Raw genomic sequence first — 144,179 nt, 5'->3', positions numbered from 1 at the left:
GAGAAGCCCCTAAGCCAGAAATAGACAGAGTTATAAATAGAAAAGCGGAAAAGAGGAAAATGTTACTGAGAGGATCCAGTCAAATTGCTAAGAGTAATTCAGATCTTGCCAAAAAGAAGCACTCTGAGGCAGAGTTATTAAGAATTCAGAGGTAAATAAGTGAACTTCCAGCCTAAGTGACAGAAGATAAGGGAAAGAAAGCCAGAACAAGAGAACCACTCTGATTAAAGAGATATTTAAAAATGAATGAGGAGACTGTCCACAGGAAACATTGATTCTTTTTCTTTCTGCTGAAACAGCTGCACAAATGCTCAAGAAGTCAAGTCTCACACTGTAACTTTACCAGAAGCAAGGCAAGTCCTGCTCTGCGAGCTGTTTATAGCCACTCCTCCATTCCAGAGAATGCACCTCCAGGGGTCTACCATTGGGATCCCTTATATTAATATTCCTCACAAGTGATAGCTACCACCCATGCATGTTACTCTGTGCACATGGACAACTATTGTTATCCCTAAGGCACTAAGCATCATGAAGGACTAGAGCAGTTCTTCAAGCCCACTCAGTAAGAGAACGGTGTTAAATGTGGAAAAACCATACTGTGTCACATTGATTCCCTAATGATGAACATTCTAGCAGAGGCCCACAGCCAAGGAACAAGTCAAATAATTGGCCCAAAGGGGCACCAACTAAAGTCTCATTAAACTCTATGCCCTAATCGGCTTCAGCCTGATTAGCTGAAGTCCTGACCAGGCAACAGCCTCACCTTTGATTAGCTTTGTCTCTCTGTTCTAAGGAGTGACCATCTACAAAGAGCCCACCAGTTAACAACTTCTTGGCCAAATTGCTGCCCTATACTAAGCCGAAGGGAAACTCTGGCTCACAGAGGCCCTGAGAAGCTTTGTCAAAGATTCAGACTCTTAGGTCTCACTGTGTGGAATTCTGATCTACTGCAACAGGACAGAAGTAGGGAAGCTGTAGTTTAAACATTGTCTGTAGATGATTTGCAACAGAGACCATCTATTGGGTAGGGGTTAAGAGCATATGTTAGGGCTGATATATTCATTCCCACTTGGGACCAGATGTGTCATTTTCTGTTTCTCATGCCTGCTTACATGAGAAACTCTTTTAACTTTATCTGTTTAGTGTTAATTTAGTATTAAAAAACATCTTTAAAATTTTTTAAATATTTATTTTATTTTTGAGATAGAGAGACAAAGTGTGAGTGGGGGAGAGGCAGAGAGAGAGAGTGACACAGAATCTGAAACAGGCTCCAGGTTCTGAGCTGTCAGCACAGAGCCCAACGTGGGGCTCACACTTGCAAACTGTGAGATCATGACCTGAGCCAAAGTTGGATGCTTAACTGACTGAGCCACCCAGGTGCCCCTTGAAAAATATCTTCTAAATGAAGTATCATATATGTCACTGATCATGTGCTAAATGGCTTGTTTCTAGTTATAATGACAACACAATAAAGAAAACTCACTGAAGAAGATTTTGAAAAAGAAAATTCTAGGGGAACTTGGGTGGCTCAGTCAGTTGAGTGTCCAACTCTCGATTTTGGTTCAGGTCATGTTCCTGAGATCAAGCCCCGCTATCAGCACAGATCCTACTTGGGAATCTGTCTCTTTCTCTCTCTGCCTCTCTCCCCCCCACACCACCAAAAATATATACATAAACTTAAAAAAGAAAAAGAAGATAGAATTCCAAAGGAAAATCTGTTTTATTAGCCATATTGTATCTAAAGTTGCCAAAAAGTAAAGAAACTAATGGTTGGTGGGGATTTCTTTGTTATTTGCATGGAAGTCTAAATTAAGTGCTCACTTGGAGCCAGGAATACCAAATACAGTCCCCTTTGGAGACTTCAGATAAAATTTTTCTTTACAATAAGTCTTTCTTTGTCTGGAGGAGCAACTACTTTTATAAAACACTTAAGAGCTGACTGAATACAGAACAATCTAGTCAAACAGACAGATTTCAGTATCAGCTGCCAACATTTTCTAGTTCCGTCACCTTTGGAATGTCCCTGAACCTCGGAGTTTCTGTTTCCTCCTTTTTAAAAGTAGGGGTGATAATAGCTAATCTTTAAGGTTTAGGGGAGGTTAATGTGCTAGATGCATGTAGTGCCTGTTGGACAGTTTGCATTTGGCAGGAGTTGGCTATTAAATATTGACATAGGTAAAAGGCAGAAAGGAAGCAGGGTTAGGAACTCACACAGGCAGGGGTGCCTGGGTGGCTCAGTCAGTTAGGCATCCAACTTGGACTCAGGTCATGTTCTCGTGGTTCGTGAGTTCGAGCCACGCATCAGGCTCTGGGGTGACAGTGCAGAGCCTGCTTGGGCTTCTCTCTCTCCCTCTGTCTTCCCCTCCCCTACTGTGCTCTCTCTTACTCTCTCAAAATAAATAAATAAATAAATAAAACATGTCACACAGACAAACCTATGTCTGGATAAATTGTCACCAAAGACAAAAGATGTAGGGAGAGCTCTAAGCTGGTTGATTTTGAAAGGAAACTAGTTCACCCTGTGTTGTGTTCAGTAGTACAGAAAAAAGTAGTGAGCCTTCGTATGTACCAAATGAACCTGCCAAAGTCCATGTGGCAGTGTTTCTAGGGAAGTCCAAAAGATAACTGCCTTCTGCGATACTAAAGAATAGTGGCATTGATCAGGATCAGGGTCAAGGACAAGGTAAATCAGGAGCCCTGAATGCCAATTTCAGCTCATATGCTGAATCTGTAAATTCAGGAAATTACATTTATGGAAATCCTGTTTCTGAACAAATATAAGGTACCAGTGAGCTAATCAAAATACTTTCCTCCACATTATTGTCAACTCTTTACCAACTTGCCAGGGAAGTCCTCTTCGTGTTAGGTATGAAACAGATTCAGAGAGGCAAAGTGATTTTGCACAAGGTCACACAGCAGGAAATGGAAGAGCTGGGTTTCAAACTCAAGTCTGTCTGACACTGTTTCTAGCCCCCATTCTGATGTGATATCCCTACATTTTGTATGTCAGCATTCTATTCAGACTACCATTGGGCTTAAGAACTGAGATGGGGGAGAAGAGGTTTGCCACACAACCACACATTGGTCTTCCTGCAGTTGAGATTAGACTGCCAGGCTTACCAGACACAGCGAGTCCTCTTTGGAAAACTTCATACACTGTCGTGGCATCTGAGAAGTAGTACTGTGAGTCATTGTCCTTCTGGCCAGCACCCTTCCGTGCTCCTCCCTAAGACACAAGACCAAGTTTAGGCCAAGCCTGAGTCTCTCCCACCCTTTCCAAACCACTATGGGTTGAATTAAAGAAACCACATATACTGAACATTGAGGTCACAGGAATACCCCCTTTATTATTGGATGAATTTTTATATCTCAAAATTGTAGTATCTCCACATTATAGAAACCCAGTGAATGTCACAGTTACATTTCTGGCACTCTCCTCCAACCCATCTAGACAAACACACACACACACACACACACACACGAGAGATAATACCATAATTTTATATTTAAAAAAATCATACCAAATTTAAACATCTATCAAATGCATACTATGTTCCAGCACTGCACAAATACTGTAGATGCAAAGTGAGTTAAGACAAAGTCATTGTCCATCAGCATCTCATAAATGAGAGTCTATGGAGTGGAGTGAGGTGAAAAAGGAAAATATGCAACTATAATACTCTGATGTACACACTGTAATATCAATGTACATTCTGGGAGATGAATAATACTACCTGTTCTGTGTTAAGTAGAAAGGTTGCAAAGAATACTTGATAGAGACTGAAGATAAGTAAGCATTAACCAAAAAGTTTTAAGGTAATTTTATTCTTAGGATTAGGTATTTCCTAAAAATATTTTTTAATGTTTATTTATTTTTGAGAGAGAGAGAGACAGAGCATGAGCTGGGAAGGGGCAAGAGAGAGGGAGACAGAATCTGAAGCAGGCTCCAGGCTCTAAGCTGTTGGCACAGAGCCCAACGCAGGGCTTGAACTCACGAGCCGTGAGATCATGACCTGAGTTGAAGTCAGAATGGAGCCACCCAGACACCCCTACCAAAAAGTTACAGTTTGGTAACTTTGGTACAGAGGAGGAGAAGAAAAATTCAGAGTGAAGGAACAGTCTGAATGAAGACACAGAGGTGAGAAGACACATTGCAAAGCCTGGTGGACAGCTAGAGAGCAAGGTATTAGAGGAAGAGGGATGGTATTATTGCTAGGGATGTGCCTAGAGATGTCAGCTAGAACCACAGGATCAGGCCCTGATGATGATCCTGGAAAAGCATGGTCCAACCCTCATGTAAATTAGAGACAACTATACATCAGTTAAATAAAACATTAAAAAATGTAAGTTACTACTGAGAAAAGGGCCAAAAAAGCACAGGGTAACATGTGAAGTGGTAACAATAGGTATCTAACTTAGTCTAGAGCATCAGGGAAGATTTCCAGGAGATGTCAGATTAAGTCAAGATGTCAACAACAAAGTTCCCTGGCTAGTGAAAGATAGGGGTTTACTGTTTGTTTACAAGGATGAAGGAAGAAGAAAAGAGGATTCAGACTCTACTTCTGGCAACTGGATGAAAAGAGATGCACCTAACTGAGATAGAGGAGAAGGGGAAACAGAAAAGTGTGTGTGTGTGTGTCTGTGTGTGTGTGTGTCTGCAGGTGCTGGCATAAGAGAAAAGATATGCAATAAAGAGACTTGTCGAACTTGAGTGTCACTGAGATGGACTGAACTGGGGAGATTTCAGAACTAGAAAGTCAGATTCAGGGGTCATAACCTATTAGGTACAATTTCAAGGCATGAAAGAGAAATTTTCTCAGTTGGGGATTGGCAAACTATACTCTGGGGCTGTAACTGACTTGTCATCTGCTTTTACAGATAAAATTTCATTGGAACACAGCATGCTCATTCATTTACATGCTGTCTGATGCCTTCGTGTTACAACAGCAGAGTTGAGTAGTTGCAACAAAGTCCATATGGTCCACAAAGCCTGAACTACTCACCGTCTGGCCTTTATAGAGCATGTTTGCCAACCCCTACATTAGAGGATTCAAGAGATGGTGAGATGGAACCTCTAGGTGAGGGGAGGAAAGAAGCTAAGTGACCAAGACTATCTTGGAATTAGGAAGAACTCTCACTGAAGGAGATTATGAAAGACAAAAAGAGAAGTTTTGAGAAAGATGAATTCTCAAGTCAATTGGGAGGCAGGCTGAAGGAGAAATCATTGACTTTTGAAGGTAGGTGATGAGTGACCCAGAAGAGTTTGGGGAAATGGTAGTAGCACAGGTTAGATCTCAGTGGGTTAATGTTCAGAAAAGGAAATTAACAGACTATTCTTAAAGACCTCTGGTGGAAAGTGGGAAGATTGAAAGGAGGTGGTGGTGTGAAGCCACCAGATCAGCAGTGTAGGAAGATGTCAAGGAAGAATGGGCAAACATCCCAACATAAAAGTGGAGGTAGTGGAGAGTGGAGGCAGCTTGGAGTGAGATTCCTGAGTAGAGGAAAGAAGTTCCTGAAAAGATCAGGAGAGATTAGCCCTATAAGGGAACAAAAATGCTTTCTTCTCTGAAAAGGAATGAACATGAAAAATGATGAAGAGGGGCGCCTGGGTGGCTTAGTCAGTTAAGCAGCCGACTTCGGCTCAGGTCATGACATCATGGTTCCTGAGTTCGAGCCCCGTGTCGGGCTCTGTGCTGACAGCTAGCTCAGAGCCTGGAGCCTGATTCAGATTCTGTGTTTCCCTCTCTCTCTCTGCCCCTCCCCTACTCACGCTCTGTCTGTCTCTCAAAAATAAATAAAATGTGGGCACCTGGGTGGCTCAGTCAGTTGAGCATCTGACTTTGGCTCAGGTCATGATCTCACGGTTCGTAGGTTCGAGCCCCCTGTCAGGCTCTGTGCTGACAGCTCAGAGCCTAGAGCCTGTTTCAGATTCTGTGTCTCCTTCTCTCTCTGACCCTCCCCTGTTCATGCTGTCTCTCTCTCTCAGAAATAAATTAAAAAACATTAAAATTTCTTTTAATAAATAAAATGTTAAACATTTAAAAAAAAAGAAAAATGATGAAAAGAACATTCTGGGAGCCTTTCCTTTGCTCAAAGAGGTAGGAAGCTGTGTGATTTGCTGAAGTTGGGGAATTGAAGAGAAAAGCGCACTTCAGCTTCTGCCAATTTTAAGAATGAATATGAACTCAGAGCCAGAATTTAACTTTAGGAAATAACTTCTTTATCATTCTCAGATATTGAGTGTCTCAATGAAAGCTTTCTCCTGCCACCAACATACTGAGTCTATGAACTAGATCATAGATAAGCAAAATTTTTCTGTAGGGGGCTAGAGAGTAAACCCTTTGGGCTTTGTGGTATACATCTCTTTTTATTTTTTTTTAACATCTCTTAAAAAAAGTAAAAACCATTCTTAGCTGGCTAGTTGTGCAAATAACGGTGGATTTTGCCCACAGACTGTAGTTGACCAACCCTGATCTAGATTATTGGCATCCTAAAACCTAGCTGTGGTTTTATTGTTGTTACAAAGAAAAGTATGCCAGTAATAGAAGTTGAAATTTGTAGATTTTCTGGTGACTGTTAACTTAAAAGGTTTACTTTCCAATGATATAGCCTATTCTCCTCCTGAGTTATCCCAAAGCGTTGGTTTACAGTTTGTGCTTGATCACACTAGACAGAGGATTGGCAAGTTACCTCGATTCCCACCGACTGGTTGTTCAAATCCACAAAAGGGTGGACTGGCTGAGGCCTATTGATCAGCCACAGGAAGATGGTGGCTCCAACGGTCAGGATGCAGATGATTGCCGGAGTTGGAAGTGGGGAAAACAAGAAATTAAAGATAAAAAGCATCTTTGTGAATAGCAGCAGGAATTCAGGCCTTAAAAACAAAAAAGAAAAGAAGAAAGAAAATGTTAGAGGAAATGGCAGTGGTTTTTGTTTTGTTTTTCTTTTTACTCGATAGCTGTGTTTACAAAAGGACACACACACAGTCACATGCACTTCTAACCCTCCAAGAAACCAGAGTTAGACCGCTATCCAGGGACAAAATTTCTCTTACTGTTTACTTCAGCAAAGTTGAAAATAATAGAATGCATTCTCCACCTCCCCACCCCCGCACCCACAACTTGACTGTGCTCCCTCAAGGCAGAAAGGATCAAAGGAAACAGGTTAATCATTTCCTAGACAATTTTTAAAATGATTGCTCTTTCACTTTTGGCCCAACAGGACCCAGATAAAGCCTTTCCGAATCCAACTTAAGCTGGTAGTCAAAGAAGGGCACTGTGGAGAGCTTCCCCTGCCCAGTCAGACCAAGGGTCAGGAAGGGCTCTTCCGGCTGGATTTCTCTAGTACAAAACAAACAGAAGAGGGAGCCTCTGTAGAAGTGACACAACAGATTTTAAAAATTGAGCATTCCACGAAGAACATTTCCTGCTGACCAGCTACACCTTGCTCATTGCTTTCTTTCTTTCTTGAAGCATCGGGAGGGTCTCAGGGATCAAGAGCATCTCAGCTTGCTGTGTCCAATGTCCTCTCCCCCAGGGAGACTTGGAGAAACCATTTGTACTGGAGGCAACGTTAGCCAGGGACGTGGAAAGGGTGTTGGAAAATGTATCCGACGCATGGTAGCAAGTGAGCACTGAAGGTCCAGGCCAGGAAAAGATCTCAAACACCTGAAAGCAGCAAAGCCTTTCCCCAACCCAGCTTTTCTATAGCTTCCAGCAATGTTTGGCTTTAAACTGCTCTAGCAGAAGCTAGTGTTTGGGCAGATCCTAGGAATTTACTCTGGTTGAGGCCATCTCTTTCATCTCTTGCCCCGCAGCTTTCAGACTGGGTTGTTTGCTCCAATCATGGAATTTAATCCAACCAATGTCATAACATAGCATTTTACAGATAAGAAAATCAAAGCTCCCAGGGGTGCCTGGGTGGCTCAGTAGGTTGAGCATCTGACTTTGGCTCAGGTCATGATCTCATGGTTCATGGGTTTGAGCCCCGCGTCAAGCTCTGTGCTGACAGCTCAGAGCCTGGGGCTGCTTCAGATTCTGTGTCTCCCTCTCTCTCTGACCCTCCCCTGCTCACACTGCTTCTCTCTCTCTCCCTCTCTCTCTCTCTCAGAAATAAATAAAAAATATTTTAAAAAAAATCAAAGCTCCCAGAGGTAAAGTGACTTGTCCAAGTTCACTCAGCATTTCTTGCTGCCGCTTTCCACATTAAAATCTGCAAACCCCCCTCCTTCCTTCCGAGTCTAGCTTTGGAGTTCAAAGAGCCTGGAACCACAAAGGAGAGTCAGAATTTGCAGTTCTTCAAAGTTTACGAACATGCCCCATGGAACAGTATGTCTGAGATGAGACCACACATTCCCGCTTAAAATTGAGAGAACAAAGCAAGCCTGAACAAAGCAAGCCTGAACAAAAGTTTGATCAAGATTGTAGTTCCCCTGAGAACGTTGGGGCTGCTGCCACTAGCTGGCATCTGGAACTTTCTCCCTCCACCCCAACAAACGCTAAACAGGCCCAGGAATTGTGTGCGGAGCAGGCACGGTCACAAGAATCCTTCAGCGTCTTAGCATTTTCCTGCTCCCTGGTTGGCTGAATTTGGAACCATCCCTTTCCATTTTATGAAGGAAAAGTGAACTTCCAGAGAGTGGGATGACTGTCCCCAGCTCCTTGGTGCTGTCCACATTGTGTTTAGAGGGGAAGAAAAAGAAAAGAAAAACAAAAGCCAAGGCCCCACAGGTGCTAGGTCACATAAGGACTGGTGGAGCTAATATGACCACCAGCCAGGATTCTGAGAGCTAGGATTTGTAGAATCCAGCCTTTTCTGGACTCGTGAAGTGGCACTCTGGGAGACAGAATGTGTGCAAGAGGCAGCCACCCCAGGTGGGGAAGCGGGGCCACCCCAGGGGAAATTATGAAATTGACAGGGCAGGTAGCAGAGCTGAAGCCAGGAGAGACCTGCTCTGTGCTCACCCATCCTGCCCCCACCAGCCCTTCCCCTGAGCCTGGGGACACTGCCACAAGTCTAGTATCTTCTGATCTGGGATTCTCTTCTCTGCACTAATCTCACCTTTGAATTAAGAGATTCTTACCTCACTCCTCTTCTCAGCTATGAGAACAGATTGTCACACTGAGCACTTTTGCGCTCTTCTTCCAGGTGGCAGATTTACATTTTAACAAGAGATTTGCAAACATTGTCTTCAAAAGAAGGGCTAAAGATGAAATTTCTGTTCCAGGTGGCAGTAGGGGATGCACAGAGGAGGGAGGTCAAAAGCTTGGCAGGTAGCACAGAGGGAGGGGAGGAGAGAGGCAGAACCCATGACCAGTACAAAGTCAGCACCTGCTGTCAACCTGGGCTGGTGGCTACCATGCAGTAATGTGAGCCCTCGATCACTAGATTATCAGATTTTGTTCTTAGAAAGTCTAGAACACTGGATTTTTGTGAATCCTCAATTTTAACTATTGGCTCAGGTAGTAAGAACCTGGTATACAATAAACAAAAAGACATCTGGATTAATCTAGACCTACTGCAGTCATACAGTTCACAGATGTGGTGAGCCTGGCCACTTTGATACAAACAAGGGAGGTACTTATAAATGCCAAGTCCTCAGCTTCAGGAGAATGAAATACCTTGCTCACACTGGCAAATATCTGCAGAAAACACTGAAAGATAGATCTATGTGTCAAGTGAAATAGCTTACTCACTTTGTTTGCTATTGTAAATCAGGTATTGAACTCAAATAAGATATGTGCAGAATATCAGACAGTTCCTCTCTGCTTCTCCACATTTTTAAAAGTTTGTTTATTTTGAGGGAGAGAGGGACAAAGGAGCAGAAAGAGAGCAAGACAGAGAATCTCAAGCAGGCTTCATGGTCAGCCTGATGCTGGGCTCAAACCCAAGAACTGAACCGTGAGATCATGACCTGAGCTGAAAGCAAGAGTTGGATGCTTAATCAACTGAACCACCCAGGCACCCAGCCATTTTAAAATGTACAATTCAGCAGCATTTAGTACATTCATGATGTTATCCAACCACCGCTTCTAGTTAGGTCTAAAACATTTTCATCACCCAAAAAAACCCCAAGTGCCCATTAAGCAGTTATTCCCCACTCCCTTCCCCCCAACCTCTGGCAACCACTGATATACTTTGTTTCTATGGACTTACAAATTCTTAATATTTCATATAAATGAATCATGTGTATGGGACTCTCCATGTCTGACATTTCTCACTCAGCATATTTTCTAGATTATCCATGTTATAGCATATCAGTACTTCATTTCTTATGGCCGAATAACATTCCATTGCATAGACAGACATTTTATGAATTCATTCATCAGCTGGTAGATATTGGGGGTTTTCCCACATTTTGGCTATGGTGACCACTGCTATGAACATTTGTATGCAGATTTTGCTTCAGTACCTATTTTCAGTTCTTTAAGGTAAATAGCTAGAAATGGAATTACATGGTAATTTTACATTTAAACTTTTTGAAGAACCACCAAATATCTTCCACAATGGCTGCACCATTTTATATTCCCAACAGCAACAGACAATTCCAATATCTTTTTATCCTCACCGACACTTGCTATTTTCTGGAGTTTTTGATACTAGCCATCCTAATAGCCTCATTGTGGTTTTGGTTTGCATTTCCCTAATGACTGATGATGTTGAGCATCTGTTCATAGGCTTATTGACTATTTGTATTTCTTCTGTGAAGAAAGGTCCTTCACTCATTTTTAAATTGGGAGGTTTGTCTTTTTGTTGTTGAGTTGTAAGAGTGCTTTAAATATTTTGGATACTAGACCCTTATCAGATATATGATTTGCCAATATTTTTTCCCATTCTTTTTTTTTTTTCTTCTAAGTAGGCTCCACACCCAGTGTGGACCTTAACTCATGCCCCTGAGACTGAGTCAGATGCTTTAGCAACTGAGCCACCCAGGCAACCCTGCTCCCATTCCATAGTCTTGATAGACTTCTTAATACATACACATATATATATTTTTTAACATACACATATTTTTAACCTTATGTTGCTAGTGACAGGGAGGATTTGCAACTATGTCATGTAACTCTCTCATTGTTCAGTTGGGAGAAGCTGAGGGCCCAAGAGACAGTAAAACCTTTGGGCTCCACTGCTCCTGAACTGGGAAGCTCTGGTTACCATCCTAACCTTTAGAATCCATTACAGCTTCCAGATATGTTCAAGTAAATGAGAAGAAAAGCTACCGTATTTTTTGTCACATGTCCTTTGTCACTCAAATTACAATTCGGGCTCAGCCATTCCATGGAGCCTCCCACAAGCGGTTGATGTGGTGGCATTTCCTTCTCTCATTAGATCACTATTTGGGAAAGAATCGGGTAGAGGAAAGTGTAATGGTGGTAAAAAGGAACGAGAGCTGTGTTACCCTGTACAGAGGAGCTCCTGTTCTAGCTCATCTACAGATAGTTGAGCAAGCCGTACTACACATTAGGATAGCCCCAGGGGGAATGCTTCCTTCACTTTTTGATGCGGTGTTAGTGACACGTCCCATACACCAGTATGTCCATTTTCCCCACTCCTTCCCCTTGGTTCACTCCAGGGTCTTCCCCTCCTCTGTGGTGTGGAGTCATTCATCTCCTATCTCCTAACACATTTAATCCCCAAGCTAGCTGAAGGATACCCTCTGCCTTTATACCTGCTTGCAAGCTCCCGGGACCAGCCTCCATGTCTAGGTTACGACCACCACCCCATATTCAGCTCTGAGTTTTGCTCCTTTCAGGATCTGGGCCACCATTTCTTCACTAAGTCTCATTTTCTGTGAATGAAGTCCCTAAATGGACCCTTCTACTATCCTAGTTTTTGGCCAACTATATTTACTGCTCTGAAGCTTTCAGGTTGTCCCTTTGACCTACAAATAATGTTTGCTTTGTAGTCCCTTTCCTTTAGAGGATTTTATTTTTCCTACAGGTGTTCAGTTTTCCACCCACAAGTCAATTCCTTTCAAGGCTCCGTATTTGCTCTTCCCTTTGCCTGAAATACTATTCCTCAGATCTTAAACAGTGTGTACGTACAGGTTGGGCCTCAGCTCAAATGTTACTTCCTCAGAGACTTACGCTCTCTGATCACCCTATTTAACATTGCCCTTCCGACTCTAGTCACTACCACAGAACCTTGCTTTCTCTTCTGTGTGACGCTGTTCACTATCTGAAATAGTCCTAGTCCCTTATCATCCATTGTCCCTACTGAATTGATGTTCTTTTTGTTTTTTTTTTAAATATTTTTATTTATTTCTAGGAGAGAGAGAGAGAGACAGCGTGAGCAGGGGAGGGTCAGAGAGAGAGGGAGATACAGACTCTGAAATAGGCTCCAGGCTCCGAGCCGGCAGTCAGCACAGAGCCCGACGCGGGGCTCGAACCCACAAACCGCGGGATCATGACCCAAGCGAAAGTCGGACGCTTAACCGACTAAGCCACCCAGGCGCCCCTGAATTGATGTTCTAATTAGAACAGGGATTTTCGTTTTGTGCACTACTGTATCTCCAATGCCTCCACCATTTCTAGCACATAGTTAGCTTTCGATGAGTGCTTCTTAAATACATGACCAGTTTTTCTGGTTCAGAATTATTTGCTTTAAATCTTCTGTTAGCCCGCATTTCCCTTCATCAAACTCAAACTCCCAAATCTTAGGTCATCAAAAGTCATTCTGGCCAATATTGAGATGGGTACTCCCAGATCAATATCTGGCGCAGTATTGGGTTAGGGATGGCAGGGGGTGAAAAGAATGAATGTCTAACACATATCTAGGATTACTCAGGATGAGTATACACTTCTGAGCTTGAAAGCCTCTACAGAATGAATCTTATCAGATGAAGTCATCTATAGTAGTAAGTGAGCAGGAAATCCAGCCTAGAAATAAATAATTGTGTTACCCCATGTTTCTAGAATTCAAAGAACAATAAGACAAATTATCTTTGCTAGTAGGCCTGAAGAACTAATTACTTTCTGTGCAGTAATGAGATATAAATTGCAATTATAAGCTTTTGGGGGGGGAAATATACCTTCTAGAAAGTGGTATACTAATTCGGATTTAATTGGTTTCTCTGTTCCCTTACCTGTATGGACTCATTCTGTGGTGATAGAGAGCTCATTAAAAGGGAGACCAGAGTCCCCAGGTTCCTATACCCAATTAGTTAACACAGTCTTCTGTATTGAATTACTTAGTTTCTTCTAGGGACAAGGTCACAAGTCTTTACAACTCGTAATGACTCCAAAGAGGCCTGCATGTTATTTAGGAGGCTGTATATGAAAGCTTTGGCTTAGTTGGCCTTTAAGTCACCTACTCAGTCTCCATTGTTATTTTCCCTAAATCCCTGCCACCCCCAACTTAGGAGGCCTCCATCTCAGTTGTTAACCACATGGTTAATATTTCTAGAAAAATCCCAAAGTAATGGCAAAAGGTCAATAGAGCATTACAAACCAGTAGTTTCATGAAAATAACCTTTTTCTTAATACACAATGAACATGAAGCAGGTATGCATTCTGTTTCAAGACCCTTCACCGAATATCTTCAGAGATCTGGAGCTAAGGGTTTTCTACCTTTTCTTACACCAGTTTACTCTTCTGCATCTAAATGCAGTTTTCTGCTTTTGAGAAATAAAAGATGACAGAGAAACGATGATCTTGTTTCTCAAAAAGTAAACAGTCAGAGAAAACCCTGATATGGAAAAGCATTGACTTCTCAAGAGGGTAAATCTCAGCTATTCATGCTATTTTAAATGATATAAAGATCAAAAGGGCCAGCATTCAGTTATTTCTGAGATAATATTTGTTGTCATATTACCCAATTGTAGCTTTCCTTTATTTCATGCAAATCGCTAATCAAATATAATGGGGGAAAAGCCATTCACAACAGCATCTATAAGAATAAATGTGTAAAGTCTCTATTTAAAAAGTTTAGATCTGAGGGACCTAAAAAAGACTTGAAAACTGGAAACACATGCTTAAAATAGTCAAGGGGACCCCATACCCCTAAATGCATCTATACACTTAATGCAGCTCTAATAAGAACCAACAGAATGACTTGGAAAATAAAAAGTTGATTCTAAAGTTCACCCAGAGGGGCACCTGGGTGGCTCAATTAGTTAAGACTTCCACTTTGGCTCTGGTCATGATCTCGTGGTTCATGAGTTCAAGCCCCATACGGGGCTCTGTGCTGACAGCTCAGCTCCTGGAGCCTGTTTTGTTTTCTGTGTCTCCCTCTCTCTCTGCTCCTCCCCCACTCACACTCTGTCTCTCTCTCTCTCAAAAATAAACATTAAAAAAATAAAGTTCACCCAGAAAAATAAAGCTTATTAGTAAAAGTCAGAAATTTTTTTTTTTAAGTTTTTTTGTTTATTTTGAAAGCAAGTAATCACTGGCAGGGGTGGGGCAGAGAGAGTGGGAGACTGAGAATCCCAAACAGGCTCCACACTGTCAGTATAAACCCAATGACAGGCTCAAACTCACCAACCGTGAGATCATGAACTGAACCAAAATCAAGAGTTGAATCAAGCTCAACGGACTGAATCACCCAGCTGCCCCAAGGGTTAGAACATTTTTAAAAAATAATAAGAATTGGGGTTGGGTTGGAGGGTGTTGGGGGGGCAGGCAAGGGACAGAGAGTTCAGTGTTACCAAATTTGCTTACTATAGAGCTAGAGAAGTTTTCTATTGATCATGAATAGACAAAACTATGTGACAAAATAATCCTGAAACTCCCAGTGGTTATATTCACATATACTAAATTGCATTTCAAATAAAGATAGATATTCTTTTCACTTAAAAGTATTGAGACAACTGGTTAGCCATTCAGAGAGAAGACATTAAGCTGATCAGTGCCTTACTCCTACAACACAAATTAGTTCAAGATGGATCGAAGTCTTAAATATGAAACAATGACAACCGTAAGAGTATTTGGGGATAAAAGTATGAGAGAATGTTTTCTTTTTCTAATCCTGGTGTGAAGAAGACTCAAGGCAGACACAAAGCCTAGAAGCTATAAATGAAAATGTTGGCAAGTTTGCTTACATAAAATGTTTTTTAAAGTATTTGCCTTGCAGGAAGGACACCAGAGATAAAGATAAACTGGGAAAAGTATCAAATACTTTGCCTATCTAAAGAGCTCATTTCCTCAATAAGGAATGCTTAGAAATCAATGAAAAACAAAATGCAACATAATAAAACAAAAAGCAAAGGTCATGACCAGAATGTACACAGCAAAACATTATTTATGAGAAAGACATTCATCATTGCTTATCATTGAAAAAAATACAAATTTAAATGAAATGTCTTTTCCCCCACCCATAAGAGTAGCAAAGAGGAAATAGTGAAAAATGTGCTGTTAGTCAGGGAAATGTAAATTAGGTGCAGTCTCACTGCCTTCTACCACAATTTAAAATGTATGCCCTTTGACCTAAATAAGACAGACATCAGTTCAATAAAATATATCACAAATGGCTGTTCAAGGTACGGGTTAGGAATGTGGGCTCTGAATCAGATTACTTGAGCTCATACCCTGTGTGAATGTCTTTGTTACCTGGGTTATATAACCTCTGTGTGGTTTCTTTTTTAAAAAAGTTTTTTTTTTTTTTTAATCTTTATTTTTGAGACAGAGAGAGAGAGAGAGAGAGCAGGGAGGAACACACAGAATACAAAGCAGGCTCCAGGCTCTGAGAGGTCAGCACAGAACCCGACATGGCTCTGAGAGGTCGGCACAGAGCCCGACATGAGGCTCAAACTCATGAACAGTGAGATCATGACCTGAGCCCAAGTCAGACACTCAATGGACTGAGCCATCCAGGTGCCCCTGTGTGGTTTCTCATCTGTAAAATGACAATGAAAATATCTTCCTTATGATTAAAGGAGTTAATGTTCCTGTAAAGTACTTAGAACAGTGCCTGGTGCATAGGCTCAAGCATTAGCTATTCTGTTCATCAGTGTTGTATCTACAGGAATTTTTATAATTCCAGAGACCAGAAAAGCCTACCTTGATAGGAGGGTAACCAAATAAATGCGAGCATGGTCACACAGTGTACTCTTGGAAGATATAAAGAATAAAGCAGATCTGTACCTACTGATGTGGAAAGAGCTCTATGATAAATGACCAGGTAGAAAGTATAAAAAACACAGTTGGACAAATGGCTATGTATTTGTGTTCCTGAAAGTATATTCCTCATATGAAAGGATCTATGGAAGAAGAGATATCATTAATGGATTTTCCTGAACATTTTGCGCAATTGATCAATCAGGCAAGAGATATTTAAGGGCTTGACTCTATATTGGCATCATTCCAGGCGCTGAGGACATAGCAGGGAAAACCCTGCCCTCGTGCGGTTGTATTTTATTGGGGAGTTTGATGCATCTGAACAATAACTAGATTGTATGGGACATGGAATTTTAAAAAACAGAACCAGGAAAGAGGATTGTGGACAGCAGGGGGGTCAGTTTTCAACTCTCAAGAAGGTAACTTGAGAGCAGGCACTGTTTAATCTGAAATACACGTGCTTAAAACCAAGACAAAACAAACACACACAAAACCAAGAGCTCCAAACGACCTCGCCTTGACTGAGGCGGCTGACCCAGAAAGTTCTACCCCCTTGGTTGGTGACATTTCATGTGAATGTGCTTGAGAATACAGCCTCAGCGTCATTTCTGCAAGCGCAGCCTTCCCATCACCGAAGCCACACTGAGCACAGCCGTTCTGAGCACTCACGCTGTGTGCAGTCCTCTTAGCCACAGAGTGAGCCGGTTTGCACAGCAGCGCTGGGGGTGGAAACGTTCTTCATTCATTTCTTTAGCCGAGAAAGAGAACAAAGGTGACGTTTGAGTCACAGGGCCAAAAGGGGCCCTGAAAGGGCATCTTTCAACATTTACTGCAAGGAGCTGGGAGAGAGGCTGGCGTAAGATCCTGACCTAGGAGACGGCAGTTGACTTTCCAGCCAGTCCCCAGTGCTCAGGCGCTCAGGCCACCGCTCACACTAGCCTCCTCCAGCAAGCAGTGCCGGGTCACCAGGCGTAAACCGCTCTCTTCATCGGGGGCCTGGCATCCCAGGTGCCCGGAGGCACACACTCCAGGTGATGTCCCCAGGCAGACGGCGAAGGGCCTCCTTATCTCCACAGGGTCAGGCGGGACAGAGCAGGGAGGTGTTTCCCAAAGGGGATCCCTATGAAGTCCCAGGGGGTGACCAAACAGTCATTTCCACACCACGGAAAGATTGTGTGAATGTTTAATTAAACAGAAAAGTGATATCAAGGTCACACGCCTTGCTCTCCCCAGCCTAAATGCTAGGCCATATCCAACAACTCCAACTTTTAAGGCAGCTAGCAGGGGTCGGGGGGTGGGGGTAGGCTTGAAACAGTTTCCCTGGCCTACAAGTAAGCACCCCATAAATAAATCAGGAGGTTTTTAATGAAGATCCATTGGTAATCTCTTTGCTGCTGAATCACACAGGGAAAGCTCCAGGAACCAGGCTCAGGAGGATTATACAAATTGCAGGAGGCTCAGTCCTGTCCTGGGGTTTGGGCCTCAGGAAAGCTGTCTGTAACTCAGTGGACACCTTGCCTGAGAGTGCTCTCAGGCGGTGGCTGTGTGAGCCTTCAGAGTCTACTACACCCAGCACAGTGCCTGACATACAGCAGGAACCCTCTATGTACCAGTGAGTCACCTGTTCCCTTTGCTCTCCAATGGCACAAGTTCAGGGGAGAGAACTAAGGAGGAACATTTGATGAAGGAAACAGGTTCCAGGGCTCTGTCCCACAAGCACACGATGTGCTCCCGGACACACGGATGGGGACAGAAGTGGCTGAGCTCTCTTCAGAAACACCACAGCGAGGGGCCACGTGCCGTGGCATAGGCAACAGCAAGCAGCTTGACCTGAAGGAGCTCGAGGGCCACTCATTCTACCAGCACTTGAATATTTGAGCACCTACTACGTGCCAGGCAGTGTGTTCAGCATGCACAAGCACACCTGGGCTTAATAATCAAGTAGGAGATAAAGCCAATTCCCAACAGTAAATGGCATATACCCCAGGCTTGGCAGCATCCGGTAGACTGTAGAAGTGCACGTGGCAAGAGATGGATTTACCCTCTATACTTTATGAAATTACATATTTAGTTTTAAAAAGGGAAACAACAGGGGCGCCTGGGTGGCTTAGTTGGTTAAGCGTCCGACTTTTGCTTAGGTCATGATCTCGCGGTTCGTGGGTTCGACCCCCGCGTCGGGCTCTGTGCTGACTGCCAGCTCAGAGCCTGGAGCCTGTTTGAGAGTCTGTATCTCCCTCTCTCTCTGACCCTCCCCTGCTCACGCTGTCTCTCTCTCTCTCTCCTAGAAATAAATAAAAACTATTAAAAAAATAGATTAAAAAGGGAAACAACGGCCTTGGACCAACTGTGTGCCCAGCACTCTGCCATGTGCAGAGGGACACTTAGAAGACCTACCTCCTGCCATGTGGGGGCTTATGGGTCTACTGAACACACTTATAGAAGGATTTGGTGTGGGAGACACTAGTGTAGACTAGACTAGGTGAAGGCGGCTGAATGGAGCTCTAGACTCTCAAGGATGTGTGGTTTTTGATCCCCTAAGTTTATGGCCAACTGTCTCATTTCCAGGGTCAATCAAGAAGGATGACCCCACCAGTTAGGCCAATGGCTAATAAGTCCCCAACTAGGATTCTAACCACGGTTGCTGTCACCAAGCCATCTTTCTCAGCTGTGGTCTCAGTCTCTCCATTTATTTTTTTCATGGAGAGCCAAGGCGCCACATTAAGTTGGACAAACCTCAGTGGAAGGGAGGGAAGGGAGGGAAGGAGGAACACCCCGATGCGGGGGCAGAGGAAGAGCAGGACCAGAGGCAGTGACGTGATAAGCATGATATCTGGGGAAGGGAAATAGTGAAGGAGTGTTTCTAATGGTGGTAGAGGATCCATCTTTAGTTGAAAGTGGAAGTGGGGGAGAAAAAGCCTCCAACAAGGTTGAAGGCGACAGTATCTGGGGCCTGGTGGAAACACTATACAACTAGAGTCATTTCAGTTCATAAATACCAGAGAGGCCCGAGGTGCCAGGCCTTTCCCTGTTGAGCTGAGTAGTATTTAACCAAAAAAGCCCTTATTAAATTAAGTACAACAAGCCTCTTAACAGCCCATGAAGATAGCATTGGATAGTTGAGCCACCCCTAGGCCGATGGCCAGCAGTCACAAATCCCACTGGGTCTCACACAATCAACCTTGATCTACCAACAAACCACAGCCCAGAAGCCCTACTCTGAGGAAAATCTGGTCTCCGTAAACACCCGTCAAGGCTTCCCAAGCGTGTTGCTGATTATGAGAACTGGGGTCAGGAGAATCAGTAGCAGAAGTCCACTGGACTTGATAAGAGAGCCTGTAAGAAGATAGTCTGGACAAAGTGCTAGGCCCCCATCACCCGTGCAAGAGAAAAATAGTGAGGGAAACCGTTGTGAAAGAGGCCTTTCTCCAGGGTTCTTGCAGCGTCAGCCCTCAAACTACCTGGCTGGCCAGCGGTCATAAGTCACCAGATTCAAAGTGCAAACAGCAAACTTTATTGCCAATGGTCTCATTTCCAGCAGCAAACTTTCAAGGCCATTGACCTTCCAGGTGCCAGCGCAACAGCTCTCCCGTTTGTGTGGACCTGGGGATAGCTACGTAAGGTCACTGAGCGTCCGTTTCCCCCCGCTGCACACAAGAGGGGACAGGTAACAGTTCCCTACTTAAAGGGGGTGCTATAGACTGTGTCCTCTAGACACTGCTGGTCACGGGAGGTCCTCAGGAAGCCAGGCTCCCTTTCCCACTTCTGCTTTCCTCAGTTGTGGACTCCTGGGCAAGTGCCAGGTGTCCTATCCTGAGGCTTCCTGAAGAAGAGATGATCAAGACCTTCATACTACAACTGCCCTCCACCTTCTGAGCAAAGATCTTACAACTCCTCGTTTCTGTTTCAGCGGAGGATTTCTTGTTGCGGAGGGCATCATGCACCGCTGAGTTCTGACCCAGTTGTCTCCTCCCTCCCACCCCACCCCACCCCTGCATCCTCTTCCACAGCTACTCACAACTTCACACGTTGTAGACTGACCCAGAGAGACCCAGAGTTTGGCTACCAGCTCCCCTGAAAAGGGTCAATACCGTGGCCTGACCACAGAAGCACAAGGGCTGTATGACCTTTGAAACCCCAAAACTCATGTATTTATTGAGACAGCATGGATTAAGAGCCTAGGAGATTTCAGGAGCTATGTCTTGGGGGAAGAGCGAGTAAGCCCTTTTCTGACTCAGAGGCGTGGTTGCTTAAAAGAGGTAAAGCTCTGGATGTATTTACAGCACAGTGTGCCAAGAACAATGATGGCTGACCCCGAGCTGCTGGGGACAGGTCACCCTTGCAGGGTGCTGCCACGCATGAGAACCACCTCAGGCTGTGCCCCATCCGAGGGTCTGTGCATCTACTGGCCATAAATAGGAGACAGGCAGGAACATAAACTTTATTCCTGGTTACTAAACAATTGCCAAATCCTGGTTTGGGAAGTCACCTTCCCAGAGGTAAGAGGATTATTTTTTCTTTTCTCAGGTGAAAGTCACATACCATCAATCATTTAAAGTGAATAATTTGGGGCAGGGGGTGGGAGGGAAGGGACACCCAGATGGCTCAGTAGGTTAAGCATCTGACTTCGGCTCAGATCGTGATCTCACGGTTCGTGGGTCCAAGCCACAATTCGTGGCTCTGTGCTGACAGCTCGAAGCCTGGAGCCTGCTTCGGATTCTACGTCTTCCTCTCTCTCTCTGGCCCTCCCCCTCACCCACTTGCATTCTGTCTCTCTCTCTCTCCAAAATAAACATACATTTAAAAAACTCTTTTTAATAAAGTGAACAATTTGGTGGCATTTAGTATATTCACAGTCTTGTGGAATCAATCACCTCTATCTAGTTCCAAAATACTTTTGGGGTGCCTGGGTGGCTCAGTTCAGTGTCCGACTTTGGCTCAGGTTCGTGGGTTCCAGCCCCCTGTTGGGTTCTGTGCTGACAGCTGGCTCAGAGCCTGGAGCCTGCTTCAGATTCTGTGTCTCCCTCTCTCTCTGACCCTCCCCTGTGCTCGTGCATGCTCTCTCTCTCTTTCTCTCTCTCTTGGAAATAAATAAAACTTTAAAAAAATGTTTTTACCCCCTAAAGGAAACACTGTGCCCATTAAGCAAGTACTTCCAATTCCTTTCCCAATCCCTGGTCCCACCCACCAATTTTCCTTCTTTCTCTATGGATTTTAACTAGAAGGATTTTCAAAAAAGATTTCTCCCAGTGTTTAGTTCTTTCGTCACTAAACTAGACTAGACTCATCTGGAACGGAGGTACAGTTTGCCATACATGAGCCAGAATTCAGATCCCAGTTTTTACTTTTCCTTAATGTGTCCAGTTTCTTTACTCGTAAGCCTCAGTTTCCCCATCTGTGAAACAATGAACCTACCTCACAGGACTATTTCAAAAGGTTAAATGATAATGCCCCCCCCCACCCAAAAAAAACCAAAAAAACAAAAAAACAACTAAGCACAGCCCTGCCCCAGAGAAAACAGTCAAAGAACAGTAGCTGTAATATTGGCAGTTCTGGACAAAAGTCAATCTGAAAATTGTTAAAAAGTATGTGAAGTCAGTATTTGCCCAGGTCACTGCACAGGAAAATGTTTCCACAAATGCAATTTTCTAGGAATTCTGAAGAAAGGTTAACTCTGCACATGACTGGTTGGACCACGGTTTTTAGACCACACAGACTACAGCTTCGGTCTCTGTTTGACGTTGGAAAAGTTACTTCACTTCTTTGAGCTTATTCTCTCAGCTGTAAAATGGTAACAACATCCATGTCATAAGATTGTCTTAATGAAACATTAGGAGTAGCTATTATGAGCTGGTACTTAACTCTAACAGGCTTCATTTTCCTACTCTGCATTCATTCCCGGACCCCGAACCTCTCTATAGAATCTGTGGCCGTCATTGAATATTTAGCACTGAGGCATTCCATTGTACACTAATGTTATAGTAGGTGTGTTTTGCCCTTACGTGTTAGTCTTCTCTCTTTGGCTATATTCTATGTTAGGACAGGACCTAGCCAAATACGTGGCTGAAATACTGTGTGGCCTTAGCAATGTGTTCTTGTTTTAATTAAGTTGGAACGTGCTTATACCTGGGGGCACGTCTACTTTGCATTTTGCTAGAGTCCCCACCTGCATTTTCTTACACACCATCTATTTAACTGTATTGTCTTCCTGTTCTATAAATATGTGTGGCCCTTGTTCTAGTTTTTTCCTCCCTTTTATTGTGTCAAGCACACAAGTGATGGCCACAAGAATTTAAACCGTGCCTCTTCTAAGGCGATTCTGTGTTCATTTCAAATATTTATCAGTTGGACTACAGAGTTATCCCCACGCTGCAGTATAAAGGGAGGGTTCAAGTGAAACCAAATATTCCATTTTTATTTTATTTTATTTTATTTTATTTTTTTACTAAATCAATCTTTACGTTTATTTATCTATTTTTGAGAGAGGGAACACACAAGCAGGAAAAGGGGAGAGAGAGAGAGAGAGAGAGATGCAGAATCCGAAGCAGGCTCCAGGTTCTGAGCTGTCAGCACAGAGCCTGACGTGGAATTCAAACCCACAAACCATGAGATTATGACCTGACCCGAAGTGGGACACTTAACTGACTGAGCCACCCAGGCACCCCTAAATCAATCTTTTTTAAATCAAATTTTTATTATTATTTTAAGTTTACTTATTTTAAGAGAGAGTATGCATGCAAGCGAAAGGGGGACAGAAAGAGAAGGAGAGAGAGAATCCCAAGCAGGCCCGACCCAGGGTTCGATATCACAGTTGCGAGATCATGTTCTGAGCCAACATCAAGCCTCGGATGCTCGACTGACTGAGCCACCCAGGTGCCCCTAAATTTTTTTTTTTTTAAGACTCTGCTGCTGTTAGATAATACCAATCATCTACAAGGTAGAGATATAGATTCCATCTTACTTTTCAAACCACCAAAGAAGATTAATACCCACAGAAGGCAACAAGCCCCAACCATGGAGTCCCTTCCTAAAGCTCACTCTTTCTCTTTCTCTCTCTTTTTTTTTTTTTTTAAGTTTATTTATTTTGAGAGAGAGAGAGCGTGAACACTGTCAGCATAGAGCCTGACATGGGGCCCGAACTGGCAAACCATGAGATCGTGGCCTGAGCAGAAACCAAGAGTTGGACGCTTAACCAACTGAGCCACACAGGTGTCCCCCCAAGATCACACTCTGAAGGTCCTTGAAGTTCAACTTAGACTCAGCACGTGGCCCTACTCCTTACAAAAGATCTCAGTCCATTCAGAAACCATCCATCCCACATCCATTAGCTCTCCCCATCAGAAGGAGTCAAATTTCACAGTGAAAACTGGAAAGGTCTCAATTGTGGTCCATCTCCCCTAAGAGAGACAGGAGAAAGAAAATCCAGTCCACATGCCCCGCATTCCCTCTTCCCTTCACCCCTCCTAATAAGGAGGGCTTAAAAATGTCCCTTAGAGAGCTGGGAGAGAGAGAGCTGACATGTGCCAGGCACACAGCAAGCTCTGGACTCTGAAGCTGGGGGGCAGGTGGCCTCTCAGCCTCTGCCCCACGGTCACAAAACCCCTTGCTAAATCCCCCGTCAGGACGGTCCCCTTACCCGGTGAGGGGGTTGCATCTGTTGGCGCTTCCTGAGAATGGGGTTTCCAGGCACTGGGTTCGTCCTGGCACAGAATTCTGGTCTCTCTTCCCTCACCCCCAGGTCCTCCGAGGATAGGCTGGCTTTTGAGCATCCATGTAGGGAGGTGGCCACGGCTGACAGTGTCCCCAGTTGTGCCCCGTGTGAGCTGTCCTGAGTCACACCACGGCCCGGCTCTCTAACGTGCTCGGGGACTTCACTTCCTGGTTTTTCTTTCACAACTGAAAGTGGAAGCAGTGTGGCCAGGAGAAAAGCCGCCAGGCTGCCCTGGCTCCTCTTCAAAGCCCTTAACCCGAGCCCCTAAGGGCTGAAACAAAGGCCAGCCTGCATCTCACAGTTCACCCTTGGCTCCTGTGACTGACTACCTTGAAATAAAGATCCAAACAACACAAAATAAAGCAAATCGGGACTGACTTGAGGTACCCGAGTGGACCACCAGTGCCAGAAAGGGGACACCGCTCCCCCGTGCCTTGACTCCCAGGACAGGAAGGCCCCTCAACTTTTGCATCCCTCCCGATGACACAGGGTCACCCTCCTCCAACCTCTGTCCCTCCCGCTCCCGCCCCCCCCCCCCCACCTGCCTCAGTCCCCAAGCACGTCTGATAAAGCCAATGAAACCAGCAAGTCAGGAATGACCGTGACCCAGACGGAGAGCTTTTGTTCTTTTCCTCTGACACATCGGCTCACCCTTTCCACACTTCAAAATCTAAATTAAAAAATCTACTCTGCTGCCTCCTACACCTCCCCAAATTAAATCCAGGAACTTTTTAAACCACAGGAAGGCAACAAGCAGGTATGTCCTTAGCTGTCAGATTGATCTTGTATCTTGCAGCTTCTGGAAAATCCACTGTACATGCATGAGCCAGTTAACAGGAAAAGGCAAGTCACTTCTTAGTGTTATGACAAAAATGGTCCTGAATGTGCAGACCCCTGAAATGGTCCTGGAGATTGGTCTAAAGGACACCAGGACCTATAGTAGCTTCGTAGGATTCACCTGAGGCTGTGACCACAGAAGGGCATGGGAGCTCCCGTTCTCAGATTTGGAGGCAGAAATCATGAGTTCTCCCAACCCACCCCCTCCTTACCTCCCAGATGCTCCAGAATTAAGCAACACTTTTTCCAGCCATGGCCCCTTCAGGAAGGCTCATGGTAAGTCGGACATAAGCCTGACCCTTTACTGGAGCGAGGTTAGGGTTCATTTCTCTCTACAGAGAGAAATGCCTTCAAGCTAAAAAGCAGCCAGGGCAAGACAGATCAGTCTCAGAGAATGGGACCTGATCGCATTCTCCTGTGAGTGGCCTCACAGGAGCCCGCTTTAGACATAGAAGAAAGACCGGGTATAGAAAGAGGAGGTTAGCCACCCTGTTAGTCTAGCTTATTGGTCATTTCATGGCTTGGAGGGACACTGGCGTTGCTTAGTTTCCGGAGCTCATTCCTTCAAGAAGCAGCTCCATCCAGCAGAGGTCAGAGGATGGCAGAATGGATGTTAAATCTCAGCTATTCTAATACCCCGAGTGCTGGCTTCCTTTACCAGCTGGATGAAGAGCGCTCAGGGCCAGATGAGCTTTCCCTTTTATTATTATTCTTATTCTTTTTACTGTTTTCCTCCAGGGTTGGATGCCCAAGTTGACAAGTGCCTTGATCATTTACAAATTCTCACAGAGTGGCATTCCTATTCACATATGCAGATAAACAATACTCCCAAGATTTCAGGGAATAATGGGGGCGGGGGGTTGGCAACAAAACATGATGCAGGTCACACACCTAATACAGACCTCAGCACTCAAGAGCATGTCTGCTAAGGGCTCTCTCCCCCTAGACCCTTCCAAGCGAGAATTCCTACCATCAGCAGCTGGTAAACAGCCTCGGAAACCACCCTGACACAGAAGTTTGTGAATGGAAGAAGAAGGAGATGTACATCTTGGTTTTGTCTGTGACTCTTAAGACTTTTAAGTCTGTTTTAGAGGGGTTTCGTGAAATTAGCAACTTTCTCTCCCAGATCTACCTCCTGCTGGCATTCATGTACCCTTGATGTCTCCACCCCCTTTCCACTTGGTTTCTGCTTTGCCTCCCCACAAGTCAGCTGAGAGTACTACTTAACCAAATGTAATTTCATATAGTCCAAGAGCCCCAAGGCTGAGAAGAGATAGGTGTCTCCCCTTCCCACTCCTCCCTTGCTATCCCATTGCTGTATGAACTAGAGAGCAGGTAGTGCTCTTGCAGCTTACCTTGTAAAAACACACTCACTTCCTGGGGCCGGGAAATGACCGCCTTACAGCTGGCTGCACTGGTTCAGCACCACATTCAGACACCTCTGCCTCTCCTCAGCTCCTATGATGAGGCCACAACTGAAGCCAATGCGTGCTGTCCTGAGAGTGACCAAAAAGCTCCCCAGGAACCTTTGAACCTGTTGTAATAGAAGTTCAAAGGTAGAAGTTACCTGTTCAAACACTTGTAATAACATCCAACAGCAAGCAGCATAGAATTTGGCAAAAGATTATAACGGAGATTATTATGTAAGGGCTTAAGAGGAAGAAGAAACAAGATAGCCCTCTGCTCAGAAAGCTGACATGTAACCAGCAAAACCTTTATAAAGCCCACACCTCAGGGGAAAGGAAGTAGAGAGACAGGGCTTGGCACCTGCCTTTGGGACAGAGTCCCTGAAACCACAATAGGAAGAGGGAGGTCTAGCTCACGAGAGGGAAAACTTGCTCCTTGAGTTGTGGTTGAGAGAAACAGGAGAAGCCACTTTAATTGGCTCAAGCTAGGACTGTAAGAATCAGATAGGAGAGGTCTACCTTTTAGGATCAGCCTTTTTCTAGAAGAGGCCAGTGACCCCTCCAGAATTAGAACATCTCCAAGGCAATACGATAACACAAGTCACTCTAGCATTTAGACTGATGGACAAGCCTACCTGGGTCATGTTTAGAATGCAGAATCATGGGACGCCTGGGTGGCTTAGTCGGTTGAGCGTCCGACTTTCGCTTAGGTCATGATCTCGCGGTTCGTGGGTTCGAGCCCCGCGTCGGGCTCTGTGCTGACTGCCAGCTCAGAGCCTGGAGCCTGTTTCAGTCTGTGACTCCCTCTCTCTCTGACCCTCCCCTGCTCGCACTGTCTCTCTCTCTGTCTCTCTCCTAGAAATAAATAAAACATTAAAAAAAAATTAAAAAAAAAAAAAAGAATGCAGAATCATGGATACAGCCTGTACCTCCCATGGCTTTCTGAGGGCTGGGCCAGCAGAAATTTGTGGAAATGCTGCATTAGGGGTCTTCTCATGGTATTCAGTCAAGTGGCCAATAATATCAAAATCAGAAGCCAGTGCTGCTTCCTGTTGACTCCTGTGTGAAGGGGTGACCACCACATTACCACTGAGGTCTTATTAGGCCAGATTCTCATCCAGGCCTTAGGTGCATTAATTCTTTGAAGTCACTTCTTTGCACACAGCCCTAAGTCCTGCCTTAGTACCTGAAAGAAAAGGGCTTCCTAAGAAGTGACTAAAAGAGATACAATGCAGCTAGAACTGAGGGCATAAGTCCCACTTGGTTGGATTCATGCCAAGTTGTATTAACTAGCAACCTACAGATGATGAGAGCAAGATGCTCCAACCCAGCTGTTCTCAGACTTCAGTGAAGTCTGACCCACTGAAGAGTGAGTTACTACCCAGCTGGGGCCAGAGCTTCTGATTCAGTAGGCCTGGGTTAGGGCCTGAGAATCTGCATTTCTAACGATTCCAGGTGATGTAGATGTTGCTGGTCTGGGAACAACGCTAGGAATCACTCTGCCTTCAGTGAGCCCAACTGTTGAAATGTCAAGAGGGACTGTGTTTGGGGTAGCCTTGTTTATGGCGACCCTGCAGTTGGCGGGGGGTGCAATCTGGCACAGAGTAGAACTCACTGCTTGCTCTGGAAGCGAGGGGTTACTCAAGGTTAGTAAGCAGACCAGTCCCAGAGTAGTGCTTTGGCAATAACAGGACATATTGCCATTCTCTGCCTCATTCCTTATGTAAATATAAATCAAAGCCACACAGCATCGCACACAGACAACCCACATGGGTCTGAGCATAGGCATTTAGGGGCATCACCTGATTCATCAAACTTAACTTTATTCTTAGGGTCTAAGAATAAAGACAGTAAAATGTGAAGCAGCTGAGGCGTGGACTCTAGTAGGAGAGGGAGTCCAGAAGCCAGGTCCCCAGTATCCCATCTCCTGATAAGCCATTATTTCCCGTAGTCTCTGTCTTCACAAAAACATGTGTGAGCTAAGGCTTCTTTCCCACATCCCCCGTCTCCCTCCCTTCCCACAGCCATATGCATTTAGAATTCAATACAAACAAATTCCTCCTATGTTTGAGCTCCTGTAGTCCCGACAAAGTGCAAACCTTACTTATTGTTTTAGGTCATTTATAGGTAAGGTGCTCAAGGTGAGAAGAGTCGGATCCAACAGTCACTGTTTAGACACAGTCACACATGGTGCTCTGGTGAGTTTGTTGACATGACTTCCCCTTTGGTGGGGAAAAAGAAACGACAAATCTCCTACACAACAGTTCTAGAAAACCAGTAGCCAATACTCTAGGGTTTTGTAATATAGCCTTGAAACACCCAAGATACATCTCATGATAGGGGCTGACAGCCCTTTAGGAAACAGAAGAACCCAGGTTTCCCCCATTTTTGAAAGCAGGGAAAGACAGACCTTGTAAGCAGGTCAACTTTTCATGTAGCCCCACAGTGCATTTGTGAAGCTCCTTCCAGTTTATAAAACTTTTCCAGTCTACCTTTTAACAAAACTGAGAGGTATAAATGGGGACAGTGCCTTCAGCATCCAAACCTCCAGTGTCTCTTGGGGCCCGTGACAAGGGTAGTTATGATTTGTGGCTTAGAGAACACTTATTTAGGAAGGACCTTTGCCTATTACAACTGCTGATGCAAGTCTTTAGAAGTCAGGCAGCATGACCCAAGAAGAAAGAGCAGAGTTCTAGGCCGATCAACTGAATCTACTCATGTTAATTTAATGGCTAACTTAATGGTTAACTGATGGCTCTGAAAGAAAGGTGGGTAGATGTTCTTCCCCAAAAGTGACAGAATAACAGGACAGACACTGTGGTGGCACAGAGTGAGCACACATACAGCTGTGAGGGACTGACCTTTAGCTTCCCACATGGCACAGCTGACTTTGAAGTTTACCCTTCTACTGAGATGTGAAAAGGAAGGGACAAAGTTCCTTGAACTCCTAACACAGGAGCCATAATCAGCCATTCCAATTATCAGAACTCCATACCCACCCTTTCCTTGGTTATCTGATGTTTCAAAAGGCTTATGGTACTCAAAGTACACCTTGCCAGGTAGCAATCCAAGGTTCTCCTGCCAGCTCCTTTCTGAAGGCACTCGAGATGTTCATGAACATTACTGAGCACTTCCCATGTGACAGGGCTGTTCTAGGAACTTCATCTGCCATATCTCATTTAACCTTACCACATCTCCATGAAGAAGTTATTATTCTGCAGAAGAAAAGCTAAGAGAGGCCAATTAATTTGCTGAAGACATGTGGCTAATAGCTAGCAGAGTCTCAGAGTCAGATTTTGAATTGAAGTAGCCTGGAGCCAGAGCTCAAGTGTGTATCCATGAGTACAGATTTTGAATTGAAGTAGCCTTGAGTCCAGAGCTCAAGTGTGTATCTAAGAGTATGATCCATTCTATAAACCCCATGCAATCTTGTGTATATATAGCTATACACACACACACGTGCGCGCGCGCACACACACACACACACACACACATTTATCTTGGGAATTTTCATTGGTCTCTCAAAGGAAATTAAGAGCCATTGTCATAGAGGAAGCAGGGCGCAATGCCAGCCATATAGTTCTGATGCCAAGGGTGAAACAACAGCTACCTTTTCCCTCCTCAGAAGGACTTACTATCTGCCTGGATACCTTTCCTGCCACGGAGCTCATTTCCCACACACAGCCTCACTTCACTCAACCAGAGAGGTCGATGCTCTATACATCCTGCTGTGCAAACCTCAGGTCGTTCTGCTCAGTTGTCTACTGGGCCGTGAGTTACCACAGCTCCATGCCGGGCCCTGCTATCAATCCTGCACCACGGGGCTTTGCTGTGCGTGTGGGAGAAGCTAGCCCCCAGCTGTGTCTATAGCAGCTCATTTTCATCAACTTGGGTCATGGACAGCCTGGGCACCCAGGCTCTTGAGGCCACTTGCTCATTCCTTGTGGGAAGGAAGTGTTACTCAAGCACACGCACTTGGTTGATGAGAATGGTGTTTGCACAGATTGCAATAAGAAATTTTCCCTAACCCCAGATATGCTACCCCCCGCCCTGCTCCCCAAAGAGCACACAGAGCAAATTGCCTTATAGACTTATTCTCAGGTTCATGATGTCAACAAGGTTAGAACATACAGACACAGGTAACTTGCTCCTTTCTTAGCAAGAGCTTTCCAAAAGCAGAAGAATCAGACAGAAAGTAGAGAGATCCCTGAGAGAGAGGTCAGGTCTAAATTCCCAGAGCCTGCAACAGCCCCATGAAAATCATCACTGTTTCCCAGCAGTTCAGAGGGAAAATTGAGATCTGTGTGGTCCAGTACTATAACCAGGAGCTGCATGTGACTGCTGAGCACTGGAAATGAGGCCAAATCCACGTTTAGGGGTGTACAAAACACACAAAATTTGGGGGGCTTAGTTTGAAGAAAGTAGCATAACATCGATTTTAAAATGCTAATTATGCATTGAAGTGATAATATTTAGGATACACTAGACAAGTAATTCTACATGTTCCTTTTCCTCTTATAATTATGCCTGCTGAAAAATTTAAAATTATGTATGTGTCTTGCATCATATTTTTCTTCAACAACTGATTTAGACATATAGGTCCTCGGCCTTAATGCCTACGAAATATGAACAAAAGGTGGTATCACCCAGTGGCAGCACCAAATGTGTTATAACTGCTCTGGATGAACTTAAAGACTTTACCTATACCTCTGGTTTACACAGCATCCATCCAGCAGAGTTTATGACCTTGACTGAAGCAATAGTCCCTTATTATATAAATGCTGCAATTCCACAACTGTTGTTCCATGCCAGGCACCACGCTGTGGGTCCAACAGCAATTATTACTCCATCTAACCCTCACAGGAGCTCATCAGGATAATTATAGATAAAGAAACCAAGGTTTAGACACTGCATAACTTTCCAAGTCAGCTTAAGTCGCCTTCCAAACCTGTGCTCCCAATCATCTCACTACACTGCTTCCTCCAGGAGAGCAGATGGGGACATCAATACTTTGGGAGGCATGCCACCACCTCCTCCTTCACCTAGCCTTTAAGGACATGGTCCTCTGCTCTGCAGTCTTCGTTCACTGGGCTCACAGCACAAGAGAGCAAGCCTGAGTGCGTGGCTAGAGAACTATTTATTTGGGAACTTTTCACACAAGTGGTTCAGGAATACCAGGAAGTGGGAGGGGCTCTCCAGACAAGAAGCTGAAGAGGGTGGAGGAGTCAGAAGCGACATCCTGCCTCGCTTCACGTGATTACACACCAGAGAGAACTGCTCAGAGGACCAGCCTAGAGCCACACTGGCCCCCTGATTAGAGGGAGAAGCATATCCCACTTAGGAGTTAAAAGTGGATGCCCACCGGAGAAGATGTATTGATGTAAGGACAGATTCTTTATTTGCTCAGTGTTTGGGACACTGTGGCACAAAGTTGTTTTCAGAAAACTTAAGATTTGGTTGAAACAGGCTTGTTCATCATTTAGTATCTTTGATGACTGAGCAGAGACCTGCCCTTCCTCCCCACCGCTTTCTGAATGTTTTTGCTCTTCATCCTAAGGCTTTCCTGGGGGGTCAGGAGCCGTCAACTGGGAGACAGGATCAAAGACCACACAATAAATATTCAGATCAGAAATATGGCACTTAGGCTGGACCAACCTGCTAAATGTCAAGTTACACCTGTAGCCAAAAGAAAACTCAAAAGTATTGATCAGAATCCGTGGATTGTGAAAAGCACTGGTCAGGTGTCAAAGACATGCTCCTAGTGGAAACAGGTGTGAGAAAGAGGAACCTATCACAGGCCAGAGGAAGTCTTTAAGTAGCACAGGATAAATACCAGGTGGTTGAAGTATGTAAGAGGTCATGTCCCGTGAAAGAGGAATTTTTGCTCCCCGTATAAACATTTTCAGAAATATGACTGGCGTGATTTCATCAGAAAGGCAAGTCCAGTGGCCCACCCTTGTAGGGATGGTAGGACTAGTGTGCTCATGGTTAACTAAAGGAATGGCTTTTGGATTCAAGGGATCTGCCCTGTTTTAGTTTTAAGAAACACAAGTTCAACTTTTACTCCCCTTTCCTATGGTTCCTCAAACATTTACTAACTAGAAACTTTGGATTCATTGACTACATCACAGCTATTTATAAGAGCTGAGGACAGAGCAGGGAAGTTGAAAGTTCACACCTGAGAAGTTGATGGATACCTTTTACTTGCGCTTACTTATGGGAAGGCTAGTACAAGGGGTGCTAGATCTAGGAATGCTTCCTTTAGGAACCTGGAAGCAGGACCTGGAAGGAAACTTGCTGCCATCATCAAGCACGGAGTACTTGGTTATCTAGGAATCCACCAGAGTCCTAGGGTTTCAGGACAAGAAGCTCCTAAGGTCAAAGGGCTCATTCCCTGACATTTTCTTACTTCATCAATAAGGAAACAGAGGCTCACTGGGTGCCTGGGTGGCTCGGTCAGTTAAGTGTCTAACCTCGACTCAGGTCATGATCTCACGGTCTGTGAGTTTGAGCCTTGTATTAGGCTCTGTGATGAGAGCTCAGAGCCTGGAGCCTGCTTCGGATTCTGTGTCTCCCTCTCTCTCTGCCCCTCCCCCACTCACACTCTATCTCTCTCAAATAAATGTTAAAAAACAAAACCAAAAAAAAGGAGGCTCAGATCCAGTCTTATTTACTTGGCAAAACCTGAAGTTGATGCCTTTTCCCAGAACACATGATGAGATGTGAGAGAGTGGGGGAGAACAGGGGTGATGGCTGCCTCTCCTTGGGTAATTTCCTTTCCCTCAAGGTGATTACAGGCTCATCTGGTTGTATTCCAACACCTTTTTTTGCTTCTGGACAAATTCAAATCCACAGATTCCAAACTGTTACTTCTCAAAATATGATTAGGCCACTGATTTACAACTTGAGAGGAGATGGTGGGGGTTGGGGGGAGCAGGAGGGGAGGGAGGGCCATTAGAAAAAATAAAAGCCAGAGGACTTACTAAAGCTTTGTGACCCTGGACACAGCTAATCTTACCGCTTTTAGATGTTGAACAGCTGGCTCTGTGTCTGCTTCATGGCACAGGCTGGTCACCATTGAGGAACCCATAAATCAGGCTGAAAGAACCCTCTCTCTGTAATAATCTCTTTAGGAAATAGAGGCGGGATAAAGTAATTAGGAATCAAAGCACTACCCCACTACATAGAAAACTAAACTCTGTACCTCTGCTGGCCATGCACGGGCCACTTTTGCTCAAGCCATCATTGGTGGAACAACGTGGCCTCCGCAATCACCACCATGGCACTGGTAACTTGCAGGCATAAGAATCTCCTAGAATGGAGGCGGACTGATGAAGCGGAGAACACTGTGCCTCCTTCCTGCCACCACACTGCCTGCTGAGCCCCCACCACTGAGCTACTTTTAACCTCAGGCCTTCCCACTCCAGCCAATCAAGCGTGTCCCACAAAGTGGGTGGGGACTGTAGCTAGGGAAACCTTTCCACCATTACTTGGACCACTGCATCTCTGTTTCTCTCCAGCTCTGAGGACAATGGAGAGATGGAAGGGACTGAGCTCAGCAGAGAATAATTAGAGCCTACAGAGGTAAGCCAAGTGCCTAGAGGTGTGAAGACCCAGACCTCTGTGAGGTTCTTCTGACCTGAGGATTCAGACAGCATGAGTTAAAGCCCATGCTTTTACTCCACAAATCCAATTCTGTAGGGTTTATTTTTTATTTGTTTTTTCTTCCCCAGGGAGAGAAAGAACATGCATGAGTGGAAGAGGGAGAGAGAGACTCTCAAGCAGGTCCATTCCCAGTGCAGAGCCCGACAAGAAGCTTGATCCAATGACCCTGTGATCATGACTTCAGCTGAAATCGAGTCCCATGCTTAATTGACTGAGCCACCCAGAGGCCCTGGAGGGTTTATTACTAATTAAAACTTTCACTTTTCTTCCTCATTGCAGACATTAAGAAAACAAACATGGAAGAAAAGTAAAAAGAAGAAAAAACCACCCGTATAATTTCCATCATCCAGAGAGAACAACTTTTGGTGATTTGCTGCATGTAATCTTTGCTATACAACCTTGTGCGCCTTTTTTTAAGAAAATAAAAATGGAATATGGTACATGTCATTTTTACAGTGTGCTTCCTCACTTAATACAATCTTTCTAAGTCAATAAATATACATTTAAAATATCATTTTCAATGACTGCATGGTCCTCATTCATATGGGTTTGCTCCATGTTATTTATCCAGGCCCCTACTGTTGGACATAAAATTTGTGTCTAATTAAAAAAAAATTTTTGTTGTTGTTGTTTATTTATTTTTGAGAGAAAGAGAGACAGCATGCAAGGGAAAGGAGCAGAGAGAGAGAGGGAGATACAAAATTCAAAGCAGGCTCCAGGCTCTGAGGTATTGCTCGAACCCAGAAACTGAGCCGAAGTTGGATGCTTAACTGACTGAGTCGCTCAGGTGCTCCTGTGTCTAATTTTTTAAATTAGGATTTTACTTTTAACTCCAGTGTAGTTACCATACAGTGTTATATTAGTTTCGGGTATACAGTTTGTGTCTAATTTTTGAATGTTAGAAAGAAGCGGTACTGTTACATTTTATCATATGATCTTATTTCTTTAGGATAAATCCCCAAAAGTAGAATTTCTGAGTCAAACATGCATATATCCTAAGGCTTTTAGATGCATATTGAAAAACTGCTGTCTACTAACATTCCTATAAGCAGTGTATGTCTGTTTATCAGACTCTCACCAACACTGAACCTCACTGGTATCTTCTTCTGGTTTTGACCATACCCTCTTGTGAGCACTTACAAATACAAAAATTATTTATACTTATTATGATTAATATTAATTTGCACATTTAAAGGCCCAACACAGTGTTGGATCTGAGGCTCCAAAAAGAGACACATACAGTCACCTTGGCCTCAGAGTTTCTCAGAAAAAGGCAATCTGTAAATGTGAAGAATCTAAAATTATCTAGAGTGGGAGTATGAGTTTTAAAAAGCTTGTATATGGGAGAGGGAGACGGGATGCAGTGCATGTAATAAGACATTTCCAGAGTCCTAGTTTTGACATTATGACTGGAGCAATGATACATCCATCAGGGATGCTCCTTTATTGAGTTCCTACTAAATCCAGTGCACTGTGCTAAGGAATTAGGTCATCTCCCAGTATCTTTATGACACCCTTCTCTAGGGGGTATTACCATGTTCTTTTGAAATTGAAGAAACTAAGGCACAGATGTAATTGACTTTCCCAGGACTACATACATCTGGTAAGCATATGGGTCAAAGAGGTCCATGCAATTCCAACTATGGTCAGAGCATGGGAGTCTAGACTCCGATTTTTTTTTATTTTTATTTTTTTTTGTAAATTGACACAGAGCTGTCCTAGCAGAGGAGAGAGAGAATCTGTTGCTCAGTGAAGTTATGATGAATTGGGTTTGGAGAAAAGCAACCTCTCTAATGCACTGGTTTGGAAATGGACCTCTGAGGTAGGCTAGACCTAAGGCTCAGTAGCCCCATCCTGGAGGCTTGCAACTGAAGGAAGAAAATTAGAGAATAAATAGTTACTGTCTATTCTTTCTTTCCTCTCACCCCAGACTGTCTCAAAGTCTCTCAAACCTTTGTGTTCCTGGGGATACACGAAGGCCTGTTAAATGCAGATTTCCAGGGTAAACCCAAGACATTCTGGTTCAGAGGGTCTGCAGTGGTGGTCTTGAATCTATACATCTGACCATCAGGAAAGACTGATGTAGGTGGTCCTTAGATTAAGCGTTGAGTATCACAACCAGTCTACTGTGCTGAAATGCATAATCCCAAGGTGAGTAGGAGATGCCAGCCTCTTTCCCACCAGTGGGATCCAGAAGAAATCTGATGGTAGATGGAGACTGAACAATTTGTACTTATAAGCATTTGCCCAGTTGGTGGCCGGGTCATCTTACCTGGGGATAGTGATGGCTTTCCAAGGGGCAAGCCATCCTTGTAATACTTCATGTGAAGCAATATTTCATATGTAACGTATTATATATGTAATACATTGTATGTAATTCATCAACAAAGAGATGTTCTCAGCTCTGCCCAGAGCTGTGTAGACAGAGAGTTAATATTCATCCATCAGTAACATCTCCCTGGTGCCTTAGGCCTGGGTGAGGGATACAGACTAAACCAGCTGTCGGTAATCCCACTCACAGCCATCACCTCACTAGAGGAATTTTCTGTAAGAGAGATTCTGCAGGTGATAATCATCATTATTGTAATGATATTAACATTGTCAATCGCCATCATCTAACATTGATGAAATGGCTCTTTGCCCAGGTATTACGCCGGGCACCAGATCACTTTTAATCCTCACCATGTCACTTTGGTGAGGATCCCTTTGCAGTTTTACCCCCAATTTATGGATCAGAAATGAAGGCATAGAGAGGGGACCTAACATGTCATAGGTCATACAATATGTGGTGAAATCAGAATTCCAGCCCAGGGCATCTGTTCACACTTGAGTGGTTCTCATGATTTTTACTTTACTAGTAAAAGGCTAGTGGGGATGGAGTGGGACTTACGTGACCTTCCCAGGACCATGAAGTCTGTCAGTGGTCTCACTGGACCCATTACCAGGGCTTGATGTCTCCCAGCCCCAGTCTCTTTTTTCAAGACTGCTGTTTTTAGATGTGTTAGGACAGACTCTGAAAAGGGAAGGTTTTGGTTAATTAATGCCACTGAGTAGAAAGCAAGCTGCAGTCCTCAGGGACTCTGCACAACCATTTAAGCTCCTGGTATGAGTGGTCAGGAGGCCGCTGCAGTGATATAGGTGTTAGATGCCATCTATGGCTCCCAAGGTGGGTGTTGAGGACTCCCTCGGATCTGAGCTCTGTTGGCAGATCGAATGTCATGTTGCCCACCCAACGCTAGTTCTGACACTCTTTGTCAGCCTGCTAGTGACTTGGCTTGAGGCTGCTAAACTCACCGTGGGCTTCCAGGCCCCCTGGAACATCTCTCACCCATTCAGCGTGCAAAGGCTGGGTGCAGGCCTCCAGATTGCCATGGACAAGATCAACTCAGAGGCAGCGAACCTTGGAAACTTCAGCTGGGAGTTCACTTATACCAATTCAACCTGCAGCACCATGGAGTCTCTTGTTGTTTTCATCAACCAGGTCCAGAGAGAACATATTTCTGCTCTATTCGGACCAGCATGCCCAGAAGCAGCAGAGGTAGAGTATAGCCTTTCAGAAACTTTGGCTGAGTGTTTATTGGAAGGGATGGTTTTAAAAAGGATGGTACCAGGGTGCCAGGGTGGTTCAGTCAGTTAAGTGGCTGACTTCGGTCATGATCAGGTCATGATCTCTCAGTTCGTGAGTTTGAGTCCTGTGTCAGGCCCCTGTGCTAATAGCTCAGAGCCTGGAGCCTGCTTCAGATTCTGTGTCTCCCTCTCTCTCTGCCCCTTCCCAGCTCGCACTCTGTCTCTGTCTCTCTCAAAAATAAATAAATGTTAAAAAATGTTTAAAAATGATAATACAGACTTGAATAATCTCTTGGCAAGGATGACATTGTTATAAATAATAACTATGTAGGTCTTGGGTACCATTTCTTTGAGATGTAATAAGACCGTTTAATTAGAACACTTAATTTTTTTTAAATCTTTTTATTTATTTCTGAGAGAGACAGACAGCATGGGCAGGGGAGGGTCAGAGAGAGAGAGGGAGACACAGAATCTGAAGCAAGCTCTAGGCTCTGAGCTAGCTGTCAGCACAGAGCCCAACGCGGGGCCTGAACCCACGAACCATGAGATCATGACCTGAATCGAAGTTGGACGCTTAACCGACTGAGCCACCCAGGCGCCCCCAGGTAATATTCTCTTTAAGGAAAGCCTTTCAAACCAAAAATTGTTAGTTAGTTCACTCACTAGCTTGTTCATTGTTTAGACTTGGTGTTATTGTATGTAGACCTTCTTATTCACTCTAATGCTGTCAGCCACATGGCTCACATAGATTAAGTGGAAAGTGAATGCTTCGTTTCCAACAGAAAAATATCATTTGCTTGTGTAGATTTCCCTTTGGTGTGTGTCATAAATTATTCAGTGATGGTAAAAGTAAATGGGAAAGAGTGAAGCATGACAGATTGCAATAAGCCAAGGCAAGCAAATAAGACAAACACATGTATCTTTTTAGTTAATGAGATTAACTTTGTGGAAGTCCTTGACATCCTGTCTCTGACAGGTATTGATGCAAAGGTCGACTAGAAAGAAGCATTGCAGTCCATGGATCTGAGACATCATCATCAATATTCTAAAAGAGAGGATTCAGTATGACCCACAGAGTCACTGAATCCAAAGTTTATGCAGACACCTTACAAAGGGGTTTGAGTGTAGCATAAACTAAGTTATGGAAAGACATCTTTTTGGTTACTTTCAAGGTTGTTGGCTTGTTGGCCTCAGAGTGGAACATCCCTGTGTTTGACTTTGTTGGACAAACTGCAAACCTGGAAGACAACTTCTTATACGACCTCTATGTGCAACTCGTGCCACCCATAAACAAAATTAGTGATGTGCTCCAGAAAAGTCTCCAGTACCTGGGCTGGAAACACATTGGGATGTTTGGAGGTCACTCTGGGACTTCCTCCTGGGATGGAGTGGATGAATTGTGGAAGGTTGTAGAGAACGGACTCAAATCCCACTTCACCATCACTGCCAGTGTGAAATATACCAACAGTGATGCAGCCTTCCTTCAAGAGAATCTTAGAAGCGTGTCCTTGATTGCCAGAAGTAAGTAGGAAAGAGTCTTTCCTTGCTTATGTTTATAGAGACAAATAGGAAAAGCAGATGGCTTGAAAAAAAAACTAAGAACTCTTCATTTTTCTATGGATGTAAAAAGCGGAAGGAAACAGGGTACAAAATTAATGGTACATAAAGACATCACCAAGAACAAAGTTTTTTTTTTTTTTTTAATGTAAAGTATAATCCCTGATGCTATAGTATTATGATGCACAGAGTAAGTTCTGGAAGTATCTTCCAGGTGTGCTGGGTCCTTACATTTGGGTTATTGTTTAGAGCATGGGCGGTGGAGACAGACAGCCCTAGGTTTGCAACCAGCCTCTGACACTTTCTAGCTGTGTGCTCTTGAGCAAGTACATTAACCTCTCTGTGTCTCTGGCAAAATGGAGACAATCATCTTACCTACCTCACAGAATGTTGAGGCTTAAATGAAGTTGTGCCTGTAAAATGCTAAACATAATAATTGGTCAGCATGTGACAGCAATTATTTTTGTTGTGGTACTGAAGAGGCTCTACTTTCCAGCATGAATTAGTAACTGACTCCTTTCTGTTCTTCATGTAAACTAAGCCCTTTATGTCCTTTACAGTCTGGGGACTTGGGGACTTTCTGATCCCTTGGCCTGAAGTGCTACCTGCAATTCGGCCCCACCTCACCCAACCGGCACTCTTTCTGTGGTTAGGTGGCTTCCTCTTATCTTTCCAGACTCAGCCCAGAGCCCACTTGCTCCGAGGAGCCATTTCAGACTATCTGATATGGAGCAGTTCGTCCCCTCTCACCACCACCACCTCACCCACGTTAGTATGAGAGCATCCTTTCCCCCTCATGAATTAGAATCTTGAATGTTCTCTTTAATCTCTTCACTTGTATGTCATGTTGCTGTCAGCTCCCTGAAGGCAGGGGTCTTCTCTCTTGCTTGCTGCTGTATCCTGTCTGTAGTACAGTGCCTGACACACAATTGGGACTCAAATAAGCAGATTATCGTTTACCTCCTTTGAAAAAATAAGTCACTACTTAATTTGAGTGTCAAAATGCATGCTGATGTGTTTGGATGGAAGAAAAGCACTGTGACCTATTCTTCGTGCCCCCCACCACAAATCCTCCATCCAAAGTCAGAAGGTCTAAATGCTCCCGATTCTGGGTCCTCTGTGAACTCCACCTAATTGCTGTGTGGCTGATGAGTCACAAGCCAGATATGTTGCTGTGAGTTAATTAAATGAAGAGATGAGAGCCCAGAAGTGGTCACAAACTCATTTTGGCTTGTACTTTGGGAGAAGCTGCAGGGAGGACCTCTGTTCTGCCAGCTTGTGCACTGTTGACATGGTCCCAGAAGTATACATGCTGGGAATAGTTTGGGCATTCCTAGTTCCTACCCGAAAAAGTTCAGGTCTCTTTGGCTTCATTGGAGTGGCTATACTTTACAAAGTGTACGTGTGTGTTGTGTGTGTGTTTGTGTGTGTCGGCACATGTGCATGTGAACATGTACCATTGGCCGACTTTGTTTTCTCTTCTTAGTTATCATCTTAATCTGCAGCTCAGAGGATGCAAAAATTATTCTGCTGGCTGCCGAGAACCTGGGACTCAATACAGGAGAATTTGTCTTCATTATTTTGCAGCAGTTGGAGGTAGGTGCTCATGAGCCCTCCATGGCTCCCGCAGAAAGAAGTAGCAAGCAAGGAGCACTTGCTCTGCTCCAGATGCATCAGCTCACTGAATGCTCACTACTACCACCTGAGGCAGGCACCCTCGTCTCCTCATTGTAGGATCAGGGCACTGAAACTGAGTTGAAAGAATTTACCCAGAGTTCTTCTGCACAGTAAGTGAGAGGTTCCCGGTGGAGCCCTGGTAAAGGCCTCAAAAGACCAACATACTGGTCTCATAAGACAATTCTTAGGTGGTTTGGTTCATTTGGTAATGGTCGGGATGACTAAAACGTACTGCGTACCTCCTCTAAGTACCAAGTTTCACCTATTACTTGTCTCATTGCATTCAGTATTCCCAAGAGCCCCATGACGCAGATTTACATGCATAATTTACATGCATCATGGCTCTGGATATTTCCAACAGTCTTGTAAGGTGGATGTTGTTAGCATTCCCGACAAAAAACAACCGGAGGCTGGGATAACTAAGGTACCTTACTCAAGAGCTCAGAGCTCCCGAGTGTTAAAGCTGGTCTTCCAAACTGGGTCTTTTGCACACTGGGACTGAGCCCTTTGCCCCAGTAGCTCTGCCTTACAGAGCGTTTACTGCCAGGCCCCACTGTGAGCACTTGGTATACTAAACCCATTTCAGCTCACACCACCCCATGGAGAGATACTTTTTATGGATCTTCTGTGAACTCATACATGAGGACTCATAGAACTTATAGATGAGGAAACTGAGATCCTGAAAGCTGAAATAACGCACCAGAGGCCACATGACTAGTAGGAGACAGAGCTAGTATTTAAATCCAGTGGGCTGTACATTTAACACCATACCACACTAGCAGGCTTCTAAAAACTGCCACTTGGATTCAGCTATGGACACAGTGTATAATTTTTCTAGCAGTTTTGTCTTTCTAAAATGATCTTGTTGTACACAATCATGAGTTGAAATAGGGCAAAATGGAGTGAAGAAAAATGTCTAATAATGCTCCAGATTTCTTTTACCTTTTTATCAAGAGTATTTTCGATTGCCCAAAGTGTCTCAGATTTCTCTGGGCAGCCAGTTGGAATTCTACGCCGGACTTCCCAGAACATCCATCCACCTTCCCCTGTCATTGCTGGCCACCCATTTCTCTTCACTGCTGTCACCCCTGCCTTAAGACAGATGAGGAGATACTGGGCCAGGTCTTAGTATTGACAGGGAAGCCCTTCAACACCCTTGCTGCTTTCCCCCTAAACCTTGACAATGACATTCCAGCTGGATTATAGTGGCAGAAATCATATAGAAATAAAAATATACCACACAACATCCACACAGTTGAATTCATGCTGCTTTAAGAAAGAACAGCATCAATCCATTCTAGAAAAAGATTCCCAATGTAGGCTTAAGTGGGGAAAACATCAAGATGCGGAACAGCATTATAGGGTGATACTACTTATATAAAATGCACACCCATGCAGAACGGACAGGAGGGAGCCATGGGGGAATCGGGGAAGATTTTGAAGTCTTTCATGTATATACAGGCAATGAGTAGGCATTTATTTCATAATAGTAATAATACAGATAATAATTATCATAACAAACTACTTAAGCCATAAGAGAATCAAGAATCAGCAGTCCTGATGAATGGGTAAAGAAGAAGTGGGGTGTGTGTGTGTGTGTGTGTGTGTGTGTGTGTGTATGCAATGGAATAGCTGCTCGGTGATGAAAAAGAATGAAATCTTGCCATTTGCAACAACATGGATGGAGCTGGAGGGCATTATGCTAAGTGAAATAAGTCAGAGAAAGACAGATACCATATGTTTTCGCTCATATATGGAATTTGAGAAACTTAACAGAAGACTGTGGGGGAAGGGAAGGAAAAAATACTTACAAACAGAGAGGGAGGCAAACCATAGGAGACTCTTAAATACACAGAACAAACTGAGGGTTTATGGGGGTGGGGGAAATGAGTGATGGGCATTAAGGAGGGCACTTGTTGCACTGAGCACTGGGTGTTGTATGTAACTGATGAATCATGGGAATCTACCCCCGAAGCCAAGAGTATACTGTATATACTGTATATTAGCGAACTTGACAATAAATTATATATCTATCTATATCTATATATCTATACCTATCTGTCTAAAGAAGTAAAAGTCAGATTAAAAAAAACAACAACAGTCCTAAATTTTTCAAGTTTTTGCTACCCATTGCTAGAAGGTAAGGTTTCTGCATCTTAGGGGCTTGACACCCCAGGTAAGTTTTTAGTAATTATTTATTTATTGTTTTTTGGCTTCCTTCCCATTGCTTCAATGCTAGCTCCAAACTTTGTGGGCTCTCAGGCCCCCTGGAAAATTTCCCAACCGTTCCGTGTACAAAGGCTGGGTGCAGGCCACATATAGTAAAAATAACCAGCATTGATTGAGGGCTTAACTTATACCAAGCTGGGTGCCAGGATCTTCCATAGACTGTGTCATTTAATCCTCACACAACCCATGAGGCAGCGCTAGCACAGTCTGTAATATATTAGATAGGTGAGTGAGCCCAGGGCAGAAAGGTTAGGTACTGGTCCAAGGAGACAGTCATTAGATGGCGGAGCCAGCAGAGTATGGCCTGCCTTTCTCCAGGCTTCAGGTTCTTACTGTTGTATAACACTGAGATGTAATTAAGAAAAAGTTAAGAGCTTTGCACTTAATGTGCTCATTGAATGCTGTTTGTTTTCTTTGGCTTACCACTCACTAAATAAATTACAGCCTAAACTTTGTCCTGCAAGTTGTGTTTCCAAGGATTACAGTGAAGCGATTCAAATTCGACATTGACTTTATGTAGTTCCATTGAATGGGAATATTTCCTACAGAATGACTACATTTCTTTCATTGTGTTTCAGGACAGGTTTTGGAAGGAGGTTTTGACAAGTCAGAAGGCGATGCACTTCTCCACAGTCTATGAGTCGGTGTTTCTCATAGCCTTTGGCTCCTATGGAGAAGGCCCTGGAGATGAAGACTTCCGGAAACAAGTCTACCAAAGGCTGAGAGGGCCACCCTTCCACAGCTCCATATCCACAGAGGAGCAGGTCTGGTGTGGGGCCTTCCTGTACAGGCCCCTGCCCCCTTCTTGAAGGATGTTTGTGTTTGGCTCTGATAGTCTCCCTCTTATTTCCCCTCTGCCTGCCTCAACCCCCTAGTACACACACACAGCCACACACGCATGCAGATGAGCATGTGTGCACACAGCCACACACTTACTCATCTTTGACAGCCCAACGTAAACAGTAGTCTGATGCTGTCTTGTGAAATCTGTACCCCAAGACCATAGAGAAGGACAGAGGTTACTAGATGAGAAGTCGGTGGCCTTTGGAATCAGAGACCTGGGCTCTTATCCCAGTTCTGTTACTTACTAACTGTGGGCCTTGAGGTGAATTGCTTAACCTTCTACACATCTGTCTCTCCACCTGAAAAAAAGCGACTCGTAATGAAATCTGCATCTGGGGAGTGGTTTTGAGTATCTAACAAGCCAGCACATGGAAGGAGGTAGTAACAGTGGTAACAAAGCAGATTGTCTGGAACAGGGAGAAGCAGGTCAGGAGAGAGGCCAGCAGCCAGTGGTGGTCTCTGTATGTGCGAGGTGATGGGGAAAAGTGTCTCATTCCCACAGAGAATTCTTTACAGAGACGCCATTGGCCAGAGCTGGAGCCACTTCCAGTGTGGGGCCGAGGTGACCTTGAAGGTGATGAAAGGTCACTGAGGACAGAGGTTCCATTAGGAACAAGGTGGCTCATTGTGGATCCTAACACAAAAGAAAAGATGACAATTGACAAATACTGAGGGAGTCATCTGCTAAGTGTCAGCTCTGTGCCAGCTTCTACGGGGAGAACAGTGCCTAGCCCTGAGTCGGCACTTATATTTTTGTTGAGCAAATGAATACAATAGAACATATGTTGAAGACCTACTATGTGCCAGGTAGTGAGAATGGGAGTATACTTATTCTACCTCACTTAACTATCCATATCACTATCGTGACGGCGGTTTTCTCATTTTATAAATAAGTGGGGTGAGATTCAGAGAGATTCAGACAGGTTATGGAACTTTACCCCAAGTCCCACAGCCAGTAGAGCAGCAGGGTCAGCCTGGCTCTGAAATGTGCCCTCTTCCCATTAAACCAAACTCCCTCCCGCCCACACCTGACCTGCAGGATCATGTGACCTCATTGGGCCCAGGAGGCCCCAAGAGGCCAAGCGTGGTCTTCAATAGGGGGTTTGATAGCACAGACCCAGGCACTTGGAGGGCCCTCCTCTCCCTGGGGGACGGTGGAGACCGTGGGTGTGTTCCAAGGTGAAGAGGACAGAAACAGAGAAGGTCCTCCCTGTGTTCGCCTCAAGGTGAGCCCTTACGCCGCCTACCTTCATGACGCGGTGCTGCTCTACGCCCAGACAGTGAGGGAGCTGGCAGCCGCTGGCCAAGATTTCCGAGACGGGCGACAGCTGGTGGGCACCCTGAGAGGCTCCGGGGGCGCTGCACCGCAGGGTGAGTGGCTTGGCCCCTCTGGGTTTTCTCACCTCGGGCCTGCTGCTCCGGGGGCAGACTCGGAGAAGCGGGCCTGTGGCTCGAGGCCTGCTCACTGAGTCACGGGATCTTTCTTAGGGAGATTCTTCTTCAAGGGCTGGCTGAGGTTCAGCCTACCAGCTTCCCCGGGCTGCTCTTCCAGGTGCCCGGACCAGGTGAGGGGGCCTCCAGGAGACCTCATGCCCCCCCCCCCCCCCCCCCACCACCCCGGCCGCAGCCACCACACAAAGTCTTTCCCACTGCCTCTTTTGAACTGAATCTGGCTAGAATAAAACTCGAGTCTGTGAGGCCTGCCTCATGGGATCACTTCCGCAGTCCGTCCCATCCTGTGTCCTTCCTGATGGGGGCGCTGGGCCTGATTCCTGACTATTAACTTCTAATGATGGGACCACCTGATCCGGCTCCCCTCGCAGGGGGGAGGATAGACTTGGAGGTAAATCACCCTGGGTGGTGAACAACTGTTACCAGCTTTCAGTGTACTCCAGGTTCTCACTTCTAAGGCAGAGATAATACCTCCTGATACAGTAATAATAGCCAGCATTGATTGAGGGCTTAACTTATACGAGCTGGGTGCCAGGAGCTTCCATAGACTGTGTCATTTAATCCTCATACAACCCAGGAGGCAGCGCTAACATGGTCTGTATTATCTTAGGTAGGTGAGAAGCCCAGGGCAGAAAGGTGAGGTGCCTGTTTTCACAGGCTCGGTTCACATGTGCTTCATCAACTTCTTTTCCAACTGGAAATAGTAACCAGCTTCCCTCCCTCCTTTTCTTTGTGACCTTGAAGCATTTGCTTAGAAAAAAAGGAGATAGAGTGTCTACCTGCTCTTGTTTTATACCCTCTGCCAGATCAATTTATTTCCTCTTTCCTGCCCTTTTAGAAAATCTTAATGTTAGCATCAGGGGAAGTTGTGAAGGCCAGCGAGGCCCTTTAAGAGATACCAGGGCATGTCACCTCAGGGTTCTGGGGTGCCTGTGCTTTTGGGGATGCAAGGCTGGAGGCTCTTCCCTCCTTCCAAACTGGCTTCTGTTTGTTTTTTTTTTTCATTAAAAAATTTTTTTAATGTTTTATTTATTTCTGAGAGAGAGGCAGCATGAGCAGGGGAGGGTCAGAGAGAGAGGGAGACACAGAATCTGAAGCAGGCTCCAAGGCTCTGAGCTGTCAGCACAGAGCCTGATGCGGGGCTCAAACCCATGAACCATGAGATCATGACCTGAGCTGAAGCCGGACACTCAGTCGACTGAGCCACCCAGACGCCCCGAGCTTCTGTTATCTTATGCACTGTCAGGCGGGGCCTGGACAGAATCAGGATATTTGTCTCTGCTTCTTGTATTCATTTCAGTCACACAGTGAGTAGCAGGACCACAGCCACAGAACTAGTAAGTGCCAAGGGCCTTCACGTCAATTAAAAAGAGGCTCTTGGCCAAGGAGGTCAAATTGGAAAACTGAACCCCCATCCCCTCTTTGTAAACAAACTACACGCTGAAAGCAGCAATTGGGGCTGTGGCACTTGCTCCAGCTCTGTCTCTGTGCCAACCTTGGTGGGGAGCTGTGCTCGGCCCTCACACTCGGGGTGCCAACACGCATTTGCCCAGCCAGGCAGTGCCGGGTCCTGGGGAGAACGCGGCACTTGGAGCCTAGCAGGCCTGTCGTGTCCTGGCTCTGGAAACGCTGGGGGGCAGGGGGATCTGCCCTCCAACCTCTGCTTGTTAAGAAGTGGTGCCTCCTCAGCAGGGCCAACTGGAACGAGTCACGTGAAATCACCGTGATCCGCAATGCTGGGCACACAGCAGGTCCTTAATAAATAGTCATTTTGTGTCCTGTCCCCAGGGGGAACAGAGCAGCGATAAGTCCTATGTCAGACCATAGGTCCTAGTCACAGGTATGGAAGAGCCTTATGTGACTCCTCTGGGACCTCTAATGTGTCCTTTGTGCGTCGGGTTGAGCATGTCCTAAGCAAGGACAAACAACACACCTGGGCCAGGACGGGGCCCCATGTCAACACCAAGCACAAACCAAAACCAAGAGGCAAGGGGCTCGCTAAGAACAAACTCTGGAAACTCATGCCCGGTGCCTGGCAGGCCATCTGCCCCCTTCTGTCACATCTGATTGTGTGTTGTTTATTTTTTTAATGCTGGCTGGGCTCCCCAGCACAGGCCTAAGGACACACACATCTGCCTGCCCAAGGTGACTTTTGTGCCCCACCAGGGGACCACTTCTGAACCATCTCCTTTTTTTCACATTCCTCCTTGACGCTCTCTCAGATTCCCTGAAATGGCAAAAACCTCACGACTGGCTTTGGATGGCTGCTGGGCGGGGCTTCTGCTCATCGGAGCTGGCCGGTGGGCATTCCCAGCCACATGCCCCTCTCTGTCCACCTCTCTGCCCCCCCCTTATCTTAGGCATCTTCTCTCTTCCCAGGAATCACCGGCCCCGTGTTTGTGGACTCCCGGGGAGAAAGGCACATGGACTACTCAGTCTATGCTCTACAGAAATCTAGAAATGGGTCCCTCTTTCTTCCTTTTCTTCAATATGACAGCAAGCAGAAAGTAATCAGGTATCAGCAGGACCTTTCTCTGTGTTCAGATCGCGCTACAAGAAGGGGCCTGGGAGGGGAGGGGAGGGAGGGCTGGCGGTCCGGCTGTGAGGCCAGTTTGGGATCCACCTCCTAGGATCCACCACACTGGTTGTCTGTTGCTCCCTGAACTCATACGAAGACCAACTCTGGGTCTTTAAAATAACCTTGCCCTTGCTTGTGGGTGTGGCTAAGCCACTTCAGATCCTAGTGTAGAGCACAGGGCCCCATTCACCCCCAAGTGCACCTCCACAGGACCTTGGCCTCTCTGATATCGCAGCCAGGCAGGTCCCATAGCCCACGATCTCAGTGAGAGGCCCTGACCTAGGGGTGGTGGAACACAGCTCCCCCTGCAGGGTTGAGTCCCCAGCCAGCCAAACCCACTCAACACAGGCATCCTGATTCCCAAACAGAGAGCCTTGTGGACAGCAGGATGTGCCCACTAAGCTGGGCTCCTGTACCCAGGAATCCATGGGGGAAATAAAATTCTCTGTTTTTGTTCACTCAATCAATGTGAAAACTGAAAGGAAACCTAAAGCTTAATTGAATTTTTACTTGTCCCTACCATCAGCAGCCCCAATCCAGATTTGATTTGACACATTTTTCCCTCCCAAACCATATGGAATTCTAATGTGCCAAAGTAAATTGGCCCAGGAAATGAAATAACCATGTCAAACAGATCCTCAGCATTGTAGGAACAGACATTCTCCACGAAGGGGGCGATGTTTTGGTCTGTGAAAGGTCAAGGTGCTGTGTAATGACATTTGTCTATATCAAACCTGGGAGAAAAATCCCAGCGACACTCCGCATTGGCACATCATTTTTAAATCAAAAGTGACAGAGTTTTGATCAAAAGATTAAGTCGGCTCTTCTCCCCAACAGAAAGATATTGCCCCTCCATGAATTAGATTATCTGCAGGTGAGTTTGAAGACTAGGTGAGGTGGGAAAATTGAATGGGTCACCAAATCCTTGAATTAAGAGACCAAGGCCTGCTTCTTGCAAATGACGTGCATGTTTTAGTTGCCTCTGCTATGCCTAAGGTAGAGACAAAGTAGAATAAATGAGGCGGGCACTGACTCTGTCTTTTTCTTTTTTTTAAATTTTCAAGACCCATGAGGAATCTCTCCACTCTTCCTTGGCCCCATGGCTTGCTTCCTGAAGACAGACCCAGCTGTGGATTTGACAATGAGCTCTGTGGAACGGCGCCTGCTTCTACAGGTCAGTGCGGGTGCTCAGAGAAGGCAGTAGGTAGGGATTCTCCACAGGAAGATATCCCAACAGCGGTGGCACTACTGAAATTTGGGGCAAGCTACTCTTGGTGTGCGGATGTGCCCTGTGCGCTGCAGAACTGCCTCCCAGGCCCCCGCCCACCACAGGCTAGTGGCGCTCTGTAGTTAACAGCAACCCAAACACTCTCCGACATCACCTGCCTCCCCTGTAGAGAACCTCAGCTCCAGGGAAACCCGGCTCCTGGGATGCGAGTCTCAGGGACTTCATTTCTAAGGACTTAGAGTCGGAACGAAGGAGTGTTACCTGGTGCTCTTGGAATTAGATGGATCATAACTGAGAACAAGTCTAAGAACACATGGTGAAAGTTCAGTAACAGTGGTAGCGGTACTAGAAGTCATCACTGTTGTAAGTTTCTATACAAAGGGGGAGGTGGGCGTAGTTGCCATGGGAACCAGAGGGGAGGTCAGAAAAGAATTCTTGGGAGAGTCACGTCTGAGTGGCCCCAGGGACATCCTAGCTTGGACCCAGGCCAGGATAGCCTTGGAGGCATCTGGGTGGCATGACCAGGTCAGGGCCAGAATGTGCTCACGTCTGTTCTTCAGCAGGCAGTAGTAATGACATGTCTCTGCCCTCCAGGTGTGACTGCTGTGATCCTCACAATGACTCTTCTGATTACTGCCTTGGGAGCCATTATCATAGGTCTTTTGTTAAGGATGCAGAGGGAAAAATTGCAAAGACAAAAGAAAGACATTTGGTGGCAAATCAATTATGATGACATCACCATTCTGCCCCCAAACAAGGTGAGGCCACATCCCGCCCAGATATCCATTTCCTGCTCACTGCTACTGATTTGTGGAAGGGACTTTACCTCGGAGTTTGTGATAGCCGAGGCTGACTCATTTATAAAGTGGGTGCTTCAAGGAGGCTTGAGCCTCGCACTTCCTTGATGAATATCCCTGGGAATGTTATTTCTGGGCCTTAGTTTCTGAATCCTTATAAATGATCAGATAGTCTCGAAGAATCCCTTCAGCTCCATTACCCTATGGGTGTAAGGACCCATATTCCCACTCAAATATTAAAGCTGTCTCCAGGGCAGCATTTAGTTTCTTTAAAACCACATTAACTCCTTTAATCTGGTGCTGATGAATATAGTAAGATTCATTCGCTCAATGCACTCACATCGGGCATCTACTGCAGGGCAAGCATAGCGTAAAGCCTGGGGACACACCACCATGACCCTTCTGAAGGAGGCGAGCCCCACAGAGGTGTCTACAAGGTGAGACAGAAGCCCCATAAATGGAGTGAATAAATGTCTCAGCATTGAAAAGTCTTCCAAAAGCAGGTGACATTTGGGAAGAGGGGTTTGCTACTGATGACCAGGAGAGAAGTAACACAGAGTAAAGCAAGATGTGGGGCGCTCAAGGCTGGGAGGCTTGGCACACATTTAATAAACATAACATTGTTTACTAAGTGTATAACATTTACATAATTTCGAAAAATACCACCATGACTGTATCTTATGTATGATAGTGTATTTTAGCTTGAAATTTTGAAGTGTCTTTTCTTTCTTTCCTTTTTTCTTTTCTCTTTTGTTATTAATATTAAACAATGCAATCTTTGCAAGCATACATTGATTATTTGGGAGGACTTATTGCCCTACCAGAAATGTTAGTGAGAAATGTTCTTTAGAGTAGAAAGATGGATTTGAGTTTCTGTAGGATTTTTTTAAACTTTTTAAAGTTTATTTCGAGACAGAGAGAGATCACAGGGGAGGGACACAGAGAGAGACAGAGAGAGACAGAGAGAGAGAGTGAATCCCAATCAGGTTCCATGCTGTCAGCGCAGAGCCTGAGGCAGGGCCCGAACCCACAAACTGTGAGACCATGACCTGAGCTGAAATCAGGAGTTGGGACATGCTACCGACTGAGCCATCCAGGTGCCCTGAGTTTCTGCAGTTTAATAAGAGCTCTTTGTTCCAGGGGGGAGAGAGAGGGAGGGAGTACATTTTGCTTTCATCTCAATTTATTAAAAACCTATAACTGAAATGAATTTTAAAGATCAATAATTTTAGAATTTCAGATAGTACTTGCTCAGGAGTCCATGCCACTCAACATATCAAGAGAATAACAAGAATCTATGTACTTGACCAAATATCTGAATCTTAAATATCTCAAACCAAAAGGAAAGTGTTCTAGGATGTTGTTGCTTGTTCAAAAAGCACTAAAGTGAGACCAAAGTATTTAGGTTTGTTCCCATGAACATTTAGATAACTGTAAAGATAAGGAATGCATTATGGGTCAAAATCAAACATTTCTCTTATGTTATGTATATGTTTTCCTGTTACATTGGTTTTATTTTCAAATTGTAGTTTGTAGTAATAGTTTCTTTTTCTTGGTATTCTTGCAACTACTATTCATTCAATAAGTGAGTTATGACTTTCAAAATCTAAAGGTGATTTAGAGGAACCAAAGTCAAGGAATCTCCAGCATGTTAAGACCAGTTTAGGCTTCACTAGCAAGTCATTTTCAAAGTCCCTGGGGGTTCTGGGACTCACTGGTCTGGTCTTGGGGTGAATGAGAGATTGGGGGTGGAGATGTGATGGAGAAGAGTCCTCAGCCTTCCTCTTCCCTCTTCAACCAAAGCAGCTCTGGTTTGTCCCACCTGGTTTCTACATCAGGGTTCCAGGTAAGACTCTCCTTGAAAAACAGTATTCCTCTGTTTTAAACCCATTCTCTAGATGTTATGGAGGTACTGGGGTTATTAAATAGAGAGGTAATGTGGTCAGATGCTCATTTGCGAAGAGGACTCTGGCATCAGGTGACAGGTAATTAAGTGCCAGAGCCAGAACTTGAATTTGGGCAGTCTGACCCCGGAACCTTAACCATGACACTGTCTGTGAAGTTATAGACACCAGAGTGATGTATGCAGCAGCAAAGCACTCACACTTTGGATCAGAGGGATCAGGACTCAAGTCCCAACTCTCCCATTTATTAACTGTGTGACTTTGACGCTCGTTTTCCTGAACTACAAAAGCCACAGTCTCTTCAGGACCTGGTCATGCTACTGAGAGCAATCGGACTGTGTTGCGTTTTACAGCCATCCCAGAGATGCACACCCGTGTCCAGAGGGAGCAGCAGCAATTCGTCTAGTGTGATGATTTCCCGGGATGCCAGTTCCTTTGTCAAGAGCCAGCAGGGGGAAGAGCTCTTTTATGCCCCCGTAGGGCTTTACCAGGTACTACTGAGGATGAAGTGGCTGCATGCAGGTCCTAATGTGTGTCTCTGTCCCATCTCTGCATGTCCTTTCTGCCAGGCAGGGCATTATGAATAAGGGGACACTCCAAGTAAAAGCCAGGGTGGTCTTGTGACTCCAGATGGGTGTGTCTCAAACTTGAATGTGTATAGGAATATCGGGGCTCTTGTTGAAAAGCCGAGATGCTGTTGAGTAGGTCTGGGGTGGGGCCTGAGATTCTGCATTTTCCCAGGTGATTCCTATGCTGGCTTCTAGACTCGACTCAGCTCTGTCCCAGAGAACTTTCCATACAGATGAAAATATTCCAAATCTGCACGGTCCAGCATGGTAGCGTTCTAAGACTATTAAACATTCATGTGCTGAGGAACTAATTTCAAATTTTATATCATTTTAATTATTTGGTAACCTCATGTGGCTAGTGGCTACCATATTAGACAGTGTCTTCCTAGAGCATGTATTACTGTACCCTTGGTACTACGTCTGCACTGATGAACTGGCTGTGGGTAATGGCACTGCCACAGTATAATACAGACAGCCACCAGAACCTGCAACATAATTCCTGCCTGCCCTTTCTCACCCTCTCTTCCACACCCCCAGATCATTATGGCTGCCCGTGGTTAGCCCTCCTCTAGAAGCTGAAGTCCCCTGGGTGAAAAATATGTGATGAAAAAAAATGCCATATATACTGTTTAAAATCTACGAACAACATTATCTGGGGGGATCCCAGAGAGCAGGGGCAAAAAGCTCCAAGCAAGGGAAGACTTGTTCTTTGCTCTAAATTGGGTTTTATAAAGACTGGAACCAAACGATTCCTTATGCAACCAAACTTATTTTTTTAAATGTTTACTTGGGTTTTCCAACTACCAAAAAAAAAAAAAAAATCTTGGATGTCATCATCCATAAAACCCTAAGCACCTTTATTCCTACAAAACTGTACATAGTGATCCAGTAGCCCTTTAGAGATGGCAACCAGCAATCCACAGAATATCTCTATTGGTTAATCTTTCTGAAATGTTTGCTCTCCTCTCCCTCAAATACCATCACTGGGGTCCCCAGCTTTGTTGCCTGTACGGTAGTGTCCAAACTCTTTAGCAAGGGTTCAAGGCTCTCTACTGCCTAGTCACAACCTACTTTCAGAAAAGTTGTTTTTCCTAGCCTAAATCCTATACTATCCAGTCAGCCTTACTGCTTATGCCATGTCTGTTTTGAACCTTGGACAAGGTCATGCCTGCTGCCCCTGCCCCACTCCATCTGGAACCTTCTTGCCCTTCAGAGTTCAGCCTTAGCATTAGCTCTTCCAAGAATCCTCTCCTCTGTCCCACGGGGTGCCTTCCTCCTCGGAATCCCCATCATGGACCAGAGTCTTGTGCAATTAACCCCATACTGAAAGTGGGAGACCTTGGGTTGGCATTAAAATTGTGCTAAGGCTTATGTGTCCAGATTCTATCTCTTATTCTACGCAGATTTTTCCAGGTTGTCAGATGATTTATGGCAACTGATTGACTCTCTAAAAGCAGACTTACTAGGTTATGGCAATGAGATATGCCACTTCCTGAAGGCTTGATATATGCCAAACATTGAGTTAACAGTGTTATATATTTTAACTGATTTAACCCTCTTAAGACTCCTATGAGATAAGTTCTATTTGTAATCTCCATGGCACAGATGAGGAAATGGAAGCTTGGAGAAGTTAAATCCCTTGTTCAAGGTTATGGAGGCAGCAAGCAGTAGAAGTGGGCTTGACCCAGGTATCTGACTCCAGGCTTACTCTTGAGACCTCAGCTCACTATCCCTTTGAATGAAAATGGGATGTTACTGTGTAATAGAGTGCACTCTAGGAGTCAGATGTTCAAATTCTGGCTTATTACCTACAAATGTGTGACCTTGGACAAGTTACTAAACCTCAGTGATCCCCCCTGGAAACCGGCTACCCATGCCCATCTTGCAGGGCTATGATATATGGGAAATGAGATCTTACGTGTTAAGAAGCTCTCTGAGCACCTACACAGAGCACAGCACTACCTTCACCTGATCTGGGCAGTGAGGAGTCTGATGTCCCATTTGCAAGTGGATTTCTTGCTGATTTTCCTGCTTCCCTTCCTGGTCTTTTCTGAGTAGAGCTTTTCTGGATCATCCTGGATTAAGAGCATTCCATTTTGTCTCTGGTTCCAGGGAAACCATGTGGCCATCTGCTATGTTGGTGACCAAGCAAAAGCCTCCGTCAGGAAGCCTTCTGTGCTGCAGGAAATCCGGCTGGTGAGGCCCCTCCCCCCTCCCTGGGGGAGAGAAAGTGGCGCTGTTCTCTGGCTGTCTGCTGCCAGCTCCCTGTTCCCATCTGGGAACAAGCCATTCCAAAGGATCAATGATGGGAAGCTGCTTCCCTTATCTCGGCCCACTACCCCCATCCCCTGACAGCCCAGATATTAGGCTTAAGTCCCTTTAGACACCTGAAATCTGGGACCCCTTCTAGCCTTGCTCTTTTCCCTTAAATTCCTCCCGGCCTTAATTCTACCTCTCTATCCTCTGTGTCTGTGAGGGTTGTTCACCTCTCTTGAAACTTTTCCTTGGATGGAATCCGATTCATGTGAGTCTGACTTCTTGCTCAAAATCTATAACCTGTCATGGCCCATACCCCATGGCATTGACAGCTATAAACACCAGGAAGCAGGGCCAGGTCTGTTTACTGTGATGTGGTTTTAGTTAATCCCCATGGCTAAGGTTAGACTGATCACTGCTCGGGTTTATTTGCTAGAGGCAGACTGCCTGGATTCACCTCCCAGCTCTGCCACTGATAAGTTGTACCATCTTCAACACATTATTTTACTGTTTGAGCATCAGTTTCCTCATCTGTTAAAATGGGAACAGAGTTCTTTTCTTACAGGGTCTTTGTGAGAATTAACTGTACGTAAAGCACATAGCAGAGTTCCCAGCACAGAAGATGTACTACAATCATAAGCAATTATTATTATTTTCAGGTGTATGAATTAAGGCACGAAAACATTGTCCCCTTCTTTGGTATTTGCATAGAACCACCCAACATCTGCATTGTCACCCAGTATTGCAAAAAAGGGAGTCTTAAGGTAAGCGAACTAGTAAATCTTACCTCAAGTTTGAATAGTAGCCATTGATAAAGAACCGGGTCAATGTTTTGCCTTTTATCCAAGAACAGTCCCTCTCTGGTCTAATTGCAAGACCTACGTTACCTTGCTGGGCTGCCTGTAGGGGATACAATTAACAGTGGAATTGCCAACAGTCAATTTTCCTTTGCTCTGGGTGGAGATTGCCTGAGCCTGTTTTCATTTCCTAAGACACTACTGCTGCTTCTTTCTGGACCCATCCTACCCATAGTATGTGACCATCAGCTTTATGTCAAGAGCAAGGAAATATTTATAAGACCCCAGACTGCATGACTGCCTCAACATTGAGTCAGGTTATGGTATCTCCTGGGAAATTTCCAGTATTGGCTGTCCAGTGTTCTGTCTCAGGTTGCTGTATTAGTTCTGGTCAAAATCATCCAACAGATTAGAATCAAGTCCATTCAACACGCAAAACTCCTTGCGCTTCAAGTTGAGTCAATGGTGATAATCTGAGTAACTGTCTTTCAGGATGTTTTGAGAAACTCAGATGAGATGGATTGGATATTCAGACTCTCATTTGCATATGACATCGTCAAGGTGAGTATCGTGTAAAACTTAAAGAACAAATACCATAGTGCTTTTAAGTTGTTCTGTGTGTTTGATTAAGTTGAACTCTAATCTTTCCTGAAAACTCTGATCTTGCTCAGATCTCCTCAAAGCGATTGCATTTAAAACTCATCACTTCAGTCAGGTTTTCCATTCTTTTCACCCTCCCTCATTTGAAGTATATACACTAAATTTGAAAGGGATGCTAGGTTTATCTACTACCCAATGAACAGGGTATTTACATTTCAGGGTGGAGCTTTTTACCCCAAAAAAAATCTAATTACTAGACCACGAAGCAAGCTAGGGAGGAAGATTCCTGATACCCATTCCTTCTGCCTAGTTTTAGATCCCTTTCCTCAGAAAATGGGAATTGGTGCCACAATTAACTCAAAGCTGTTGACCTGAGAGGTGGGCTATGGATGCGGAGCTGGAAGGTGTAAAAGTAGGCAGAGTCTTTCCTTTGGGCAAAGAGGGCTGCGGTGTATGAAAAAAAAAAAAAGTAGTAATAGTAGCAGTAGCAGTATTTGTAGCTAACATATATTTAGTGATTTGCCTACTTTCTACCACTTTGTATATTAATTTATTTAATTCTCACAACAAACATAAGGTAGATCTATCATATTTCCATCTCACAGATGGAAGGTGAGTATGGGGAGCATGTGATTGTGGATCGTGTACGGCTGTCCTCCTCACCCTGATAGAATCCAGCCTCACTTTGTAAGCTTACCCTGCCTGCTTTCACCGTCAGAGGGTCACGCCCGTAATCTGGGAGTGGATTTTGGTGAGGAAGTCCCTCTCAGTCTGACATATGGGGAGCAGGACAGGGCTGGTCTGTCAATCAACAGTCCGTTCATCAACCAGCAGACTCTTCTGGGCTGAGACTTGGCCTGGCTGTTGAGAGGGACACAGGGTAAAATATAAGCCCTGCCTTCCTGCAGTAGTGACTGCTGAGTCACTTCTCTCTGGACCTCAGCTCCCACCCTCAGGGGATACAATTAGCCTCCATGTGCATTTAATAGATGAGGATGGCCTGATTGAGATCAAAGAGGTTAATTCATTTTTCTCTAGGCTTTGATTGCTCCTTATTTCTAAGAAGCTGAGTCTTACTGGCCTTGTGAAACTTTGGTTTCTTGGGCTTTAGTGGAAACCAGTATATCGTAATTACCAAGAAAGAGAGACAAACTGAAACTGCCTGTGACTGGGTCCTCATGGACAACCTTGGGCCACCACTGTTAACTGTTTTAGTAAAACTCTATGGAATGGCTTTTAAGCATTTGCCTTACTCTGGGCACTGCCATAGGAAGACAAGGACTTGTTTTCATCTCTGGATGGATTAAAATCTAGCTACAGAAAAAAAAGTTAGGAAATATACATATAAAACTAAGTGGTAGAACAGTTATAAAATAGAAGGGTCTGACGTGGCATGCTCTTCTGCCCTGGACTCCTTTCTCCTTCCCTTCACCTACTTTCCCTTCCCTTCCCGCCAAGCCCAGAGAAGTATTCTAGACTCCAGGAACCTGTCTCCTGCCCCAGCCAAAACAGATGACACCATGTATATTGGTTATGAAGAGAAAACTAGTAAGTTAGTAGTCTCCAGGTAAGATACGAATAACCAGCAGATTTAGCTTTTTCCATTGGCATTTGGTTTTTGAGCAGAGTTAACCCAAAAGTTTGTCTGGAGAAATTCTGGGGTGGGTGAGAACGGCACTCTGAAAGATAAGCCTCCCTGATGTTAATCAGTCATTTCAGGTCACTGAGTCTCTACTCCCTGCTATCTCTATCCCCATGCCACGCGAACCGAAGACAGCTTGACACCTTGCTTTAGAAGGATTTCTGTCTTCTGAAATGGGATGTGCACATTATGGGACAGTATGAGGAAAAGGAAGTCATAATGAGTTCGGTCTAGGCACATTTAGGTGCTTCAAGTTCAATTAGTCTGCCAGAATTCCTTCAAAAGGGACTAATAGTAACATAAAATTCACTAAAGCTTCTCAGAAATTTCCCATTGGTGACCCAGGCGCTGGGCCAAGCTTTGTGGGTCAGATTATGCTTCTGGCCATCGTGTATCAATCATAAAAACAATTCCTGTCCCGATGTCTATTTGGCCAGAACACTCTCTGTGCCAGGTACCAGAGAGATTCTGAGATGCCACAGACTTTTCAAGTCAACAGACATATATGGACTGAGCACCTGATTTGACTCAGACCCAATTCTAGGCATGGAGGGCACAGAAGAATAGGCTCATTGTCCTGTCCCTAAAGGGCTCAGCCCAGTGGAGCCAGCTGGAAAGTTTTGGAGATTATAATACTCTTCCTGAGTCAGGGATGGGACTTCAATTTCTAAGTAAGAGAAGCCTTGATGGATTAAGAGGATGAGAGCAGTTGGCATTGAAGTTGTCTTGGGGGTTTGAACCCTGGCTTTCCACTACTGACCATGTGACCTTAACTACCTTGAGCCTCATTGTCCCTGTGTATAAAAGAAAGGTAACAACAGTACCCACCTCATGGAGTTGTTGCGAGAACTAAAATATGCTCAGTACCATGCCTATCGCATAACAGGTATTGACCAAATGTCATTTGTTAGGTGAAGCAGTAGTGTTGCTATTATCACAGATATCTCCATCACTAGTGCTTAAAAATTTATAGTTAAAAAAATTCATTCCCCCAACAGTCCTATGGGATAAGTTATTACTGTCCAAAAAAATACCAGCTACATGTGACTATTAAGCAGTGGTAATGTGGCTAGCTCAAATTGAGGTATGTTGTAAGTATAAAATTCACACCAGATTCAAAGAATTAGTAAAAAATAATAATAATGTAAAATGCTCTGTTGATTACATGTTGAAATAAGTTTTTTAATACATCGGACTAAATAAAATACATCATTAAAATTAATTTCACCTGTCTATATGAAAAATTGAAAATTATACATGTGGCTTGCACTGTGTTTCTGTTGGACAGTGTTCTTAATAATTAACAATTAATGCCACTATTCATTCATGTTTAACTCCAGTATTAATAATGTTAATATTTACTCCATTTTCAAGAGGAAATAAAATGAAGCTTAATGGGGTGAAGTAACTGCCCAGCTGGTAAGAAGCTGGTTAGGATTTGTGGTTAGTCTGTCTCCAAAGGCTGAGTTCTTCCTTCAGTGTTATGTTTCTTGCCTGTAAAGTACAAGAGACCCCAAATGTGGGATGCAGAAATGGGAGCCTTGTGGGTACCCGACACTCAACTTTCCAGGAAGGAAATAAACGTAACTAGCAGACAGGTCGGTAGTAGAATTGCAAAAAGTGTGTGAGATCTGGCACATAAATCATAAAACTTTCAGTTCTATTTGGTCTCTGATAATACACATAAAATCATACATTTCCACCACAACAAGAAAAAAAAGTACTGAAGAGATGTGTGCTGTTTCTTGAAGAGGACTACATCCCTGTATCCCAAACATCTCCTAACGGAATGAGCTCTGTTCATAAACCTGAACGTCAGGAGTGATCAGTGGTGACCAGATGTTACATGTCTCCTGCCTGGGGTGGACCTGGCTCTAGCAAGGTCAGGGACAGTGGTGAATGTCAGGGACAGTCCTGCTGCATGGTGAGGTCTCCATGAGGTGAGAGAGAATTATTGATCGGACAGAGGTCTCCCCAAATTCCACGCCCACACCATGGTTTGTTGGAGAGTCACTGGAGAATTCCAGAGGCAGCCCCAGACAAGCCCCTCCAGGTTCAAGTGAGTGGGTTGCAGTCCCAAAATGTGATTTAACTCTCTCACCTCAAAAAAAAAAAAAAAAAAAAAAAAGTCTTCTGAACTTGGCGGTGGGAGTGGGCGTGGTATATCCACTGCCCTGGGAGTTTCCTCACCGCTTTCTGCATTAGCCTATATTTCTTTTTTAAGTTTATTTCTTTATTTTGAGAAAGAGAGAGCATGAGTAGGGTTGGGCAGAGAGAGAGGGAGAGAGAATCCCAAACAGGCTTTGCACTGTCAGCATGGAGACCGATGTGAGGCTCAAGCTCATGAACTCTGAGTTCATGACCTGAGCTGAAACCAAGAGTTGGACATTTAACTGAATGAGCCACTCAGGCGATGCAGATGGTATTTCTAATGCATTATTGGCTCAGGAGTTTTGCTGAAGCAGGATGGTGACTCATACTGTGATCACTGCTAGAGAGAGAGTGAGTCCCTGAGCTGGTGACCAAGAGGCCCAAGGACCCCAACCTTGGGTACAATAGTCCACTCAGGGCCTTCTCATGTTCATCTTTTCTGGAACATTGGGTGCCCTTGCATCGTTGTAACACACCCGTGGGTGACTCCACCCCCCTTCTCAGCTAGTTTTGAGAGTCATTTGAACCTGGCTCTTCCCATATCACAGTGTTAAGGAACAGGTGTGCTTTGACCACCCCCCCCCCACCTGCCCGTACAATCACCAGGGCACCGGAAACAGTAAAACTTAATGATTTAGAATTGGCTGTGCTTTGAAGACAATGCAACCATGGTTTATATTCCAGCTCTGTCCTCACTCTTCAGAAACAGTTTAAAACTGTGAGTTTTCTCATTGGGAAACAGAGCATGGGAATATTAATCTATCTCTGGAAAGACTAAATGTGATACCATGTATACAGTGCCCTGCACAATGCATAGTACAAAGTGCTCAAAGAAAGGTTTATTGTTATTTATTTGTTCATCACAGATCCTTACCACAGTATGAATCTCCATGGACCCTGGTGGCTTCAATCCAATGCTCATCACTCCTCATTCCCTCTCTCTCTCCCTCTGTCTCTCTCTCTCTCTCTTAAGATTTATTCATTTTTGAGAGAGAGACAGAGACAGAGAGAGACAGAATGTAAGCAGGGGAGGGGCAGAGAGAGAGGGAGACACAGAATCTGAAGCAGGCTCCAGGCTCTGAGCTGTCAGCACAGAGCCTGACAGGGGGCTTGAACTCATGGACCATGAGATCATGACCTGAACTGAAGTCGGACACTTAACCGACTGAGCCACCCAGACACCCCTCATCACTCCTCACTCTCTGCCCTTCAGAGCTTATTTTCGTCAGTAGAGGGACCTTTGCGCAGTTGGTCAACAGCAGGGACTTGGGTGTCAGACTGTAGTTGTGCCTAGCCCTGCTCCACTGCGGGCCAGTGATGTGACCTGGGGCAGGTTAACTTCTTCATTTCTCCCTTTCTCTATTTGTAAAATGAGGTTGGCGATAATACCACCTGCCTCTACAAAGTCACTAGGGGAATTACAGGAGTTAGTTTAAGTAAGGAACTTAGAATGGATGCCACATAAGGTTAGCATGAATACCTTTAAAAAGAAAAAGTATCCAGTAAGACCCTTGAGGGAGACATTGTCATATTCACTCTTGCTGACACCTCTCAGTTGAGGCAGGTATGAAGCTCCTCAGCGCCTCGGGCTGATCCACATAAAATGGCTCCATGACCGCGCCACACCTGTGACGTATTGAGGTCGTTGGCTCTCTACTAGCTCCCACGCTAAGTATTTTGAAAGTGAATGGTTCAGAGATTCAGATCAAAGATCTAGAGAGACTTTACATCCACATTTCAAGTCCGAGAGACTGGGAATGTTGAGTAAGTATTATAGAAATGTCTTATTGTGAAGCCATCAGGGAAGGTAAGGAAACAAAGACCCCAGGATCACAAACAGTGAGTCCCCCTATCTCCCTGTGCTGTTATGGTTGCTTCCAAGACACAGTCAGCCCTGTCCCCTTAGCCTTTGTTTCATTGTTTCTAGGTCTGCCCTTGGAAATTTCAGAGAAATACAAACGTCTGTCAATCTGATCCTGCTTCAAATGTGACCATTCTCATTTTCAAATTTATCTCTTCTCTATCTAGCCTCCCCAGATACCTGTGTCCCTCCTCGATTCCAGGTATTGCTTTAAAGCCTTTTCCTGCCTACGGAAAGATCTTTGCACTCTGCCCTCATCTTCTTGCCAAATGAGTGTTCTCTCTGCCTTTGTGACTCACCTCCTATAGCAAACTCTTCCAATTGACACACTTTCCCCATTCTGATTACTCTCTTGCTTTGGGTTCCTTAGCATTCGGCTTGGCTTGTGCCACACATAATCCATAGCTAATACAGGCTCTTATGTTCAGGTCTCTTCTTTTTAAGGTCCCCAGGTGATATTAATGGGCAGCCAAGATGTGGAACAATAGAGGAGGCTAGCTCTTCTCAGACCGTGTGAGCGTGAATCTCCTGGAGATTGGGTTAAAATGCACAGTCTGATTCAGTAGGTCTGGACAGGGCCTAAGACTGCATTTCTGCCAAGCTCCCAAGTGATGCTGGTGCTGCTGGTCCTCAGGCCATCTTTCAAGTGGTGGGGATCTAGACAGTCCTATCTCACAGATGGTGAAATCGAGGCCCAGTGAGGTGAAGTGTCTTGCTTGAAGAGATCGAATGGTAAAGTAGAGACGTGATGTATGCCTTCTGAGTCTGGTGTTCTTTCTGGGCTTCTTCATAAATAATCACACATTATTATTATTGCATAATAATAATAGATATAAACCTTTAAGAACAGAGTAGATGACATGAGAATTTTTTTATTTTTAAAAAATGTTTATTTATTTTTTCTGGTTATTTATCTTCCTGGTCAGAGAGAGAGGGAGACATAGAATCCAAAGTAGGCTCCAGGGTCTGTGCTCTCAGCACAGAGCCTGATGCAGGGCTCAAACTCATGGATTGTGAGATCATGACCTGAGCCAAAGTGAGACGCTTAACCAACTGAGCCACCCAGGTGTCCCTGACATGAGGATTTTTCAACATTCCTCATTTTATTGCTTTTCCCCACAAAGTGTTCAGACAGGACCCTGAGTGCATAGAACAGAATAGGATAGTATCGGAGAGAATCATTATATGTATGTAGGAACAGAATATAACTTGCAACATGTAGGTAATAAAATAATATTCTTAATTACATAGTGTTGTTTCCATGCTGATATTCTTTATCATTTTTATACACATTTTTCATGATCATTTACGGTGGGTATTTACTTTGTGTCATGCACCATGTCAGGTGTCTCATGCACATTATTACATTTAATCTCCACAGCTTCCCTCTGACGCAGAGATCGTTGTCATGTCCATTATGATAAGAAAGATGAGGCTTATGGGATCAAGTAACTTGCTCTCTGCGAAGTGTTAGAGCTGGGATTTCAATGCAGGAGTCTGACCAACTTAGTGAGACTCTATTTTATTTAGCTTATTTATTTTAGGCTGGCCTTGCCTTCATGGCTCCACACTGGGGAGCCAGAAATAGTTTCCCCTACTTGGGTGACACTATCCAGGTTAACCTAGGGGCAAGGGACTATGTTAATGCCTCTTGAACAGATGAAAATAGAGATGGTCAGTTCCTTCTCCTGGGTCTGTGTTTCTGTCCATCTGTTTCTGTCTCTTTCTTCCAGCAGGTTCCATTGGCCCCTACCCTAATTCATCTGTGTATTCTCACTCTTCCAGGGCATGCTGTTCCTCCACAGGAGCCCCCTAGGGTCCCACGGCAACCTGAAGCCTTCCAACTGCCTGGTGGACAGTCGGATGCAGGTGAAACTGACAGGCTTTGGGCTGTGGGAGTTCAAGTACGGCTGGACATACAGAGCATACAACGAGGAACAGACAGACCACTCGGGTAACCACTGGCAGATCTTGCACCCACTAGCCATCAGCAGAGTGGTAACGGGGCACCTGACCCCACCTCTGTTTCTTGAAGCTCACTCATAGGTACCTGCAGGGGGCCTTCCTCTGGAGCTGACAGCGCATGGTTGTTCTATTCACCCAAGGAAGCAAAAACCAAAACCAAAAACAAAAACAACAACAAAACCCCCCCCAAAAAAACCCTCCAGAGTGGTGAGTCTGTGGTGTGATGTCTTAGTTAGAAGGTTAGGTCTCATGCTGGCCAGGCTGGGTGGCCCAAAGCAAATCACTGCCCTTCTTCTTAGCCCTCTATATCCCACTGCATCTTCACTGTGTGTTCTCAGAGCGCACCATCTGCAGGCATTTTAAAGACGATGAGTTCAGTAGTTCTCCATCCTCTCACTGCTCTAGTATCCCTTGAGAAGCTTTACAAAATATGTAGGTAGCTGGGTCTCACCCCAGGTATCTGAAGATGGAATCTAGGCATCTGTATTGCTTTTGAAAACGCCCCCCGGGGCACTGGGTGACTCAGTCAGTTAAAAGTCTGCTTTTGATTTCGGCTCAGGTCATAGTCTCACAGTTCCTGAGTTCGTGCTGTGAACTCATTGAGTTCACATTGAGCCCTGTGCTGATGGTGCAGAGCCTGCTTGGGATCCTCTCTCTCCTTCTCTCTCTCTCAAAAACAAATAAATAAACATTCAAAGTAAAATAAAATTAAATGAAAACAAAAACTCTCAAGTGATTCTGATGCACATCTCAGGACAAGACCTTCTGCCTAGAGTCTAACCCTCTTATGCGTAATGAGCAAGCTGAGGCTACGACTCTTCCTACGTGTCCAAAGCTAGTGAGTAGTCTTGAGTCTTACCTCGCACGTATCCCCAGGCCTCTAACAGCAGCTTTGCTGTGTGCATGTGAGGAGTTTCTGAAACACGAGACAGGATGAGGACTTACAGAAAAAGACAAAGGGAGAACTCTACTTCCCCATCCCCCAACATGTTTTCTTTTAATGATTGTAACTTACAATGAAATAAACCCATCAACCTCACAGAAACAAATAAATGTAGTTATATAAAATACCAGGAACATAGAAATCTGTAGACAGAATGAAGATTGATGCCTGTGAGGGGCTGGGGGTTCAGGAAACAGGGAGAAACTGCTTAATGGCTACAGGAGTTTATTTTGAGGTGCTGGAAATGTTTTGGAGCTAGATAGTGTGGTTGGTTGCACAATATTGCAAAAAAGCACTGAATTGTTTGCTTTATAATGGTTCCTTTTATATTCTATGAATTGTACCTCTACACATCAGTTTTTAAAATGCAGACAATACGGGGACACCAGGGTGGCTCAGTTGGGTAAACATCCCACTTTAGCTCAGGTCATAATCTCACGGTTTGTAAGTTCAAGCCCCGCATCAGGATCTGTGCTAATAGCTCAGAGCCTGGAGCCTGCTTCAGGTCCTGTGTCTCCCCCTCCCCTCTGTTCTTCCCCCCACTCTCTCTGTCTCTCAAAAATGAATAAATGTTAAAAAAAATTTAATGTAGACAATCACAGAAAAGGGAAGGAGAATGAAAACTTCTTATAATGCACAATCAGGTGTTAACCACAGTTAATATGTTAGTGCATGTCCTTCCTGATTGTTCTCTCGGCACTCACATACTCACGGACCCCTTTTTGCTCTACAGGTCAGGCACCATTAGGGCAGATTTCTTGGGGGCTGGATACTTTCAACTCCCCTGTGCTTTCCTGAGAAAGGGGGGTGACTTTTCCAGTTCTGCCTGTCACTCTCCCACTCCATGCTTCCCTCATGACACCCGTTGCTTTGCAGAGCTCTACTGGACGGCCCCAGAGCTGCTGCGACTTCCAAAGGCACCCCGGTCAGGCACCCCAAAGGGAGATGTTTACAGCTTTGCCATCCTGATGACGGAGCTGATCCACCACCAGGACCATGGGCCTTTTGATGACATCAACCAGATGCCAGATGGTAAAGCTGAAAGAGTCTTTTTGGCAGCTTTGGCCATAGGGCCTAGTTTTTATTTCTTAATTTGGGGGAAGGGAGGTGGTGCTAGCTTTTAAGTGATTGTTTTTTATTAAATGTTTGTTAATTTATTATTTATTCCATTGTTTTTCCTTCTAAAAGTTTGTGTTCTTTTTTTGAAATTAAAAAAAGTACTTGCAGTTTGCTTATAGAAACAAGGAACTCAGAATTATATACTTTGCTCTATTATAGCAGTCAGAGTGATCCTGTTGGAAAGTGAGTCAGGTCATGTCACTTCTGTTCACAACATCTTCCCTAGCTTCCCATTTGGGGAATGAAAACTAAGCCCTTACGTTGGCCTATAGGACCACCGAAGGCCTCTGACCTGGTCTCTGTGACCTTCTATATTAGCGTCCTATGGCTGCCATACTAAATTAACTACATACCTGCTGGGTTTAATGGACAGAAATGTATTTTCTTCCAGTTGTGTAAGGCAGAAGTTCAAAATCAAGGTTTAGCAGGGCTGTGCTCCCTCTAGAAGCTTAAGGGAAGATCAATTCTTTGCCTTGTCCAGCTTTTGGCGGTTGGCTCAGACTCCATGGGCTTGTGGCCACATTGTTCCAATCTCTGCCTTCACTTTGACACCGCCTGCCTCCCCCTCTGTATACGTCTCTTCTGTCTGTGTCTTATAAGGACACTTGTCATTGGATTAAGGTCCACCTGGAAATCCGAAATGACCTCCTCAACCCAAGATACTTAATTATATCTGCAAAGACTTTTTTTTTCAAATAAGACAAAATTCGCAGGTTCTGGGGATTAGGACATGGACATATCTCTTTGAGAAACAAAGTTCAGCTTAGTATACCTTCCTCATTCCATCCCTTATGGTTTGCTCATTTCAATCATGCTGGCCACCTCCATGTGCCTCCAGCATGCCAGACACATTCCTGCCTCAGACCCTTTGCACACATTGTTCCCTCTGCCTGGATATCTTTAATCTCATATTTATATAAACAAATTTACCTCACTCTTAAGTACTGCAGAATTTTCATTGTAAGGATATGCTGTGTATTATTGATTGATGCACATTTTGGTTGTTTTCCATTTTTTTGCTGTTACAGTTGCTGCAGTGAGCAGCCTTGAATCTTTGTGGACATGATACTGAAGAGATAAATGTATTTTAAGTATATTTAATTTTTTAAAATAAATGCTGCCCAGTTGTCTTTATAGGATATACTCAGGCTCATTTGTTTGCCAAGTTGTCTCTTAACACACATCCCATGATGGAATTAAGGGGAGAAGTTGGGGAGATAAAGCAAAATTTGATCAATATTGATTTTTAAAAAAGTATAGTAGGTGTAACCCTCCGCACTGTTATTTCCCACGTTGGCTGTGCCCTGGAATTACCTGGGGAACTTTAAAAACTGCTGATGCCTGGATCTCAGCCTAGGAGGTGCCGATGTCATTGACCTGGGTGCCCCTGGGCATGAGCATTTGCAGGTGATTCTGATATGCAGCCCATGTTGAGAACCACGGTTTCAGAAGGAGCATAGGGAGGAGAGTGTGTGTCAATTGCTAAGTAAACTCAGCCCATGTTTCTCTCCTGCCTACTCTTTCTAGCCCATTCCCAATGGCCACCCTCAGGTCTCATTGTTAGATCTCCGTGCATTCCCTGGAGACTTTCAAGTCAGGATCCTTTCTGAATGTATGTAGTTACTCTCAAAACGGATTCCAGTTTCTAATTTATGGCCAAGTGAGAAAGAGGGGAGACTAATCCATAAAGGGTCATTCAAATCCAAGTGCGACTGACTTTGGAACCAAGAAGCTACTCAGATGTCCCCAGACTGAGCCCAGGCAGGAGCCCGGCGTCACTCGCTAAGCTTAGCTGCCATCCGGTTGCACCAGGTGGAGTGGGGGCGGGGGTGGGAAGACTGTACAGAGTTGGTGTATTTGCCCCTCATTGAAGCTTTATGCTCACAAACTTCAGGGAAAGCTGGCCATATGGGACTGTGTATACACAGGACTGCAATCAGGAAAAGTACAAGGTGCACCTAATTTATGGTCAAACACACTTCTTCCATTAACATCTCATACTTCCCTACAAACAGTCCTGCTGGTGGGGACTGAATAGATATCGATGCCCTGTGCACACTAGACCAGTGGTTTTCAAATATTAGTTGATGTCAGAATTACCTGTAGTGCTTATTAAAAAAACCAAAATTGCTGGGTCCCTCCCTCAGGGCCTCTGACTCAGTGGGTCTGGGGCAAGGCCTGAGAATTTGCATTTTTATCAAGTTCCCAGATGATGTTGAAGATCCACAGTTTTGAGAAGCCTAGTGCTACCCTAGACCAGCAGCATTAGCATCCCCTGGGGACTTATTAGAAAAGCAAATTTTCGGGCCTGGCTCTAGGCCTTCTGAATTGGAAACTGTGGGGATAGGCCCAGGATCTGTGTTTTAAGAAGTCCCCCACCCCGATTCTGATGCCCACCGAAGAAGAAGAACAATGACAATAGAGTGACTAGTGACGATCAAAGATTATGGGATGGCACGTGTCATAAACACGTGTTCCGAGGTGCAGGCCCATTATTTAAATTTGAACCCATGGTTCAAAGTTTTATATCATTTTATTGACTCATGGTATTTCTTAGAGCTGAAGGTAAGAAAGTAGAAGATGCAGCAATAACAATTCTTCGGTGACTTCTTTTATTTTTTTTTTTTAATTTTTTTAATGTTTTTATTTATTTCTAGGAGAGAGAGAGAGAGAGAGACAGCATGAGCAGGGGAGGGTCAGAGAGAGAGGGAGTCACAGACTGAAACAGGCTCCAGGCTCTGAGCTGGCAGTCAGCACAGAGCCCGACGCGGGGCCCGAACCCACGAACCGCGAGATCATGACCTAAGCGAAAGTCGGACGCTTAACCGACTAAGCCACCCAGGCGCCCCATTCGGTGACTTCTTTTAAAACCATTGTTGTCCTATGTCTCAAATTACATTTCATTTGGGACGTAAAACACAATTACCCGTAGTACTTTCTTACATATATTCCTTCAGATTATTTTTAGGCATTAAAAATGTGTGTTTGAACACAAGCACAAAAAAAACAAGATATTTTACATAGTGCTATAACTTACATTTATTATTATTGTTATTAATATTATTAAGCAAGGGCCATACTTCTTCAGATCCCCTTAGTTTTCAACCCAATGTCCTTTTCTGCCCCAGCATCCCATCCAGGACTTCATGCTGCTTTTAGCCATCATGCCTGTCTAAGCTCTTCAAGAATGTTCTTCAAAGTATCCTTAATTCTTATGATATTGTACTTTCAAGGAGTACTGGCCAGGTATTTTGTAGACTGTTTCTCACTTGGGATTTGTCTGATTATTTTTCTTCCTTATGATGAGACTGGACTTAGACATCTTGGAAGGAAGGCTACAGAGGTAAATTGTCATGTTCGCCATGTCATGTCAAGGGTACATATGACCAACACGACTATCTGTTGACTATCATGTTGACCAAGATGCCTGTTGACATTGACCTGGCTGAGGTTTGCCAGGTTTCTCCACCATAAAGTCACCATTCGTTCCCCTCTTCGTATACTGTTCTTGTAGGAAAGAAATCACAATGTGAAGCCCACACTTAAGGAGTGGGGTGTTGCACTCTACTACCCTGAATGGAGAATATCTACGTAAACTATTTGGGATTTTCTCCACAGGAGGTTTGTCTCTTCTTTCCCATTTGTGCATTTATTCAATTCTTGCTATTATATTGTATTTTAACTATATGACGTCACCTGCTGACTTAGGCACTTCGGAAATTACTATGCATCTGTATATTATATGTGTACATTTATATATTATATATTACACTATATCTTTATTTTATCCTCTGAATCCTAATGTAATACTACTTTATTTATTTTATTGTTCCAGTTATTTTATCTCTGACCATTCCATTTCAGTTGGCTTCTGTGTACCTTTGATATAAACCCATTGCTGTGTTTTGATTTGTTTTTAGTAGCTCCTTGCTTCCTGGTGGCATGAGAGGTTTCAGTCTCCTTTTGTATTTCCCTGCCTCAGCCATGTCTTCAGGGACACTGGCTCTTTTTTATTGGAGGACAATATTAAAAACCCCGACCTGGATGCTGGCTGTGCTCATCGCTACTGGGGTGTTGTTATCTCTAGCGCCTCTCAGTGGACAGAGCAAGGAAAAGCATGTGCACACTAACCTCAGTGTATACACATTCCCATATCTGCATCTACCTATCTGTCTCTATACTAAGCTAAGCATGAGTTCATGACATCTCTGACACTCTCACCACCACACACTTCCATCTCTATCCATAACCTCCCTTTCCAACCGTGAGATCCTGGCTCCCACCATCTGCTGTTCATTTATTTGTTTCTCCAATCCCAGTGTATCTGTATGGTACATTTTTATTCTGTCCCCAATCTTGCTGACTAGAATATAGTGAATGTGAATGGGTCCTTTTGTTTAGTCTTAATGGTCTCGAGTCATTTCCGAAGTGCCTAAGTCAGCAGGTGATGTCATATACTTATAATACGCCCCTTCAGCAAGATGATTTCATACAGTTATAATACAGTTAGGTTCTTTTGTCACAGTTTGCCTCTATCTTGGGGGTGTCCAACCCCCCAACTGATACTGTTAAAAATTTGTGTTCTTTGGGGTTTATTCTCTGTGCAGTAAAGGTCTGTGGGTTTTGGCAAATACAGTGTCATGTACCCTATAGAATAGTCTCATCACCTTAAAAAAAAGGTGACTTACCTGTTCAGCACCTTCTCCTCCCCCAGCTCCTGATAGTATCTCACCTGTTTTCTGTCTCTATAATTTTGCTTTTTCTAGAATGTCATATAAACAGAATCATACAGTGTGTAGCCTTCTCAGACTACCTTTTTATACTTAGTAATATGCCCTTAGGATTCATCCATGTTGTTGCACCCACAGTATTTTTACACCAAAACATGTATACATTGTTCTCAAATTATTATTTCCTCTGCAAAACCTGGTTTAGCAGAATGTTTAATAAGTGTCAGTAGAAGCCAAGCAGGCGTGAAAGAAAATGGGTTTGCAAAGTCGGACACAGAGGTAGCACATGGTGGTGACATTTATTATTTGTAAAAATAGCTTTTATGTGACATTTTATATGGAATGCAAATCGTAAAATGTGTACTTTGGGAATTTCCCACCCCTGATGCTTATACACTCCTGAAGTCACATAAAGATATGCTTTACTTCAAGAAAAGTTCTATTGGAAGAAAAACAACTTAATCTAAAAACAGATTCATTAGAAGGTTCTGATATGTTATATAGTAGGACTCCTCATTTTTCCACGAGGATCCTGAATATTTCTCATAAAATGTTCAGGTTGCTTTGAAATTCCAATGTGTTCAATTTACTTAAAAGTTCAATTTACAGATTTAAGAGCGCCTATGTTTAAAATGAAGTGTACTTGATGGCCCAACGCTGAGACATTTGGCTATTTAAACCCCAAATGAATTTCAGAAATCATCAGCCGAATCAAAGACCCCATGGCCTCAGTTCCACTCCGACCTTCCTTGTCAGAGGAGAAGGGCAATGAAAAGATCGTGGCCATGGTGAGGGCATGTTGGGATGAATCTCCAGAGAAAAGGCCCACTTTCTCTTCCATCAAGAAAATTTTACGAGAATCCAGTTCCAAAGGGTGAGTTAGATGTGCAACATTTTTTTCTACTCATTGAACAATTAGATTTTTTTTAAAATAAAATAGTTTTAATGTTTAATTTATTTATTGTGTGAGAGAGAGCACAAGCAAAGGAGGAGTAGAGAGAGAGGGAGAGAGAGATAATCCCACGCAGGCTCTGCATTGTCAGCGCCGAGCCGGAGGGGGGTTCAATCTCATGAACAGTGAGGTGGTGACCTTAACAGAAATCAAGAGTTGGATGCTTAACAGACTGAGCCACCCAGGCACCCCTAACCATTAGAATTTTAAAACTACATGGCTGTGACTGGTTTTGTGTGGCTCACCCCATTCATTCATTCCTCCACTCATTCATTTATTTACCCATTCATTAATTTGTTCACCATATACCCACTCGATGCCTGTCACATGCAAAGTAGTAGAGTGATAATTTCTCCCTTCATTCATAAATGATACAGAAATGTATCAGACATCAGCACATCTGCTGTCCTCTGTCCATTCCAGATGTCACTAATCCATCAAAGCTCTCTCTCTCCCAGGGAATTTTGACATGACCTCAGAATGTTTCCCAAACCAGCATTCCAAAGGTCATGACTCATCAGTTGGGGTTGGACTACGGGATAAAAACCTATTCGCCAACCTTAGGATAAGTCATTAGCTTGAATTATTCATGCCTCTCAAACAATCTCCTCAACAGTAGCTTGTTTCACATTAGGATCATTGTGTCATCTTTTGGCACATTGAACATATGCAGACACAGCCATGTTAGAAGTAGCTTGAGTTGATAGAAGGACCCTGGGCTGGGATTCTGGCATCAACTCCTAACTTAGCCGTTCTGCTATGCATTCTGAACACAACAGCCCTGTATTCTGCATTTTCCACATCAAAATGGTTTTAAATGGGATGTCTTGGGTCAATTGTGACTTTTACTTTAAAAATCTGGTCCCCGATGTTAAAGCAAGTCTATGTCCTATGTGAGCCTCAGTTTCCTCATCTGAAAGATGGGGAATTTAAGTGACTTTTTCTGAAGATCCTTCTAAAACAGTTACAGGATCTGGAAGTGCCCCCTTACATCTGTCATCTGAAAAGAAAACAGCTGGTGTTATTCAGGGGAGGGGGGAAAGCGACCCATTCTGAAATCTACATTTTTGACTGACCATGGTGATAGTATGGTGTATATTGGGAAATGCGGGAAGGCCAGTGAAGACCACCGTTTGCTGAGTGCCTGCTGAGTGCCAGACACAGCTTTAGGTACTGTGTAGCCACTATCTCCCTGAATCCTCAGAACAGCCCTATGAGGTATGTATTATTACCCTCATTTTCCAGATGAAGAAACTGAAGCCCAGAGAAATGAAGGGTGCAGATAAAGATCACAGAGCTGGTAAAGGGCAATCTCTGTCCTGCCCCATGGTTTCACTGTCATTGTTATTTCACTGCTGTCCATTGGCTGCCCTCAAGTAGGAAACCTTAAGGATGATACATACTTTCGTGGAATGTATAGCTGGAAGTTGTGCTTCTGTGACTCTGATGTACTCGGAAAAAGATATTCATTTTGGGGTTCTTTTAAAGCCATGTGAACATCCTAGACAGTATGGTGAACAAGCTGGAGCTGTATGCCAATCACCTGGAGGATGTGGTGGAAGAGAGGACCAAGCAGCTGATGGCAGAGAAGAGGAAGGTGGATAGGCTTCTGTCCACAATGCTGCCAAGGTATTCCAAAGCACTGGAGGCCTTGACAGAGGACCCAGGAAACAATAATATCACTGTCTAAGAGGCCCCATGTACAGAATATTTTTTTGTTCTTCTCCTAAGAGGAAATCAGGTTCTTCTTAATGGGTCAAGCATCTTGTGGGCAATTTGGTACACCCTGTAAAAGGAGATAGAGGCAAGGGCTCTTAAATTCATAGGAGTAGAGAATGTCTCTTACAGGGAAAATGGTGGATGCAGCAATGGGAGACGGACCACTAGATGGCGATCTAGTTTCATGAGTCTGGTTAATTGCTAGTTTCTCAGTACTTCAGATTGCGCTCCAAAGACTTTGCACAATACATTATGCATCCATGACTTCAGATTCAAAACCTGCTTCATTTTTTCTTTGGCTCTAACCGCACTTGTACACTGTCTAAGCTCCTGGCAGAAGCATCTGCTATTAAAATTCCTGCACCCTTCTTGCGTGTCTTGACAAAGAGGTGGAGTTGGGGATTGGAAGGTGTTAATGTGAGATTGGATGATTGAAGCAAAACTACTGACTTGTGGATTGGTGGATGCTTACTTTTGCTTCCACATCTGCAGACTGAATCTTTACAGTCAAACTCTATAACCAATAGAGAAAAATGAGATGCCCTCAGGGAGAAAAATCCTTATTGCCAAGGCATTTCTGTGAACTGCCCCCCACCTCGTTTATGCCCACCAATTAAAATCGCTTTAGAGAAAATGCAAGTAAAGAAATGGGCGTCAAAAGAATCCCTTTAGATGATGGGTTTTGTTGACCGAAAAGCTAATCCACTGAAGCAAAAGGACCCCCCTATCAGAAAGGCTTTGCAGGGGTTTGTAGGAGGCAAGATGAGTAAGAATCCGTTCAAACCCAATCTCTATTCTCGGTTTCAGCTTCATTGGAGAACAGCTCATAGCTGGAAAGTCCGTGGAACCAGAACATTTTGAGTCTGTGACAATCTTTTTCTCCGACATTGTTGGATTCACTAAACTGTGTTCTCTCAGCTCCCCCTTGCAAGTTGTAAAGCTGCTGAATGACCTGTACAGCATATTTGACCACATCATTAAAACATATGATGTGTATAAGGTGAGACACCTGGCCCCGGGGCTGTGAGGGAACATGCTCCTGGTCCACCGACTCTAGGGCGTGAGTGAGGATGGACCCAGCCCTAGATGTGAGCCAGGAGGAAGGCGCTACTTCAGGCTGAAGATCCATCTCAATTCACGGCAGAAACTCAATATTTTATTCCTGTTTGTTTTCTTGGAAAAGGGCTTGATTAATCACAGATGAATGTGCTTGTCAATAATCACCAGTTACTCCTTGTTTCTTTCCATTATTTTCTCTGGCTGTTAACACATTTGTAAAGAGGCTCTGACCTTCTACTGGCTAATTTTTCCAGTTCCCTCCAGAATATATTTCCTTCAGATTCAGAGAAGCTCATATATACTCCCCTCTGAAGGTAGATTTTGGACCTTGTGTGAGTCTCACTGCTGTTACCGTGACCCTTAGCAATCCAGGTGAAGACAGTTTACCTAAGTTTAGGTGATCAGAATTGTGGCTGAAATGAGAACATCTGTCTAGTGCTGCTTGGGGGTATGTATGAATACAGTCACCCAGAGTAAAAAATGATTTTTCAGGGAAGGATAACAACAACAAATAATTTAGCTTTATTTAAGTGGTGATGATGATGATTGCTTTAGGTGCTTTCTTAGTTTTCTGACGGGGCCACATCCTGATTGAGGTTTGCCCAAGCTCACATATGCCTGGGACAGCCACAGGTACACCAGCTCTGACTGTGATTGCAGGGCTCTGTCTATGGCCCAGGGGCTGGGGAGATTTGGGGGACAGCATGGTCATGTCCCCCAGTGACATTTCCTTAATGGTTATCTCCTAATGTTCCCCACTGAGATTGCCTCTGTTTAAGGGGGAAAGAAAAGATGATGTGGATAATCTCAAAGAGATCACGCATACCTCAAAACAAAAGCTGCTCTGCTTAGAAGGGCTTTCTCTGGGACTTCCTTGTAACATTATTTTCTCAGTTATGTTTTGCATGAGCTAATACTAAATCAGTTTCAATGTCTAAAGAATGTACCCATGGTGGGGAGAGGTAGCCTAGAAGCAATCAGACTTGTGTACGGGTTGATTTTGTGTAAGTCTGGGATGACAAGTAGACAGAGGTGTTTTTACTCCCTAGCTAATGCCTGAAATTCCACCTTTATCACATCATCTTTGGATTCTGTTAAGATGCAAATGTATCTGGAAAGGGCTGTATCTTTTTTTTTTTAATTTTTAAAAATGTGGCTTTTTAAAAAAATGTATTTTTGATAGAGAGAGAGAGACAGAGTGTGACCGGGGGAGGGGCAGAGAGAGACAGAAACACAGAATCTGAAGCTGGCTCCAGGCTCTGAGCTGTCAGCACAGAGCCCAGCACAGGGCTTGAACTTGTGAACTACAAGATCATGACCTGAGCTGAAGTCGGCCACTTAACTGACTGAGTCACCCAGGCGCCCCAATGGAAAGGGCTGGATCTTTAAAGTTGACACTGGTCATTGGCTCTCTAATGAGAAAAGGGATCTGAAAGCTAATTTCATTAGGATTTATTAGGGGAGAGAAGAGGACAGGTCAGGCAGATACATGCACTTGTACTTATGCACAAGGGTATATATTGTGTATAATGTATACATATGTATAAATGTATCGAAGAGCCATTGTATGGGAAGACATTTCAGGGTGGGTAAGATGAATTCCACTTGATGGATGCATGTGATCCTTCAAGATTTACCCCATTCCTACACTGCTGCCTGTTTAAACTGGTTTTGAACATGAGTTGAGGAAATATGGTCACCACCACTGTCAGATTTCAGAGGAGAAAGCAGTGACTGTGTGTAGGAGGGCTCAGGGAAGGAAGGCTTCATGGGAGAACAAGTCCAAAGAGCAGAAACATTAGGAAATGCTGGACTGTGGGTGGAGCGAGGGTCAGGGAGTATGACTCTCCAAAGTGTGGGGCATTGGAGCAGGGCTCAGTAATGAGGGGCCTTGGTCTCTGACCCCACCCCTACTCCAGCCTTTTTCATGGAGAACACAATGCCATTCTGTTACTTTATTTTCAGGTTGAAACCATTGGGGATGCATACATGGTGGCTAGTGGACTTCCCATCCGCAATGGGATCCAGCACGTGGATGAGATTGCCACGATGTCTTTACATTTCCTCAGTGCCACTGTCCACTTCCAGATTGGGCACATGCCCGAGGAGAAGCTCAGGATCAGGATTGGCATCCACACAGGTAGACAGCACTGATGGCAGGTGGTCTTATGGTCCAGGTACGGCAGCAGGTGGTTCTGGGTTGAAGTCCTAGGTCTGGGGCTTTTAGGACCCTGAAATTGAATGGTAATATCTTCGAGGGAAACAAAAGGGTGCATTGTCTCTGCACACATCTTTCCAGTTAGCCAGATTACTGGGTAACAGCAAAGACACCCAGAGACTCAAGGTGTTGAACCAAAAGTTAGGAAGAGACCAAAAAGCAGGACAGTTAACCAGGCTACTTTTCCCCCATCCCTCTGCATCAAATGCCCTTTGATCTGGTCTGGTTTTTGTCAAATTTGTGGGCAGGTGACCTGTGCAAAAGTGACCAGCGCTTGGTTTAATGGTCTTCTGTTCTTAATTTATTAATTACTAATATAATAGTATTATATTAATTTTCTTTATTAAGTTCTTAATCATTTTTGATGTGTTTTTTTTTTCTAGGAGAGAGAGAGAGAGAGACAGCGTGAGCAGGGGAGGGTCAGAGAGAGAGGGAGTCACAGACTGAAACAGGCTCCAGGCTCTGAGCTGGCTGTCAGCACAGAGCCCGACGCGGGGCTCGAACCCACGAACCGCGAGATCATGACCTAAGCGAAAGTCGGACGCTCAACCGACTAAGCCACCCAGGCGCCCCAGTTCTTAATCATTTTTGAATGAGGGGGTCCCTTATTTTTATTTTAGACGGAGCCCCGCAAACTATGTAGCTAGATCTGCTCCTACCTGTCCTTCAAGGCTTAACTAAAATCAAACCTGATCCCTAATCAGCATTCATGCACCAGTTGCTTTGTTTCCATCTCCAGTGCATGAATAACACTGTCATTAGTTCCGTCTTGGCTTGGTTGTTATAACAAAGCGCCACAGTCCGGGTGGCTTAAACAACAGACATTTCTTTTCTCCCAGTTCTGGAGGCTGGGAAGTCCAAGATCAGGGTTCCAGCATGGTCAGGGTCTGGTGAGAATCCCCTTCCTATCTTGCCAAAGCTGCCTCCAGATTCACATAGCGGAGAAAGAGAGAGAGAGCCCTGCGGTCTCCTTCTCTTCTCATAAGGGCACTGATCCCATCGTGAGGGCCCTACCCTATAACCTCCTCTAAACCTAATTATCTCCCAAAGGCCCTACCTCCTAATGCCATCATTTTGAGGAGCAGGGCTTCAATACGTGAGTGAGGGAGGAGATCATGAACATTCAGCTCATCATAATTGATTGTGTTCTTTTCCATCAGAAGTCTGTGGGTTCTGCAGGTTACCTCTTTGCAGACCCTAAGATCTATTGCCAAGCTTTGCCTAGGCACTTAAGTATTTGTTGAATTGCCTTTGTTGACTTAATGTGCATCATGGAGTCCAGCCCTTGGGAAATGCAGATTGGCTACACCCTGCTGTTCTTCTCTTTGTAGGTCCTGTGGTGGCTGGTGTGGTGGGAATCACCATGCCCAGGTACTGTCTGTTTGGAGACACTGTGAACATGGCATCCAGAATGGAAAGCAACAGTTTGCGTGGGTACCATTTGCAGCACTTTACAAACACACTACCACTCTCCCTCTAGTCCCCTATCTTTAAGCAGAGGGTATTTTTGGAAGGCCCATTTTCATTTTGTCTACTATTTTCCATTTGGAGGATAAGATCATTATCCACTTCCGACAACATCGATCACAAACTTCGTAGACATGGCTTTGCACCATGCTCTCTATGAGAACACACATGACTACTTCCTTCCTAGATTTTTAGTTCTAAATAGTCAGGTACACATATAATGAGATCACTTAAAGGAAGAGCAGACGTCGGCAAGCTTTTCCTGTACAGGGCCAGACAGTAAATATTTTAGGCTTTATGGGCCATAGTCTCTGTTACTTAGCTACTGTTAATAGTATGAAAGCAGCCATTTATGACATATGAATGATGGGTAGGGCCATATTCCAATAAAACTTTATTTACAAACACAAGTGGAGGGCTGGATTTGGCTGGAGGGTGGTAATTTGCCCATCCCTGATGCAGAGTATAGTTTGGGTGATGCAGAATTAATCTATGGCTAGGAATTCCAGGGGATATCATATTCTTTTGCTATTCTCAGCTATTTATGAACTGAGACGTTTATCAGCTCGAAAAAAATTACTTACGGATTTGTTTCAAAACGTTTGAAAATTGTAAGGTTAACATTCTTTTGAATGTTTGTATATAAAAATATACAGAAATATTTTATCTTCTGATTACTTCATTGTTTAGTTGGCTAATCAGCCAAGTCTCAAACACTGATTTAAACCTCTCCTTGAACTGGTAAGTCAAGATTTTGAAAGTAAAATTTGAAAGTGGGACCTCCAAATGTAGGCTCCAAGCCTGATTCTAGTCGCAGTGCTGGTTGTGAACAATGTTTTCAGTGATGTATCCCAGCTCTGGTACCATCCAGCAGAGACCCAGTGGACCTCCCTCCATGGGGACTACCAGCTTGCATAGAGTCAGTTCTGCCTACTGTTTCTAAACTGGACATGTTAAAGTCTGAGCAACACTGACAATGTCTGAACAATGTCTGGATGTTTGAGGGTATCCCACCCTGAGTCCCAGGCTTCAGAGAGGTTGTGATTTGCTTTCATAAGAGGTGCTAGCAGCCTAAGAATGTGAGCAATGTAGCATTCCCTCTCCACGGCAGCCCCTGTCCACTGACCCCCAGATGGAAGTCACAACCAAGGTAATAACTAGGAAATAATAACTAGGAAATAACTGGTTTATGGCAGCTCTCCGGATTCATGTCTCTCAGAGCACTGCAGCCAGCCTGCTGGCGTTGGGAGGATATGATTTGCAAAAGAGAGGCACCATTCCAGTCAAGGTAAGACCAGCTTGGTGCACTCACTCTACCTGCCCCATTTGTGTCTCTGATGTAGATGTTGAGAAAATTGATGGGATGAGTGTATCTCTGCGCTGTGATGTGTGGAGAGCACCAAGGTCCATGTGGAGGCTTTTGTGACTGCCAGGTCTTCTTCCCTCAGAGAAGACTACATGGTTCCCTCAAATGGTCAAACATGGAATCTATGATGGAAAACACCTTAGCTCCCACCTAGACCAACCCCTCGGGGGAGGTCTCCTTTCTCTTGGCCAAAAATTATCTCCTGGCTTCTGCTGGAATACACCAATATATTCTTTCACAAAGCAACAGCAAGTGTGAGCTTAGGAATTATCATGCCCACATTTCCTCCTATGTCCCTTCTGATTCTAAAGTGCCCAGGTTGAGGAGACAGAGGCCCGTTGGTTTGGGGGGGCACTAGAATCTCCTCTCAATTTATTTAAATATCTTTTCCCTTCCCCTCTGCCTTCTCCTCTGTCCAGCCTGTCTGAAACACACCATGGTAACATTCTCACCTTCCCCTGTAACATCAACCTTTGGTGGGGTGGGAAATGTATGCTCCTCTTGAGATGTCCTCAAGAACATCTTGGAGATGTTCATGGAGGAAGTGGTGGGTGGTTACTATGATGTTAGGTGCTTGGGTGGGTGTGGGGGTTCATGGAAAGAAGTGAAAGGGAAGGAGATGCCATCAACTCTCCAGTTTGCTGAGCCTAGACCTTGCGTGCTGTATTTGGTCAATAGACTTCAGGTAAGAGGAAGATTTTTCTAGAAGGCAGCAGTATAGACCTTACTTTGAATTGTGTCTTACTACTCTGATTTGTGGGCTTGATTTTATCGCCAGTAAAATGGGAATGGTGACAAAATGGCCCTCAAAGGGTAGATGCAGGGGTTAAATGTGGACATGTATATGAGGTGCTTCACCTGGTGCTCTACTGATCATAAGAGCTCAATAGATTTTGTTATTTTTATTATTGTTTTTTAATTTTTAATTTTTTATATTTTATCATTATTTTTAAATATTTCCTCTGCAGTACATTCAGCCTCAACTAGCCCTCACCTCTTAGGGCATTGCTGACTATCCATTTAGGTTTATCAGCAAAGCCCAAGGAAATCAAGGTTTCATCTGTAACGAAGCCTTTCCTTCACTGAGGCAGCTCCTGCCTGTTTGCAGTTTTGGCTAAGAAACAACGTTTTCAGTAAACCAGCAAGGGGCACTGAGTTGTCTGCCCAGAGGCCAACACTTCACAGGCAGCCTTTCCTCCTCTGTGACTCACCAGCACTCTCTTCTGCCTCCCACAGGGCAAAGGAGAACAAACAACTTTCTGGCTGAAAGGCAAAGAAGGCTTTACTATTCCACTCCCCCAATTTACTGAAGAAGAAGCTAAAGTCCCAGAGATCTTCTGAGGTATTTTCTTTAAAGATGTTCATGGGGGCCCATGAAAGTCTGAAGACCACTCTGTCGGATGCATTAAAGATCCCATTCAGGAGGTGTACATCTGGGGTATTGAGCTAATCTACCAGTAGGTGGAGCCATCTAGCTGGCCTCCCCAGCCTGCCCCAGAGTTCTGTGGCCTAGACCAAATGTGGAGTTAGTTGGAAGAGCTGAATATACTGAACTCATTTCCTGGTGGACCAGGGCTGGGCTGTTGCTCCCAGACCTGCCAGTGAACTTGTTCCGGCTGCCAGATATTTCCGGCCTATTAGCTTGTGAATTTGCAGTGAACCCAATTTCATTCTGAGAGAGGAAAGCTGCAGAACAAAACCTGAGGCTGCTGGCCCCACCCTGCACTGCCTTTCTTTGCAAGGGGCTGCTCTCTAACCCTTAGTTATCAGAAGGCATCTCAGGGATGTTTTAGAGGGATAAAGCTCTGTCTAAGGTGTGAACGATCACTGAACAGGATCAGGCCATTTCCGGGCACACCAGATCCTGGCAGTCAGTCCCTGGAAGGCCTGGTCCTGAGCTCAGATTTTCTGTGAGCGCTGCAGCTTCCAAATGGAAATGTCCCATCTCAATTTATTGCTTAATTTCTTTGCTATCCAAAGCAAAGGAGCAAAGACAGGCTTTGCTTTCCATCAAGGCTTGAATTTTAAATGGAATTTTTCATTCACTAATGAATCGCTTTTTTTTTTTCAATCTCTGATAGACCAGGATGAACCCATCCATTCTGCTATAAATATTTTCCCCTTTACATAAAGAATAGGATTCCATCATGCCTGTCAAGTGGTTTCTTGTAGTAGACTTACTGTACCACTAATGAATTTACACTCCTTTTTTTTGTTTTAATCCCTTGCAACTCCTCACATCCAGATTATCTCCCTTGTGGTTGCTCTTGAATGTGGCAGATGATATATTGTGTTTGAGACCTTTTCCTAGTGAATCTCCCTTGACTGGGAATTTCAGTCTCACTGTAAGACTCAGTGAGTTGAGAGCCTTTAATAACAAATTTTACAAAAAGTTTGGCGGAATTCTTGCCTTTTTTAAGGAAGAGGGACACTAAATAGGGGCCAAAGGAAGTGCCTTACTAACAGTCCCATCTCCATGGAACTACTCTGTGTTTCCATTGACAGGACTTGTCTTTCACCCAGAGATAGGCAACTGAGCTCTAGGACCTTCACGGTCTCCATTTTCTCTAACATGATTCCATTTTTATTGTGGTGGGCTCTCATCCTCTCCATAGGCCTTTATAATCAAGGATTGAAAGCGTTAGTCAAAAGATAGCATTTATATGAAAGGGACAGGGGAGCTTCCCCTGCTATCTCAGCATAGGGACAATGGCCAACATTTATCTTCTCATCCTTCAGAACTTCTTCCCTTATTTGAGTCCAGAGCTTCTGGATTCCAAACACTTTGTTCTACCATGGAAGGGAACAGAACAACCTCTGCTATGAGGTTTCTTAGAGAGATAGGCCATTCTCCATCCATCCATCCATCCATCCATCCATCCATCCATATGACATTTCATTAATTCAAAGAGCATTTATTTAGCACTTGCTCTTTGCCAGGTACTGCATGGTGGTGGGTGTGAGGTGAGGGGGAGATGATGATATAACACTTTCCTTGATCTTTAGCTCTCATTTAGTTGAAGGGAAGTGGCACAACTATTAGTACTGCTACATTAAGGACCAATAGAGGTATATACCAAACTAGAAGGAACAAAGCAGTCCATTGTTGTTGCATTTAAAAAGCATTAGAAAATGACACACAGATGCAGGGGTGGGGTGGGACATAGTGATTGTCTAATATTATCCCAGCTCTGTACTTGTATATAGTGCCTGTGTTTGTTGCCTTTCAGCTCTAGCCCAAGTACTTATACAAGTAATGTTTATATAATAAAGACTTTGCTACTTCTGCCTTTTTCGTTGAACATTATAAACATTTGGCATCTATGCTCATACAAACATAATAAATACATATATCTACATATGTACATGTACATACATTCACATATGCACACACATGTACATATATACACACAGAAACGTTTATCTAAATTTATATCTATTGATTAATAGGTAGAGATTCATGTATGTATACTCAGTATATATGTGTATATATATGCATGTCTGTCTAGTTTTTCTTTATATTATTAAGTTCTGAGAGAGAGAGAGAGAGTCTTTAAGGATCAGAAGGGAATTTGATGAGATTAATTTTCTAAAATCTACATCCAACGTTTTTTCTATGTCAATCAAGGATTCCTAAGGGAACACATCCTCTTTCCTTATTCTATAACTATATCTTATGTCTAGCACTCACATGAATTTATAACAGATTGGATTTATAACAGAATTTCTCTTAATTCCTTGATAGAGAAGTTAGAAGACATGAAAGGACTTTAGATAACCTGAGATTGAAGCATTTTTGATTTTTGGTGACTGACGTTAGGGCATTAGAGATAAGGAGAGCATAAGGCTTTGCTTCCTTGCATCAGAAACTGAATGCGGGAAATCTTGGAAAATACACGTAGGATAGAATGATGGAAAGTCTGTGGTATGTATGTGAGTCTAATAAGTTCTAGTTGTAGAAACCTCTGGAAGGGTTGAGGAATTGGCTATCAATGTGATATATTAACACAGTAAGCTGTAGCCAGAGGTTAATTATTTTAAGGCATTTTATTTATTCCATAGCACCAGGTAGAGATACAAGATCATTAAACAATATGATAAAATATTGATAAACAATATGATAAAATAAGGTAAAACTAATACAGCATTGTTTTACTCTGACAGCCAAAGATTTATGATAATGTCTCTATGCTATTTAAGAGTTTTTGACTAAAACCAATAAAACATGTCTTTTGTCCTTCCTGACTATAAAAATTCTGAGTTCATAGGAAGAAAAGATCCCAAACTAGTTGGAACTCCAGCTTTGAGACCAGTTTAAGCTACCTTGAGTCGTTTGAATCTAGTCTGTTGCTAAATAAACACGTACTGCATATGATCCAAATGTGGGAACTAGCTGGATGTCTGAGTTTCTTAACACAGTTGTAAAAGACCCAACAAACTACGGATCTCAAAACTTCTCAAATACATTAAACATGGAGATACAAACTAGTGTGTTTTCAAATTCTAAGGACACTAAGTAAGTCTGTACAAGACTAAGCAAAAAAAAGTAGAGCTCTGGCTTTTTCTGTCACATTCTAGCTTCTAAGGATCTGCCAGTTGTCTATGAGGATTGGTTCATTTACATTTTTTATTCGGTTGGCAATGTGGATCATTAAAATCAACATCTTCTGGATCTTTGGGGTGGCAGTATTTTTTTTTTAATGTTTTTATTTATTTCTAGGAGAGAGAGAGAGACAGCGTGAGCAGGGGAGGGTCAGAGAGAGAGGGAGATACAGACTGAAACAGGCTCCAGGCTCTGAGCTGGCAGTCAGCACAGAGCCCGACGCGGGGCTCGAACCCACGAACCGCGAGATCATGACCTAAGCGTAAGTCGGACGCTTAACCGACTAAGCCACCCAGGCGCCCCGGGGTGGCAGTATTATTAGGGTGTGGCACCAAGTGACTTCACTGGCCATTTTTGCATTTGTGTTTCTGATTTTTTTTTTTTGGTAGGTTCCATTCTGATGATCAGAAGTTAATGAGACAAAAACAGATACCTGCTTCACTGTGAGAGTAAAGGCTAAATGAAGTCAGACCATTTGGTACCTGTGGTTTCTTAGATCAAATAGAAAGCCAATAGGGAGAACATTGAGCATCTCAAGGTATACAGTAGGATTGGGTTGATAAACTCCAGAGAACTTGTCACAAATGTCACTCCAGTGTGGCCAGCAGCAGGTTACATTTAGGCAATGACACAGTATGGTGTTAAATTTATGTTAATGTGAGTTTTATTCTTTTTGTGGCTTTATTCCAATTTCATCTGTCATTTTCTTTTGATTTTAGAAATCAATCCAATATCAAAATGAGTTAGTTAACACCTCCCTAATGTTTAAACATATTGAAGAAACACTGTAATAAAAACAAATCAGGTTAGCCCCAGGGGCCTCTCAAGAATTATTTTCTTTTATAATACTCAGGTTTAAGCAAAACTATTATAGTCCACTCTCATTCCCACATATCATCATTTGAAAGACTGGAACCCCCTGCCTGGTGGCTCAGCCCTGGTTCTTAAATAAGCATTGAGCAGCGTCAGTGACAAAGGCCCCCTCTTGGCAAAATTGGCTATTCCTGTGCATTCTGTACTCAGCACTGACTTGGTGGTTATGCCCTACATTCTCATCAAAATGTTCAGCTGCATTTGGTTGGGTGTGCTAGGCTTTCAAAATTAGAATAGCTTTCAAAGGAGTCTGCTGCAGCCCTGACTTGAGCATGGGGAAAGGAGACTCCTCTGCCAGCTGCGGAAGAGAGACTGCAGGATCTCAGGACCACAGGAAGTCACAAGAGGAAATAGGGCACCAAAGACACCGAAATTCACAAAATTCACCGAAATTCACAAAAATCATTGGAACACGTAATTGGCAAAGCGCTATTCTCTGCTCCTCAACAGTATGTTCTTCTGTTTGTTCTTGTTGGCAGCACAATAAATGGGAATTTGTCAATGACACAGGAGATGATGTAGGGTGGAGGAGATGCCACTGCTTGCCTGGCGATCTCCTACAACACGGCACAAATCCCCAACATCACGATGAGGTGATAGAGGACATCTGTGAACCAGATAGGAAAGCAGACACAAACAGTTTACATGGAGCGAGGACAGTGCGACAAAGAGTTAACTCAACAAAAGAGTCTATTCGGGGGCATTGAGTAGGTTTACATAGGACTCTGCACATTTTGTACAAAATCAGCTTTGTTTATCTTTTGGGGTTTCCGGAGCTTGGTTTTGTCGGTGCAAGGAGCCCAGCAGATTAACGTGGGTAATGGACCTCCCACCAATGGGAATCTGAACATGGATAACACGGTGATAGCACATTTCACCATAGGGCTTTCACTGTAGAACTTCCTTAAAAATGAGGATCTGGAATTAGAGTCTTAAAAAGTTGGTTTACATGATCTCCTGTAATTGTGAGAGCAAAGTCTAGATCTGTGAGTTTATTAATAAACAGAATCGTCTTACCCCATCTCCTCACATAGTTGTTCTTCTCATCATTCGGGTGAGATCTTGGGGCTTAGCTGAAATGTTTCTTCTTCTGAGAGGCTTCCCTGGCTGCTATCTAAATCATTCCTCTAACCCCCACCCCAACGCGTCACACTAGTGGGAAGGGCAGGGGCTTTGCCTATCTCTTCCTGCAGGTGCTCCACTGCCTGGGAGAATAAGTACGACTGATCTTTACTGGAGGTTTGCCGTATGCTGGGCACTGTCTGGTGCCTTTAGTTGTAACATTTAATCCACACAGCACCTGTGTGTGATAGGAGCAATTATTAGCCCAACTGCAGAGGGAAACCGGGGAGTGGAAGGATGACTTCATTGCCCAAGGTCACTCGGTTAATGAGGGGCAGCATCACAGCAAGGACTCAGAAATACTTGTTGAAAAAAATAGATCATTGAAAATCACATTCCCTAAATGCAGGAACCCAAGCAAAGCCCCTGGTGATGCTTTGCTGAGAAGTGGGATCCAATTCTGCTTCATCCAATTTTCCCCAGCCCCCTGCTTCCTGCAGAGCTCTGGGGCCACCTGGAGAGACATCCCTCTACCGCCACCCACTCCGTCCCATTCAGGTGTGTTTTAAAAAGCAATTTTCAAGTCCTAAAGGTTTTGCTGGGGCCAAAGGGAAGCTTCTGTTAAAACACACGTCTACGTTTTAAAGGCATTGCCCCATGACATTTCCCAGAGGTGCCTCTTTTCCTTACCTGAGAAGCTATAGAGACTGGGGAATCCCCTGCCTGTAATGAGTAAAGAGAGAGAGAATGCTGAAGGTTTAAGAAAAGATCATGGAAGGAGCCTCAGAGCTATGCTTCTAAAGTACAAACCTGACCATATCTTCCCCTGATTAAACCAACAGGCTCCCATTGCCTTTAGGACAAAGTTTGTGTCCTAAAGTTAGCACAAATCTTCTTTGAAAGAAGAAGAAAACCATTTTCTCCTTGGCTTTCTAAGGCAGGAGTTGGTAAACTTTCTGGGAGGGGACAAGATAGTAAATATTCTAGCTACAGGCCAGATGGTCCCTATTGCAACTACTGGACGCTGCCGTTACAGTGTGAAAGCATCTGTAGACAACACCTACATGAACACATGTGACTGTGTTCCAATAAAAACTTTATAGAAAACTTAAATTTGATTCTTTTTATCATTTATATGTGTCATGAAATACCATTCTCTTGATTCTTTTTCCAACCATCTAAGAAGGTAAAAACTGTTCTTAGCTTGTAGGCCCTAAAACATCCGACCGCAAACTGGATTGGGTCCCCGGTCATAGTAGAGCAACTGTCCTCCATGGTACGTAGCCTTCCCACAGGACCTGCTCACCATTCACATCATATCACTCTTCAGGTTGTACTGAAAGATCACTGACGGAGATCTTCCCCAGGCCCTGGACTGGGGTGAATCCCCTTGCCATGAACTCCCATGGCACACTGCCTCACCCACCCCCCATTGACAGTCATCTGCTTTTTCCTTGGCATTTAGCAACTCTCTCCTTGCTAGACGTAAGTTCTTGAAGACAAGGGCCATGTGGGTCTCCTTTAATTCTGAAACCCCAGTGCCCAGCCCTGCCCAGGGCCAGCACTGGCTGCTCTATAAAGTTTTGTTGACTTGCACTAGATCCCAGTACATTTCATTGTGTCTTATGATTGTTGACCGCATGCTCTGCCCGGAAGCACAGCACTTCCAAATTCTTTGGGGGGCATTGGAATTTAGGCTACAGAGAGAGCGTTTCTGGGTAGTTCACAAACCTCAACTTCTTGGTTTGGCATGAGCTACGGCTTCCCGGCCCCCCAGCTGGAAAGCCTTGAGTTGCAGGTGAAGGTAGTGTCTACAGGCACATCTGGTTTGGCAATTCGGTGAAAATGCTCAAACCGGCTGTGCCTGTGGACGCAGCCCAGAGTGAACTCAACCATTCGCAAAACAGAGACGCTTACTACGGAGGGAGAGCTCCACTACCAGGACGCCTCCTGTCTGGTCCCGGAGGAGTCGCTTCCGTTTGTCACAAGTCTGAAGAGCCAGGAGCAGCAGAGGGGAGGGGCGTGGAGAAGGGGGCACGAGAAACAAACACAGGAGAGAAAAGAGAGAAGGACAAGAGATTAAAAAAAGAAGTCACATTCCTGCTAGAGCCAAAATTCCCCAGTCAACCGATGGTAGTTACCATATTTGTTGGCTTATTTATTTACTTACAACCCAGAGCGGTGATGAATCCCTTCTCTAACTTCAGAAGAGGAGAAAGTTTTACTTTATTAACTCTTCAGGCTGGAAGGAATCCCGCTGGCAGAGGTTGTTGGGTGTGGGAGAGATTGGCATGGTTTCTTTTGAGAAGAAGTGAGTCTTTTACCTGCAGTTACTGTCATTAGACACTTGGCAAATGTGTTCTGATTCATTTTCTTTCCTTTTTAGAATATGGTACCAATAATTATCCTTTCATTGACTGTAAAGTATCTCTGCTCCCTCCCTTTCATTTGTGTTCCTACCTGACCTATTTTGCGGTTAAGCAAATCAGTAGAAATATAGATTATACTCTTATTTTGGTTGGTTTCAACAGGCTTTCTGATCAGGTGTCCTCTTTAGAAACACTGTGCTCCTCCTCACTGGAGTCTCTAATCCAAATAGACCAGAGCAGGCAGCACTCTGTGATTTAGCACTTTTAGGTCTAAGGCAGTGGTTCTCAACCCTGAGCATGCCTCAGAATCACCTGGAGAGGTCTGTTAAGGCACAGATTTATAGGCCCACCCAGTGTTCCTGAAGCAGGTGGTCTGAGGAACGTGAGAATTTGCCTCCCTAGCTTGCCCCCAGGTGATGCTGAGGCTGCCTGAAGCCACTGCTCAAAGACCAAGTTCACCCCTGGCAGCCGCGGAAGACCGTCTCCCAGCCGAACTCCCTATGCCTGTTGATGGATTCGGCAACAGCTTCTCAGTGGGTGATGCAGAAGGGAAAACTGACCCCCCGCATGGGCTGCACTGAACGTGGCTGTGAAGCAGGAGCCCCACCATCAGGCCCTTCCTCTCCCAAGGTCAGTTCAGCTGTGACCCGTGTTGGGAATTTCTGTAGTATCTCTCTAGTTCAGGTCCCAGAGATGGACCCTCGGGCTGGCCGGGCAAGAGCTAAAAATACCCACCTTTTGACTTCCATCCAGTGCCTACGGCTACCACTTAGGTTTTGAATTTTCCTTGTGCTTAACAGTTGCAAAGTATTTCCATATCTGTCACTGTGCTCATTTCCCCTAACAGGGCTCTCTGAAAAGGTAAGGGCCACCACAACTTATCACCACTGTCTTGAAAGATGAGAAAACCAGGCTCCAGAGATTGACATGTGCTTGACCATGTAGCTTGTCCATGGCAAAGCAGGCAGAGCCCAACGTCTGCTCTCACACCCAGTGCCCTTTCTTCCAGAATGCCCTCAGCACATGCATACACTGGTCCGGTTATGATTCCCAGCTAAAAATAGAGCTTCTCAAATCCCACCCCTATCCCCACCTCTGGTCACATCTCCTTCTGGAGACCGGTGGCTCACCACTGGGCAGGAGAGCTTCTCACTGTCACAGATGAATGTCTCACAGTGTAACCAAACCTTGGAGAGTTTGGGGATGTTCTGGAATCGGAAAGCATTGAACTGGAAGGTGGCCCTGTGATCTTTCCCATTCTCGTGTACAAGGACCGTTTCATCCGTGGGGCAGCTGGAGCAGATGGGGCAGGGGGAGAGAAAAAAATTACCCCATGAACTCCAGGAAGGTCTTCTGAGGTAAATTCATAGACAACAGCAACAGTCCCTTGAGCTTCTCTTCAGTACATTATCCTTATCCCCAAAGTTCTTTGACTGGCAGCACCTCCCTTACCCTCATAATATGAGGTCAATTTGAGGAGCTATGGGATATGTGTGCTGGTCCTCATTCTATAGGGGTGGAGAGGAGTGACTTATGAGAAGCTGTATACCTTGTAAGTCACCATACCTCTGTCCCCAAGAAGGGAAATCCTTGAGAGATGAAGTCATCTGAGGGACTGGGGCAGGTACAGACTCCCGGTATATGTACAAGATAAAGACCCTGGTGCTGAGAACAGCATTTCCAAAGTACTGTCATAGCCACCTAAGCCAAGTCACACCCAACATATTTCTCTGTGTATATTATGAGGGTTTGCCACTGGGAATTTGAATTTATGTTATATTATTTAAATTCTATATTATATAGTTACCTTTGTAAAAATTTGGTCATGTTTCTAATATTGGCTTAGAAAAAAAATTACTGGAAGATTACCATCTAAATATTAATGCTGGCTATTATAGAGTGGTAGAATTATGGACAGTTTTTTGCTTTTTTCTTATATCTTTATATATTTTCTAAATTCTCTGCAATGAAAATGTAATATTCGGGAAATTCCAAAGTCCCAAAGGTAATCATTGCAATAAAAGAAGAAATAATGACACAGATGGGCTTTTGTCAAATTGCCTAAAAGTAAATGACTCTCACTTGGGGACCATTTTGCCCTCTGAAGGCATTTAACATTGTGGTTGTCATGACAGGGGGAAGGTGCTACCGAATGTAGTAAGTAGAGGCCAGAGATGCTGCACATCATTGTATGCTGCACAGGACAGCCCCCCACCCATGAAAAAGGTTCCAGCCCAAAATGTCATTGGTATTGGGACTGTACTTGGTTTAAGCCAAATACATTTTCATTTACAGAACACTTGCTGCCTCCCTATTTAAGTGCCAGACATTAACAGAGTGTTAGGAACAGACACAATCATTCTTGGGAATGTACAGTGAGGCCCATATGAGCTTTGGAAATTGTTGTCTTTAGGTGACAAGGAACACCAGAGTCTGTCCTCTGTGCAAAATGGTCTATGGGCCCAAAAGCTTAAGACCAGTAGACAAAAACCACAGTGGACCCCAAAGTTAATGCCCCCCTCCCGGAGCATATCTCTGACTCCATTGTCAATCCAACTCAGTATACACATACTGAAGAGCCACCCAGCTACCTGAGAGCCTTCGAGATATGCCCTCCTCCATCCATTCCATCAAAATCAGACATCAGGGGGGCAAATTAGAGGTAGGACTGAAGGAATGTCAACTCTGTGCTTTAATGATTGAGAGAAGTGAACAGTGTGCCTCATATCTGGACCAGGGGTCAGAAGTTGGGCCATGTTTGGGGTGACCTCTGAGTCCTAACAGAGCTGGAGGCATTTTCCGAGTTGTGAAACAAGACCTTGGAGGATCATTTGGTCAATAAACCTGAGATCCTTGCATGAACTCAAGATGTGAGTCCTTAAAATAGCTCCTTGCAGCTGGAGTGTTCCAGACATGGTGTCAGCCAGTGGAACACAATGTAAGCAGAGCTTTGTTGGGGGTGGGGAGGAGGCAAGTCCTGGGCAGGCTTAGATGTCTTGGCTCTGCCGCCTCTTGGCACCTTCTCCTCTTTGACAGACATCTAGGGATGGTGGGACCCCCAAAGGAGGCCATGACATCACCCCAGAGTCTCCTTCCCCACATAGGATCAAAATTCCTTAGAGTAATATATCTCTTCTAATCTCTCCAGGCACTCTTGAAAGCTGGGTTTTCCTCTAAAAGGGCCCAGTGGGAACCAAAAATATCTGGGAGATTATGGGAGTGGACTTTCTCCTTGCTCCCCTTGACATTTCAGCAGAGCAGAATATGGAACTAGAGTCAGGCCTTCTTCAGTTTGGCTCTGCTTAAATGAGGGTTCCCAGTGTTTACCCAGGAACCCTCTGATGGGGTAGGTTAACTATGAGCCTACACGTGTAACAGGCACCTCGGGTGTGTAATTCCTGTATACACACAGTCTGAGCACTTCCTGTATTGACTACCACAAGGTCACACGCATTCCTTTTTTCTGCCATTTTGCACATCTGTCAGCTGGGAGTAGCAGTGCCAGAATGATCTGCAGGAAGATGTTTCCGTGGTATGGCAGGTGTTTCCCAGTGTGGCCAGTGCCTAATCAAAATTTCAGGTCCCTGTAGGTCAAGAATTTATTTCACAATCTCCCTGAAATCATTTGATTGCGCCATTGTCAACAGAACCTAAATGAATCATTCAGTGACAGGTGTGACATCCAAATTAAGCTCCCATCTCTGCAGGAAGATTGCTGGGCTGCTTAGATGTGATTCTGTTGGCCTGTCCTACCTACAGTGCTCAGGAAATAATGCTGCCTGAGTTTGAACCCCAGATCAGCCATCTCCTTACTGATCCTGGACTTTAGGCAAGTTTCTGAAGCAGTCTCTATCTCTGAGGCTTCTCATCTGTAAAATAGTACTTATTGTACTACCTACTTTATGAAGGGGAGGGATGATGAGATTAAGTAATTTTAGGGAGGAGGAGAAAGAGAGAGAGTGAGTGGGACAAAGGAGAGGGAGAGAGAGAATTTGAAGCAGGCCCCATGCTCAGTGCAGAGCCTGATACAGGGCTCAATCTCACCAATGTGGTACTATGACCTGAGCTGAGATCAAGTCGGGTGCTTAACTGACTGGGTCACCCAGGCACCACTGATGAAATTTAACTAAACTAATATTTGTAGAGCATCTACCTAGAACATTTTTGGTCTGTTGTAAGTGCTGTATAATTGTTAGTTAAGGAAAAATAAATAAAGGTCCAAGGTGGATCTACCCTTTTATCTAATCATTTTTGTCTGGGGCCCCAATGTTTGCTTAGCTCAGATGAGTTCTGGTGACAGCATGGACATGCGTGTCTGCTTGGGTTTCAGAAATGATCTCTTCTGTATTTACGGTTCCTGGTGTGGATGATGCCAGCATCTCTGGTCTAGCTCAACCTGTCCTCTGGTTTTCAAAGCTACAATTCTAAGTGTTTCCAGACAATTGTCATCTCAAGCTCATTATGTCATCCCCAAAGTCAAGGAGAACCCAACACCCTTAGCCAGAAATCTTCTTCCCTAGCAACCAACAGAAAACAGTCCTCACGTTCAGAACCCACAGGTTTGATGTCCCATATTTGTCAGGCTTTTTGCCCCATCCTTCTCTCCACCCTGTATCCAATTGGTTGCTAAATTTTGATCACTTCTCCCTCCCTTGGATGACCTTTCCATTCACTTGGCTATACCTCAGTTTGGGCCATGGCCCAATCTGGTCTTTCCACTTCCCATGTCCTGCTTCTAAATCATCCTGTGGATGACTTCCAAAATTATCTTTCTATTGTACAACTTCAATATTTTTGTCCTCTATTCAAAAATGTTAAGAACTCTTCATTAATTACTGAATTAATAATAAAAATCAATGGTGTTATTTAAATTGATTGGATACTGACTACATGCTAAACGTTTTATATGGATTATCTAATTGAGTTCTCACCAGGGTTCTGGTGTCGGACTAATTGGATTTGAACTCACTTCCTCATAAACACACACACAAAGTATGTTATATTACTTAATCCCTCCTGTGACTCAGTTTTCTCACCTGAAAAATGGGAATGGTAGTGATAACTACTTCTTGCAAGGCAAATGAGTTAGTACACAATAAAGCTCTCAGAACAGTACCTGGTACCCAGAAAGCACTGTATAAATGTTTGCTAGCATCAGTACTCAGGGTGGAAGCACAGAGGGTGTCACTAATGTGACCCTAAGAGACTCTACCTCTTCCTCCCAAGCTGTCCCAACCAAAGTAGCCTTAGACCTGCCTGGCCCTCTTCTTCACTGTACTCCAGAAAGTGATACTCACCCCTTATTAATCAGTTGCCATTGCAAAGGGTACATGAAATCAGCCGATGGTGTGGCCCAGCAGCTATTCAAAACCACTTTAAACCTGGCAATGAAATAAAATACATCACTCTGAGCCAGAGAGTTGTATGCCTAGAAACATCAGGCAATTAAAAAGTCTCCTGGCTGATCTTTTTTCTTTTCTTTGGATTTAAAAACAGAAACATGGAGGAAATATACTTACCTAATGCTCAACCCTTTGGCTTCTACTCCCGCAAACAGATCCGAACCGATTTCAGATGTCTCCAGAACAAAGGGGGCTTCCTTCTTAGTGGAGAACTTGGCATTCTTTAGAAGGAAATTGACACTGGGCATTACAACCTCTCAGGCTGAGCAATTGGGCATGACAGGAACAGATGAATTGGGGTAGAGTGGGGATGGGAGTTCCCCAAAAGTCATAGGCATGTGAGACACAGGGAGACCCTCCAGGACTAGAGAAGGTATACCTCCTGGGATGCTGGTACCATCTTAGAAAGGATGAGGATATCACATCTCTGGATTTGCGGGTCACAATGAGACAACACATATTGTATGTCTCATCTATGCCAATGAGGAACAAGATTTGGCTGATGGGAAAAAAGGTAGAATCCAAGAATGCTGAAGCACTGAGCTTACTTAATCACCCATGGGGATAAGGGTGAAACACACACAACCCCACTTTGCTCTCGCTTACCTCCACTATTTGCGCAAGCAGATCCCAGCCTGGGTCAGAAAGCATATGATCTGATTCCAGTATAGTTAACAACAACAGCAATGACAACCACCTACTGATCACCTACTAAGTGATCAGCTCCTGCTCTCCATATTGGGGTAGTCTCTCATAAAGAGGTATCTGAGAACAAAGCAAAGGTCTCTGTCTCTAACCACCTGACTTTCTAGCAAGGGATGCAAACAATAGACAGTAGGTAAGTAAATTACATATGTTAGAATAGAATATAGTACTATATATAGAATATGGGAAAACTGTAACAAATGTAGAGCAGGATATGGTAAATTGGAGGGGCAAGTTACAATGTTAAGTACAGTAGTTAGGGAGGTCTCATTGAACTTGTGACATGTGAGCCATGGCTTGAGGGAAGCAAAAGAGTCTGTGCTAGAAGGATAAGTAATGATAACAAAAAAAAGCTTCTATAGTGCATGTAGTGCATGCAGGCATCTGGGGAAGAATGTTCCAGCCAAGGCAAAAGCCCTGGGAGACAGTGTAGCTGTCAGGACAGCAAGGAGGCCGAGATGCTGGGCAGTGTGAGGAAAGGGGGCAGGGGAAGTAGGAAGTGCAAGGGATGGGCAGGAAAGTGGGAGAGCTATGGGAACGGATCCAGAAATGTGGTTTCAACTCTAAGTGCAACAGAGAGTCAAGACCACCATTTGAGCACAGGAGCCGCAGTCTTTTGTCACTGGTGTGTGTGTGTGTGTGTGTGTGTGGTCTTCACTTCATCAGGCAGTTCTGGGTGAGTTACTAAGAAAAAGAATAGTGTGTCCAGTTGACTTACCCCAAGAAGGCCTACTTCTCCATTCATTGTCTTGATTTCATTCAACTTTAGTACCAACCTTTAACTACTCTCTGAGTTTAGCCTCCAGAGACAAAAGCATCCTAATGAGAGCACAAGGATCCTGGGCTAATTCTAGCTCCCCCCACTAACTTACAGGTGAATCAGACTTTTGGGCCTCAGTTTCCCCATCTGCAATTGCAGAAATATTTTGTATGATTGTGATTTTATGTAATAGAACCATAAAGCCTCAGCCAGGATACTCGCTAAAAGATTGACTTTCAGGGACTTGGAGGTAAATAGTGGCAGCAAGGATATATAATGAAAATGGACTTTAACCCCCTAGGGTCAAATTCAGGGTCTTTTCTAAGAGGTCTCGGAATCATCCACTAGGGGCTTCTACATTTTTCACTGATTTCAGGTCCAGCTAGGGCTCCCTGACTCAGTCACCTAGAAGCCAGTTGTTTTCTTTCAGTCAACCCCCTGCACCACTCAAATGGTTGCAATAATTAAAACGATAACATTCTTAATCGTAAGTGATTTACTAGCACAATATGCGTTGAAGCAGCGGATTGATAATGGTTGTTCCTGTTTATTGTTATTTTTTGAGATTTGTCATATTTCAAGAGACTGTTTACAAACATTGGGCCTAACCTGGGGACCACACTGCAGTCCCCAATGTAGTCACTGATGCCTCTCCCACCCGTCTCCCAGGGACCAGCCCACAGCATGTTGCGGGTATTGGAATAGTGCCTCTACTCACAGAACTAGTGTGGTTCTGTTACAAAATGGAGAAGAAAATCTGCACCGCTAATTCCATTTCTGAAACAAAACACTTTTAATGGTGAGTTTCCCCACCACTCACCTTACAGCTGAGGCAATTCTCAGCGTGATCTCCTACTTTCTTTAGAACATGAGTTAGGGACCTATTTTGAGATAGCTTCGTCCTTTAATACCCAGACTGTTTGTTCTGGCGTTCCTGGAGGCACGGAAACACCACCAAAATTACCCATTCATTGAACAGGATGTAAGAACACCTTGAAAAATCATGCCCTCCAGTCCAAGGAGGAAGTGGAAAGATGGAGTCACAACTGGCTATTGACACGGTTAGGATGGGTACATCTGGTTTAACAGCAGTTCATGTGGGCAAGATCTGAGAGTGGCTGTTGCTCACAAGCTCAGTGTGAGAGAGAAATGAAAGAAAACTGTGCAAAGCTAATATTATCCCAGAACATGTTCCTAGAATCTTTCAGAACTGAGACGATCACCTCTGAGCCTCTGTGCCCTGCATAGGTCTGACAAGGTCTAGAATATAACATTTCAATTCTGGGCCCCACTTTTTAATAAGGGCACTAGCCAAGTGGACCGTTCTCAGAGAAGATGGAGGAGGAGAAGGATGGAGCACTAATGGTGGAGAGATATTGAGGAAGGCAAGTCTGAGATAGTTGAAGGGATGTCAGCAGCATCATGACTCAGTATTGTTTCAGAAGACAGAACCATGAGTAATGGGCTACAGTTCAGGATGTCATATTTAGCATGCTGATCTAAAATGGGAAGGGCCAACTTGCCCTTGTCCTTGGAAGGGGTGGGGAGCCCACCCCTTAGCGATCTTGCAGAAGGGCTTTGGACTTTGGGTGCAGGGTCAAGGCTGATCACCTCTCAAGATTATTCTGACTTTGGAAGTCTATGAATTTGGCCTCTATGGCTTGCATTTATTCTGTCCCATGCCTCTTCACTGGTCTCAATCTCACAAGGAAGAATGGTCAATACTATTTTGATTGAACAAAAGTCAACCTAATCCCATGTTGACATTGATGGCCTAAAGGCAACAACACTATAATGGCAACTGCCAGTGTTAGGAGTTCTCAGAACTTTCGCTTTAAGTGGGGTCACAGGCCCCAAACATGAGTTTGGCTACTACTTTGACAGGCACCTACCTTGTGCCAGGTACAAGTAAGTGTACAGGTAAGTGCTTCAGAAAAAAAAAAATTATTTAATCCTCATATTAAACATATGGGGTAAGTCCTATTATTATTTTTATTTAACAAGGGCATAGATGAAGGCCTAAAGAAGTTCACTAACTTACCCAAGGTCACACAACTAATAAGTGGTAGAACTAGACTTTAAACCAGTAGGTCAATGGCAGCCTATTTTCTTAAACACAGTGCTAGTCTACTCCTGCAAACTGACCACCTTCCTTTATTTTGAATTGGGGGCCAAAATAAGTTCTCACTAAGAACACTAACTGTGGGCTGTTAGCAGGAGTGAGTGAGAGGGGGTAGAGAGAGAAGAGAGGAAGCATGTTGAGTAGAACTGGTGGTTTCGGAGCCCAGCATTTAGAGCCCCTGGAATCCTAAGCAACTGGCCATGCACTGATTCCTTTGTGCAATCTAGGGCACAGCTCAGTCTCTGGTAATTTGATGGAAATGTATGCAGGGAGCAGCTGTTGCTTCAGAAACACACAAGAATGCTCTCAAAGCGGGAGAAGGGAGGAGAAGAAAAATACCAGCCGCATGGGTCAGGCATAGGAAACCCAGCCTATGGTAGGAATATTAATCAGTACAAAAGTTTCTGTTGCAACATCAGACTCCCTCTTTGCTGAGGTCTGTTTGTCCTATAAGGGTCTTAATGGGCCCCAGGGAATGCCTTAGCCTCACTTCTAGAACAGCTAAAGGAAGTGTCCTGTTAAGTCCGTCTATCCGGCCCAGAGGATGGTCTGGGTGATGATGAGGATGTGACTCTTATTGTTTTTCTTTAAAAAAGTATAGGTTCCTTACAGCTCTAAGATTGGATATTTATATCTGAAACTTAGCCCAGCATGGCTGATGGTGGGAGATGATTTTTGCTAATCCTGGTGCCTTTATATTGCTAATTTTATAAAATCTTCATAGGATCATATCTATAATTTTATCTGGTTAAAGTAACAATCATGCACTTCTGGACAGGGACTCAGGAGTAAAGACAGCCTATCACCATGATGTCCTCTGAGACTGTTGTTAATGAGTGAACCTGTTTTTGTCTCTGGACAACCTTCGCCAGTTACTGCAAAGCTGTTGCCACCATTTCATGTCCCTGCCAGTCCACATAGCATTAACTCTCTTGATTATAGGTCCAGGGGCTAATGGGATTCCTTTTCCTTAGACTTAACCACCAGTGGTTTGTGGTCAGGGGCAGATCTAGGTTCTTTGGGACTTCAAAGATTTTATAATTTACAGAGTCTTTTCTAATAAAAAGAATCAAAATTTTGAATATGAAATCAGGCCCGGGGCCTTAAAGGAGGACAGTGCAAGAGAGAGGTCATGAAACTTAAGCTCTATCCCCTCCCTAGGAAGTAAGCCTCAGAAAGCAGTGTTAGAGAGATCCGTTTGCTAGACTGGGCATCACCCTGAAGTACCTGTGGGATTGTGGGAACATCATTTCTTCCTCCTGGGATTCAGATCTCTATCTACAAACTGGATCAGGTAGCCCTAGGATCCCTTTGAGAGGATCTCTCACCTTCTGAGTTCAGCTGGATTGATAGCTTCCAGGCTACCAATTAAAGCAAGGTCAGAGAGTTCAAGGTCAGTGGAGTTCCAGGTAATATAGTCATTTTCTTTGTGAAATGAATGGATTGGGCGTGATGGCTTCTAAAGATATCTCCCAGTTCTAATGTTCTATGTAAGAGTTTCTATTTCTGCCCGCATCTTCCTCCAGCCAGCTGGAGTGTCACTTTAAGTATGCCTCCTCATTGGAAGTTGCAGGTTTAAAAAACAAAACACCCCTTCTAAACAGGAGGGCTGCTGGGCTAATGGCCATGGCATATTTAGTTTTATTCTGAGAGACCAAGTTGTGCTTTGAACTTCAACGCCAACATAGGCAGTGTGCCCAAATTAGACCAAGAGGAAGCCCACTCTCTGAAGGGCTTTGGATACCAAAGAACTAGGCAGTAGAGGGCAACCCCAGCCTCTCCCTTGGCCCTGTCCTGAGTAGGGAGGTCACTACTCTGTGCCAAATGCTTTAACAAGAGCTGGATTCTAATATAAATCTCTGGAGTGGATTGCAGTGGAAACTAATCTTGCTTAAGAGTAAGATATTGACTGGCTTACTGCCTATTGACCTTTGGCCACTCATAGGATTTCTCTTGCCTCAGTTTTCTCAAAATGTAGGAAGGCTAACTTTATATCTCTATGTCACCTTTCTCGGCCCCTCTAACCAGTCTATGAATCTACCTTTCTGTTGCATCTAGGCTTTGAAGAGATTTAAAACTAGACCAAAGCTTATCTCTTCATTTGAATTCAAGAATAGGGCTCTGCATAGAGCTTAGGGAATAGCAGATTTGGAGGGAGCATCCCGTCATCTCCCGGAAAGGCCACAGGGCACTCATGAGAACCTGGAGACCACTTACAGTGTAGAAGTTGAGAGACAATTGGCTTTCAAATGTGCCCATGCTCCCATTCTTCACGTGAACAGTGGCCACTCTGAAAAGGGGAGAGAATTTTGCATAAGGACTGAAACATGCCTGATTGACAGGGACTGCAGAACACACACAAGGCAGCCAGTCCTCCACTCTCAGAGCAACTTACCTCTGGTCAAAGGCAGCCTGGTTCACCAAGTAGGTGGAGTGGTAGGTGCAGGAGAAAGAGTAGTTCACGGGCTGGTTCTTTATGATTACTGTGCTGTCGTTGGAAACGATGTGGCTGTAGAAGTGGTAGATGGGGGGCTTGTACTGGAGAAAGGAAGAAGGCAGTTAGGGTGGCCCTGGACCCTATGATGGGAATGAGGGTTCTGGAAAAAGTGATCGAAGATGGTCAGACCAATAGGAAGATGTCAATGTCTGCCAGTCATTGACATCAGTGCCCCCTCTTTTTGATGTGGGTGGGCTGATAATTTCTGTAAAGAGTTCTTGAATGTGTTCATAAAATTGTTGAAAATAATCTGGGTTGAATGCTGTACACTTACAAGAAATCCATATACCCATTGGGCTTCTGACCAAAAAGAATTGGCCAAAGAATCTGTTTCCCAGCATCACCTTTCTATCCATTTCCCCTGTCCAAGTAATCTTACCTGAATGCCTTTGCCCATCTCCCATTTCTAGAACATTATTATCTCATCATTTGCTTTTTCCTTCTGCCAGTAATAAGTACTACTTCTGCGACTTTTTCCTCTGACTTGCTGAACTCCAAGATCACAGAATATTGAAGCTGGGATGAATCTTGAACATCCGTGTGAGAGGTGACCTGCCTAAGACCACACAGATGATTTCTAGTTCACTCTTTCGGGATACTCAAAGGCATGATGCTTCTGTTAATCATGCCCATGACTCTCTAAATCACTGAACCCTTGTGGGGCCGTTAGGAAGAGGAGATGGCCTTGGGTGCTTTTTGCTCTCATTTGCTGAGACCCTATTTATGTACAATCTTATGCAGTCAAGGCAGTAGGAACGCTAGGGGTCAGCAGTGGAGCAGTGTCCCTTCGTGACCACACCCCTACTGGTTCTGTGGCCCCCAACAGTGACTTTATTGTGCGTCTCTAATGTCTCCTCTGCCATATAAGGATATTTGGCAAGAGATTGTGGTTCCTTCTAATTCTGATTACTTGTTCTGGGTCCTTCATGAGACCCAATCATGAACTGTGTTATACTATAGTTACTTCTTTAAAATGCCCTTCTAGTTGCCTTTCATCACCCCTTCAAAGTCTCAGGCAGAGGATGCCCCACCATCCAACCTGGAAGGAAGGTACCTTGTGAGCACATGCTCAGAACTCAAAGCAAAGTGGAGGTAGGAAATCTACGCTGTTCTACTCACAGAAGGTGACCCACTTTGCTTAGGCAACAAATTAGGAGAATGAAATTCAAACCCAAAGAGTCACTTAAACTGGACAGAGGAGAAGAACTTAAATAACACTAACATCCCAGGAAATAAATGTCAGGATTGACTCTTAACAGGAAATGGGTGGTGGTGTCTGCATGGCTCAATCAGTTAAGCGTCTGACTTCAGCTCACAGGTCATGATCTCACAGTTTGTGGGTTCGAGCCCCATGTCAAGCTCTGTGCTGACAGCCAGCTCAGAGCCTGCAGCCTGTTTCAGATTCTGTTTCTCCCTCTCTCTGACCCTTCCCTGCTCATCCTGTCTCTCTCTCTCTCTCTCAGAAATAAATAAAAACATAAAAAATTTTTTTTAAAGGAAATGGCTGAGTTCTGGATCCTTTGAAGGGTGGATGGACAGCAGTCATCTTATTTGGGGGGCCCAGTTGCCTTATCTTAGCAACTCTTCACTGTGTAGCCTGGACTTACCTCAGACTGGGTCCCACAATAGGACTTGTTTTTCGGTGACAAATCTGGGATCACAAATTGATAGTAACCTCCTTCATGGACCCCATTGTAACATAGCCCACCAAGCGCCAGCTGATGTACTTCCCAGCCATAGGGACACTCAGGGATTTTGGTGATGATGGTTTTGGGATAACAAAACACAAGAATGACATCTAGAAAGAGGATACACATGGTTTGAAATCAGATATGGTCATCATATTAATCTACATAAAGAACAGCAGTTTGGTTAGAAACAGTTTCCTCATTATCTTTCGTGAGCTGTGATGAACGCTTTCCCCAAACCTCAGTACTCAAAATTAGTCCCCTGTAAGCTTTAATCTATTTTAAGGAATATATCTGTAAAAACAACTGAATAGATTAGAAATATGTATAAATTTAGAAATATACACAAATTTCCATGCCCATGCCTGTAACTTACAATTTTTAAAAATGTCCTCTTCATGCATAACATCATGAAACACTAATTCATAGCACAGGACAGAAATCCAATAGTCAAATAGGAAACAGAAATCCAGTAGTGATTTTATATCTATTTATCCATCCCTCCATCCATTCCTCCATCCATCCATCCCTCCATCCATCTAGGACTCTCTAATTTTAAACAAATCCATGTTTATCCAATACATTTTTACTTCCTTTGGGAAAAGTCTGGTTGGCACTGAAGCTTAACTGCTTCTGCCTGACTATGATATGGCATTTTGATAACAAGATAGACACAGTGCTCTGAACTTTGCAAACAAAGTCTTCAGGAAACTTTCCTTCCCAGGAAGATGGACTACCACCAGGGCATACCTGCTTTATTCGGAGTGCAAGATCTTGCAGAAGCTTCTGCAAACACAGCCAGTAGGACAAAGGCCTTCATCACCATTGCTTCTCAGAACCCACTCTCTGCGAGGCGGCCAAACCAAGCTGGCCAAATGTTCACAGTCCTGTCAGACCCCAAGCCTTGATCATTCTAGGTCAGAAACATGAGTGAGAAGTTAAAATCAAGGGTGAAAATAAAGGAGCACACGCTGTCTTGGGGGAAATTACCAAGGGAGATCAATAATTCTGTCCCCCTTTCTTAATGGTTCCTTGTCTGTGCTGAGAGGCAGAAAGTGGGGGGTTCATACCACCAGGAACGTCTATGTCACATGTGGTTGCTCATGTTCCTGACTGTTTCATTCTCTCTGGACTGTAGAGGCTGCCTCCCAGATGCTCCCCAAATCTCCGGCTTCAGTCCTAGCTCGACTTTATATCGGCCGAGGGTGTAAAAGAAACCGGCTGCAGATAAATCACAATGAACACGCATTATGCACTGTGGAGGGAAAGAAAAGGGAACCTTGCACAATAATCCGATGGGAAGCTCAGTTACGGCTACTTGAATCTAATTTCTTTTACTTCACAGAGTTGGAAAAACTTTTTTTTTTTAACTGCTTCAACCAGGATTGGAATAAAAAGTTGAAATTTTTCCCCTCATACAAAAATGGATTGGAGGCAAACTAATTTCTGTACAGCTCTAGGTGACAATTTTCTTTCTTTATGTCTTGCTTTCTTCCATTCTTATTTTTATATGTAGTCTAAACTAAGCTAAACTAAACTAAACTAAAGAGGACCCAAGTTCAGCAGTGTTACACCTGCTACTCAAAAAAAAAGGTTGTTTGTGTTAATGCAAACATGTTAAAGGGTTTTTTTTCCCTCTAATTTTTTTTTAATGTTTATTTATTTATTTTGAGAAAGAGAGAGAGAAGGGCAGAGAGAGAGAATATGAATCAGGCTCCGTGCTGTCAGTGTAGAGCCTGATGCGAGGCTCAGTCTCATGAACTGTGAGATCATGACCTGAGCTGAAATCTAAGAGTTGGACACCCAACCGACTTGAGACACCCAGGCGCCGCCCCCCGCTAATATTTTTTAATAAACTCGGAACCAGAATGTCATCCTGGCATTTCTCTAGAACTTCATTCTGAAATAGCACTTTTTATTTTACATCTGCAGGCTTTTAAAGTTCATTAGTCTCCCAGAGCAATGATATTAGAGGAAGGCACTTAGAAAGACAATCTTAGGGTTCAATCCTTAGTCACCCAGCAAGATCCCACTGAAAATAACAGATAAAGTGCTGCTCCTGGGAAGTTGCTGAATATATTACCCAAGATATTTTTAACACCCAGAAATTCAAGAATGAAAAATCAGGGTTTGTTTTAAGTTATGTTTTTAGAGGAAACAGGCTCTTTTTATCAATCGAGAGTCTATTGTGTGGAAGCCCCTATGTAAAGCCCTTCAAGAGACGGATGTAAAAAGTGCAAAAAAAAAATGCCCTGCTCTGCAGGGCTTTTACAATATAGCTGAGAATCTAAGTCATCCAATACACAATGACTCAGAGTTAGAATACTGGACTAAATCCTTGTTTGCTACTTGCCACGTTTCCTTAGTTTTAAGATACACATCCCTCCCTCCAAGTGCACGTAATTGAAGGTTAAGAAACACTGGGATGTGTTTTAGAAGCAATATGTATACGTAAAATGGTAGAGTTTCTTTACTTCCTAAAAACCTAGTGTTAAGTTGTGTTCTGTTTTACAATAACAATGTCTAAGAACCGAGGAAGTAGCCAAGTGGCAAGTCATTAAGAATTTCTGTGACTCAGTTTCCTTCTTCCTAAATGGAAGCCATAGGCCTGGGCTTACGTCGCAGGGTGGAAGAGCAAGGAAATGAAGGCTCTCGTAAACTGTGAGGTGGTAGGTAAATAATAGATTACATGAAAAGACAATGAACAATTTCATGCGAATGTCTATGTCCTGGAATTGCTTTGTTTTCTCATCAATGAAAAGTACTACAATGTGTTACATCCTAGACTCATTTAACAGAAGTATCTAAGTTGAATAGCATACATATGTGTGTTTTATGGATAAAGACCAAATGGGTTGAAAAGGAAAGTGGGGGTGGAACATAATAATTTTTTAATCTATACACTTGGATCAAGTTTCATGTGGCCTGGAAACAGCAGCATGCTTATACAGATCTCCACAGTTCATTACAGGCATTACTTCCTGAGCCCAAAAAGGGCACTTGGCCCTGACAGATATGTTTGAATTCTCTGAGTTTCTCTTTCCTAGGGCTTAGCACTAACTCTGTGCTTCTTCCTCCATCCTTTTCCTTAAACATTTGAGCCCCAACAGTATACCATGCACTGGGAAGACACAGGCAAGTCAATGGTGCCAGGCACTGGGTACAGGGTGAGGGATATGCAGAGTGGGGGACATGGGATGTGGGATGGAGAGATGGGAAAAGGGGTAAATCAAGATGCTTGGCAGAGGAATTACCAAATAAGCCAAGTCACAGAGGCCTGAAGCAGCCTAGCTCATAGAGAATGGCTCCTCTGATTCAACATAATGATTGTTTATCACTGATAACTCAGTATTGCCCTTCTACGTATGTTGGGATAGTTGTTTCTATTTCAAAAAGATTCTTCTCACACACCTTTGAATACATCTTTCCTTTCAGCCAACTTTGGCCCAGGCAGGTCAATAGGAACATCTTGTCTCTGACCTGGAAGGGCAGAGTTCACTCAAGGAAAGTGTTGCAGTGGAAATCAGAGCCTTTCTCGTCTCCCAGTGGAAATGTCTGATAAACACCTATAAGATGCTGTGAGGCAGTATAGGGTAAGGTTGGGCAGATAGGCTCTGCTGTTGGCCTGAGACCAGAAGTCCATCCATACCATTTACTAGCTGTGGGTTCTTGGGCAAGTTACTTAGCTTCCATGAGCCTTAATTTCCTCCTCTCCTGAAAGGATACGATAATATCTATGACATAGTTTTAGACTATTAAATGAAATATAAATTGTTTTGCATAGACTTGGTTTATTTTCCTCTATAAGGGGCAGGGCATCAGGGAAAACTTGTTTTATGCTTCGTTCTGCTTGGGAAATCCAAAGAGGGGAGCCCATTAGAAGTGGGTCATCACTGGATAGTATATACATTATGGTCATCAATGCTGAGTGGTGCACAGGTTGTGATTTAGAGATTATGGGTCTGTCGCCTTTCCAGTTGTATGATCATACACAAGTAACTTGACCTGTCTAAGCCTTCAGTTTCCAAATCTGTAAAATTGGGCTTCCTATCTCCTATGGCTGTTGCAAGGACCTAATGAAATGATACGTGTAAATTGCTTAGCACAAGGCCTGGCCCACAGTAAGCGCTCAGTAAAGGTTTACTGCCATTGAGTTTGTTCATCTGAGGTTGGTATCCTCAGGCTAAGAAGGCATGTCACTGGTGTTCCCGTATGAACTCTGGGCATTTTCTAATGGGAATATTTGTCTCTTTAGAAGCCCCTTATCAAAGAGCAGGTGCTTTTGATTTCTAGAAAAGCCTGATAATGATAAGATCTCGCCTACAATTTCTTAGAGGTGGGGGCCCAGCTAACAATCAGGTATATGATACTCCTTTCAAAGGCAAGTTGAATGAAGTTGGGGAAGCGTAGTCAACTTTTGTGGCAGGCAGCTCTCTCGATGTTGAATTTGCATAAGAAACAGAACAAGACAAAATGTACTTGGGCTGAACGGTATTTGATGCTTGCTCTGATAAAAGGTAGGAGACTCCTATTTTTTCCTGGTAATTAGCCACTGTTTCACTGCTCCACCCCATCCCTTCTCTGCTTTCCAACACCTCTCCCCTTCCAGAGATGATGATGGAGTCAGAGGGATGCCCCTGGGGGGATGGGTCCCAAGCAATGTCTCTCACTGAGACGTATTGCTATTTCTCCATAAAACACAGAAACGAAACCGATGGGAAGATTTGAACAATCCCAGGATCTTGAAAGAATCCAGTAAAGGGGTTTTTATGGCAGACTCATCTGAAAGGTGAGTTTGTCTTTCCAGTGCCTTTCTTTTATGAATTTCCAGGCAGTAGGAGTTGTCATTCTGTTTGAAGGTCTTGCATGATTTGTGAAAGCTGACCCAGACACCAGGGGGTTGCCACTTGCAAAATTCCAATCAACATTTTCATTCATAGCTCAGAAATCATATAGGTGATGAATCATGATGAGAAACCATCCAGGAAGCACTTACTATGGTAACACATAGTACTTTAGAAATAAAGCTAATAAGCATGCGTTAAAGTTTAAAAGGCTGCTTTATTAACTTATTTTTTAAAGCACACTGTTTTGAGTTCATTAAGTGTTGGCTTTGTTAAATGGACTCCATTGTTTCCTTTAAGCCCTGAATCAAGCCTTCTTCTACTTTGTGGGAGACTCTTTTGCCAATTTGCAAATGAGTGGGTGTTCCCATGCAGGCTTCAACGGCTTACTCCTTGGGAATTAATAGTTCTCCAGAGAAAGTGGTGTTCCCCTCAGAGAAAATGCACTTCATAAAGGAGAACTGAGAAGTGAGAAAAGAGCCTGTGCTGATAAAGCATCAGAAATTCAGAGCAAGAAGCCCCGCCTCCCCCGTCCCTCCCCGGATCCAGCAGCCACCATTTTCTGGGAACCAGACTGACCCAGGCAGGGAAACTGGTCTTTCCAGGAGAACCTTCAGTCTTATCTGGCTAATCTCTAAGCAGGGGATAAAGCCTTCCCATCTTCTCAGGAGAGTAGAACCCATAAGCCCTTCCCTTGCCTATCTCCCCACCACCCTCCTTACCTGTTGTAAGACTAGAGAATAAAAAAATAGCTCCTTGTCAGATCAAGATTAGGGATCTTATTGCTGGTCTAAAACATTCAGGGTGAATAATTTGTTCTTAAAACTTCCTAAGGTAGCATCCTTTTATTCTTCCATTCATTCACTCATTTATTCATTCACTGGACACATAATGAGTGTCTATTATGTACCAGGTAGTGATCAAATAACATAGGTGCATATGTAGACAGATGGTCCTCGACTTAATGATGATTCAACTTAAGATTTTTTGACTTCATGATAATGTGAAAGTAGGAACCGTACTTCAAATCTGAATTTGGAACTTTTCATGGGTAAGCAGTACATGGTACATCACTCTCGCGTAAAGCTGAGCAGCCCCATCCTAGGATGAGGAAGATCTGTGGATCTTCTACATGCAGTAAAGAGAAGGATATTGAGGAATGACACAAACTGGTTGTAAAGATAAAGAATAACAGGATAGAGACGAGGCATCTAATTTAGACGACCTGGTCAAGGGAGTCTCTTTGAAAGGATTTAAGGGGGGGCCTGAAGGATGAGAATGAGTTGGAGTAGGTAGTGATGGGATTTGTTTATGTGTATACACACATGTATGTGTGAGTATGTATGCAGGGGAAGAATGTTCTAGGCAGAGGATATGACATTTAAGGAGACTCTGATTCAGAAAATGTTTGCTGAAATTGTTCTTGGAAGGAGCCAAAGAACTTTCAAACCGCTCTCAGATGCAGGAAGGTATCATTCTGTATTTCTTTGTGAGGTTGGTTACATTCTGGCCAGTTAGCCAAAAGAGACCTAGTTAGATTCCTTCTGAAGTCCTACAAATATGCATCTCTGATTTGCCTTCACGAATTCTCGTACTAGTTCTCATTCCTGCAGCTCCTTCAGGCAGGCGCCATTGTTAAAGCGTGTTTCTGAGGAGAAGGTCGTTTCCGTATTACATCAAAAGGGCTTCTGTGTAACTTCACGACACGCACCTGTCAGTGTTTCTCTTTGCTCTGAGAACCAAGTTGCATTCTGGGAGTGGGGAGGGAGTGTTTTCCAAATCCTGCAGCTCGGTTAGCACTCTCCCTGTAAGTTGTATGCTCCACAGAGTGCTGAATCATCTCAGGTACCAAATTCTGAGTAGTTCCATTTTTCTGCTTTTCTGACCCTGCACATGGGGGTCTCATTGGCTTAATAAACTGGCAGAATGATCTGTGACACTTTTAAGTCTGCGTTGCATCTCAGTGCACACATTGTGCATTTCTGAACCTGGAGAATTACAATGCCTGGGTTAAACATTTTGAGAAAGTTGAAAATTGGGGAAGGCGCAACCAATTTTAAAGACTAAAGGGCAATAGCTTTGATTAAAGCAAGTTGTAAATCATGGCAGAATTGTCATCATAGAATCTATAACTCATTGTTTGATTGAAGGAATTTAGAGGAGTAAGTTTTTGTTGCAAATTTTCTTTACATGGTAATGGTTAAAACACAAAGTCCTTTTATTGGATTGATCAAGGTTTGTTTTTTTTTTTCCTGAAATGAAGGTTTTTTGGCCTGGATGGCCAGAGGGACATGGTCATTGAAATGGATATACTGATCAGTAGCTGCAAGGAGCAAAGCAAAATGCTGGAGCGATATGCGTGCATAATTATATTGCATTTACCAGCCATTCTTTTAGAACCATAAGCCCAGGGCTGTGATGGAGCCAAGGGAAGGGGTACCAAAAATTCTGAAGCTTCAGGTCCTTCCTTTCTTGAGCCATGGCCTCTGGGGATGGAGAGTAGGTATTAGGTGGTTTCAGAATGTTGCAGATGGCTGAAGGCCAAGATGGAAACCAGGACCAGACCACATTGGACATCATGGACAGAAGACATGAACAGTAAAGAAAACTTGGGTACAAGCTGAAGTATCATGGGAGTGGATACTGGATAATGGGGGATGTTTTTAGATGTTAGTGGATGAGTGGAAACTCCATGATACAGACAATCCAATATTCATTCTTCAAAGACAAACTCAAAGCTACCTCCTATGTGAAGATGTCTCAGATTCCCCTACCTCTGGGGACTTTGAAGTTTTTGAACTTGTGTTGTCTGCCTCATGCATATGGCATCTAGAATGTGCTCCTATGTGAATGTTTTGTCTTCTTAAGTTGAGAACTTGTAGGTCTCTGTATTGCCTGTAACACTGGAATGTCATAAGGATTATTTACTGAGGGGTTATATTGTCGAGTCCTGCCTAAGAATAGAATTGAAATAGATCATTTCTCACTCATGTGAAGTTCCAAACAGGTTTGCTCAGTTGAAAGATGGTCTTCCTGTCGTTTTCCATGGAACTGAGCTTCTGTTGTTCTGTTCTCCTCCAAATCCTCAGAACTCTCTATTGAGGAGGGAGATAGAGAAGAGTATGGAGGGCCTCCAATGGGGAACAGGAAAAATCCAGGCCTCTTCATTTCTACTCACAATTCATTGGCTAAAACTCAACCATGTGGCAACATTTAGCTTCAGTGGTGAACCCAGAGATTAAAAATGGGTTTTTGTTAATAGATAGTAGTCAGATATAGATAGCCACCTTTTGGAATAGCGTGTGGCTATCCGTCTATCATCTATCAAGAATTAGTTTTATTGTTCCCGTTTTACAGATAAGAAAACTGAAGTGGGAGATCCAGTACTTGCTGGAGTAAGGGCTGGTACTTGAATGTAACCCATGATTATCTGCGTCTAAAGCTACCACACTGTATCTGCTTGTTAACCTGATTTCTAGCACTATTCCATCATCTTCTATTTCCCCTGTCACTGTTTCTATTCAGGTGTCAAACATCCTAATTTAACTACTATGATAGCCTTAGGCTGTGTTCCTTAATGTCAGTCAACCAGGCAAATTATTGACAGATCAATCTTCTTAAAGGACAGCTCCAACCTTTTCCACTTACAGCCTGAAAATCTTTAAAAATGCTCAGTAAATATATGTTAATTCCCTAGTGAATGAAAAAGCAAAGGCCCTGACCAGGGCTCAAGGCCCCAGATTAGAGAATTGGCTGGAAAAAATCGGAGAGCATACCCTGGGTCGCAGAGTATCCTAACATTCTATGGGTAAAGCCTATGTTCAGAAGCATTGATTCTGGGTTGTTAAAGAGTGACTTCTTGGGGCGCCTGGGTGGCTCAGTCAGTTAAGCGTCTGACTTCGGTTCAGGTCATGATCTCACAGTTCATGGGTTTGAGCCCTGCATTGGGCTCTGTGCTGACTGACAGCTCAGAGCCTGGAGCCTGCTTTGGATTCTGTGTCTCCCTCTCTCTCTGCCCCTCCCCTGCTTATGCTCTGTCTGTCTCTCTCTCTCTCTCTCTCTCTCAAAATTAAGTAAACATTTAAAAATTATATATATATATATATATATATATATATGAATGATTTCTTTCCTGATCTCATTCTAGGAAGGGTTAGGTATCTTACTCCTGAAAATCTTTAGGTTTAACCACATAGACCCCTGTCTGTGGCAGAGAAAGAGAAGAAACTGCCAATGGACATGGCACGCCAGCTCGTAAATCCACACCCATACACGTGATCAGTGAATATCAGCCTCTACCCTGATTGTGAGCAAAGAAAAGGGTCACAGAATGCTCCTGAGACTGTGTAGGGGCTCTGTTTAATTAATCCAGTGATTTATCTGGAAAAACTAGTTTATGCACAATGGCAGTAGCAGATTTTCTATAAGGAAGGGCTTTAAAATAGCATTCTAGTTAAAAAGATAGGATGTCTCAGTGATTAAAGGTACCTTACATAAGACTGAAAAATCTGTTGTTCATGGTGAAGATTGAAATGGTTGGTGTGGACTATAGGAAAACCGAGGTTCCCAAATACCCTCTACTGCTACAACTGCCCTACTGTGCGGTGATGCTTCTTTCTGTACTGTTGAGATTCTCTGCCCTTCTTCATCCCCCAATGTTCCCACTTCTGCTTCCTTTGGCAACATAGCAAGACTATGCCTGTCCATCCCAGCTCCATTAGAAGAGCCCACCGATGGCCATCTCCTGGGCCCCGGCCCAGCAGAACTGCAGACAGGGTGACGGTTACTTTGATGGCAGCCGACTGTGTGGGGAAAAGAAAAAAAACATCAAACAAACAAAAGGGGCTCATCTCCCTTTTGTGTCCTCCGCTGCTGAAATCTGAAGAGCAGACCCTGCAGTGATAATGGGAACAGGTTTCAGTACAAAGACTTTACACATTTCAGAGTGGCCAGGCCTTGTGACCCAAGGCAGACAAGCCTCAGGTCTCAGAGTATGGGGTGGTGAGCTCCCTCCTTGGTAGGGGTTAGAGAGACAGAAGCCTTTAGGGTTTGGAACTGGACATGTCAGTGGCTATCAGAGCTGGCAGGGGTTTTGGTGATTATCTGGCCAGAGCAGTAAATCTTGGCACAACACTGCTACACCCCCTTCTCATGCCCGAAGCAGACAAGTTCCTCTGTAGGTTACTGGTCAACCCCCAGAGAGGATCTTATTGGTCAGCTAGTACCTCATTGGCAGAGCTCTTTTGCCAGGCCAGCTATCTCAAAGGTTACTGACCAGCCTATAGAGAGACCAACGCCTGTTCCAATCAGCTGAGATGAAAGCCAAGTTCAAGTTGGTTGAAGTACAGTGATCAGGTAGGAGAAAAATTTGGATTCTCTTTCCTTCAGAGGAGGGTTATAAGTGGGTGGTACTTAAAGTGTAATGTCCACTTACATTGATGAGCTATGTGTATATGCATAAGTTACTTAAGCTCTCTTTCCCCTACTTTCCTCATTTGGAAACAGGTGGTAATGCCAACACCTGCCTCCAAGAGTTGCTGTGAAGACTCAGTGAGATAAGGCAGATAAAGTACTTGGCACCCAGTAAGTGCTTGTAACTAGTAGCTATTTCTGTCACCTTAACTTCATTTCTCAAAGTCCCAGGAGGGCAATTTTAGCTGGCTCCTTCATTTATGGGGTTCAATTCCCTTCATGAAAAGGACGTCTTTCATCTGAGCCCTCAGGGCTCCTGGACAGACTCAAGAACTCACATGTTTCAGGAGCTGGGGGCCCACCTTTTCAATTGCCAGCAAGTTGCCTTCAAGGGTCTGGGAGCTTCAAGGGTCAAGGTGCTTCTGGCCTCCAGCACTGTCTTTCTGACACTAACTTACTTTTAAATCATATCCTATGGAACCATTTATCTGCCTGTGTCTGCCCATGTGCTGGGAAATCAGGTCACAGCAGAAAAATATGCGAGGTCAGAGCTTGCTGAAGAAATTTAGGTCAACCCTCTATCATCTCCCACCTGCTGGATTGGGACACAGGTGAGGTGTCTTTCTGATTTCGTTCCCTTTGGCTTTTATCTTCATCATCTGTCTTTACAGAGCCCATTGATTTAGTGATTTTGGGGTCACTGAATACTTGTTATATTTAACAATTCACAATTGAACGGGGTTATCTGGCAGCGACCCAGTGAGCCAATAGGTTGGTCCAAACAATGATACAGGTACCCTCCACTTTTCAAAAGTTTTGCTTCCTGCCACTTTGCTTTTACGAGAGATCTACATTAGTCCCTGTCTTCTAACTAACTGAAAGAAATCCAAGGAGGATTTTTGCTTTTACCAAAAAAGCCAGAAAGCAAAAATAGCGGTCAGCATTTGTTTCCCAGCGAGCTGTTACAGAGGCAGCACGCACCTCGAGCAGCGAGAGCAGCCCCTCCGACCTCCTGCCCCAGAAGAACTCTGAGCATCTCAGCGTGAAGCCTCCAGAGCTCTGAACTGTGTCTGTGAGCACCGGTGCTTTATCTCTGCTTATTTTGTGCATCCGTTAGCAAGATGTGTCCTGAGGTATCAGAAAGGCCTAAGAGAGGTTATTTGTTGGGCCTGGAAGTGCTCAGACAATTTTCCATGTAAATTAATAGTAATTGCTTCTTTGCTTTTACTCTTTCAGCTTATTAAAGGTCTCAGAGGAACAGTCTACTTTCAGATAGCGAGGGAAACCTGCATTGCTGTTCTGGGACCGTGCGGAATGTACACACAGCTGTGAGATCCTTTATGGGAGAATCCAGTACAGTGATTTTTGTCCTTTACTTTTTTAAAGCAAAGCAAAACAAAACAGCACAGAGTAGCCCAATATGTTGAGTTTGAGCAACTTGGACAGCTGCATAGTCAGGCCTGCGACTCTTTTTTTTTCCAGGTATTGCAATTGCCAGTGGCTTTGGGCCCTGACCTTTGTGCCCAATGACCTTTGCCGGTTACCTCAGACCATTTACACTGCTTTAGTTTCTGGTTTGAAACTACCTCTGCTCTCTTACAGATGGATTAAAAAGCTTTGGAAATCAATCCTTCCCAGTGGACCTGAAAGATGGTTCAAGCTGATAGGAAATCCATTTGCAGCTCTGTGCACACTCCGAGACAGCCCCAGCACAACCCAGGCTTCCCTTGGAGAACAGAAGGCTTGAGTTTGGAGGGCACTTAGATCCCCCCACCCCCCACCCCCATTCTGGTTCTGCCTTCGGTCAAAGGGCTCCACTCCTCTGGCCATTCATTTGCATCAAGCTCCTTATAAGGTTGTGACGAAGATCAAGCAACATGGATGGACCTTGAGGGTGTTATGCTGAGCGAAATAAGTCAGGCAGAGAAGGACAAATATCATATGTTTGCACGTATAGGAGGATTAGGAGGAACTTGACGGAGGACCAAGGGGGAGAAGAAGGGCGGAAATGGTGGGGGAAAGGGAGAGAGGCAAACCATGAGAGACTCTTGAATGCTGACAAAAACTGAGGACTCATGGATGTGGGGGGGAGGGGGGGATGGGCATAGAGGAGGACACTTATGGGGATGAGCACTGAGTGTTATGTGGAAACTAATTTGACAATAAACTATTTGTAAAAAAAAAAAAAAAAAAAAAAGAAAATATAGTCACACAAAGACTACATGATAACCTGAACTAGTAATCAAAATGCCAGGGGCCTGACTGCTTTAATGAAGAGTTAGGAGGTTTTGTTGTTTATATATTAAACTTCATAAATAGACTTTTATGAAACCCTTAAAAAAAAAAAAAAGGATAATAATGCTTGCAGCTTGGGCAGCCATTTGTGGCCATGAGGAGACATGTGACCAGTACGGTGCCACCAGGAAGGTAGCTGTGTGGAAAGAGAAAAAGCCTGGCACCTGGGACTGAGACCTTGATAATTAAAAGAGCCTCTGAACCAAAAAAAAAAAAAAAGGTTGTGACGAAGATCAGAAGAGAGGCATTAAGGAATGCTTTAGAAATTAGAAGTGGTATATCAATGTATATAATTGCAATATGATACTTTCTTGCTACTAAGCAAAGTCTAACAGACAGGTAGGGGAGGTTGTGAGTGCATTTTCAATACTCTAAGGTCACATATACATGCAAGGTCTTACTAGCGACCACCATTTCTTCTTTTTTTAAATTTGTTATTTTTTAAAATTTTTATTACTTTTTTAAATTTAAATTTTAGTTAATATACATTGCAATCTCGGTTTCAGGAGTAGAATTCAGTGATTCATCACTTACATACAACACTCAGTGCTCATCCCAAGTGCCCTCCTTGATGTCCCTCCCCCATCTGGCCCCATCTCCCACCCATCTCTCTCCATCAACCCTCAGTTTGCTCTCTGTCTTTAAGAGTCTTTTATGGTTTGCTTCCCTCTCTTATCTTTTTCCCCCTTTTCCCATATGCTCTTCTATTTTGTTTCTTAAATTCCACACGTGAGGGAAATCATAGGGTATTTGTGGAGACCACCATTTCTAATAGTGAGGCTGGCCTGGTGGCTGGTGGTGTTTTTAGCTGGAGGAAAGGCTGCCGATCAAACTGCTTTGCTGTGCAGGTGGAGATGGCTGTGGAGTGGTAGCTGAACTGTGGCTTGTGCGGCTGTGAGCGGTGAGGCTGAGACCTTCCCTTGGGCTCTGACCAACCATTTCCTTTCATTTTTCCTGCCTTCATTCTCCTTTTTATTTTATTTTATTTTATTTTTACTAAAGAAGGAATACGTGCTCATTGCAGATTATCTAGAAAGTTTAGAAAATATAAAGAAACAGAGAAAAATGCATAATTCTATCTCCTAGATGCAACCCCTGGGAAGACCGTGAGCCATTCCCTTTTGTTGCTGTTGTTACTGTTTTTAGCTATATATTTTTCATACCTCATTGAGAGCCTATGGTTTATGACATTTTGGTATCCTGCCCACTTCCATTTCTGATTCTAGCATAGTAGAACCTTGATGATCCCTAGGGGTAGCTCTTGGGACCCTCCTGACTCCCCGTATTTGCTAACACTGGTATAGTCTCGGACTTTCAGGGTCCCTTGTGAATAGTTTATTTATTTATTTTTTTAAAAAATATTTTTAATGTTTTATTTATTTCTAGGAGAGAGAGAGAGACAGCGTGAGCAGGGGAGGGTCAGAGAGAGAGGGAGTCACAGACTGAAACAGGCTCCAGGCTCTGAGCTGGCAGTCAGCACAGAGCCCGACGCGAGGCTCGAACCCACGAACCACGAGCTCATGACCTAAGCGAAAGTCGGACGCCTAACCGACTAAGCCACCCAGGCGCCCCCCCCTTGTGAATAGTTTAAACCTCAAATATTCAATGGTGGCTACCAAGGGTGTCCTGATCCCTGCACCACTAAGAAAGAAGGGCCATTCAAGATTCTGTTTCTCATCCGTCTTTCTTGACCTTCTCCCAGGTGGAGTTTGGAGCCTTGCAGCCTTGGAGAGTCACCTCACTTAGCCTCATTGCCATCCAGGGAGGGCAGACCCGCAGCAAAAGTCTTCTATTTTCCAGTCGGTGAAAGGGATTGAGGTGGGGATAAAGCAACGTGATCGTAAGCTGCCCCCCTCCCAGGATCTCTCCTCAGGGCCCAGTAGAGGTTGCCTATCAAATGGCCACTGGAAAGACGCAAATGTTGACCTCTCCCCTCTGCACTTGAGCTTATCCTGAGTGGAATCAGAATTCTGTCCTCCGCATAACTCAAGCCTATGACTTCATGCCAGGGCCTCCTTTTGTGAACACACTGAAGCCATTATCCTACCGGGCAATCCTTGTTTTCCTACACTTGTGATTTCAAGGGAGCCGATAGCGCCTCCCCCCTGGAGCCAGCCTCATTGTGCCAGGCCTTTTGGTACCCATATTGAGTAACTTCGAGGTGGCCCGTTCGAGGTGGCTTACACAGTGCAAGTGAGAGAAGGACAAGAAAGTAGCTTTAGGAAAAAAAAGCCAAGCCAAGCCAGGGAGTTGTGAAGGTGATTTGGGCCCAGGTTTCACCCCTCCGCTGCTCTTCCTTGGATGGTAGCCTGCTAGTGTCATCAAAGGGAGGAAGATGGCTCCACACTTCAGAAGAGATCCTAGAAATGTAAAATCTTTCTGCAACCAAGCATCAGTCACTCTCTTGCTCAGACGTGTTTAATGGCTCCTTATGATTTCCAGGATAAAATCAAGTCCCTGGGTATCAATACTTGGAGGAAGCCCTCAACGATCTTCCTTAATTTGCCTTTCTAGGTTTTATTCCTTTTTCTCCATCCCGTTTAGTGGATTTGGTGTGGTCTCTTCATTGGGCTCCATTGATTCACATCTTGTCTGCTGGCAATGGCTCCCCACCTCCTTCCTTCCTTTCTTCTTGGGTCATTTCCCACTACTTACCTCGTACATAACTATTTACAAAAGTGCCTTCCCTTAGATCAGGGGTTAGGAATAGGCAGGCCATGGAACTCAATCGGTTGAACAACCAACTCTTGATTTTGGCTCAGGTCATGATCTCATGGTTTGTGAGCTCGAACTGCATGTCGGCCTTTAAGCTGACAGCATGGAGCCTGCTTCAGATTCTGTCTCCCTCTCTCTCTGCCCCTCTCCCACTCTCTCTCTCTCTCTCAAAAATAAAAACAACATTTAAAAAAAAAACGAAATAGGCAGGCCACAGATTGATTCAACCAGCAGACAACGTGACTTGTTTCTCTCAGAGAATTTTATGAATTTGAGCCAACATTTAAAATTTGGGAGATTTCACATAACCTTTAACATTCACCTTTAACTTAATCTGAAGAATAACATGCTCTGGCAAAACTGTGGCCACGTTTCAGCACAGTGGTAGCTGTGCTTGCAGACTGGCTCTCACATGTGGTTGATAGGTCACATGCTCTCCTGTTGTCACAGTCCCTACCATTTGTGGACAGTTTGTATGCGTATTTCCACTCGCTTCTGCTCCTCATATTCATAGACCATCTGACTCTACAGGCTTTTGTGCTTGCAACTCCTGCCTTAAGTAAAACAACAATAATTTTACAGTAATAAATAGGGAAAACACACACACAGAGTCTTCCAAAACACTATTAAAACAAATTAAAGCACCACCTCGAACCTAACACTGCAGAGTGGGAGAGGCTATCTGGGTTGTGATCTTGTGGGGAAAACCTAAATTTCCCCATCCTGGATGGACTCAGCAGCACTTACGAGGACAGGCAGTGAGGAGCGAGATGGGGGATGTGGAAGACAGGTAGGACTGAAGGGTGGTGCCCGGGCTTTCATTCTGCAATTAGAAGAATGGAGTTTCCATTAACTGATGCAGGAAAGACCATAAGAAAAACAGACTGTAGGGGAAAATCAGAGCATGATTTTGAGACTCTTGGATTTGATATCCCTGTTAGACATTTTTTATGAGTTGAATTGTGTCCCCCCAAAAGATATGTTGATGTGATAAATGCCAGAACTTCAGAATGTGACATTATTTAGAAATAAGATGTAATTAGTTAAGGTCATTCCAGAGCAGCATGGACCCTTAAACCAGTATGCCTAGGATCCTTACAATAGAAGACAACACACACAAGAAGACGATGGCTGTGTGGCAGAGGCAGAGGTTGGAATGCTACATCTATAAGTCAAGGAGCTCTGAGGATTGCCAGCAACCGTAAGAGGTTCAGGTTTTAGAGGGCACATGACCTTGCTGACCCCTTGATTTTGGACTTCTACCTTCAGAACTGTAAGAAAATAAAATTCTGTTGTTTTTTGCCACCTAGTTTGTGGTCCTTTGTTAAGGCGGCCCCCGGGAAATTAACACAGCATCCAATTGCAAATGTTGAACATGCAATAAGACATGAGAACTGGAATTCAGTTACATTATTTTAATCTTTGCCATAGCCCTGAGTCGTTTATGCCCAATTGTGTCAGTCAGGAGCCCTGAAGGAACCTGAATAGTTTAGGGAAGGATTAATAAAGGGACAGATACAGAAAGACTTCAGGGAATAGTGCAGGCCCCTGAGATTGGTAAAGCTGCTATAGGGCTGAAGAGGTGAGAGAAAGGGCAGGTAAGGGAACCTGGGGACCTTACCAAAGAGAGCTATGAGGATGGATTAACCTAACAGGGGAGGGAAACACCCAGCTGACATGGCACTGGAGAGGGATGCAAGGAGGATTACATACCCCAACCTTATTCTTCTCCTTCCCTTGTCTCATACTTGTCTCTCCACTGATGAACCCAAGGGGAAGGCAGAGGACAAAGGAGCTCACTGAGGTGGTTCATAGAAGTCACACACCTGGGGCAGAGAACAGGCTGGGAAATGAGATTGGGAAGACAAACAGACCTCCAGCTCACTTAACACATATGCAAACTGATCTCAAGAGAGGTGAAGTGATTCACCCAATGTCTCATGACTAACGTGTCAGCTTGAGTGGCTCCCAAGACTGGACTCAACCACTTTGTAGTGGGGCTTCCTCTAAAGGCTCACAGGCCTCTGGAACACACAGAATGCCATTCTACCTGTGGAAGTCAGACACTGAGAGAAATTGAGGGAGGAGGGAGATGTCAGTATGAGACCATCTCAAAATTCATGTAATAATAAAGGTGACAAGGGGTAGCCTGACTCACTCAGCTGGACCAGCACTGCAGTAAAGCCAATCAGGGAAGACAAGATTTGCTCAGCCCAGAGGGAGAGCTAATGGAGAGTCCCAAGTTCCATGGTTGTTGTAACATGGGAAAGTTCACTTCAATGAGGGACGCGTTGGGCATTAGTTGAAAGTGATTATTAGCCCATCTCCTGGGGGAAAAGAAATCAAGATGAAGACCTCTTGGTCAAAAGAAAAATGGAATTAGAAGGGAAGAAAGCAGGCAAGGTGCTCTCTTGTTCTCCCATCTGTTTAAACAAGAGCAGGCATGGTATATGGGCTTTATCTCTTGTGCCAACTCAGACTCATTGGTTGTGGCTATCTAGAACGCTGTGCTGAGATAGATTCTCTGATCAGCGCATCGACATTTGCATAAAATGTTGTGCTTGACATAGTGATGTCTGCTATGAGCATCGAATTGGAAGTAACAAAATGCACGATACACATTTGCATCCTTGAGTGAATGTATTAGGTTGTCAGCAAAGAATTTCATGACCTCCACAGAGACCATGGCATCTTGGTATATAATGGGATGATAGTTACTCTGTATTTTTTGGGAGTTCTTTCTTTTTTGTTTCTCCTTGGTATTCCAAAGGTTTTTATTGTTTTCTTTGGAAGCGACAATGCCACTTGGTTTTAGCTGTGCTGAAAGGAACTAAAGAGGATCACTTTTTGACCCTTCTGGGCCCGTGTGTTGCAAGGGGAAGACCGATCCTGGAGCCAGGGGTGGGGCTGGCACAAGAATTGGGAACCCAGGCCAGAATCAGGATGGCTTGTGCTGTGAAACCCTTCTTTCTCTCTCTTGCTCAAGCCAGGAGATGTCTGGTTTTCACCTAGGGAGGGGATTTATTTTTATCTTTTTTAAAAAGTGTTATTTATTTCTGAGAGAGAAAGAGAGCATGAGCAGCGGAGGGTCAGAGAGAGAGGAAGATACAGAATCTGAAACAGGCTCCAAGCTCTGAGCTGGCTGTCAGCACAAAGCCCCAATGCAGGGCTCGAACCCATGAACCACGAGATCATGACCTGAGCTGAAGTCAGACACTTAACCAACTGAGCCACCCAGGCGCCCCTCTTTTTTACCTGTCCCATCCAACCCATATTAGCCAATAGCTTGTCCTTGATTGGGGATCTCATGCCTTCACTACCCTCTGCTTCCTCTCCCCATCCTATCTTCAAGGAGGTTCAAACCCAAAGGCTCTAGTCCTTGATTTCTGAGAGACAGCCCTGCCTGAGAGGCCTGGACAATTGGCTTCATCCACAGGCTGGAGGTACATTAAGTTGTGACTTGGCAGAATGTAAGCAGCTAATGGATGTGACAACCTTCAAAAGGCCTCAGGACACATCTTTTCAGCCATTCTCCTGGGTCACCACCTCACTGATGGTGTTGTTTACAGGAAATCCTCAGACATGGAGGCAGGGACATGGATGGGGAAGACGAAGGAGTTAAGGGGCGGGGCTTGTTATTCTTACCAGCACCATTGGCGGAGAGGGTTTTATGTATCAATACCACGTCAGGGAACTTTCTCTCCCAAGTTAGGTAGGGTCAGATGAAATGGGATAGGGAATATGAGCAAGCATCCTAACTTCCGAAGAGCCCCTCTGGCCTCTACCCAACACGCTCACAATATGATTGGCAGGGCTCCACTAGCCTTGCCTCTAAATCCCGCCCCCCGCCCCCCCACCTGTCTTTGTTGGAGTCTGAAATTTCTATCTCAGAGGTATTGTTTAGCCCTAATTCCAGTTATTTCTTTTAAAGGGTTACTTACTCTTACTCTTCAAAAGATGTTAGAGTCCATGGAGCAGGTGTTCTATTCAACTGCCTGGGGTTTGAGGTGGGCACAGCCCTGAGGCAGGACTGCAGGGTCCTGGATTGGGTTCGGACTGCCTCCAGGGCATTTGAGTCCTTCCCTTAGGTTTTCGTTCCCTTGTCTGTGCATGGAGAAGGGAATCCAGTGATCCTGGCCTCACTTTCATTTCTCTCTGTGTGGAATTAATTCTAATCCCCTCCCACTCAGGGCAACTAGGGGAAATCCATGTACCTTCCTCTTCTCTTGCTGTCCTCCAACTTCCAACAGCTAAGGGTCAATGAGAGAATCACGTGCAGCCTCTTGAAAGGAAGAAATGTCACAGAAATTCACTATGCTGCCCGAGTGGGTTGTGAATGTGACTTTTGGGGAATAGGAGGCAGATCTTTGAGATACGGAGCAGGGGGCTCGGGGAGGTGATACAGAGCAGAGCTGCAGTAGGCAGTGCAGAGTCCCTGAGCCTTAAGTACTCATGTGTCCCCTTCTCCTACTTGTAATTCAAAATATAAACACTATATGGCAAAAAAAATAAAAAATCAAGAATCCAATATAGTTCTGAATTTTTAATACTCTTTCAGAAATCTAAAATAACAAATTCTTTAAAAGCACTCTCTCTGAGGGTGGTGGAGGGAGCGGGGAATGCTTGCCCTTTGCTGAAGGTCATTGTCACAGCCCTGGCCTCATCAACAATTGCTGAGGGGCCATCTCCCTTTGCTGGTCATCGTGTCCATGTCTGGCCCGGAGCAAGTCATGTCTCCCTGAGACTCAGGTGTCTTGTTTGAAACACAAGGAGCTTTGTGGGAAGGTTCTCTAAAGATACTTCACAGGATCTAGGATTGGTTACTTTACAAACAGGATGGGTGCTTTGGTTTGTTTTTAAACGTTTATCTGTCCAGGAGTCTGTGCTGTAACAAACAGTAAGCTGAAACAAACAACAAATAGGAAATACCCACAAAACAATGGTAGTGATTTGCATGGGAAACAATCAGGTTCTCTGGAAGCACCCTATCCATTCTGTTCAGGTTTGGTAGACTGCGGACAGGAAGTGTGGTGCACAATAATACTTCGGGCGTTTTCGTTTTCTCTCCTGCAAATGGGGAGGATGTGTGAGAACATATGGAACATTCCATTCTGGGATCATCTGGCTCCTGTCCTAATACTATTAGAGGAATCTTGTAACAGTTAAAGCTTTGTTCCAAGGAGGCTTTTTGTTGCTTTCTACTGCCTTCCAAAAAGTCTTCTTTTCCTCTCCAAAGGTTGTGGTAGAGAGGAAGGGTCCCCAGGGAGATGTCGACAGGTGTGGTTTGTTCCCTTGTCTCCTCTCAGCCGACCCCTAGCCCCTCTTTCTCGAGGCCAAAATGGAGAAGGGTCTGCATTGGCTTCAAACAGAAAAGCTCTTTTCAGAGGTGGGTGGGAGGGCAGAGGAGGGGCTTGGTAAAACTGGCCATTTTCCAAACTCTGAAACAGCCTCCTCTGTTTGAGGAGAAAACATGAGAAACTGAAAGCAGGAAAAAGGGATTTTTATCAGATTTGTGAAGGCAGAAGAGAGGTGTGTGAGGTGAAGAAGTTGGGACGATGCACCAGAGTGGTGGTCTCCTGTTGGCCGGCTTAGAGCCTCCTGTGATACTGCTGCTTCTACCTTTTCAGGAAGGTTCGGAGTGATTGAGGAAAACAGGGCGTTAGTAAGTTGGTTCAGCAACAGGTGTGCTGTCTCATGGGAACATCCACTGGATGTTGAGAGTGTGAGAGTTATGTCTTATCATTTCTTTTTTTTTTTTAAGTTTATTTGTTTATTTTGAGAGAGAGAGAGCACGAATGTGAGCAGAGGAGGGGCACAGAGAGAATCCCAAGCAGGCTCCACACTGTCAGCGAGGAGCTGGATGTGGGGCTGGAACTCACAAACTGCAAGGTCATAACCAGAGCCGAAATTAAGAGTGAGACTCTTAACAACCTGAGCCACCCTGGCGCCCCTTTGCGTCATCATTTCCTATGGCTGATACCATCCTAAGCCACTTCCTGGATAAACCTCTGGCTGTCTAGAGGAAGCTGGTGCCCTCCCTGGGATGGTAAATCTCTTTATTTCTCTTACTAGTTAGAAATAAAACCAAATAAAAGCTTCTTGCTTTGGAAACGCAGACTGTGGCTGGGTAGTTCTGGAGACCTGTGAGAAGGCATATCCTCATATCCCCAGCCAGGGGCTCCTTGACTCTCTGCAACCCTCTGCAAGGACTTCATCCTGGATCTTAGCCGGAGGGGACAGGTTGCCCTGTGTGGGTCCATGACTGGCCAGCCTGGGCTTCTGGAGGGCAGAGAACTCCCTCCCATCAGTATCTGGTCTGCAGGTGAGGGGCTGACTATCAAATCTGGCCAGAAGTTTCCCAGAGAAATCCTTTGCCAAGTCCCAACTGGTAAATAATAAAACTCAGGTGAGGCTCCCGGTGTGATGTTAATATAATTCCATTCCAATCCGGGAATGTTGCCTGAATTCATTTCTATCTTCTAGAATAATAATAGAAGTCTCCATCCTTTGTCAAGACCTCAATGGTGGTAACTGTAAAACAGCTTGTCTTTCACTAGTGAAACTAAACTTTTAGTTGTGGAACATTGAAGCACTTAGCAGGTTCCTCTGATTTTTTTTTTTTAATATTTTTTATTTATTTCTAGGAGAGAGAGAGAGAGAGACAGCGTGAGCAGGGGAGAGTCAGAGAGAAAGGGAGATATAGACTCCGAAATAGGCTCCAGGCCCTGAGCTGGCAGTCAGCACAGAGCCCGACGCGGGGCTCAAACCCACGAACCGCGAGATCATGACCTAAGTGAAAGTCGGACGCTTAACCGACTAAGCCACCCAGGCGCCCCTCCTCTGATTATTTTTCAGGGCAGCCCAATGAAGTAGGACTTCCGCCATCCCTGTTTCTCAGATGGGGGCCTTAAGGCAGAAGAGTTGAGGCTGGTGGGTAGTAGAGCTAGGATTATGGGCTCAGATCAACCTGGCTTCAAAGCCTCTGCTTTCACCACTGTCATATCTTCCCTAGTGACGGAGTGGATTCATGCAATATGTAGTTGGAAGGGATCATATAGACCAGTGGGAACAACAGTCTCCTTTTACTGAGAAAGAAACTGAAACTCGGTCAGATTTCATAGTGGTTAAGAGACTGCTGGGTCTAAGTTCTGGCTGTTTCTCTAACTAGCCCTGTGACTTTGGGCAATTTGTTTTTTCCTCTCTGCCTCTATTTCCTCATCTATAAAATGGGAATAATAATACCCACCTCATGGCATTGTTGTAAAACTTAACAACGTAATCATTATAAAACATTTAGCGCAAGAAAAGTGAGCTTTTTTCGTTGTTATTGTTTGTAATAGTGAAAAATTGGAAATAAATTAATAATACTGTTTAGTAAATCATATATACATAGATACATATATTTAAATATATACATAATTGTGCATTTGATATATATATATATATATTCTGACTACACAGACAGTCCCCATCTATGACTTTACAATGGTGTAGAAGTAATATGTGTTCATTAGAAATGGTGCTTCAAATTTTGAATTTTGATCTTTTCCGGGGCTAGTGATACGCAGTACGATTCTTGTGACGCAGGGCAATGGTGGCAGCTATAGCCCTGATCAGCCACGCGACCACAAGGGGTAACAACCTACACACTTACAGCCATTCTGTTCTCCACTTTCAGCACACTCTTCAGTAAATAATGACACGAGACATTTAACACTTTATTATAAAATGGACTCTGCATTAGATCATTTTGTCCAACTGTAGGCTAGTGTAAGTGTTCTGAGCACATTTAAGATAGGCTGAGCTGAGCTGTGAGGTTCAGGTGATCCACTGTATTAAATAAACTTCAACTTATATTTTCAGGTCGCAATGGGTTTATCAAGATGCGAAACTAGGGGGCGTCTGGGTGGCTTAGTCGGTTAAGCGTCCAACTTTCGCTTAGGTCATGATCTCGCTGTTCGTGGGTTCGGGCCCCATGTCGGGCTCTGTGCTGACTGCCAGCTCAGAGCCTGGAGCTTGTTTCAGTCTGTGACTCCCTCTCTCTCTGGCCCTCCCCTGCTCACGCTGTCTTTCTCTCTCTCTGTCTCCTAGAAATAAATAAAACAACAACAAAAAATCTATAAAAAAAAAGATGCGAAACTAGTGTAAGTGGAGGAAGGTCTGCATGTGTATTGAATATATATGTTATAGTCAATGAAATAAAATGAAACTTACAGAAACCATAATTTTGCAGAATAATTACATGGGAAAATGCTTATAATTTAATGTTTAGAGACAGTAAAGGCTACAAAACATTGCTTACAGTACAATTCCAAATTTAAATAACATCCATATACGAAAAACTATACAAAAGTCCTAATAGTTATCCAGTTGTTATTTCTGGGAGGGCAGATTTTATGAAATGAATGTTTACATTCCCTCAAAATTCCTATGTTGAAATCCTAGCCTCCATTCTGATGGGGCCCTTGGGAGGAGATTAGGTCACAGGAGTGGGGCCCTCGTGAATGGAGTTGATGCCCAGAGAGCTCTCTCTCCCTTCCACTGTTGATGACACCACAAAAAGATGACATCCCTGAACCAGGAAGTGGCCTGTCATCTGACATCAAGTCTGCTCACACATTGATCGTGGACTGTTAGAAATAAATTTCTGTCATTCACAACCAACCCAGGGTCTGATAGTCTGTTACAGGAGCCCCAGCTGAGTAAGACCGCGATTCTGTGTAACTTTTACTTCTGGTTTACACTTGCCTGCATTTCCTCAATTGTATATAATAAAATGAATTGCTTTCAAAATGTAAGCAGTGCCCAGAAATGATAAGAATTTTTGTCCTTCTTGATGCTTAGCTGATTTGTGAGCTTTCTTTTATGAGGACATTTATAGTTTCTGGGTTTCCTTTCACACACAGTAAGAATGGCTGGCCCATCCCATACCTGCTTTTAACATCTATCGGAGGAGTAGCTGTCTCAGCCCATGGCACATCCCTGAGAACCTTCCGTCCTTGGCACAAAATGGGAACAGGACCATGCAGCCCTCCCTGCAGGCCAACAGCAGGGAGCATTGAGTTCGTTGGTCATCCCTGCCTTGCTTGCTTTTGAAGCTAATTCTTCTCAAGGTAAATTTGAATTTTCTCCCCTACATTTACATTTTAATGTATTTATTTGTTTTTGCTAAGCTGTGACAGTCTGAGGTAGGTCTGGAGCTGACACAAATACACAACCACATGTTATTTTAGGGAGATAGTCTTGTTCCAAGTTTCTGAAACGTCTCCATCACAGAAGAGGTTATGACTAGATTGTGCCCCCTCCCCCATCTTCAAAATTCATAAAAGTCTTGTGACACCATAATATTTCTGGTTGTTTTAATGAAAGCAAAAATAAGGTTTTATATTGCCACTTGAAAAACTTAGCATGAAAAATAAAAATTAAATTAAAAAAAAAATTGGAAGAAGGCTGTGTCTTCGGAAGACGAGCTGACTCACTCGGTGTCCGTGTCTCTAGCTCCCGCTGCATTCCCGCGGGGGTACCAGTACCTGAACTGAATTTTTTCAATGTTTATTTATTTTTGAGAGAGAGAGAGAGAGAGAGCGCATAATTGGGGAAGGGGTAGAGAGAGGGAGACACAGCATCCAAAGGAGGCTCCAGGCTCTGAGCTGTCAGCCCAGAGCCCGACGCGGGGCTCAAACTCACAAACCACAAGATCATGACCTGAGCTGAAGTTGAATGCTCCACCGACTGAGCCACCCAGGTGTCCACCAGTCCCTGAATTTGAGAAGTACTCAATTCCCCCTAATTCTGCAAGTTCTGGACGGGCCATTCCCTACAGTTTTCCCTTTGTGGCTGCTAGAGGGGTGAATGAAAGCCTACCTTTCCTGTTCTTCAGAGAGGCAACCGCAAACAGCTTTCTCTTGATAATATTAGCTGATTCTTACATAGCAAATCTTTGATGCATTGTTTTACTAACAAAGCTTCTGTGTGTTTTCTTCATCTTAATAAAGGTTTCTTCCTAAGGTACCCAGAAACTATGTTGAAGGTAGGAGGTGAGGGGAACCATCATAGTTCTGAACTGGTCTTCTCATCCTGATGACTATGAACCTGGGATCCAGGAGGGGAATTAGGAGGAGACAGACATTAAAATGACCATGAGCTGAGCACAGGGCTACATAGGCCTCTCCCCCTTGTTAATTCCCACAACCCTGTGAATAAGGGGTATCATCTCTGTTTTGTCAGTTGAAGCAATGGAGGCTTGAAGAGGTCATTAAGCTTCCCAAAGTCACACAGCCCATAAGCAGAGTTAAGATTTGCTTTCCAAGTGACTTGATGGTAAAGCAGGGGGTGTCGCCATCTCCACTGCAGTCCTTGAGCTCAATGTGTCTGTGATCTGCCTGAAGATCTGTCCTAGGAGTTTGTGACATACACTCATCAACGTGCTCATGACTGGAAACAATGAACTTTTAACTTAAATTCGGAGGAATTGCTGTGGTTTACCTGCTTATATGCTTTCTTCGGTGGAAATGAAAAGAAGGCTATAAGTGGGTGAGGAATGTAGGGACATGGAGGGATGGGGGTGGTGTTATAGAGAGTGTTCTGGAATATTCTGTTAATATATGCATAGTGTTTATGCATTATTGTCACATTTTATTTTTCCATATGTTAAAATGTACTTCAGGGCGCCTGGGTGGCTCAGTTGGTTAAGTGTCTGACTTCGGCCTAGGTCATGATCTCACCGTTCTCAAATTTGAGCCCTGTGCCAACTCTGTGCTGACAGCTCAGAGCCTGGAGGCTGTTTCAGATTCTGTGTCTCCCTCTCTCTCTCTCTCTCTCTGCGTTTCCCCCACTTGTGCTCTGTCTCTCTCTCTCAAATATAAATAAACATTTAAAAAGTTTTTTTTTTAAAGTCCTCCTTGTTTCCCTATGGGAAAATCAGCTGTCATTTGGCTGTGGCAGAATACGTTGAAGAACTGTCACAAACCACCTTGCCTTCAGGGACTTGCGCAAGGCCATTCTGACTGATTAGTAACAACCTGAATCAGAATTCGGGTCTCCTGGTTTCCAGTCAAAACTTGTGTAATGTTGTTACTTTTTAAGATTTGGCCTGTGAGTGTTGACTTAGGGGATACTCTAACTGAGGGGAAGAATTTGCCGACCTGCGAGGACTCCAATGACTTTCGCTAAGATGAATAAAATAAATAGACCCAACCTTAAAAGTCTGCACCCTGCATACTTCTTCTCCTTAATTCGTTAATCTGTATACCAAATGGTTGTTGAGGAACTGCTCATTCCACACTCCTTGGATGTGTGAGTGAGGACCTCCTGTGTACTTAGGAAATAGGTCTTCACCCGCTCTGGAAATTTGATGAAAGGTATGGATCCTTGTGGCAGACAAATATTTACATACATTCTTTGGGGGACCTTCTGAAGTCTATCCATTGAGGTCATGGACCTCAAGTGAAGAGCTTTTGATCTAAGGGGTTCGACCTTGAATCAGTTCCCGTTCCCAAGTCACTCATAACCTAGTTGCTTACTACTTAACATTGAATTTCACAGCCCAATCCACTGAAAGGTTGACAAGCATGTTCTGGTAAAGAAGTAAAGTATGCTTCTTGTTACCATTTTCATGGCATCTACAGAAAATTCAGGTATCCTCAAGCCTTTTAAAAAAATTTTTTTTAACATTTATTCATTTTTTAGTGAGAGATAAAGTGCAAGTGGGAGGGGGGTAGAGAAAGAGGGAGACACAGAATCTGAAGCAGACTCCAGGCTCTGAGCTATCAGCACAGAGCCCGATGCAGGGCTCGAACCCATGAGTGGTAAGATCATGACCTGAGCCGAAGCCGAACACTCAACCGACTGAACCATCCAGATGCCCCCATCCTCAAGCTTTAATAAGAAAGGTTTTATACCAGGGGCTTCTGGGTGGCTCAGCCAGTTAAGCATCCAACTCTTTTTTCTTTTTTTCTTTTTTAATGTTTACTTATTCTTTGGGAGACAGAGTATGAATAGGGGAGGGGGAGGGGGAGAAGGAGTCACAGAATCTGAAGCAGAGCTGTCAGCACTGATCCAAATGTGGGGCTTGAACCCACGAACTGTAAGATCATGACCTGAGTTGAAGTCAGACATTTAACCGACATAGCCACCCAGGCGCCCCTTGTATTCAGGTCTTGATTTTGGCTCAGGTCATGATCTCACAGTTCATGGGATGAAGCCCCATGCTATCAGTGTGGTGCGTGCTTCTCTCTCTCTCCGCCACTCCCCCACTTGTCTTTTCTCTGTTTCTGTCTTTCAAAATAAGTAAATAAATTTAAAGAAACAAAGGTTTTATGCAGATGCCATGGGGGACACAAAGACATATTCCACACAGGCTCTGCCTTCAAGGTGTCTTTTTCCACTAGGTAATGTAGACAGTGATACCAAAATACAGCAATTTCAAGGTCCAGTGAGTGAGACAACTGACAAGGGTCACAGACATTCTCAGCAGGCAGCGCACCTGGTGGTTCAGGTGGTGCTCATGTAAGAGGAGGGGAAGGGGGAAGCTGGGGCCAAATTCCCACTGTTGGTTCCCGTGACAGAGACTCAGAGCAAGAGTCCATGCAGGATGAGTACTCCGATCACGCCTGCTGGTCAGTCTCACCCTTTAGGCCCAAAATCCAGCACTACTGGGAGGGGGTCCTGGCTGGGATCCCCGGCTCCACGGTTACTGCCTGGACTTCCTCAGGCTGGTTTCTTAATTTCTCTGAGCCCCATAAGTTGTTGGAAAAAGTCAGTCCAGAAGGTGAGACTCAGAAGATTGGATGGAATTTCCTTAACCAGGAGCTATTGAGAAAAATCTTACGGAGCCTGTTTGGGTGCTGGCTTTTCTCCATTTGGTCCCCAAGAAGCAAAATGGTACCAGGGTCCAGAGTATTGATGGGACGTGGGTTGGACCAGAGCAATTACGGCTGAGGTGGGGGATATGGTCTCACACTTGGTGTGTTTGGAAGGTATCAGCACAACATGCCCAACGCAATTTTATTTCACAAATATGCATTGGGTGCGCTTGCTACACTCAAGACAAGTACAGCTCACTTCTGAAGGACTCTCCTCGGAGATAGAATGATAAGAAAAGTAAATAAATAACTGCAATATAAGGCAGTGTAAGATAAGCACCAGGGAGGAGCAGATCACTAGGGGAAATCACTCTCCCTCTGCTCAAGGAGAGTGAAAGGCTTTGCTCACCTGGCACTGGACATGGGTTTTCAAGAATGGCTAAGGCTTTTGAAGTCTTTTTATTGTTCTGATAATAAAAACAACATATGTTTATCATAGAAATGTTATAAGTACAGAAGGCTAAAAATATAAGCACCAGTAATTCTACCCTCAGAGCTAATCACTATTAGTATTTTGGTGTGTTTTCTTTTCCCTTTGCCTGTAAATGCGCACATACGCAGTGTAAAATGTGTCTCGAACTATCACAGATGTGCAAGGATATGTAAGCCGTGCCTTGCTTCTGTGACAGTCACCACCAACTCAGGGGCCAAAAACCTGGATCGAGAATCCACCGCCAGCCACAGAGGGGTGTCAGCAGGGCTGCCCACGTTCATTCTGGAGGCTCCTGCCTCTGCTCCTTTGCAGGTTCCTGAGGTCGCCTGCATCCCTACTCACAGCCCTGCCTTGCTCTGACCTCCGCGTCTATCGTCACATCTCCCCATCTGATTCTCCTATCGCCTGTCACCCTTTTACCAATGTCGTATGATTACATCAGGCCAACCTGGATAATTCAGGGCAAACCACCATCCTAATCCTGTGATTAACTTCATCATATCTGCAAAGTTCCCTTTGCTAGGTAAAGTACTATACTCAAGTTCTAGGGATCAGGACACTGATGACTTTGGAGGCCATTATTCTCTTTGCTGGGAAGCTATGGTGGGAGTGATCTATTTTATCAGGCATATTGGTGCTGATGAGGAGGTGATACCGCACAAGTATGCAGAGGTGGGTATGGCCAGATAGGAGAGCCATTGTTTTTTAAATCTTTGCACTTTCTTTTATGAGGTTTCTTAAAAAAAATTAATTTGAGGGCAGAGGCAGAGGGGGAATGAAAGAATCTTTTTTGTTGTTGTTGAAGCTTTTATTTATTTATTTTGAGGGAGAGAGAACAAGAGCAGTAGAAGGGCAGAGAAAGGGATGGGGAGAGAATCCCAAGCAGGCTCTGCACTGACAGCATGGAACCCGACGCGGGGCTCTAACTCACAAACTGTGAAATCATGACCTGAACTGAAACCAAGAGTCGGATGCTTAACCGAGTGAGCCACCTAGGCGCCCTGAAAGAGAGGATCTTAAGCAGGCTCCTGGCTCAGTGCAAAGCATGACATGGGGCTTAGTTCTACAACCCTGGGATCATGACTTGAGCTGAAACCAAGAGTCAGACGCTCAACCAACTGAGCCACGCAGGCGCCCCCAGTGAGGAGAGTCTTGAGTATTCTGCAGTAAAAAGTGATACATGGGTCATTAGAAGATGAGGACTCAAGTCTCTGCCTCCCCTCTCATGGTGTGGCCTTGGGAATTCTTCTAGTCTTCCTTTGGCTTCGATGTGCTGCTCAATAAAGTTTGCATTTTGGCCTTCATCAGTGGTTTCTGTGGGCTACCAGCCCTGGGGCCTGTGAAGTTCCTGCAAGTCAACAAATCTATATGTAGCAAATCACGTGGTAGCTCCCAGTAGGTGCTATTTTTGAAGCACGTGGCAATGCTGTACCGATGAATGAGACATGTCATTCATTAAAAATGTTACTGAACAGGGGCGCCCAGGTGGCTCAGTTGGTTAGCATACAACTTCCGCTCAGGTCGAGAGCTCATAGGTTCGAGCCCCACATCGGGCTCTGTGCTGACAGTTCAGAGCCTGGAGCCTGCTTCGAACCGTGCGTCTCCCTCTCTCTCTGCCCTTCCATCTCATGCTCCGTCTCTCTCTCAAAAATAAACAAACATTAAAACATTTTTTTGAAAAGCATTACTGAAGTCACAGTAGCTGTCTGTCGGTCCATAGACTCTGCGAAGAGAAAACTACTCACACATGGGGAGTCCATTTATCTTTAAATGGGATTTGGAACCACTCCCGTGGACAGATTTCCCCAGCACAAAAACTCTTATTGAATTGAGGAGGAATGGGGAGACTTGTTTTGTGGGTTGCTTGGTTGGTTTTGGCTTGGGTTTTGGTTTTGTTTCAGGAGACATGTGGGTGGACTGTGCTGTGGGAAGGCCGCCCTAGAGGTAGTGTGGGGCCTCAGACTTGCAGATGCCCAGATCATTGCTCTTGTCCTGATATCGGCAGCCCTAGCTCCTCATTTCCCTTAGTCTTTGATGAAAACTCGCCTCCTCCCTGAAGCCTTTCCTGGCCTCCCCAATACCATTGCTGCTCCTCTCTCACATGCCACCCAGTCCGTGGGTCTCCTTCCCAGACTTGGACGTTCTCTCCAGTGCCCATCTCGCCTTGGCATTTGATGTCCTTTCTAACCGACCATCTCCCCTACCCCTGTGTTGGCTGCATGCGAACAGACTTTGTCTGTTGACTTTACTATTACAGTCCCAGCACCCAGAACACTTTATTTTTAAAGCTCAGTTGACATTTTTTATTCAACTGTCATTAACATATAGTGTTAGTTTCACGTGTACATGATTCAACAATTCTTTACATTTCTCAGTGCTCATCATGATAAATATGCCCTTAATTACCTTTATCTATTTCACCCATCCCTCCATCAACCTCCCCTCTGGTAACCATCAGTTTGTTCTCTTTAACTGGGGATTCAAGGGGACTTAGGAGGAATTTAAGAACCTCTTCCTTTGTTTGCTCACTTGTTTCGTTTCTTAAATTCCACATATGAATGAAATCACATGGTATTTGTCTTTCTCTGCCTGCCATTTTTCACTTAGCATAATACCCAGCACCCAGAACACGTTAGAAGGTGTTTCATAAGTAACTGTTGGATGAATGAATGAGTGAATGAATGAATGCAGATGGGAGGGATGAGGAAGGCCTACATTGTCCAGCTCGCCCTATTCACTGTCTGCCTTCCAGCCCCAACCCCTGAGGGTTTCCCATCTTGGGGCCCTTCTGGCCTCTGAGACTCCCATTTCCCCTCCCCATCCCCCTCCCACTCCCAGATTTCCAGATGTCTCTTACTGTTACACCGTTTGGCTCCTTTGAATTTGAATTTGCATGCCCCACATGAGGAGGCCAGCCAAGAGGGGTCCAAGAGAGTTCAAGAGAAGGCAAGCTTGAAAAATCTTTTTTTCCTGTTCTGCACAGAGGGCTTATCAGAGGCCTCAACAGAAGTGCACATAGGTAACCGGTGCACAGTGCTGACGGCAGTGTCTGAGGTGTTCAGGTGAGAGCTGAGATTCAGAGGTGCCGCCTTGTAACTCTAGCCAGGACTGAGGTGCTTTTCAAGTGTCCTGCTTCAGAATCTAAACACACCCCACTCTACCTTCTTTTAGTTTCTAAATCTGGTCAGGGAAGGGAGACTATAGTCAGCAGGAACTAGGGTAACACAGGCATGGTGGACCCTTGCCCAGTCCCCTAACACTCCAGGCCGAACCCTGAGGTGTGCCTATAAGGGGGAAGGGGCCTGACCAGAGGTGCTGAGACCACTCAGAGGGCGTTTCCATATGCTAAGGGAGGCAGTGACCTACCTTAAGATGTTGGGTTTGTTCAGGGCCTGAACATCAAGGGGTCTAACATATTGGACAAGCCTGGTTCTACCTCTCTACTCCTCTCTACTCGCCACCAACTTGCTGTATGGCCTTGAATCATATTCCCAGCCTTTCTGAGCCTCTGGATTGTCTTCCACAAAGATGGGACACCAGCAAATTAGAATATGAAGTGGTTTTCAAAGGTTGGGCTACTGCTCAGTGCCATTACAGATGAGGGGCCCTGAATGGAAAAGCCTTTGTGTAGAACTTGTCTGAGACCTAATGCAGAAGTGACAAACAGCTGCGTGTCTGGGGGTATCAAGTTCTCAGGGAGGATGTAGACGTCTTTTGGCCAAGCTTTGGTGCTGATTGCTTCCTGTGGGTATTTTAGATCAGAATGTCAATTCTCATCTCTCCCTGGTCAGTGGGGGGTGGGGGGGTCTGGGAACTCCCATGAGGAAGCTGGACTCTATCCTTGTCTCCCTTCCCTGCCTCCAATCGGATCACCAGTTTCGAGTAATTCCATGTCCTGAATTGCCTCTGAGCCACTCACCTGTCTCCTTCCCTTGGGTGCCACCCTAGTGCCATCCCCTGGGTTCCTGTATAGCCTCCCTAGCCTTGTCCCCCCTGGTTTGCAGAGCAGCTAGGGTGATGCTTGGAGCTGGACAATCTCCTCCTTGGTCGAAACCTCTCAAAGTCTCTGCACTGCTTCCCCTAAACCTAAGCTCTCCCCATGGCTCCCACGTCCTCTGCAATAATCTTGCCTGCCCTTTATAACTCTGGCCACATGGAGCCACTTGCCCCAGCCCTTTGCACCTGCTGTTCTTGTGGCTGGAACTACCATCCTTGCCAGCTCCTCTTAGGTAACTCCTACTTGATCTTTGGGCCTCTGTATTTGGGAGACATTTTCTCCTGCTGCTTTCCCTGACCCACGTTCTCTGGCTCGGGCTGAGATTTCTCCTCCCGTGCTAACTCCGATTCTCTGGAGGCATTGGCCTGGAATGCTAGTTTGAGAAGGTTTTTGAGACCAAGGTTTGTGGGAAAGAGAGTGGTTCGAGGTGTTTGCAGCGGGGGTGGAGGGGAGGGGTGGTGAGCGTGTACAATGCAAGCTTAACCATACTGGCACCCTCCTTCCCCCTCCTAGATCTGGCTTGCTCCTTCCCAGAGAAAGCCTCTGACTGCTGCTGCTCACCGTGATCTTGCCTTCCCCAAATGCCTTTGTGTAGAATCAGCACCACACGGCTTAGTCCTGGTTTCTTCCATAATTGTGTTAGTTATTGTTTCTGGTTCCAGACCTAGCCTGGAAACTCCTGGAAAATAAGAGGCTTTTCACCAAATCGTCCGTGTTCTTATCCAGCAGGGCTGGAACATAGTTGCTGATGGCTGGGTGGCTGCTTGCAACCCTTCACTCTGGCCGGCCACACCCTGATGATGGCCACTTGTCCCCCTCCCTAGAGCCCCTGAGAGCCCGTGCTTCTGGTGCTTTCCTCCTTTGCTGGTGCCTGCTTCTACCATGCTGGGGCTCCTCATGGCTCCCTCCTTCCTGTCACTCAAGTCTCCTCCTACGTTCGGTTCAAATGTCACCTCCAGAAAGACCCTTTCCTCACTACCCTTTGTGACTCTGTGGAACCTTCCTCTGCTTCATATTCTTTAGATCCCATGCATACTTTCTGAAAGTATTTATTGTGTTTTTCTTTTTTTCTTATTTTTTGTCTACCCCACCCCAGATCCTCCCAATATAATAAACATACCCCTGAAGGCAGTGTTTGATCTGTCTGGTTCTTACTATATCCTCAGTTTAGGCACTCTTACTGAATGGATAGATAGATAGATGAGTGAATGAATGAATGAATGAATGCCTAAGGAATGCACTGTCTGTCTTTGAGGTTGATCTGGTAGGAGAAACCTTTTGCCAGATTATTAATTTCCCACTTCTTTGGGAGTATGGCCTCTTGCTCTGCAAACTCAGGAGATTTATAGATGGCCTCTTGCTTTCTGGAGAGGAGAAAGCAGAGTGTTTACTAGAAAGAAAAGAAAAACACAAGGGAAAGAAAATGGTTGTTGGGTTGTACATAGACTGGGCCACCTGAGAGGCAAAGGAGCCAGCGGTCATCTTTCTGCTCCCCAGCTTCTCCAAGCGAGAAGAAAAGAGGCCATGAAAGGGCCCTTCCCATGGCCATATTTGCTAGAAAACAATGAGCCACATTTCCCAGCTGACTCACCAGGAAGAAACAAATAGCCCTCTGTGGGTCTCTGAGCCTCTGACTTGAGAATCCCCTGAAGAATGTTAAGGGGGTTTAATGTTTCTTAGCAGAAAGTGCTTTAGGAGAAAGGAAATAGAGAAGGAGGGAGGCATTTTCCTGTATCCTTTTTGGTCTTAACAAACAAGGCCTGTTCCTCAGGAGAATGTTTTGTTCCCCTCCCCCTCCTCTCTCTCTCTCTTTGCTGAAATTTTCATCCTCCAAGCCTACTGTTCAGTGTATGCTCAAGGCTGCCTCTCTCCTAGGTCCGGGTAGAGAGCCACTTAACCCATGGTTGATGTGTGTTCCCAATATTCCTCACTGGGATCGATTTGGAAAGTACCAAAAGGCAAAAGGAAAAAAAATGAAAACAATCTGTATTTCCGGCACTCAGAGGCAACTCTCCGGGATTTTGTTGCTCTCATATATATGTTATTTGTTTCTCTTATATGTATTTATAAAAAACGGGAACACATCAGACACTGATCTTTCACTTGACAATATATCCTAAGCAGACACTGATCTTTCACTTGACAATATATGATAAGCAATCATGAATGTTCTTTAAGAAAAAAATTTTGTTTCCTGCTTACAAGATAATATACTTTTGTCATAGAAAACTAACAAATAAAATTAAATTAAGAAATAGCGCAGGAAATACATTTTTAAAAGATTGTAATTTCATCATCAGAGATAATCACTATAAAATATGTATCTAATTACTCTCTGAAAACGTATTCTTAAAAACACAATTACATTTAAAAGCCTGTTCTTACAAAGATAAAAATAGGGCATGTTGTACAGTCAGTGAGGGAAATAGTCTCTTATAATATGGCTATTTAAAATTAAGTACAGTTCATATTCATACATTGTAGGTTCAATGAAATCTGTTTAAATCTCCTTCTCCCTTGCCTTTCTCTACTGTAAAGCCTTGAAAGTGAAAAATACCCAGGTTCCCTTGCAGCTGGTATGGCCATATGATTTGTTCTGGTCAATGGGATAAAGACAGATACCCAGGGAAGGCTTCTCATCCCAAATAAATGTAAAAAGAGAAGACGTTTGCCATTTATGTTTCCCTCTTTTTTCTTCCTGGAAAGTGAAAATGATACCTGGGGTGCAGCAGTCATCTCGAGTACGTGAGGACACAGTCCGCAAAGAACAGTATGGCAGGAAATGTAGAAGCTAGTGATGATTTTCATGACAACTTCTCCAGCTCTCAGCTGTCTACCTTTGGAATTCTTATTGAGTGAGGAAAAACATGCCCACACTAATTTAAATCACCAGTTGTGAGTTTCCTGTTACTTGCCGCTGAAATCCCTTCTAATTGATTGGAGATGCGTATAAAATCCTGCATTATTCCTGTTGTCATTTATCTTTTTTTCCGAATGATCAATTTTTATTTTTATGTATTTTTATTTTTTATATTATTTTATTTATTTATTTATTTATTTATTTATTTTTACAAATAGTTTATTGTCAAGTTGGTTTCCATATAACACCCAGTGCTCATCCCCACAAGTGTCCCTCTCCGTGCCCCTCCCCCCCCCATCCATCAGTCCTCAGTTTTTGTCAGCATTCATTTATCTTTTTATGCTCCGTGTAGAATTACCAACTCTCACAGCAGAACTTGGTCAGGCCGTATTGACAATCATCCAGCTAAGGACTTATTTCAGATGGTCATTTCAGTGTGAGTTCCTAACGCCTGGCTACTCTGTTAACTTTATATAGGTTTCTAACTTTTCTGTTCCTAAACCCTCTTGAGTGACCAACCCACCTCCCCACGTCAAAAGCTGTGCTTTGTATATCTGTGTATCAGCGTAACAGTGTTTTGTGAGTGGTACATACTCAAAAAACATTAGTGGTTTGATTGTTTGATTTTAACTCTCTGGTTTCTCGATTCCAGAATATGTAACGATTTCTGAGACTATTGATTTAGACCTCTTTACAGGACCCATAAACACAAAATGATGTTTGTTTTTTAAGATGCTAAGCAGAATAGTCAAAATGATGCTGTCATACTTTTGTTTACAGAACATTTTCAGCTGTCCATCTTCCATCATTTAATTATTGTTATCAGCAACTTATCTCAACCCAGTGATAAGATTATCCTTTTGAAAGAGAGAGTGTATTTCAAAAGACCTAGAAATGATTAGTGAGGGGCTATGATACTGCTCACATCATCTCCTGATTGGAAATGGAATGTGGTTAATTAGTTGCACTATGCTCAGTGTACCCGGACCCTTGTAATCGAGGGCCTGGTTTTCTTGCCTATCTGAGCAGGTGATGGGTCAGCAGGGAGCCTCATGACCAGACAAAGAGGGAAGAGAGCAGTATGGTTGCCAAATGAGCTTTTGAAACAAATTGATCCAGACTGTGGTTCCAAAAGCCACCAGCTACCCGTGATGCACTTTTCCTCGGTATATAATTGGTCAGTGGCTAGGGCGGGGGCAGGAACCTTGATCTCTGCTTATCCACTTGCAGCAGAGGATGAGAACCAACCGCTTAATGTGAGTGTCTTCAGCTCACCTCTTCCTTTACCTCCATTTACCTGTCTCAGCCCATCTTCTCCGGCCAGGGGCCAGCACAAGGAGGAAAAAGTCACTTGGGAGGACATTCTTGCTGGTCCCTTCCCAATGGGGGGCCGGAGGGCCAGAAGCCAAGGCCTCCTGGGAACTGCAGGAGCCTATTGGGCTCTGGCTTCACAGCCAGTCAGATGAGTCACCTGAGAAAAAGAACAATCAGGACAGCCAACGGCTGAGCTCCAGGATGGAGTGGTGCCGGGGGAGAAGGTGGAGCGTGAGAGAGAGCGCGCACTTAGAGGGGAAAAGTAGAGGGGAGAAACCACTGAGCTCTTTTATTCTTCTTCATTCCCCAAACTAATTTTCCTTAAGAATTAAAAGTTCAGGGGGCGCCTGGGTGGCTTAGTCGGTTAAGCGTCCGATTTTCGCTTAGGTCATGATCTCGCGGTTCGTGGGTTCGAGCCCCGCGTCGGGCTCTATGCTGACTGCCAGCTCGGAGCCTGGAGCCTGTTTCAGTCTGTGACTCCCTCTCTCTCTGACCCTCCCCTGCTCACGCTGTCTCTCTCTCTCTCCTAGAAATAAATAAAACATTTAAAAACAAAAAAAGAAGTAAAAGTTCAGGGGCACTTAGGTGGCTCAGTTGGTTAAGCATCTGACTTCAGCTCAGGTTATGATCTCATGGTTTGTGACTTCAAGCCCTGGTTTGGGCTCCATGCTGGCAGTGTGGAGCCTACTTGGGATCTCTCCATCTCTCTCTGCCCCTCCTCCACTTGTGTGCATGCACTCTCTCTCAAAATAAACACATAAGCTTAAAAAAAATCAAAAGTACAGGTTTAATGGGCCCTCCCTTGCACAAAGATCACATTTATGAAAGCGCCTTTAATTCATTTCCCATAAGGAGGCATTAGAAGAGGGTCCACAGGAAGTAAAGGAGGAAAACGTTGCGTGGGTTAGAAAAAATCATAAAGAGATTTGGAGGTTGTTTGGGCCACCACTTGCCTTTACTGTTGTGGAAATGCCAAGACAAGAAGGTGGTGTGCCCAACGTCACATGGGTTCCGGATGCACCCTGGCTTCTTTTCACCAGGACTGGTGGTCTTTCCCTCCATCCTTTCTGAGCCTCTTTTTATATTTCCAATGGGAATGACTGTCCATTTCCCTTCAATCTCTGGGCTCTGACTTGTGCTCTGCAAGTCCCTTCTCTGCTCCTCTAACATCATCTGCCCCGTGAGGACCCTCTTCCAGGGTCAGACCACCTGGTTGCAGAAAAGCACATATCACAAGACTGGTAACATCCTAGTGCTTAGGCAATGTCAGCCTTCTCCCTTCTTCAGTGTCCTCTGGCTCTTCAAGGAGAAAAAGCTATCAGGAAGCAATTGGAAACCCAAACTGGACGCTTCGTATGTACTAAACTAGATTGCAAGCTGTTTCAAGGCAAGGGCTTTCCTTAGTCTCTCCTGCAAACCCAGGGCCCACTATATGCTCTGGTACATCGTGGGTTCTCAATACGAATCTGTTGAAAACAAATGAATGAGTGTCCCCAAGAAAAATGGTGTGATCCTCAGAGTACTCAGAGGAGGTTTCCAGAGGAGGTGGAGTCTAAGCCAGCCGCCAAAAACATGGCTACTTATGATTTCTTTCTTTCTTTATCAAATGTATTGAACAGTATTCGTTGGGCCAGAGATTTTTCTAGGTGGGGAAGGAGTTGCCATTATTTACGTAGAGGTCAGAGAAGGCTTCATTTAGGAAAAGAGAACCGTGTCCTGATCTAGGAGAGATCGCAGTGCCTGGGGATCCTACTCAGGATCCTCCCACCCTCAACCCATTGTTCCTGAGAACATTCTTTTTCCTTCCTTTCCCCACATAGACATACTGGTAGTGAAATTAGGTTGGCTGGCTGGCATAGGTGGGAGGGTGAAATCGTGGCATGGAAAGCTGTGGTCTTGACACGTAGGCCAGGTGACTCAGTGTCCTGAAGCTTTGAACCTCAGGCCCAGACTTGCCCTCCAGAAGTCAGTGTCCCCCGGGTGGGTTACTATAGCTTATCCCATTCTGGGCTCTTCCCTGGGACAATAAAATCATAGACAAATTTGTGCCCGTGTGCATCAGAAACCTGGAGAGTGCTGTTCTAGATTGGAAGCCGAAATCCATTCAAGGAGGGAACAGATCCACCTGCTTCTGGGAGGGATCCCTGGGGCAATACCCTGTCTGGCAGCTGTGACGTTGGCATCCACACAGGCTCTCCAGGGAGGCCTTAACCAGGCAAACTCATCCTAAGGCATGTGCTCCAAACTGAGATGTTATATATCCCGCTTAATGACACAGAGGATTATTTGCATTCTGTGGAAATGATTATGCAACTAATAGTCTGGGACTCCTGTTTGGATATAAAGAGGTGATCCTGAAGACTGGGAAACTTGCGGTGACCATGGCACATGTTCCTTTGCTGTGGAGAAGGTCCCTGGCTATCATCAGATTCCAAAAGGGGCAGTTGATCTCAAATGGTGGAGTTCACCTATGGAGTTTACTCTCCTGTGTGTCTTTACTCTCAATACTCACTACACCACCACTTCACTTCTGACACCAGACATGTGGGTGTTCCACACATTAAAGAAATTCAGTGATACCATCTTGGTGTCCTATAGTTAAACTCAATTCTGACATTATCTAGAATTAGTGTCAGACCCTATAGGTTAAGGGCTCAGACCCACAAGACTACCCTCCTGCTTCAGATGCTAATCTTAGATCCAAGTTATCACTTTATTTCCAGTTAACTGACTATAAACTAGAGGTTCCCATGACCTACTCCTCTGGTTCAATGCATTTTCTAGAGCAGCTCACAGAACTCAGGAAAACCGTCTACTTACTGATTTATTATAGAAGATACGACTCAGGAACAGCCTGGTGGAAGAGGTGTGTAGGGCCAGGTGTGTGGGAAGGGGCAAGGAGCGTCCATGCTTTCTCTGAGCGCCCACTGTACCAGAATCTCGGTGAGTTCACCGGTCTGGAAGCTCTCCCAACCCAGCCCTTCTGGGTTTCCATGGGAGCTTCATTGCATAGGCCTGATTGATTAATGGCCAATGGGCCATTGGTGATTGAACTCAAATCTCCAGCCCTACCTCTCTCCCTGGGAGGTGGGGAGGGAGAGCTAAAGTTCCAACCACCTCCGTGTGGTTCCCCCTGGCAACCAGCCCCCATCCTTAGGGGCTTTCCAAAAATCACCTCATTAATATGAACTGCAGTGTGGTTGAAAGGGACTTGTTGGGAAAAATAAACTTTATCCCTAACCACCGTTTCACGTCAGAAATTTCAAGGGTTTTAGGAACTCTGTGCCAGAAATGGGGATGAAGACCAAAAACATGTCTTTCTCATTAAAAAGAAAATCACAATATCACAAATCCTGAACAGTTGCATATTTTAAGGAGGGCTTTGATCTTTCTGAGCAACAAGTTGAGAAGAGAGAAGAAATGTCAAGGTTGCCCTCCCAGAATGCCACGACAAAACAGCTTCAAGGGGAGGCCAGCCAGAGGGAGCACCTGGAGGTGCCCACCGGACATGCTTTGAACAGACTGTTGCGTGGAGGGGATCTGAGACAGCGCGCAACCCTGTTCCAGCACCTGTGTGGTCCTGCAGATGCAAGACACAGACATGGCCGCTGACTCCAGCCCAGGGCCGGGGAGCCCAGAGCATTCTCGGCCAGTGGGAAACCAGCAGACACTTAATCTGTGCAAACTAAAATGATGAGTCCCTAGTTGCCATGATATAGGATTTGGGGAATAGAAATTTCCAACCCAATAGTTCGTGCTGCAGAAAATCATGATCATTTTGTTTGCAATGATTTAATTTATTATTATTTAAACTTTATTTTAAATGGCTAATTTTTAGCCCCGATATCAGTGCATTTTGCATTAAAGAAGTGTGTCACACATTTAAAAATCATTTTTTAAAAAAATTTATTTATTTGAGAGACAGAAAGGCAGAGAGAGTGGGGGGGGGGGAGAGAGAGAGAGAGAGAGAGAGAGAGAGAGAATCCCAAGCAGGCTCTGCATTGTCAGCCCGGAGCCCGACACAGAGCTCCAGCTCACAAACCATTAGATTATGACCAGAGCTGAAATCGAGTCATTTGCTTAACCGACTTGAGCCCATGCTCAAGGTCATGACGCCACGTACAGCTATATAGGTCTCCAGAGGCCCTGCTTCATTTCACTGCAATTCATGGCTTCCGCATAGAAGAGAACGTCTTAGTTCGCGGCAGAATTTATTCAACTGGTTCTAAGGTAAGACTGTCACACCATGTGTTCAAATGTAAACTGGAAGATCAATGGATTTTTTTTCACATGCAAGAAAGGAGCATGGCTATTGGGGTGTTTAGGCACTTGATTGCTCAACAGTTTGGGTTCTTCAAGAAGCAGGTGCTTAAACAGGAATAGATGTGCAAGACCTTTCTTGGGGGGAAGTGCTTTCAAAGGATAGAGAGGGAGGTAGGTAGAGCAGAAGTAGGTAGGCCTTGGACATGATGCAGCTCTGAGGCCTGTGACGGGAGAGACAGAAGGAAGGAAGGGCCACAGACCACAGTGCAGCTCTGAAAACGTCATGGCTGGGCTGATGGGGTCATGTTGCATGGGCAGAAAAGGACTGTCTTAGGTCCTCTGTCGTGCCTAGCCATTGACCAGCAGCGGCCTGGGGAAATAACGCGGTCTTGGCTGAAATACGTCGTGGATGTAAAGGGAGAGCATCTAGAGGATGTTCGTCAACTACACTCCTGCAGCAGGTTCTCTAGAAAGAGAAGCTTCTCAGTACACCTCTACAATGCGATGACATGCATTGTTTGCCTGCACACCCTTGCCAGGTTCTATGGCATGCCCGGAAGCTACAGGGGTTGGAGGAACATCATTGCCATCCCCAGGGAGCTCACAATCTAGCCAGGAAGACCAATCCACACACCTGGACAAGGGAGTGTGCCTTAAATAACGACAAAGAACAGTAATGAAAGGAGAGTGATGGAGCAGTGTGAGATTGTCAGGAACAATGTGCAGTGGTGGTTCAAAGAGGCATCCTTGGGGGAAAGCTTGGGATGTTCTCATTAGGCATTAGGATAGGCGTGTGTGCGGGGTGTTCTGTGTCAATATGGCCTCCCCACACCCACGGGTTGCCTCCACCCATTCAGCATTCACTGAGGACCTAGCAAGGACTAGGCTCCATGCCAGGTACTGTGATTATGTGGGTCTCTGGCCATAAACAAGCTTTTGGTATTGAGGGGCCTTGTAGACACTGATGAGTCATTAAAAAATAACAAATCTACAGAAACACGTGTGGGTCTGTGTGGGACTCCTAATGACTGGAATCCTGTTGCTATTCACAGCGAGGCACAAACAATGGGCAATTCCTGGTTTCTATCCCTAGGGCTTCCGGGGTGGTGCCTGGAGAGCTATGTGCTTATTAAGTACCTGGAAACTTGTGATAAAGGGGTCCTCTGTGACCACATATGAGTGACTCTCGAGTAAGGAAGCAAGAGAGAGAAACCCACAAGCCACTTGGAGGATCAGCTCTTATAGTCTACTTAGAACCTTTGGTCACTGTGAAAGAAAGTACATGTATGTGAATGTGTATTTTGTCTATATTATAGAGCAAAAAAACTGGCAGTGCATAGACTGAATTTATCTTGAAAATCTGTAGGGATATTTTTGGCCTGAACAGTTACCAAATTTTTAAAATTTTTGGAGATCTCACATTAAAATCTATATTTCCAACCTCTCTTGAAAATAAAGAGATCTGACAACACAACCTACATTTTCCCATGTAATATTGGCTGAAGGTGGTAGATGTTCTTAGATGGGGTATGTAGCCTGCATTTGACCTCAGCCCCCACTACTCCCTGTTAATTACATCTAACCTTTTTTTTTCTCATTTACATTACCTGGTGCTAAGATGCTTTTGGATTTGTGATATATATTGGACACTCTCCCTAACTCCATTAGTGTGTGTGTGTGTGTGTGTGTGTGTGTGTGTGTCTAGGTGTGTTCTGTCTTTGTGCAGCAGAGAGCAAGTCCCAATCTAAGAGGGTTTTTGTTTGGCTACGACACGAACATCAATGGTAGCCATCAGTGGGTACCTCATTAATGGAAATTTGTACAGATCTTCTTTGAAATGAAAGATCCATCCTGGGACTAGGTACTTAGAAGATGCCTGCAGTAGGAAAAGTTCCTGGTCATAAGAGCCAGTTTCTCTACTCAAGAGCTGGCATAAATAGAAAGGCCGCCATCAACCACCTATTTAAGGACAGACTTTACATAGCCTTGAGGACATTAAAACTAAAGCTACTTATACCCTTCTCTGAAGGCAACAGAACACACAGAGCTAAAAGCAAGGAAACACACACGAATATGTACATAGATCTGTATTCTCCCAAATATGTATGAATATGGATCTAGATACACATATGTTATATGTCATCACACACGTATGATTTTGGGAATGCTGGAAAAATCACTGAAGGGA

General features: G+C 44.3%; 3 protein-coding genes across 4 annotated transcripts in view; 1 reads left to right on the top strand and 2 right to left on the bottom strand.

Moving 5' to 3' along the window:
- ACSL5 (acyl-CoA synthetase long chain family member 5) overlaps window positions 1-23,937 on the bottom strand; it is a 42,429-nt gene extending 18,492 nt beyond the window's left edge. For both annotated transcript variants that reach the window (XM_039237643.1, XM_039237641.1), the window contains exons 1-3: window positions 23,686-23,937; window positions 6,691-6,874; window positions 3,121-3,226 (exon numbers count right to left, since the gene is read on the bottom strand). In XM_039237643.1, coding sequence (XP_039093574.1) covers window positions 3,121-3,226; window positions 6,691-6,846 — 262 coding nt within the window. In that variant the 5' untranslated portion in view covers window positions 6,847-6,874; window positions 23,686-23,937. The remainder of the gene's footprint in view (window positions 1-3,120; window positions 3,227-6,690; window positions 6,875-23,685) is intronic.
- A 12,885-nt stretch (window positions 23,938-36,822) lies between these two features.
- On the top strand, window positions 36,823-80,255 carry LOC120235352 (guanylate cyclase 2G-like). The gene is made up of 21 exons (XM_039237640.1): window positions 36,823-37,206; window positions 38,408-38,756; window positions 40,279-40,388; window positions 43,277-43,462; window positions 44,768-44,912; window positions 47,373-47,508; window positions 48,636-48,745; window positions 49,367-49,557; window positions 51,854-51,991; window positions 54,182-54,265; window positions 54,985-55,089; window positions 55,615-55,683; window positions 63,162-63,330; window positions 65,161-65,316; window positions 70,830-71,007; window positions 72,574-72,714; window positions 73,612-73,804; window positions 75,829-76,003; window positions 77,413-77,511; window positions 78,745-78,836; window positions 80,151-80,255. The coding sequence occupies exons 1-21, from the start codon at window positions 36,823-36,825 to the stop codon at window positions 80,253-80,255; spliced, it is 3,315 nt and encodes a 1,104-aa protein (XP_039093571.1).
- Window positions 80,256-84,947: 4,692 nt separating this feature from the next.
- TECTB (tectorin beta) lies at window positions 84,948-101,821 on the bottom strand. The gene is made up of 10 exons (XM_039237614.1): window positions 101,746-101,821; window positions 100,915-101,105; window positions 99,206-99,348; window positions 99,028-99,100; window positions 93,341-93,444; window positions 93,119-93,202; window positions 88,952-89,114; window positions 87,370-87,442; window positions 86,143-86,175; window positions 84,948-84,997 (listed from the first exon to the last, which is right to left on the bottom strand). The coding sequence occupies exons 1-10, from the start codon at window positions 101,819-101,821 to the stop codon at window positions 84,948-84,950; spliced, it is 990 nt and encodes a 329-aa protein (XP_039093545.1).
- Between the last annotated feature and the right edge of the window lie 42,358 nt (window positions 101,822-144,179).

This window comes from Hyaena hyaena, unplaced genomic scaffold (assembly GCF_003009895.1).
Source record: "Hyaena hyaena isolate Hyena2069 unplaced genomic scaffold, ASM300989v1 scaffold_128, whole genome shotgun sequence".
NCBI classification, from domain to species: domain Eukaryota; kingdom Metazoa; phylum Chordata; class Mammalia; order Carnivora; family Hyaenidae; genus Hyaena; species Hyaena hyaena.
This window is presented reverse-complemented; position numbering and strand designations above follow the sequence as displayed.

Coding starts and splice junctions, on each gene's coding strand:
- LOC120235352 (XM_039237640.1), top strand. CDS start 36,823: ATGGCTCCCAAGGTGGGTGTTGAGGACTCCCTCGGATCTGAGCTCTGT. Junction 54,266..54,984: donor TGCTGCAGGAAATCCGGCTG/GTGAGGCCCCTC, acceptor TATTATTTTCAG/GTGTATGAATTAAGGCACGA. Junction 77,512..78,744: donor AATGGAAAGCAACAGTTTGC/GTGGGTACCATT, acceptor GGTTTATGGCAG/CTCTCCGGATTCATGTCTCT.
- TECTB (XM_039237614.1), bottom strand. CDS start 101,821: ATGGTGATGAAGGCCTTTGTCCTACTGGCTGTGTTTGCAGAAGCTTCT. Junction 99,101..99,205: donor CAGGCTGCCTTTGACCAGAG/GTAAGTTGCTCT, acceptor TCCCCTTTTCAG/AGTGGCCACTGTTCACGTGA. Junction 93,203..93,340: donor GCCAAAGGGTTGAGCATTAG/GTAAGTATATTT, acceptor TTTCATTGCCAG/GTTTAAAGTGGTTTTGAATA.